The 144,179-nt window shown below is 44.5% G+C and overlaps 1 protein-coding gene across 1 annotated transcript; it reads left to right on the top strand.

Moving 5' to 3' along the window:
* Positions 1-58,504: 58,504 nt before the first annotated feature.
* Positions 58,505-122,210, top strand: LOC311237281 (myosin heavy chain, fast skeletal muscle-like; the record flags this gene model as incomplete). Its single annotated transcript, XM_084325085.1, has 39 exons — positions 58,505-58,711; positions 58,805-58,948; positions 59,045-59,201; positions 59,290-59,317; positions 59,390-59,504; positions 59,608-59,700; positions 59,788-59,851; positions 59,930-60,028; positions 60,146-60,249; positions 65,582-65,720; positions 68,087-68,205; positions 79,901-80,050; positions 80,161-80,331; positions 84,360-84,660; positions 84,881-84,951; positions 85,046-85,133; positions 104,790-104,907; positions 104,985-105,108; positions 112,382-112,518; positions 112,611-112,866; positions 112,965-113,207; positions 113,296-113,472; positions 113,553-113,698; positions 113,804-113,894; positions 114,053-114,442; positions 114,525-114,651; positions 114,744-114,862; positions 114,958-115,154; positions 115,245-115,428; positions 115,520-115,685; positions 117,003-117,127; positions 117,213-117,521; positions 118,024-118,227; positions 118,350-118,475; positions 118,612-118,782; positions 118,885-118,989; positions 119,167-119,262; positions 121,938-122,069; positions 122,190-122,210. 39 exons carry the CDS (start codon positions 58,505-58,507, stop codon positions 122,208-122,210), a joined length of 5,814 nt encoding a protein of 1,937 aa, XP_084181211.1.
* Positions 122,211-144,179: the final 21,969 nt, after the last annotated feature.

Raw genomic sequence — 144,179 nt, 5'->3', positions numbered from 1 at the left:
TGGGCGCCTTGGGGATTCAATGACAGGTCTAAATAGCCTGTTCATTGATGGGGGTGTGTCCCGACGCACGTATAGTGCTAGCTCGCTGTAAACAGGCGATTGACTGGCACGCCTTGGTTGCTTGTGGTTGAAACAGCGTTTTTATAAAGCAACTGAGATGGGGGTTTTTCCTCTTCCGACGACCACATCCCATGACCTGGGTGGGTTGTCGACGGATTCTCGTTCATGTCTGGGGGATGATGACGGGATGGATCTGAACATATGTAGTGGGGTCTCACGCCCTTGGGGTGGGCCACCAGGCGCGGTTCGTCCGAACGTCTGGGTGGCGCCTTCTTTTCATGTTAAGATCAACACGCATATCTGCCCTTCTCCTGGAGTAGGCATGTCGGCGTGGTTAGGGCACGGGACTTGTTCTGGTCACGCTGGTCCAGATCAGTTGAACCCGTTGTCCGCCGGGGATGCAGATCTGCTGTTCTGGTACCCTGAGGGACTTGGGCTTTTTTCAGGGGGAAAAATGCCAGGTCGGTCTGGGTGTCACAGGGTTAAGCGCTATGGAGACCCTGGTTGGGTATGTTTTTACTCAGCACTGTCGTCATGGCTTACAGCCATGCCATTCTGTACGCGCTCGATCTCGTCGGATCTCGGCCGCTACACAGGTTGGTCCTGGTTAGTACTTGGTTGGGAGACCGCCGGGGAATACCAGGTACGGTGTGCTTAGGGGCTGGTTCTCCATTATTTTTCGCTCCTCTCTCACGCATGGCGAAGAGGGGCCTGTGGGGGTGGTTTTTTGACCTCCTCTGGTGACCCTGTGCTTCCCGTACCGCCAGGCCCGGTCCGAAGTGATGTTTGCGACCCGTAGGCCTGGGTTAACCCTTTTTGGAAACTGAGACACTTGTACTGCGGTATAGCCGGTGTATACCCGCAGGTGTGTTTTGGAGTTTTTTCTTGAGGGGTTATAGGAACAACCACCGCATTGGGTAACACCGAGGTGGTTGATTCCCTGGTGTGTTGGAGCAGTGTCAACTCCCGGGTTCACCGTTTGAGGGTGCCCCTGCACGTTCATGACGTCTGCCAATCGTGTCAGCCTTCTCTGCCTCGACCCCTCTGGGTGGGGGTTGTTAAATGGAGGCTTGGTCATGCAACACCGCCAGCTTACGCTCCTTCCGCCGGGGCGGCTGTGTTCAGCTGTCCCCTCTGGCGCCTGTCTCGTCCGCAGTCTCCAGGCTAGGGTTAACAGCCTGTTGCCTGGTTTTTCCCCGGTGCGCTGCCTGCTTCCGTTGGTTAACCTTTTTTTTGTGTGCTTACGGCCATGCTGACTGCCTGTTCTGCAGGGTCAGTGTGCCAGGCGGTGTACTATTGGGGGGACGGGGCCCGCTCGGCTTACGGCCATACCGACCTGAATACGCCCGATCTCGTCCGATCTCGGAAGCTAAGCAGGTTCTGGCCTGGTTAGTACTTGGATGGGATTCCGCCTGGGAATACCAGGTGCAGTAACTGAGGGGCCTTTGTCCGAATACGCTGGCGATGTGGGGGGCGGGGCACTACGTGCCCACCTGGTGGGGTCTTGATGCTGGCATCATGGACTTCTCCGGGCCCCCATTCTAGGGAGTCCAGTCCTTTTGGTGGGTCTGGGTCTTCCTTCGTGCTCCGCTGCTACGGCCTTGCCACGGGGTTGGGTTTGCCCTTGACCCCGTGATTCTGGGGGCAGTAACGAGGTTGTTCCTCCGTTCGTTCCCGGGTGGCATGCGGGTTGTGCGTGTGTGTAGTCGTGGGGTCAAGCCACGGTCTGCTCACCCTGTGCGTTGAGTTGCTTGAGTGCCTCTTCGCACGGTCGGGTCCGTCGCCCTCCCGTGACGTCCCTAATAGGGGGGCTACCCGCCATTAGGGGGGGTCGGGGGGGCTCGGCCCTCCCTGTTCTGATGGTTGTGGGGGGGCTGTCAGCGGGGTGTATTTGTCAGCCAGTGGCTCCGCTTGGCCTCCCTTGTGCAGTGTGATGCCAAGCTAAGCCACTAACGATACAGAACGATAGGTTATGACTATAACCAAGTTCTGTTAGTTAGGGGCGATGCTTGGCATTAGACGGCCGCTGCAGCCCTTGTCCTCACCTTGTGGTGAAAGCTTGGGAAGGAGGAGAGCAGGTGACCACACACCTGCTTATGAAGGTAAGCTGATGAGGGGTGTGGTCAGACTAATACTGGTATTAGAGGTACATTTGTGGTTTATTCAGTACGCGTGCACGTACGCGAGATAGTGCAGTGTGATGCCAAGCATCGCCCCTAACTAACAGAACTTGGTTATAGTCATAACCTATCATTCATAGTCCATTACTGACTAATCAGTTAATTTCTACACACTGCAGTTTGTGCGCTATTACACGCTAAACATCGCCCATTTCCAAAATAATCCAGTCTTTTTCCATAGATCGCGAGATATGACACGTTATATGCAATAAGCCCAAATCATTCTTGTTGATCGCCTGAAACCCCAGATACTCCCAAATCAAAGGTATATATCATGTACATATATGCCTTCACAAAATCATCATGGGGGGGGGGGGGGGGGGCGTTTCAACTAGAAACTGCGATCGTGTTTGTCGAGCATGTTTTATGTCCGGTAAGACACTTACAAAAACATGTTTCAGGTTCGGTAAAATACACATCGAATATACCTTACCTCAGCCAGAAGGTATTCCAAAAAGAATAATTCCCAGTGATCGCATCGCCATCACGATTACCCGTGTATATGTCTATACTCGTGTATACGGGAAATAGGCTTCAGGCAAGAAAATCTCGAGGCGATCACTGTGTCGCTCTGTCTCCGAGGAGGAGGAGCCCTTGCAAAAAAAATTAAATAAAGAAAGGGTGTATCCACACCAAGCCATTCCAGTTAAAAAGGTAGGCGATACTGCCACCTGGTGAGATTTGATCATCATTGCAATTTCAACATAGGCAGATGAGCCAGGGAGACGTAGAGGGCTCCGGCTGACCGTATAGAACGGGGATCAAAGGAAAATATCTGTATTGGGAAATATTAAAGGACTAAACAATGAGCCGTTTACAAATCAGTCATTATTAATAATAATAGGAAAGTTTATTTCACCGTGGCCACAATGAAAGGACAGTTTACAGTCAGAGACAACATGTTAACACAGTAGCGTCTGGCCATAAACTGACCCAGAGTGCTGTTCACACGTATGTTAAATACACAGTTGTCAGACGTAACATAATATCAGATATGATGATGAAAATGGCGCAGTTAGGAGAATCAACCTTGGCTAGGCGGTGCCATTGTTGATGTTCCCAACCGGAATGTTAAACAATCTTGCTAGGCTGGGGAGAAGATTTAAAGAGACAGTAGTGTCTGCCATATCTGAGCACATTTTATAGCTGGTCAAAGTGTACCAGTCAAGCTGTCTAATGACATGATAATATATTCCATGACAATCCCCCCTCTAATAATTAATTATCACTTCAAAATGAAAATAAAAAATATTATCATCCTTAAACTAAAAATAACACAAATTATAATAACTCAGCAAAAACTATTTTTATTATCTAAAAACAAAAGGTCCTCTGGATTGACCTGTGTCCCGTGCAGAAGAGAAGTTGCCATAACAGCCAACCATCCATTCGTGTCTCTTTGCAAATGTCCAGACGGTGGTCGAAGGACTCAAGAGTACAGTGTCCAGTCTCTGGTTTTGTCAAGGCCGGAGCAGCTGCACCATATTTCTCTAACCACCAAGCTGGAAAATAGAATCACAAAAAAAAGTATCTCACCAAAAAGAGCATTTCCCATACAAAGTTATTCAAAACAAACAATTCCCATAAAACTCTTTCAGTAGCGAAGAACAGATAACAGCAAGAAACAAATGACTGCTCCCCGCAAGGCTGCTATACCCCCACAGAACAGAGAGACCGCAAAACAAAACAAACTTGCAGACTCTTCACAAAGAATGAAATATAATCTCAGGGAGGTCACAAATAACTCAAGTCTTCCATTGTAATGTAAGCACATTCAAAAACATCTTCATTCTGAACCAAGTTCAGTACCTAATATTTCTGAGAGGAATACTGTAATATCTGTATGTGTGTGATTCAAAACTTGCCTAATCATCCTTCTGTTGTAGAATCCCGGAGCGGTCTCTCCTCCTCCCCCCTTCCGCAGTCCAAACACCCCCCTCTGCAGTCCATGGCTCTGATGCAAGGAGCGGATCCAGTGAACGGCTAAGACCTGCTGGCTTAGATCTTTGTCATCAGCTGATGCTCAAGGAGTCAGGTCGAAAGCCTGATGGAAACTGTCTCTTAGATCTCTATCTCTGGACCAATGATACTATCAGGCTGGGGTCAGCTGTCGGTTGATGTTCTTAGCGTCCCATCAGCTGGGTGTAAGCGTTCACCAGCCCTCTGCCTCTTAGTTCTGGAGCAGATTGGGACAGCTTACTTTCTCAGTAATCAGCTGTAGTCGGTTCCGCCACTCAGGTCCTCGGTTGTGCCCCTGATGGAACAGGCCTGCTGGAAACCGTCTCACAGATCTTTGTCCCCGGCTGATGGTCAAGGAGAACTGTCTCAGTGTCATAGCTGTAACTGCAGAGTAGAACCCTGGTTCAGTATAATAGCTGGGCCAGCACTTGTCAGTGGTCCTCTGCGCCCCATAGCTGTGTGTCCTCTTCTCGGGCAGAGATGGGGTACTTGGACCGGCACAGGAGACTAAAGAGAGACACGCCCACCGATAATTCACAAAAGAAAAAGAGAGAGAGAAAGAAATAAAAATAAAAAGCTGTCCGGTAACATTTTACACACTAAAATAGTAGAAAGGTGTCCACTCAGGCTTGAAGTTAGGACATTCTATATTATACCCTCAACTCAGCTCCAATGAGCAGGGCAGTTTCCTAAGTCATGACAACAAAAACAAATGTCCCTTAGAGACTCGTTGGCAAAAACCCTTATAGTACAGACAAACTATATATATATATATAATATTGAAGCCCACAAACCCCACCCCTCTCCTCCGGAATGCAGACTTGAACTCAACATTTTTATTATACTCGTGGTAGGCCCCCCGCACCCCTTCTATAAGGCACAAGGCTAATTCCCCCCTACACATCTGGGACGTACCAATATTGAGAAAACTATAGAAAAACCATAAAAACATTATCTTAATATACACAAAACTAATAACTGCACAAAATAAAAAGGGTAGAACAGTCAGTTTCCTCTAAATATTTTGTTTGTTATGAGAGTTGGTTGTTAGTTGTTCCAGACAAAACATGCTCTCTGTATGCCAGAGACTGTATGCAAGTAAGCTGGTTTATCACAAAATGGAGTAACGGATTATTACACTAGAAATGTAATGGTAGGCATGTCTAAGAACATATCTTCCCATATTATGTAATATAACTGTTTGATTATGACATATTCTCAGTGACTCGATGTGGGCTGACAGTGGGTAATTTACAAATTAACATCAGTTAACATCAAAACCCTAGAAGTCTGCCTGATCTGTCATCCTCCTTCTCTTCTTTTTTTCCCCCCTTCTTCCCTCAACCATGTTTTAAAAAATGTTGCTCGTTATCACATTTCTTTCATCCAAATCATACAGTGCAGTAACGTTGTTCTGAAATGTTGTTAAACAGTTCAAAAGCCGTCTCGACCTCTGTGTATGGTATCCCCAGTAAAAAAAAATAAAACATGACAGTCTTCCCTCCTGTTCTACCCCTCCAACCCAAAACAACTCCCGCAGGCCAAACCTACCCCTCTAGGTGCAGTTTCCCTTTCTCAGCGTACAGTTCTAGGCCTGGGTCCTACAGTTTTAAAACCTGAAAGTTCCTCTTGCTTGATACACACACAGTGCAATACCTGACAGTTTTGAACCTGTACTAAAACAATAGATTAGAGGACTCTTATTGGGGCCTCATGGACAAAGTTACATGTCTAAATCGTTATCACGGCATGATTTTATGGTCAATGTAATGTATTTAGCGTATGCTTGAAATAACATCTAATGCCTGAAGCTGCTCTCCATTGTCTCCATCTGACTGGAACAACCTTCCTCTTTCTTTCAGATCTGTTACCTCTATCAATTAACCTTGCAACCCTTTTTGTCCTTTACCACAAGACTTATCTTGATAGTAAATGACGTCTACTCGTTGAGTGCATTTAAAGAGTTTCATTGTCTCTTGCAAAGTGGAAAAAGCAAAGCAATACATAGACTCAGTGTTTAACTGTAACCTAAACAAAGGATAAGTGCTACAAAGTAAACCTGAAAAGTGACTAAAAATAACTGAAAACAAACAAACGCGCACGCCTGTGACAGACGTATAAGTAGGCTGTGCCTGAGATCATCTGATTGGCTAATGCCACCTGCCCAGTTAACTAGTCAATAATCTCCACAACACCCCCAAGACAACACAGCATCTAAAATCATTAGAAAGCTTGCTCAGCATTAAAGTACATGTGTGTATTGTATTGTGTACTTGTACTGTATGTAATGTTTTACGTTTGTGCATAGGACCCCCTCTAAAATGAGATGCTGCATCTCAAGGGGCTATCCTTTCAATAAATTCTGACCAAATCATAAGCATCTTTATCAAACCAAAACATCATTTTGAGGCCTCGTACAGCTCTGTCCTAAATCAACACCTCCCTGCCTTCCCAATCTATGCCACTAGATGGTAGTAGAGCCCTGGAATCACTATTCCCCTATGGGCAATGGACATTTCCCAGCACTACCCCACTTCCCCCCTAGATGGCGGCCAAACTCAGTCTAGAGTACTCTAGCTGACGTGTGACTCTGGTTCCTGTTCCTATCTCCTCGTGGCTCTGGGTGGCCATCTTGTCTGCTCAATTTTGTTGACATTTCCCCTCATTGACAGCATGATACCTTTCTTGGAAGAGCGTTGTTATGTCGAACATCCTCCCGCACTGCTCTCTGTGCCGGTTGCCTATCTTATCAACTTGTTGATGTTCTGGTTAGGAATGTAAACATTCTGCCCTGCTAACACGGTCTTCAAAACAAACACTATGCCTCTCTGCACTGTCGCCTATTTCCTCTGTGTCTCATCTCGCCATAGCAACGACAGGCCCCGCCCCTCTCCTGGTTGTCATGTGCTGCTGCCATGACAACAGCTTTAACCTTTACACACATTTCTCTCATTGGCAAATTACCTGTCTATCACTCTTTTAATAATGACCAAAAGGGCTGTGATTATAGTCTGATCACTCAGAAGCAAGCAAATTTCCCTATAGTTACTTTCCCACAGGGTTTTTGCTAATCGTGTCCATGTCTGTATCACGACTAATGCTGGCCCTAATTGAAGTTATTTTGTTATTGACCCTGAGCTTGGTTTTCCTCCATTTCGTCCAGCAACTCTACAGCTCCTCTTTGTCTGACCAACACTGCTATCGTTTTTACCCATGGGGAGCTTTTGTCACTTGACCTCCCCCCCCCCCCACCTTTATTGTCTCTGTTAAGATTAGGTTAACATTGAAGAATACACAGTGATCCTCAGATATAGGTAATTCGATTACTGATACTTTATCAATTAAGTCTAGGATGTCACCATGTTGGTATGATTAATCTTTCACATCTCTAAGGATACCAACTGAGATTAGCTTCTGAGAACCAGGGGTGTAATTGTACTTCGTTACCACACTTAAGTACTGTTTTGGGGGATTTGTACTTTACTTGAGTATTGTTAGGTTTATACTTTGTACTTGTACTCCATAAAAGGTCATACTTTTTACTCCTTACATTTAACATGCAGACCTACAAAGTACAAAGTATAAATCTCACAGGTCCAACCATTTCCATTAGTATATTTTAATTGTTTATCTGGCTGAACTAACATTAACGTTATTAATCCTGTGACCGCAGGTAAACAGCCAATCAAATCGCCATCAATGGAAAATGAACCCCCCCCATACCCATACTGATTGGTCCTTGTGCAACACTAGAAAGTGGGGATCTTTGATTAAACACCTGCTATCAGAAGAATGGACAGTCAGATCCTCATTATGCTGTGGTTAATATTGTGATATTATTCAGGGTATTCCAGTATTCTGCCTTTAATATTGTGATGTTACTCAGCCCTGCCCAAACACCAGCTGATGACTTCACTAATCGGCTCAACCCTTCAACTAACACACCTGGTGCAATGTATAGCCAAAAAGAACCCCTGGCCCATGATGGAATGAGTTTGAGACCCCTGGTCTATCCCTTTAGTTTTCCCTTCTGTCTAGATATTAGAGGGTGCATTACTAATATTTTGAGTACTTGCTGATACAGAGTGTCACTATGAGTTTGAGACCCCTGGTCTATCCCTTTAAAAAACAATGTACTTTTACTTTTCAGTACTTAAGTACATTTAAAAGTAAGACTTTTGACTTTTACTCACAAGCGTGTTTTTAGCCAGCTACCTTGCACCCACTTATACAGCTGCATACAACTGTATAATAGCATGCACAATAACAACATCCATCCACACCCATCTGTACACACCCGCACATAATTCTCCCTTACACATCTGTAGATACTATATCTATATTTGTACATATCCTTTACCTACTGTTACAAAGGATCAGATTAAACCGAATATATATATTTATTGATTGATATATATTGCATAGTATTTGTATATCGTTTGATATCCCTTGTATATTCCTTGTACATATACACGGAATATCCCTTTAGCCTAGTACAGACCATAATATTTCATTCTCCTATTGGACAGCGGTCCACAGGCGCCAGGGCCATGCCTCCAGAGTCAGGTTCAAGGCCACCGTCAAGACATGTCTGTACATGCCCGGCCTTGCCCAGGGATACGAGACAGAAATGAGGTTGGCACTAGATTGTTCGCCGTGCATATAAATATGGCGCAGGTGAATACAGAAGTAGAGTTACCCAATAAGTTGAAGCCTCACCCACGATACTCCGTGCTGTGAAGTATGGCCTGTTTGGCCCCAAATAGAGCATTGAGACCGCGTGCGAATTAATAACTGAATTGTCAGAGTTTGGCGCTATACCGTCGAGTGCGACATATTTCTATTAAGTCAGTAATAGTCTATTTGTGTATAGTGTATCGTGCGGCTAAAGTTCTACAGTGACCAGCATCACCAACGCTTCCTCGTATCAGCTAGAGTGCTTATCCAGGCTGGGCTGCTTTCATGGCGCTTTCACCCGAGGAGACCTAGACGAGAACCGTGTGGACATGTACACTGGAATAATCTACCCGACGACTACATAGCCCTTTGCGGCTGGATTATATTTGTTTTGGTCCTGTGATTTATGGAGCGGAGAATCGCCGACGCCTACACGTGTGGGATTTACCCTGTGAGGAGCCACGTCGAGTCTGCGCCTCAGAGAGCCTGAGGCCGGCTAGCTTTCTTCACTGTGGAGCTACAGTCTACGGAGAACAGCTGTATTCGTCTGTGGATCAAGAGACTATTGCACCGTCTCCTGTACTTGGAGTCTCCTTAGTCATCGTTGACCAGACTCTCTACTACCGACAGATCCTCTACCCCTGCTGGCTTACAACCGGGGGGACCCTTCCAGTATCTCCCGCTATATATTACTAGTGTACCATAGATATAATTCCCTAAGATTCAGGTTGTATAATTACCTCCTGCGTAACCAGAGAATGGACATTCATTATTGATTTGCCTACGCACATTCCTTTGCCTTATAAGCGCATCCAAAGTAAAATAGAGAAGTATATTATGTACCTTTTGCTGCAATAAATACTTAATTACCACTTTGTGTGGAACCGATTCATTGTGGGAAGTGTTCATCATATTTATATATCATGTACTGTATGGCCAGTAATTAAAGTACATAAAGCGGTAGTGGTTTAATGATACCATACTTATCAATACAGTCAGGGAATTGTACCCCTCAGTTACAATTGGTCCTTCGAGCCGGAGGGTAACTAGTGTAATATTAATATAGTGGTATTAATATTGACATGGCCTATGATGAACACTCCACAAAACGGTTCTCCTAAAGTAGATCGCCTGCAGCGTAGACGGCAGACACCTCAGTACTTAGAGGATTACGTTGCCAATATACTACCTAGCTTTCTACAGACGGTAAACGCGGAAAAAGTAGATAGTAAAATTATGTCCGACCCTATCGACCAGGCTACCCCGCCAATAGAGGCCCTAGTGGGTTCTAACGTAACTGACCAAGCTCACGGTAGGGACCAGGAGGGACCCGACATGACTTTACCCCCCGCCAAGACCGAAGAAGTAGTCCCCGGAGAGCTCCAGGATAAAGACAGCTCTCCAGGGATGGAACTCTACCCGCTACAAGAAGAGGAGAGCACCCCGGAGATGGATCTCCAGGACTCGCCACAGGAGAACAGATCTCCAACGAGTACTGCCAGGAGCGGATCACCTCAACCAGCGTCTTCCCCCAGCGAGGCGGACAAGATGCTGGCACAGGCATTCCTCGCCAGCCTAGCAGCCTCAACAAAGCGCGATCGACTCCAAGCACAGACGCTTAGTGAGCGCGAACATTCTTCCATGGAAAGAGAACGCCTTCAGGCGCAGCAACGGAGCGACGAAGATCGTATACGTCTAGAGATTAGACGCCTTCAGACGGAAGAGAATATGGTAAGGGACCGGGCCGAAGCCCAGCGCGCCGCCGCCGAAGCCCAGCGCGCCGCTGCCGGTGCCCAAAGAGAAGCAGAGCGCGACCTCGCTCTCACCAAGCGCGAAGCCGAGCGCGACCGATTACAAGCGCAGATAATGGAGCAGCTGATCACCAGGGTAACACCCCCTCCCTCCGCACGGGGTTCCAGGGCCTCGTCAAGACAAGGGTCAAGGGCACCCTCCCCTACCCGATCAAGCGACCCTGAGCCCGACCACCAGAGAGAGCCTATACCCCCCTCCGAACCCCTTCCCCGACCGGTCCAAGTGAGACCCAGCTACAAGGAAGAAACAGTCTACACCGCGGAGAGGCTAAATAGACGACTACAGGATCTAGAGGACCTGCCAGAGGAAGAAGAAGAGGGAGAGGAGGAGAGTCAAGCCCGACAGCAGCACAGTACTCCACAGGACCAGGAGGTCCAGTACAGCCCAGGCTCTACCCCCGCGGCTCTGCGCTACAGACCCCCGACTCAATTCACGGGTGAGCTTGACGCACGACCAGCCCCAGGGGACCAGCACCTGGATGCGGGCCATGGTACCCAGCAGGTACCAGCCCACCAAGAGGCGTAAGAGGAGACTCGCCTAGGAGGCCTCTCTTCCAACGCTCACCGATGTGCCAGCCATCCATGGCATCATACATTGGCACACCGACGTTTCCGGACTTCACCCACGAGAACAGAGCACAGTACACGGAGCTACGAATGTGCTTAGAGACAATGATGTCCGATGTAGCTGATGAACCGTACAAGTATGCTATCCTACTGAAGCACCTCAAGGTGCCCCGAGCGCACAATATAGCGCTGGCCTATGCCACCTCTACTACCCCATACACAGCGGCTCTAGCAGCACTCGACCAAAGATATGGACGCATATGGGACTACGTAATACAAGAGATAAGGCATATTGACCGCCTACCCCAGCCACAGACAATCGCTCACTAGATGACCTGTCTATCAAGGTACAATCCCTGGTAGGGATGCTGGGGGCGCAAAGAGAAAAGGGTATGCACGAACTGTACGCAAACTCTAATGTCGAGAGGATTTTAGAGAAGCTTCCGCCCGCCCGACAAGAGCGCTTCAGGCGGCAAAGAGACCACCGTGATCCTAACGGTCCCGAGCCATCCCTCCTAGACCTAGCCGACTTCCTGGCGAGAGAAGTCAACAGCCTACGGTTGGATACGTTCATGCGGAGCACCCCAAGCTCCAGAGAGGGACCTAGGAGAGCAAACGATGGCCGAAGATTGGAGACCGTCATGCACCAATCAGAATCAGTACCGAGCAGCAAGAACCACAGTACCCCCTCGATGAAAGAGAAGTGGAAGTTGGTGTGCCCGTACTGCGAAAAGGAACACTGGTTGTCACAATGTGACACATTCAAGAAGATGACCGCCGACGAGGTGAGTCAATGGATAAAGTCCAACCGACGCTGTTACCGATGTGCGCGCAGTCACATGGCAGCCGATTGCCGATTAAAGAAGAGGTGTAATCGGTGTGACGGAGCCCACCTAGATGTCCTACACGACAGTAACAGAAGAAAGCCTGCACCCTCAAGCAGCACAAAGGCAAGTGTTATGTACATTGACCTTGCCAGCAGCGGGGGCGCCCGGGTGCTCTTAAAGGTGGTCCGCGTAACACTGAGTTACCAAGATAAGGTCATGGACACTTACGCCGTCCTTGACGACGGGTCAGAGAAGACCCTTCTCCTCGCGTCCGCTGCGGCCCAGCTGGGGCTGCGGGGGAGCGAAAACCAGATGACGATTCGGACAATAAGAAGAGATCTAAAAACGATAAAGGGCGAGAATGTCTCCTTCACTATCGCAGCAAGCGGGCAGCCAGAGAGACGGTATAGGATTACTAATGCTTTCACCAGCCAAGAAATAGGCCTGTCGCAGTACACCTACCCCATCGCCAAGCTGATGGATAAATATGTGCACCTGCGTCAACTACCTATACCGCTCATAGACGGTGCCACCCCGACCCTGCTGATAGGCTCCGACCATGCAGACCTCATCGTCCCGATAGACCGGGTCCACACAGGGCCCAGAGGCTGTCCTGCAGCAGTCGAGACACGCCTAGGATGGACATTACAAGGCCCCCTCGCTAAGTCTCTTAACCGAACAGCAGCCACTAACTGCCTCCACTCCAGAGTGACAGAAGAAGACACCACCCTCCTACAGCATGTCGAGAGGCTATGGACACTAGAGACAATGCCCTTTAAGAACGAAAAGAAAGACATTCGTTCCAAGGAAGACATTTACGCTATAGCCCTCCTCGAGCAGGGGACAAAGAGAGTCAAAGTCAACGGAGTGATGAGATACGCAACTCCATTCCTGAGGCGAGAGGGTATGCCTACCTTCCACGCCCCAAAAGAAGCGACGGAGCGGTATCTATTGAACACAGAGCGGCGCCTAGCCAGAGACCCCGCTCAAGAGACGGTGTACCGCGCTGAGATTAACAAGCTAATCACAGCGGGACACATAAAGAAAATTGACATTAAAGAGGCCGATCAGACGACCGAATCATGGTACGTGCCGCACCACAAAGTCCACCACAACGGCAAGGATCGTATTGTGTTCAACTGCAGCTACCAGATCGGATCACAAAATCTGAATAAAGAGCTCTTGCCCGGCCCAACACTCGGCCCCTCTCTACTAGGCGTGTTACTACGTTTCCGCCAAGACAAGGTGGCCATCAGCGGCGACATCAAAGGGATGTTCCTGCAGGGGAGACTAGTGGAGGAGGACAAGCCCCTGCTGCGGTTCCTATGGAGAGAGAGGATCGGGGATGAGCAACCAGCCATCTATCAATGGGAAGTCCTCCCTTTCGGAACCACATGCAGCCCATGCTGTGCTACGTTTGCACTGCAAAAGCACGTCGCAGAGGACCCAGCAGCTGATGAAGAGGTCCGACAAAGTGTAGGAAATAGTTTCTACGTGGACAACTGTCTGCAAAGCGTCTCGACGCCAGAAGAAGCCGAGGCCCTTCTACTCAAGCTCCGCGCCTCCCTGATCAAAGGCGGCTTTGATCTCAGGCAGTGGGCCAGCAGCGACCCGCAAGTATTGCGCAGCCTCTCCCCCGAGGACAAGGCAGCAAGCAGCGAGACCTGGATGGCGACCATCCCAGGAGAAGCCCAAGAAATGACATTAGGACTAGTCTGGCGCTTCAAAACAGACTCGCTCCATTATAAACACACACCCCTGACCAAGGAGCAGGGAAGGTCGACTGCACTACCGACCACCAGACGGAGTGTATACAGAACACTCGCCAGACAATATGACCCGTTGGGATGTATTCTACCTTACACCACCAGGGCAAAGATGATTGTAAGAGCGTTATGGGACAAGGACCAGGGCTGGGACGACCCCATACCCGAACACCTTGCATCCACATGGAGAGAGTGGGAGACGGAACTCAGCTCACTCCCAGGTGTCAACATACGCCGCAGCTACTTCCCACCCACAGTGAGGCCGGAGACGTGCCAGATGGACCTGCACGTCTTCAGCGACGCCTCCGAAGTAGCCTACGGTTCGGTGGCCTACTTGCGTGCCCGAGAGGAGGGAGGAGAAATACATACTGCTTTCATCCTGGCTCGCTCAAGAATAGCCCCACGAAAGCAACAATCTATCCCGCGTCTAGAGCTCTGCGCAGCCCTAGCAGGAGCGCAACTCGCCACGTTAATCCAACGTGAACTCACCATTCCGGTGCAAAGAACAATCTTGTGGTCAGACTCCACGACAGTACTCACATGGATCCGGTCTGATTCGTGCAGATACAAGGTCTTCGTGGGAGTCAGAGTCACAGAGATTCAAGATTTAACAGAAGTAGCAAGCTGGAGGTATGTGGACACAAAACACAACCCAGCTGACGTCATCACCCGGGGAATGTCCCTGGATGACCTCACCCGTCACAACCTATACAGTGACGGGCCAGAGTTCCTCAAGCTCCCGGAAAAAGAGTGGCCTACACCCACCCCACGGGAAGCGAGTAAAGAGGAGGCCGAAAACAAGAAATCTATGTTCTGTGGATTGAACACACTCGTCTCCACAGACCCCGACATAGACGATTGCCTCACCCTAGAGAGTGCGCAGCTAAAGACATTCCTGTGGCACCACCCAGAGGTTCAGCTCACTACTGACATTACAGCAGCTGACTACGAAGAAGCAGAACTTCTTCTACTACAACGAGCCCAGAGAGACTCGTTCCCCGATGAGCTAGACTGTCTACAGGGAGCAAAGCCCGTCCCATCAGACAGCAGACTGCTCCACCTAGCCCCCGAGAGCGACGCCCATGGTCTCATCAGAGTGGGTGGTCGTCTGCGGAGAGCTCCAGACTTACCGGATGACGTCAAGTACCCGATAGTCTTAAACAGCCGACACAAGGTCACAGAGCTGATCATAAAGAAATACGACGAGGATGTGCATCACGCCGGGGCAGAGAGAGTCTTCGCGGAGATCAGACGTCGTTATTGGATACTGCAAGGGAGAGAAGCAGTGCGGCGCTTCCAGCGAATCTGTCTAGACTGTCGTAAGTGGCGAGCGCAGCCCAGTATACCCCGGATGGCTGACCTACCTCCCTGTCGCCTCCGACTCGGCGACAAGCCTTTTCACTCCACCGGTATGGACTGTTTCGGCCCGCTGTATATAAAGAAAGGAAGAGGAACCGAGAAGCGGTGGGGTATTGTATTCAAATGCATGACCACCCGAGCGATGCATATAGAACTCCTTCCAACCATGAGCACAGACTCATTCCTTATGGCCTTCCGAAGATTCACATCGCGGAAAGGCAAACCGTCTATATTATTGTCTGATCACGGGACAAACTTCAAAGGCGGAGAAAGAGAGCTGAGAGAGAGCTTCCAAGCTATGGGCCCAGAACTTAAGACCCACCTCGCTCCATCCCAGATTGACTTCCAGTTTAATCCCCCGAACGCACCTCACTTCGGTGGAACTTGGGAACGAGAAGTACGTTCAATAAAGACAGCCCTGTACGCCGTGCTTGGGGCCCAGACCGTGGCGGAAGAAGTCCTAATGACAGTCCTCACGGAGATCGAGGGAGTATTGAACTCAAAGCCCCTCGGTTACGTCTCAAGTGATGTAGCAGATGTCGACCCAGTCACCCCCAACACACTCTTGATGGTGCGGCTGGACCCCGCGCTACCACAGACAATGTACAGGCCTGAAGAAGCGAACGGCCGAAGAATGTGGAGGTACAGTCAAGTATTGGCTGACAAGTTTTGGAACAGCTTCCTACTCCACTATCTACCGTCTCTACAGACCCGCCAGAAATGGGTGAAAGAGAGAGACAATTTGACAGAAGGAACAGTCGTCATGATTATCGACCAGTCACTACCCCGAGCTATGTGGCCGGCTGGCCGCGTAAGCAAAGTGATCACCGGTGCCGACGGAAAGGTCCGAGCAGCCGAAGTGCTCGTCCAAGGACGGATCTACACCCGACCCGTGGCGAGGCTAATAGAACTGCCAAGGCTCCCCGATACTATCGATGACGACCATGACCCATGACTTTGTGAACTGCCCGACCCCTCACAACAGACATTGAGTAGTGGACAGTGCGGTTAATCTGTCTCTGCTTAGCTAATTAGGTGGGATTAATTAGGAGGCGGCTGTTACAAAGGATCAGATTAAACCGAATATATATATTTATTGATTGATATATATTGCATAGTATTTGTATATCGTTTGATATCCCTTGTATATTCCTTGTACATATACACGGAATATCCCTTTAGCCTAGTACAGACCATAATATTTCATTCTCCTATTGGACAGCGGTCCACAGGCGCCAGGGCCATGCCTCCAGAGTCAGGTTCAAGGCCACCGTCAAGACATGTCTGTACATGCCCGGCCTTGCCCAGGGATACGAGACAGAAATGAGGTTGGCACTAGATTGTTCGCCGTGCATATAAATATGGCGCAGGTGAATACAGAAGTAGAGTTACCCAATAAGTTGAAGCCTCACCCACGATACTCCGTGCGGTGAAGTATGGCCTGTTTGGCCCCAAATAGAGCATTGAGACCGCGTGCGAATTAATAACTGAATTGTCAGAGTTTGGCGCTATACCGTCGAGTGCGACATATTTCTATTAAGTCAGTAATAGTCTATTTGTGTATAGTGTATCGTGCGGCTAAAGTTCTACAGTGACCAGCATCACCAACGCTTCCTCGTATCAGCTAGAGTGCTTATCCAGGCTGGGCTGCTTTCATGGCGCTTTCACCCGAGGAGACCTAGACGAGAACCGTGTGGACATGTACACTGGATTAATCTACCCGACGACTACATAGCCCTTTGCGGCTGGATTATATTTGTTTTGGTCCTGTGATTTATGGAGCGGAGAATCGCCGACGCCTACACGTGTGGGATTTACCCTGTGAGGAGCCACGTCGAGTCTGCGCCTCAGAGAGCCTGAGGCCGGCTAGCTTTCTTCACTGTGGAGCTACAGTCTACGGAGAACAGCTGTATTCGTCTGTGGATCAAGAGACTATTGCACCGTCTCCTGTACTTGGAGTCTCCTTAGTCATCGTTGACCAGACTCTCTACTACCGACAGATCCTCTACCCCTGCTGGCTTACAACCGGGGGGACCCTTCCAGTATCTCCCGCTATATATTACTAGTGTATCATAGATATAATTCCCTAAGATTCAGGTTGTATAATTACCTCCTGCGTAACCAGAGAATGGACATTCATTATTGATTTGCCTACGCACATTCCTTTGCCTTATAAGCGCATCCAAAGTAAAATAGAGAAGTATATTATGTACCTTTTGCTGCAATAAATACTTAATTACCACTTTGTGTGGAACCGATTCATTGTGGGAAGTGTTCATCATATTTATATATCATGTACTGTATGGCCAGTAATTAAATTACATAAAGCGGTAGTGGTTTAATGATACCATACTTATCAATACAGTCAGGGAATTGTACCCCTCAGTTACACCTACTCTTACTAGTTATGCTATACTGGCCAGTATGACTTACTGCCATAGTGTCTTTATACCTGTAACACTGTACATATTAATACTACAACTCTGTACATACACCTGACCAGCACCATTACTCAGTAGTACTAATGACCATTGGCTTACCCCAGGTAAGATAGTTCTATGAATTGATCACAGACATGTAGGATAGTTCTATTGATCACAGACATGTAGGATAGTTCTATGTATTGATCACAGACATGTAGGATAGTTCTATTGATGACAGACATGTAGGATAGTTCTATGTATTTATCACAGACATGTAGGATAGTTCTATGTATTGATCACAGACATGTAGGATAGTTCTATGTATTGATCACAGACATGTAGGATAATTCTATAATTTATGTATCATGAAATGTCCATCGTCATAATTTCTGAGTACTCTTACACCCCTACTGTCAAGTCAAGTCAAGTCAAGTCAAGAGTTTTATTTGTCACGGCATACAAGTATACAATGAAATGCGGGTGGTCTTGCCCGCGACGATGTGCAATACAGTGGTACAACATATAATAGAATCCAATAAAAAAACAACATTATGCAATAAACAGGTAACAGGTAACATGGTGTGACATCTCGGTATCTGTACATAGTTATTTACAGAGCATATAGGACATGCTAGGTAGCTTTAGTAGTGCAATACACTGTTCCTGTTGTTATACTAATTTAAAGTGGCCTTTCCTCTTGGCCATAAGTGTGCGTGTGTGCGGCATGAGTGTGTGCCCGCTCTTGTTAAAGTGTTAAAGTGGCTGCTAGTGTGTGAGCGTGCACAGCGTGCGTGTCGTGTGTGTGCTCATGTGTGCTTGTGTGTGGATAGTTCAGTGTTCTGTGGCACTCAATGTTCATTGTTCAAGGCTCTGATGGCCTGGGGGAAGAAGCTGAGCCTAAGCCTCTCCGTCCTAGTATCTGGGGTTCGCAGGCGTCTGCCTGACCTCAGCAGCTGGAACAGGCTGTTATTGGGGTGGTGGGGGTCTTTCATTATCCTGCAGGCTCTGGATTTGCACCTCTTGTTGTATAGAGTCTGCAGGGGAGGTAGCGCAATACCCGTGGTACGCTCGGCTGAGCGCACCACTCTCTGTAGGGCCTTCTTGTCCTGTGCCGTGCTGTTTCCATACCAGGCAGTGATGTTTCCGGTCAAGATGCTCTCTACAGCTCCTGAGTAGAAGGACTGGAGTATCTTCCCCGATACTCTGAACTTCCTTAACTGTCTCAGGTGGTAGAGGCGCTGCTTCGCTTTCTTTACTACTGTGTCTATGTGTGTTGACCATGTCAGATCCTCTGAGATGTGGACCCCCAGGTACTTAAGGCGAGACACTGCAGGTGAATAGTCAAATATACTTTTTTTGTTGATTTTGAGATTTTGTTATATTTTGCTTCCTAAACATGTCTTCTATGAAACTAGTGACAATAAAACGTCAATAACACACATTTAGTCGTTTATTTTACATCATTTTGCCTTATTGCATCCATAAATGTGCACATATTTAATGGAGAAGTGCCTCATTTGCATATATAAACATACATTTAAGAAAACTTGCAATATATTTTTTCTTAGTTTATATGTACATAACAAATTGGGAAAGTTTCATATTGATATCTATTCAAATATTTTTTGCCTATTAGGGGGTACTACACTGTACTACACTGTTTGTAGCCTGTGTGTAGTTCTGTTCAGTTCAATAACATAATTATTATTATTATTATTATTCAGTTATCAGGCATGTGTTTAGGTTGTCTATTACTAATGGTTTGATTAGGTATTGTGTTTGTAAATATCTGTTTAAAAAAAAAAGTATGGCATTTTACAATACAGAACTTTGAAGGCGTTTTCCCAAAAATGAGTTTTAAGAGTTTTTCCTCATACTCTGAGCCAGAAATCTCCACTTCAGTAGCACTCACATACACCAAACCTTCCAGTTCTATTCATATCTATGTTCTGAAGGTATTTACAGAAGGGTTTGTTGATATCGCATTCATACCCTGATTTATATCACATTTTATTCCTAAAAACATGGCGAAATATGGAATTTTACCATAAAAATGGACTGAATGGAGTATTTTCTGATTTATGGAGTGATAAAAAGAGATATCCAAAATCCCCTCTGTAATAACCTTTGGCTCTAATATGTCAACAAAATGAAACTATAATTTTGAAAATGGCTTTATCCAATGTTCAGATTTCTGTCCTGGAATTATATGCAAATTAGTGCATATTTAAGTAGATCATGCCTCATTTGCATATTTAAACATACAATTTCAGAAAACGTGTAATACAAAAAAGCCTTGTCTTAATATAAGTAATCAACTGGGGAAGTTTCATTGTGATATCTATTAGTTAATTTTTTTACCCTATTCACCTGCAGTGTCTCCCCTTAAAACTGCTCACCCTGTCCACGGTAGCCCCGTTAATCATCAGTGGTGTGTGTGTCTCCTGCTGTCCTCTCCTATAATCCACGATCAGCTCCTTGGTTTTACCAATGTTCAGGAGCAGGCTGTTGTCCTGGCACCAGCGTTCCAGTACCTCAACCTCCTCCCGGTAGGCCTTCTCGTCGTTGTCCGAGATCAGCCCCACCACCACGTGTCGTCTGCGAACTTCACTATGGAGTTGGAGCTGAACTTGGCCACACAATCGTGTGTGTAGAGTGAGTACAGCAGGGGGCTTAGAACACAGCCCTGGGGGGACCCGATGCTCAGGGTGATGGTGTTGGAGGTCTGACCCCCCACCCTGACCGCCTGGGGTCTTTCACTCAGAAAGTCCAGTACCCAGGCGCTCAGGGCGGAGCTCAGACCCAGCTCGATCAGCTTGTCCACCAGTCTGTTGGGGACTATGGTGTTGAACGCTGAGCTGTAGTCAATGAACAACAGTCTCACATAGCCCCCCTTCTGACGGTCAAGGTGGGAGAGAGTGCTGTGCAGTACCTGGGAGACCGCGTCGTCAGTGGACCTGTTTGTCCTGTATGCAAATTGCATAGGGTCCATATCACTGGGGAGGGAGGCACAAAGGTGGTCCTTGACCAGCCTCTCGAAACATTTCATGACCACAGAGGTGAGTGCCACCGGTCTGTAGTCATTTGGACATGTTGGGGAGGGTTTCTTCGGTACAGGGATGATGGTAGACATCTTGAAACAGGCAGGGACCACTGACTCCGCCAGGGATTGATTCAATATGGCGGTGAACACCGGGGCAAGCTGGTTGGCACAGGACTTAAGTATGCGTCCTGTTATACCATCTGGGCCAGCAGCCTTCCTGGTGTTCACCTGCATAAACATTCTTCTCACACTGTGTTCCGACAACGAGAGAGTGTCCCCGCCCCCCCGCAGTTGCCCCCCCCCCCCCCCCCTCCACAACAGCCGGTGCGCCAGTGACGTCACTAGCCGGCGAGCCAGCAGCGCCACTGTCTACACCAAACCGAGCGTAGAAGGAGTTGAGTTTGTCCGCGAGAGAGGCGTCGTCGCTCCCCATTGAGGGGGCGCTGACTTTGTAGTCAGTTATTGTCTTCAGTCCTCGCCACAAGCCTCTTGTGTCGTTTTGTGCCATTTGTGTCTCCAGTTTATCAGCATATGTCCTCTTAGCAAGTTTAACAGCCTTGCACAGAGTGTAGACTGAAGCCTTGTACTCTTCCATGTTTCCTGACTCTCTGCCCCGGTTATAAGCCGTGGTGCGAGAGTTCAGGGCTGCTCTAATAGTGCTGTCCACCCACGGTTTCTGGTTTGGGAAAACCTGCACCATTTTTGTGGGCACAATACTATCAGCGAGTGTTAATATGTAGCTCACAACGGTATCAGCGTACTCGCTGACGTCACTGGCGCTGCCTTGAAACATATCCCAGTCCGTGTCTGCGAGCGCATCCTGGAGCGTGGCCTCTGATTCGTCAGACCACTTTTTTGTCTCACGTGACATGACGGCGTCACGTGATCTTTGTTTGTATGCAGGGAATAATAAAATGGAGTCGTGATCGCTCGCGCTTGCAGCACCCATCAATGGCGGAGCCGCTACAGCTTTGTAGCCGGCTCTGAACGGGGTGTAACAATGGTCGAGTGTGTTCCTCCCCCTCGTGGAGCAGGCGATGTGCTGAAAAAAGCACGGCATCACTTTCTTCAGATTCGCCTGGTTGAAATCACCAGCCACTATCATCGCCACATACGGATGCTTGATCTGTTGTCTGTTGAGGTGATCGTGTAATTCCACCAGCGCTTTGCCAGTATTTGCCTGTGTGGGGATATATACGACGGACATGATGACCGCGGTAAACTCACGGGCGAGGTGGAACGGATGGCACAGGATTGAGAGATGTTCCATATCTGGGGAGCATGAACTTGAGAGGACATGTACTTCCTTGGGATTAACCCAGAGATTGTTCGTGAGGATGCAGACCCCACCTCCGATGCTCTTCCCAGAGGCTGCCGTGCGGTCTGCTCTCAGGACGGTGAAGTTGTCCGATGGAGAGACGCTGTTGTCCGGAGTCGCTGGCTTGAGCCATGTCTCCGTGAAACACATGATGTTAACGTCTCTCATCCCCCGTTGGAATCGGACCCTCGCTCTCAAGTCATCCATCCTTCCCTCCAACGAATGTGCATTCGCCAGAAAGATGGATGGAATTGCTGGACGGTAAGCAGATCTTTTTAATCTAAGCCTGATACCTCCTTGTCTTCCTCTATGCCTCTTCCTGCCGTTTCCTTTGTTGCCGTTCTCCCGCTTGATTTCTGTTAGCCATTCTGGGCATAAAGTGTCTCCAAACTCCTCTTTTAGTCCAGAGTTTAGGTCCATAAGTGTCTGGCGGTCGTATGACGTACCCGCCAGTGATGTTTTAATAAAAAAAGTAGAAAAAACAAACATAATAGCTACTGAGAACTCCTACAGAAATATTGATGAGTATTTTGGTGGCTGGTACAATGTGATGATTGAGCAAAGACAGTCCAGCTTTTTAGTTCAATAACAAGATACTAAAATGATGTAAATTCACCCATGCCAATGTCAACACATACAAACGATGCAGATAAAATAGCGGCAACCCTCCCCCTCTTCTGTATTGGGGAGAGGGTGATAGCAAAACCTGCACTATAAAAACAATGCCACTTAGCCGGTCTCGACTAGGAACATGCATGGATCAAGCCTGTTCTAAATAAACTTGATAGGGTTTTTCAGTGGAACTATCTAATGAAAAATTGCATGTGTGTGTCATATACTCTGCCTGCTATTGATCATGTCGATGCCTCCCCGCAGTGCCGTCCAGTCAATGCGCTGGCTGATGGCTCCGTCCCGCCTTGCAACTCTGCCCTCCATTGCGCCTTTTTCCGCTCAAAATTCTCTTTATAGGCACAGTCCTTATACCAGTGACCGTTCTGGCCGCATACAAAACAAGCACCAGCAGGTTTGCGCTGAGTCTTTCTCTTTCGTGTCGGGATGCTCTGCCCAACTGAGTCGTCCTTTGCACAGTCCTTATACCAGTGACCGTTCTGGCCGCATCCAAAACAAGCACCAGCAGGTTTGCGCTGAGTCTTCCTCTTTCGTCTTGGGATGCTCTGCTGTGAGGAAGTCCTCACCAGGGCTAACTGTGCTTGTCCCACCATCTTTATCCGCGACAATTGTGACCGCTCCATCTGTTGAGCATGCAGACTCAGCTCCCCTAATTGCCTGGCCATTTCATCTGCTGCTATTGATCCAGCCCGTGCATGGACGTTGAAACAGGCCAGACCGTTGCGGATGGTGGTGGTGGTGGTATACGAGGCCAATCTCCTCGCTTCGGAGTTGGTGGTCGTCTGCGAGGCAGTTGACATGGCGGGAGGGCCGTGACACACATGGGAAAGCATCAAGGCCAGAGTCCACTGCAAGCCCCGAACACACCGCTGTGGGGAAAGAGAAAGAGAACAAAGTGTCAGGTTTTTCCCTCACTCCCCTCTTCTCCCCAGTCCTCAGACAGGCCGCTCCCTGCCCCATTTTTTAACACGCTTCTTTTTCCTTAACAGACAAAAACAAAACAAAACAAAATAAAATATAATACGCGGCAAACAAAAATAGTTTCCTCTAAACACTTGAGAAAAAAAGCTCTATAGCAGCGTATAATGCCCTTATCCTAGTTCCATTCAGAAACGACTGCAGTCTGACCAGATAAGGTGTTTAGAAACTAAATCACACAAGAAAAACAACTCTCTTCTCTATGGTATTTCTCACGCACGGTCAACATCCTGCCTCTTTGTGAAAAAAAATTAATAAGAAAGATCAGTGCATTTAAAGATATTAACCCCTAGCCCACGCTTTTATTTCGGGACTGACCTAAGTAATTTAAAACTTCCCACGCACGGTCCCCTAATTCCCGCCTCCTCATGAGAAAATAAAAATAAACACAGATCAGTGCTAAAAAGATATAAAACCCCAGCCCTCACCTTAATTCCGGGACTGTTGTATGACTTAAGTAATTTCTAACATACTCATATTACACTTTGCACACGCCTACTTCGGATACAAATGTAATTCTCGCCTAATATTGGAACCTACCTTTAAATCCTAAGTGTTCAGAGGAAAAACGAGAGGGTAACACACACAAAAAAAACAATACCATGTTTTAGTGTTAGTCCCCATCTGGACCCAGAAACTCAACAACTCTAACAATACTATGTTCTACTGTTAGAAACCATCTGGACCCAGAAACTCAACAACTCTCCGCCCAAATCAAACTCCTGCACGCATCCACATGGGAAAATCTGCCAGAGCTGACAAGACAGTCTGTAGACAGGCATCCTCTCTCTCCTGTACTTTTCACGGAGGATTGAGGCGAGGGAAAATAGTACTCCCCCGGATTGCTCGCCGACAATGCACCACTCTGTGTCATCCGCTGTCTGGTCAATCTAGACACCCTAATCTAATTGTAACATAACTACTTATAGATTAAAAAAAAAACGCTTTAAACAGAATGTCAACAGCTCACCGAATGTTCCCCACGCGTTCCCAAGGTTCAAGCTGGAGGTGACAGCCAAACGGACGGCGCAGACGGTCCTCTCCCCCCCCCCAGTACGCGGAGGAGGTCGAGACAGGGCAGCGCTTCCCTGGAATCCCAAGATTCACCCTGTCTGCAGAGTCTGTCCCTCGACACCCATCGGTTTAAAATATAATAAAACTAGTTTAAAAAATATCCCATAAACATCACTCGTCGCCATCTGTAATGGGAAATATTAAAGGACTAAACGATGAGCCGTTTACAAATCATTCTGAGTCATTATTAATAATAATAGGAACGTTTATTTCACTGTGGCCACAATGAAAGGACAGTTTACAGTCAGAGGTAACATGTTAACACAGTAGCGTCTGGCCATAAACTGACCCAGAGCGCTGTTCACACGTATGTTAAATACACAGTTGTCAGACGTAACATAATATCAGATATGATGATGAAAATGGCCCAGTTAGGAGAATCAACCTTGGCTAGGCGGTGCCATTGTTGATGTTACCAAACGGAATGTTAAACAATCTTGCTAGGCTGGGGAGAAGATTTAAAGAGACAGTAGTGTCTGCCATATCTGAGCACATTATATAGCTGGTCAAAGTGTACCAGTCAAGCTGTCTAATGACATGATAATATATTCCACGACAGATCAAAGGATCAAAACCTGAGTATACTCGGGTTTTGGCGCTCATCGGTTGGCGAGATAACCCGACTATACTTGGGTATGGCGCCCAATGAATTAACCTGTTAAGCCCGGCACCCTATTTTCTGAAAATCCGCCTAAAATACATACCTAAGTAAATGGAATATTGCTCCACTTCGTGGAGCAGGTCCATTTGCATGTTTTTGGTATCTAGGGACATCTATGGACCTCAGTGAATGTATTTGCAGTGTCAGAAATATTGTGTCTATTACTAGGCTTGCTTAAATTGTGATGAAACAAAGGAGAATATGAATTATGATTTTTCTTTGCATCTTTGACACTGAATAACACCATGATAAAAATAAAGGGAAGATGATTAAACAGAAGGTTTTGTACATACAGTACTGAATTATCCCATCCGGACCAATGCAATTTGAAATATTATACAATATAGAATAGCAGGCTTATAAATGACCTTATTATAGCCAATTCACACATTTATGGATTGTGCCAAATCTTATCTTTCAAATGCCCGAGTTCAATTTGGATTTACAGTAGTATCACCAGGCGTGCATAAGAACTAGGGATGTCCGATATTATTGGCCTACCGATATTATCGGTCGATATTGGCAGTAAATTTTTTTTTTTACATTTCTATAACCTTTATTTACCCAGGCAAGCAAGTAAGAACAAATTCAGATTTTATTTATTGTCAACAGTATGCATAATGTTGTGTTAATTCCACAACAAGTGATATGTAATGTTAATTACCTGAAATTATTCAGTTTTTGGGGGGGAAACCCTGCATATATTGGTATCGGTTGATATGGGTATCGAAAATTAAGAGTTGGACAATATCGGTATATCGGTATCGGTAAAAAAGCCAATATCGAGCATCCCTAATAAGAACAGATAATGAAATCTACTGTATGTACAGTAGGTTTATTATTCTGGTCAGAGTGCCATTTTAAAACTAATTTCTAATCTGATTGTTGCTACATGCTAAAAGTAGGGGAGACAAACTAACTGCGCTCCAATATATGCCAATAACGTTAAGTTGTGTGGTTTATCCCGAGTAATAAGAGATAAAGCATTTGACACAATTGTTTGTTTGTTTATTTACACATATAAAAACAGTTACATATAATACAATATAGTCCACAAGGGATGTGTAGGAGAATTGCCTAAAAACCCTCAAGGGGCTTGCATGTGGCATTCACCAGGAAGCAAAATACATTATATCAAGATAAATATAAAATAAAATCCCCCCCCCCCCCTGAACAAACAAACACACACAACACGTCGAATAGACGTTTATGCGCCTCGCTCTCCTGAACACGGCGTGACCCATAACTAATCGATCAGAACTAAATCGGCAGAGAAAAAGCCCATTTTAAAGCACCTATTCCGCATGGACATGCGCAGAGTGCCCATGGAGTCTGGACGACGCAAGATGACACTCGAATGAATGTGGACTGTTCCATCAGAGGGGGGAGCTTCGATGGTCATGTAAGTGGCTACAGACCGCTGCACTTAAATATAAACATTAGTCTACCTGTAGACTCAATGAGGTAATTGTAGATGTCGCCATAAGACGCGTCTGGCCATTTAGTGCAGGGCTGTACGTTAACTTTTTTTGCAAATAGCACTGGTGCTACAGAGGTTGATAGTTTTGTAGCACAGGCCAAAATCTTGTAGCACAAGTATAAAACGTGTTATATTTCTAACAGTCACAAATGTGCCTATTGTATTTGTGTTATTTAGTTGCAGTGCCATGTTTGGCTGTCATTTAGTATATCGCCATGTGTTATTATTACTATGATACTCTCATATGCTATTTTCAATTAATATCATAAACAACATAAGGAATATTAGCATAATTTTGAGTGGACTGAAGGAATGAGTCAGCGTTAATAGTTTTAAATGCAAATAATTTATTGAAACATAGAAGTGGGGTCGGTTGGGACACACACACACACAATGGGGGACCCTGATGTAAACAAGACAAACGTCTTTCTCTGGTCTGCATCCCCTTAACAATTGTGTGTATTGAGCCGTACTGTATTGTACCCATTCTGCAATCTGTTAAATAAAGTTTTCATTCATTCACACACAGTTTCAACTCACCACCCCTGCATCATATTGTAGTCTAGTCTGTCTTCAAACTTCCACTCCTCTCAAAACTTGTTTATTTGAATATCAACATTATCTGTCCATCCTCAGTTTACTATAATATACTCCTGTCCTGAGTCCTGACTAGTGACTTCATCGTCTTTCCAAACGCACGCACGCACACACACAGGGAAGGGGAGAGAGTGCCCCCCCATTTCCCTTTCCCCAGTCCACACTGTCTGCTGGCTCTGCCTCTGATCAGGATTAGCTTGTTAGCTTGCTAACGTTGTAGTGATTGTAATGGTACATAAACGTAAATTTTGGGCGATGTGCGCATAAAGGAATGGCGACGGTGCAAAGCATGTAGATGCATTTGACCCGTTGCGAGAAAAAAAAAACACCACAGACTTATTTCGGGACGTGTAGGCGCACTGCTGTGTTAACGCTGCGCACCAACCGACCAACGCGCTGCTCTGCTTGCAGAAGCGCGGATATGACTCGTCGAGTTGTCACAATTTTTTTTCAAAATAAGAGTATCATATGCACCTGAACGTTGCTAGCTTTCGGAGCCTAGCTGGAGCTGCGCGTGGGCAGAAATGAGACCCGCTACAGGATTTTCAAAATAAGAGTATCTATATGAACCGAATCCCTATCGCACCAGTGCTATTGAAGTAAATCCATCCATCGCACAGACCGCTGTTGCTGTAGCACGTGCGATATATATGTCGCACTGTACACCCCTGATTTAGTGGGATCATTTCTTCATTATCCTGTTCGGCTGAAAGGACATTGGCCACCGAAGCTCCCCCCTCTGATAGAACAGTCCACATTCATTCGAGCGTCATCTCGCGTCGTCCAGACTCCATGGGAATAGGTGCTTTAAAATGGGCTTTTTCTCTGCCGATTTAGTTCTGATCGATTAGTTATGGGTCACGCCGTGTTCAGGAGAGCGAGGCGCATAAACGTCTATTCGATCATGTCTCTAGCATCCCCACAGCCGTATCGGCAACCACTTCCATCACGGCTCTCGTCCACATCCATTCATTTGACCCCCCCGCAATCTCCTCCCTGATTTCAATGTAACGCGGAAGTGTAGTGGTCTATTGGCAGTTTGGGGGGGGATCAGCCTTCCCACTGGAGAAGCCCCCCCCCCCCCCCCCCCCCCCCAGAAACGGAGATACCCCCCAAAGGAGATTGTCCAACATTTTGAATTCTTGTCCTTCATATTTGTCCATGTGCACATTTAAAGCAACTGCTATTCTAACATAACTCAGAAGAAAATAATATAAAAGAAGACTAAAGACAATTGGTACTTCCCAGGTAATTCTTTTGAACCCTGTTTAACCCCCGTTGGCGGGTTGGAGGGGTAAGGCTCTCCTGGAGAGGGCTCCTCCTATAATGACATAGATATCCCCAATGGGGATTCTCCAATGTCCCTATTATTGTCCAACATTTAATTTGAATTTTTATCTTCCATGTTAGTACATTTCCAGAGCTCCCGGTCCGGTCTCCGAATGTGATTCCCCATGTTCCCTGTCATCTTATTTGTGTGTCATGTGTGCTAGTGTCTACAGTTTAGTCTAGTACGTGTTATTTGTATTATATGTCCCGAATCAAGTCCCAACCTCCCCAACTAATGCGTTTACCTTGTCTGTATACCCAGTGGTCTGTGTGTTATCTGCAGTGTGTCTCGAACCATAAGCTCCATTCACTATCAAATAATATGCTTAGTTGTGCGTCATGTGTGTTAGTGTCTACAGTTTAGTCTAGTACGTGTTATTTGTATTATATGTCCCAAATCAAGTTCCAATTTTCCCATCTAATGTGTTTACCCTGTCTGTATTCCCAGTGGTCTGTGTGTTGTCTGCAGTGTGTCTCGAATCATAACCTCCATTCACTATCACATTATATGCATATGTGGTATTGAATCTTGGTCGGTGTGTATGACCTCAGTGCTCGAGTCCTGCTTGGTGTGTGAAACCTCATTATTCAAGTTCTGGCTGGTCCGGTTGATCTCGGTGCTCGGATCTCGGTTGGTGTATGTGGCCTCCGTGTTTGCATCTTGGCCGGCCCGGGCGACCTCCGCGCCTGCATCTCGTGTGCGGATGGTACGGCCGACCTCGGTGCCCGAGTCCTGGTTGGTCCGGTTGTATCCAGCGTCTCCCCGTCCCTCCCCTAGGGGCCGTCCGTTTCACCTCTCCCGAACCAGCTTGTATCACTTGCTGCATCATATTCATCGTGTTAACTTCCATGTTACCTTGCAGCTCCTTCTCCAGCCAGGCCTTTGTGCGGTCCAACACCACGTTAGCTTGTATCCCTTGCTGTGTCGTATTCATCGTGTTAACTACCATGTTAGCTTGCAGCTCCTTCTCCAGCCAGGCATCGCTGCGGTCCAACGACACGTTAGGTTGTATCCCTTGCTGCGTCGTATTCACCGTGTTAACTTCCATGTTAGCTTGCAGCTCCTTCTCCAGTCAGGCCTCGCTGCGGTCCAACGCCACATTAGCTTGTATCACTTCCTGCATCATATTCATTGTGTTAACTTTCATGTTAGCTTGCAGCTCCTTCTCCAGCCAGGCCTTGCTGCGGTCCAACGCCACGTTAGCTTGTATCCCTTGCTGCGTCGTATTCACTGTGTTAACTTCCATGTTAGCTTGCAGCTGCTTCTCCAGCCAGGCCTCGCTGCGGTCCAACGCCACGTTAGCTTGTATCCGTTGCTGCATCGTATTCACTGTGTTAACTTCCATGTTAGCTTGCTGCTCCTTCTCCAGTCAGGCCTCGCTGCGGTCCAACGCCACATTAGCTTGTATCACTTCCTGCATCATATTCATCGTGTTAAATTTCATGTTAGCTTTCAGCTCCTTCTCCAGCCAGGCCTTGCTGCGGTCCAACGCCACGTTAGCGTGTATCCCTTGCTGCGTCGTATTCACTGTGTTAACTTCCATGTTAGCTTGCAGCTCCTTCTCCAGCCAGGCCTTGCTGCGGTCAACGCCACATTAGCTTGTATCCCTTGCTGCGTCATATTCATCGTGTTAACTTCCATGTTAGCTGTAAAAGAATGTGAATCACTACCCACTTTCAAAAACACTCTCAAAGAACACCTTTTTTTTGTATTTTATTTTTTTATTATTTTTTAAACACACATATAAACAAACATGACAACACACGATAAGATACACAAGCATTAATACACAGTGTATATCCAACGAAATTACCATTTATACCAATGTCTTATACAGGATATATCCCTAATACCTGTTATCTAAAAACCTACACACATATGCTCCAGCTCGAACCCCCCCCCCCCCCCCTCCCGGACCCCTCTTTGGATAGTACCTCCATTATCCCTCGCTCCTAACCAGACACTACCATTATAAGCTAGCTTTTATTCTCTCCACCACTTCTAACCACATTGTCATTTTGGATTCATTGAGACCCAGAATTCTTGCTGTAGATATTTCTTGATAAATCACATCGAGATATGTAAGAAACCAAACTTTCCGGCAATTTTTTTCCGGTTGAAACCAGCGTGATGCGATCAGCTTTTTAGCTACTGTGATACCCGATAAAACCAATCTCTTTAGCTGTGGATGTACTGCAAACTCAAAAACATCATTCAATAGTAAAACAGAGGGGTGTACAGGTATATTCCAAGATAAGAGTTTTGATAATTGTTGGGTCACATCTTTCCAGAATATCTTAACTGGTGGGCAGTCCCAGTACATGTGCATAAATGTCCCTTCATCCCCATTTGTACATTGGGAGCATTTGGAGTCTTGTTTAAGACCCATTCTGATCAGTCTTATAGGAGTCAAGTATGTCCTGTGAATATAGTTAAGATTGATTTGTTGATGGTCCGGGTTCCTTGATGTAAGTCGGACATTTGCCCAGGCTTCTTGCCAATCTCAAAGAACACCTACGGGAGACTGCAATTCAAAACTGGCCCCTGCAAATGTCCTAACCCAACCCCCTCCAATGTATAGCAAATTACCAAGTATGGCTTTGTCAATATTCCAATGTGCAGTGTACTTTATTATTTTCCATCTTCATAAAAATATAATAATAATTTAATAAGGTCAAAAGGGGTCGGTACCGACCCTGTCGAGTGGAACAGATAAAGTTTTCAATCAATGAATCAATCAGCTTGCAGCTCCTTCTCCAGCCAGGCCTGCGTGCTAGCTTGGATAGCCTGTGTGTTAGCTTGGATAGCTTGGTTAGCTAACTCGATAGCCCGAGTGCTAGCCCGCATGTCCTGGACGGTCTGCATTTTAACTTGGATGTCCTTAGTTTTAGTCTTAGTCATGTGTCAAATGCTACTTTTTCGTTTTCATCATATTTGTGACATGATCTCACAGAATCAGTCAGAAGTCGCAATGGCAAATCGACATGCCTTTTTATCTCAAATGACGGATTTGTGTCAGTTCGGGGCTTTTAACAGATTCTAATAAAACAACACCTTGGCTTTCATAATAATTATTTTTTTTATCAAATTTTTGTATTATTACTTAACATGAAAACAAGACAACACAATACAATAACCATAATAACAATACACAGAACTTCACAGGGAGATAACAGAACAATAATAATAAAAGAAATAACAATTTATAAAAACAGAGTACAACATTTTAATTTTAAAGGGGTACTATCTTACAATTGGCCTTTCCCAGTATTCAGTACCGTTTCCCGGCCGTGTGGCTCTATATCAATAATACTTGTGTCTCTAATTCTCATATTGGCGCACTCTTCCAATTTCCCTCACATCCCTCACCCTCACCAACTGAGTCATCTCAAAACGTGCATATCAGTGATGTCAGAGATTTCCAGCTGCATGACAATGCGGCAATTGTCACCAGGCCACACAGTGGTTGGAGCCCAGCCTCAAAACGGTTTAAGATCCTGAGGTAGAAAAACGCTGCCCCTGAGTACCCGACCAGAAATACAAAACAATGAACCTTTTCGAAAAACAAAAAACCTACAGAGTGTTCCATAGACTCACAGGAACCGTGCAAAAGTGCCCAAACAGTGAAGAAATAGCAAAATAGCAAAATAGCTCCCCCCCAATAAAATCCCCCAGTTAAAGTTAAGAAGGACAAGACAAAAGACAAGACAGACAAGACATTTCCTCCTCCCCCTCCCACGAGACCGCCGGACTCCCCCGAACAAGCACCTCAACCCCGCTCAGCCACACACGGCGGTCCTGACCTTCTCAGCTGTTGCAAACCACAGGTCAATACCAGCCTGCCCCACCCCAATCACCCGCGCCGTGGATATCTCAAGATAAATCACATCCAACAGTGTTAGGGACCAGTTAATCACTGTGAGCTTCTCAGGCTCCTTCCATCTCAATGCTATTAGCTTCTTTGCTGCTGTGACGCCCGCTAGGACAACCCTTTTTAGTTGTACGGACGCGGGTAGTGTCGTTATATCGTTCAGGAGTAGCGTAACAGCTGTGAATGGGATAGTTAAGCCACACAAATCTGAAAGTTTGTCCGTTATTGACCTCCAGAAGCGGGCCACTGGTGGGCAATCCCAATACATATGCATATGCCTTTGAGAGCACAAAGTGCACCGAGAGTCGGTTACCAGTCCCATAGCAAATAGCTTCCTAGGTGTAAGATAGGTCCTATGAATATAATTAAAATTAATTTGCTGGTGATTGGGGTTGCAGGAAGACAATGCCACATTTGCCCAAACATCATCCCAGTCAAACTCGGGGTCCAACTCCGGGATATCCACACGCCAGATTGTATCCAATGACAATTTTTTATACATGGATTGAATTAAGAGCGTATAAAAGTCTGAGACAAACCCTCTGGAGGTCGTCCTGTCCACTATGAGCCTGAGGAAGGGGTGTGGTTGCAAAGCTTGAGCCCACGGCACGCCATGCGCCCTCAGCGCTGACCTTAGTTGCAGGTAAAGAAAGAAGGACTCGCCGGGAAGATCATAAAATTATCTTAAGTCCTGAAACGCCCGAAGGCCGTTCTTATCATAAATATCCTCCAGAGTATGAACTCCCCTCCTTTGCCATTGAGGAATACTAACCGGCTTGTGCCCAACAAGTAGTTAGGCTTTCATAATATGTATAAATGATCTCTCATTTAGACTGAGCAATGTCCATAATTAACTTTTTTATTTACAGATTTCATTCACGGTTCTTGTGATACTAAATCCAGATTGAACTCTACCATTGGAAAGAGTAGATTTGGCCCGATCCATAGATATGCGCATAGATAACGTCAGAAGGATACGCCCATTCCTGACAAAAGAAGCCACCCAACTCCTCGTCCAATCAACAGTCATCTCCCGCCTCGACTACTGCAACGCACTGCTAGCTGGCCTCCCGGCCACTGCCACCAAGCCTCTTCAACTCATTCAAAACGCAGCGGCCCGCCTGATCTCAAACCTACCGAAGTCGGCCCATGTCACCCCACTTCTTAGGGACCTGCACTGGCTCCCCATTGCTGCACGTATCCGCTTCAAGGCCCTCGACCTAGCATACCGTGCGGCAAAGGGAACCGCTCCCGCCTACCTCCGGTCAATGGTCTCTAACTACACACCCTCTAGACCCCTACGCTCTGCATCTTCTGGCCGCCTCAGATCTACTCCTATCCAAGCTCCCGGAGGGTCATCAAAGAGAAGCCGCCTATTCTCAGTCCTTGCCCCACAATGGTGGAATGAACTACCCATCCCAGTTAGGACAGCCGAATCCCGTCCAATCTTTCGCCGTCGACTAAAGACTCACTTCTTCAACCATTATCTGAAATGATAAAAAAAAAAAATCTAACCCCGACTAACCTTACTGTCATGCACTTGTCCTAATAAACTAACCTACACTGTAACACGCAACACTTTGATGAACATTGTTACTCAGCTGATAGAGTTATACCCTTCTTGCTGTCTTGTCGCACAGAACTTGTAAGTCGCTTTGGATAAAAGCGTCAGCTAAATGACTAAATGTAAATGTAAATGTAAATATGCAACATGGCTTTAATAAGGTCATTTATACGCCTGATATTCTATATTCTATAATATAGTGTGTCCGTATGGCAGAATTCAGTACTTTATCTACAAAACCTTCTGTTTAATCATCTTCCCTTTATTCATTTGCTTAGAATTTTTGTACAAGGGATCTCACGAAGATGCTGAACGAGCTCAGTGGCAGTTTTTCATGTCTGGTCATTTTTAGCATGGTGTTATTGTGAAAAATCATAATTTATATTATCCTTTGTTTCATCACAATTTACTCAAGCCTAGTAACAGACACAATATTTCTGACACTGGGAATACATTCCCTGAGATCCATAGATGTCCCTAGATACCAATAACATGCAAATGGTTCCTCAAAACCTACTCTAGCGAGGCCAACCCTCTGGGGTCGGACCTCCTGTTTGCTCCCGCATGCGGTAGAACAAAGGTGTGAAAATCGCAGATAGTTGGGGGCCTTAGGGATATTTTCATGCAAATTTGTGCAAAAGCACCAAATTTGGCCCAGATGTATCCCAGAGTATGCTCAATTGATTCAGCCAGGGCGCCCGAGCCGGCGACCCCCGGGGCCACCCTGGTGGCCAAATCAATATGGCCGCTGTCCGAAAAAGGTCTTGGCTATAACTTTTGAACCAAATTAACTAGAAATACAAACTTGGTGTCTATTTTATGTCTTTTGACTATTAGAAACACATTGGAATGCTTATCTTTACAATTGGGTGTGTCTGGACCCCTAATTTGCATATTTCCAAGATGGCGACTACCCGAAAGTGAGTTTTACCAGAACTTTTGTTTTTTTCTGTCTATAAAAGTGAAATTCTATATAACATATAATTATATCAGAATCAGAATCAGACACGTTGATTGCCAGGCAATATTTATAATGTCAAATAAACCTAAACAACAATTGGTTGTCAGGCGTAACAACAACAACAAAGGTGAAAACATGACAGAACAACAATAAATACTGCACAATACACAAACAATACAGAATCATACCCTACATTAGCCCAAAATGACAATCCACATACCTCATCAAGGCAGTGGCGGCTCGCCACTAGGGGCGCTCGGGCGCCGCCCCCCCTCAGGCCCCTGGTTATATGAGAGAAGAACAAGAAAATAATTTTTTTGTTTTTTGTTTTATAGCCCTATAAATAATATAAACATGTTTAAAATGAATAATATTTACTCTTTTTAAGTATGTTTGTGTTTCCAATGCACAATATAACGTTAATATATAAAAAAAAAAATACTCGTTTTCCTGAACAGGAAGTGACTCACTTTTCTTTATTTATTTTTTTTTTCTCGGCCCGGGCTAGACGCAATAGCGCTCTGAGTGCGCGTCACTGTTTGATCGCTGTATCCGTCGCAGCCAATCAGTGCGTAACGCGTTGTGCGTTGAAATATGACAATTATGTTGGAATCCGGGCGCGATTTGAAGCGGTCTAGGCAGCAGCGTCAATAATTTCTGTAGCCGCATTTCGCGGAGACGCTCTCTGATTGGCCGACGTCAGTTTTTTTTTTTTCGTAGCAGCATTTCGCGGAGACAATCTCTGATTGGCCGAATCCAATTTCTATGTTCCAATTCTAGCTTGGTGGTAAAGATAGTTGTGTTCTTGTGACTGAGATGCGAGCTATTTGTCTTAGAGCGTGACTGCAAGTTCTTTCGACGGTTAAGCTTAGGCACTCTTTCAAAGTTGGTTAAGGTTAGAGTTTGTCTTAGAGCATGGCGATAGAACGCCAGGTAGTTTGCAGTCTGTTCGACGCGGAAATGGACAAAGAAATCAAGTACTGTCTTGTTGGTGGTGCTAACAGCTAACAAGCTATATGGCGGATCGGATGCAGTCTGGACAGTGGACAGTGGTCTGGAACTCTGGATATACATCATCAACAGCGGATTATACACTTTATCAAGCCCACCACGTTTCAATTAAACAAAGTGAGTTTATGCTGTTGTGAGATGCAGCTATTTGTTGTTATCTCACACAGTACTTGTTGGCTATAAGCTATATATGGATGCAGTGTGGAGGGACATGCACAATGGACAATGCCATGGAGTGGATATATACTTTATCAAGCCCTGCTGCCTGCTCTGCTGTCAATTTAACAACAACAACAAGGTAGATTTGCAATACTCTGTCTTAGCTGGTGAGTCGCGATCTTTTTCTCTCTCTCTCTCTCTCTCTCTCGCTCTCTCTCTCTCTCTCTCTCTCTCTCTCTCTCTCTCTCTCTCTCGCTCTCTCTCGCTCTCTCTCTCTCGCTCTCTCTCTCGCTCTCTCTCGCTCTCTCTCTCTCTCTCTCTCTCCTCTCTCTCTCTCTCTCTCTCTCTCTCTCTCTCTCTCTCTCTCTCTCTCTCTCTCTGCGTGTGTTTGGAGACGGAGCGAGTTTTGTTTCTAACTTTTCTATTTATATATTGTGTTTCAAGTTTTGAATTAGACTGTACTTTATTTGACTGGTTGTTGTGTGTTGTTGTAGTAACAGCTGAGCGACTCGTTCATAAGAGCCGATTCATTGCCGTGAGCGTGAGTCGAATCGCTCACGTCTTGCCATGAGTCGGTTGCGTGGTACATGTTTGCAAAATGTTTTGGTATAGCGCCCCTAGTGGAGAAAAAATCCAGCAGCCGCCACTGCATCAAGGTGCTCAGTCTATAGATATAAGTTTATGGGGATGGATGTGCTCAGTCCTTTTTATTTACCAGGGTGAGTGATTGTGGATAGAAGCTGTAGGTGACTATTTTTATATCATAATCACACAACCAGATTACTTATTGTTGTCTCATTGTCGTCTCGACCCTCATTGTTGGTACAGGCACAGTCACATATTGAGGTGCAATGGACTCCAGCTTTCCAGCGCCCCCTACATGACTTTTTGCAGCCACAGTGGAGGAGAATGGTGCAGGCTTTACTGGCATCTGCAAGATGAGTCCAGTAAGGTTCCCAAGTCTTGGTCGTGGAGTGCCAGTACCAGCTCTGTACCACCATGTACTGAACTCTGGGATATTTTGCTGAACAGAGGTCGCCTGGTTACAGTAAAAGGGCTATGCCAACTTTGTGAACCCTTGCAAGTGATTCAGTCACTGCTGTTTCCATAATGTCTTGTGTGTCGAGTGCTACAAGGTCATTATTTGGTAGAAATGGATTTCTGTGGGTCTCCATAACCTCTGAAGGATTTGACATCTTTCCTGAACATGACCTGCAAGCTATTTGCCTCTTCATGATGAGATGTTGACGATAATGTGCTGCTGTTATACACAGCTTCAAACTCTTGCACCAACCTGGCACAGTCAGGCCCTGCCAGCATGAAGAGTGTGAGGGCTTCAGGGCTTTCATAGAGTCCAGCTGCTCCACCACAGGACTGCAGCATTTTGTTTGATTGCTCATGGGATTGATCTTTTGCAATCAAGCTGAACTTACATTCTGACCGCTGCACTATGAATTTCCCCTTCATGAACTCTTCATAAATGGCAGGATTTCTTTCAGGCAACACAAAAACAGGTCTCGAACACGGACGGGTAACCAGCAGCGTAGTTTGTGTGATCCATCATGTGAAACCAAGCACAGAGCTCATCACACACTTGAATGTACAGCTTGAAGTGTCCTTCTCGGAGTGACCGAACGAATCGACAGAACAGTAACTCTAGCTCCATGATGGTAGACCAGTACTTGAACTGTGGAGACTCCGCTTGAGATTGTTTGTCCCACATGTTGAATGTTTCAGATGGGCCCAGAACATCCACACAATAAGCAGAGTATGCCTTCTGCTTGAGAATATGAAGGGACATGAGAGTGACTTGATGGACATAACGTGTGTGTTTAATATGGTGTTCATTGAGGGCAGACTGAGCTCATCCTGTAGTCAAGACCTGTGCCTGGGTAAGGGCAGTGGTCCAACCTGAATCGCGGAGCAGCTTGCCCGCCATAAGGTGAGCTTTGTCTTCGATATGCAATGTTCCCATCATTACGACCAACTTATCTTCACCAAGTGTCGCAGGATATTGCCATTGGAGCTGCTTAGCTATAGCATACAATGGTTGATCAGCACCAAGGACAGCAATCTGGCCAGGATTCTGGAATGATGTGCCTTTCTGTGCTAGCTCCATTGCATGCTTCATCATGGATGCAGATGCTGCTTTATCTGGGAATAAGGGGTACACTCCTATCTCTGCACGAGGTTTCACTGTGTCATCATTCATAAGCTGCGAGTTATAACCTGACCATGTAATAACATCATCTTCACCTAGTGTCTCCTGATCGAGAACTATTTTCCCATGCATCAACCAACTCTCATCTTTCACTTTGGCTCCACGCACAAGATCATGCAATGGTTGCACAGGATCAGTGCCACTTCTGGGTGCCAATATATCTATATTATATTATATATATTCATTGAGTTCCGCTAGCTTAACAATTGTATATGAGTCTGGAAGTTTGGGTGTGGATGAATCTTCAATGTCAACTTTTATAGGAGGACGCTCAAGTCCTAGATGGTCATGAGAGATGATTTGTAGCACTCAGTGCAGTTCCATGGAACTCGTTCTGTGAGTAGTTCCCTTTGCTGTACCCATCTAGATTGTCAACATCATAGGTGAAGACATCCTGACGAAGATTAGTAGGAAGAACAATGCCTTGTACTTCTGACATTGGGTGATGAGACTTGCTATTTTTATTCTCGGTTTCAGGTTGGCATCCTCTGTATTAGCTGCACAGGGTTTGAGGAGTGCTGGACCCTGGAGGACGATATCATTGAACACTCGTAAGGGTTCGGCAACAGATGTTGTGAGACAGTTAATAATAATAATAATATCTTAAATGTATATAGCGCCTTTCAGGAGACCCAAGGCGCTTAACAGGAGGGGGAAGCTAAGGGAGGGAACAGGAAACAACGTAACAACAAAATAATAATCAAAGGGAAAGAAAGAAAGAAAATGGAAAAAAAGGGAATCAGTCATTTACAAATTTGGTGAAGAGGTGGGTTTTGAGTTGGGATTTGAAGGAGTGCAGGGATGTAGCATTACGGATGTTTGGAGGGAGTGAGTTCCAGAGGGTGGGTGCGGCCACAGAGAAGGCTCTAGGACCAACAGTCCGCATGTTGGTGGTGGGGATGGAGAGGTGACCGGAGTCAGAGGACCGCAGCCTCCGGGGCGGGATGGAGGAGGTCAGCTAGGTACCGGGGGGCAAGGGAGTGAAGGGCTTTGTAGGTGATGAGGAGGATCTTGAAATTGATGCAGGACTTGACTGGAAGCCAGTGGAGGTGGATGAGGGTGGGGGTGATGTGGTGCCAGGACTTGGTGTGGGTCAGAACCCTGGCAGCAGAATTGTGCACATATTGTAACCTGTTCAGGGCATTGCTGGGTAGTCCTATTAGGACAGAGTTAGCATAGTCAAGACAGGAGGTGACGAAAGTGTGAATGAGAGTCTCTGCTACGGAGTCGGGGAGAGATGGCCGGAGTCTGGAAATGTTCCTGAGATGAAAAAAAGCTGATTTAGTTATTGTTTTTATGTGCGAATGAAAGAAGAGGGTGGAGTCCAGTATGACGCCCAGGTTGCGAACTTCTGGGGAAGGGTGGATTAGGCAGCCATCCACTTCAAGGAGGAGATCTCCAACCTTCCAGAGCAGTGGCTGCTTGGCCACAACCATGAGCTCAGTCTTCTTGCTATTTAGCTTCAGGAAATTGGATGACATCCAGGCCTTGATGTCAAGGAGGCAGTTGACGAGGTGCTGTGGGGGAGAGGAGTGGAGGGTGAGGTGCTGATGTAGAGCTGAGTGTCATCACCGTAGGAGTGGAAATTGAGACCATGTTTCCGGATGATGTGACCAAGGGGGAGCATGTCGATTGTGAAGAGGAGTGGACCAAGAACGGAGCCCTGCGGCACACCTTGGTTGACTGGGGCAGGGGTGGAGGTGGAGTTGCAGATGGAGATTAACTGGTCAGTGAGGTAGGACTTGAACCAGGTGAGAGCAGTCCCAGTAACACCCAGGTGGTCAGAGAGGTGGTTAAGGAGAATGGAATGGGAGACCATGTCAAAGGACTCAGATAGATCCAGGAGGATGAGGAGGCTGATGTGACCGGAATCTGTGGCAATGAGAAGGTCGTTGGTGGCCTTGGTGAGGGCAGTCTCGGTGCTGTGGTGTTTCCTGAAGCCAGATTGAAAGGGTTCATAGAGCTCATGGTTGGACAGGTGTTGGTGCAGTTGGGCAGCCACTGCTCTTTCCAGGATCTTGCTCAGGAAAGGAAGGTTGGAGATCGGTCGGTAATTCACAAGGTCATCTGGGTCCAGACCAGGTTTCTTCAGGATGGGCGTGACTGATGCTGTCTTGAAGCTGGGGGGTACCCTGCCCGATTCCAGGGAGGAATTAATTATTCCCACGATGGTAGGGCACACGTCAGGTAGGCCAGCTTTGACCAGGACTGTGGGTAAGGGGTCAAGGGAGCAGGTGGACGCCTTAGCCTTGGTGACCAGCTTAGCCACCTGGAGAGCGTCGATGGGAAGGAGCCGTCAAATGTGTGGCCTGGTTGTAAGCAATATATATATTTTTTTTTATCCACTTTTTCTCCCATCCCAATTTCGTATCGTCCAATTCAACCCTCTACTGTCTCGAACATTGTTTCTTGCCTCCCACAAGCCGGCTGCAATGTGGACTAAGCCATACATAGCACGAGTCCCCTCCGATACTCGAGGTAGCAGCAGTCGCATCTTTTCACCTGCGCGGCTCGATCTTTCAGCGTCAGGGGTCTGTGCTTTGGAGGGGCACCGCCCCCATCGCTTCCTTCCCACCCCCTAATACTGCCAATGTGTATTAGTACGGACGACCAGCTAAACTGAAAGCAATGTGGAGAGCTGGGTTCGAACACGCGAACCCAGCGTCTCCAGCATTCGAGGTGAGCGCCTTGCCCACTGCACCACGTAGCCGCCCTATTGTAAGCAATACTTGTGTAAAACCAAGGCGGCCCTCATCAACATAATCACCTCATCCTGATCAATCTGGTTGGAATCATGACCTCTAGCTACTCTCTTAGCCACTTGTTCCTTGTTTGTGATGTATGTGTCCCTCCCTTTCTGGTGTTCACTCCATTCAGGCAGATATTTGAGAAGCTGTTGCTTGAATCTTGTTGTGTGGAGTTCATAATCAAGACAAAAATGCGAAATGGGTCAATATTAAAACAGAAACGTAAAAGTTAAGGTAAAACTCATTTCCGGGGTGAACCGCCATTTTGGAGATATGCAAATTAGGGGTCAAGACACACCCAATTATAAATATAAGCATTCCAATGTGTTTCTAATGGCCAAGAAACATAATATAGACACCAAGTTTTTATTTGAAGCTCATTTGGTTCAAAGGTTTTAGCCGAAACCTTTTTTGGAGGGCGGCCATATTGATTTGGTCAGCAGGCTGGTCGCTGGCTCGGGCGCCCTGGCTGAATCAGTAGAACATAGTCTGAGCTACATCTGGGCCAAATTTGGTGCTTTTGCACAAATTTGCACGAACTTAGCCTCATATAGCCCTAAGGCCCCCAACTAAGAGAGGATTCCTCAGAAATGCCTAAAGTGTTGCGCATTTCATAAATTGGTCAAAATAGAGAAATGTCATTTTTGAGTGCTTTGAACTGTTCTACATCTGTTTCCTTATTTGCAAAACTTAATACAACTTGTAAATAGGTTTAATTCTTGCTAGATTGTATGGCTGTACTTATCCCTGTTCTCCAGAGAACTACACTCACTGCAGCTACGTCAAATACACGCACATAGACGCACGTGCACACACACACTCAGAGACCGAGTGTGTGTGTGTGCTTTGAATAGGGTTTAGACCCCCGCAGAGACTTGTCAGACTGTCGCTACCCCATCCAGCTTGTAGCACTGGACAGATTCTAAACAACACATTGGCTTTCATAATATGTATGAATTATCTCTCGCAATAATATCCACGGGACTCGACTTTTTGCTGAGTCGTTGCGCGAGTTGGACATTTTATTTATTTGATCACTGTAGGCTCATGACAGCAACGTTAGTGACTTGGTTGAAACGTGATTCCGGACGGCATTCCGTTTCATTCAGAGAGAGGGAGAGTGTGTCTGCGTGTGTGTGCGAGCAGCTCATGTGAGCCACAGTGTTTCTCGCCTCTCCTTTGGAAACTAGCAATAACAACAATAACACTTCCGGTCGGGGGGTTTCAAAATAAAAGAGCAAAGTCTAAAACAGGAAGGGCGTTTATTTTGTACATTTGTGTTGTTCATGTAGAAAGTGAACTTTCCCAGCTATCAATCGTATTGGAGAATTCTGTGTTAACGGCAAAGCGGACAGATACACAGAACATATGTAACAAAGTATAGTGAAAAGATAAGAGGCTAAAAAGTGTCTAAGAATTAAGCAGGCTAACTGCATTCACAAAGAGACAAAATACAGTAGACAAAATATAGTAAAATGATGAGGGTTTAAAGAAGTGAGCAGGCTATGTGGGATGCAAAATAATTTTGCTTCCATAACATGTCTTCCTTCAGACTAGTGGAAAGGAAATATTTATTATTATGTGTGTGTGTGTGTGTGTGTGTGTGTGTGTGTGTGTGTGTGTGTGTGTGTGTGTGTGTGTGTGTGTGTGTGTGTGTGTGTGTGTGTGTGTGTGTGTGTGTGTGTGTGTGTGTGTGTGTGTGTGTGTGTGTGTGTGTGTGTGTGTGTGTGTGTGTGTGTGTGTGTGTCACACTAGCTTTATCAACAACTCTCTCTGAGCCTCTTTGGGTCACAAGACAGTCATTGGAATAACAAAGGCCTCACACTGGAAGAAGCTGGGCCTTTGTTACCAGGTGTGAATTGGTGTGGAGTGACATTGATTACATTGGCATTCTGGGAGTGTAGTCTTTCATCAAATGGCTGAATTGTATTTCATTATTTGAAAGCCCTGATCTAAGATTTGGTTAGAATGTTACCAGAATGTTTCATAGGACATTGATTGAAAAGTATCAGCTCGAATTTTACAATTGCTTATTTTGAAGGTATGAACCTGTAGTTTCATATTATGTAAAAAAAAAGCCTGGACTGGTCAGACGAGCTCAGTGGTACACTAGACTAGTTGATGAAACATGGCTCAGATTCAAAACTAAATTCACAACAATAGTTAACACATTGGACGCCAGACCCGAGATAAGTCGAGTTAACTCACCATCGCTTGAGCGCCAAACCCGATAAAAGTCGGGTTTTGGTCGTTATTTCTTTTATTCGCTATTTCCATTCATAATCCATGGAGGGAGCCTGATGTTATCATTGGGAATGGGTCTGAGATCGCAAACGTCCAATACCGCTGCCTAACGCCTTGCGGCTGGTATTGCACATCCTTGGAATCTGTCTGGCTCAGCCTGTACGTCTATCTAAAAAGTCCGGTCCGGGTTTTCCTAGTCGGGCAGTAGTAACGTTTATAACATGTGTAATGGGGAGAATCAAGCACCGCCGATTCATGTACTTTGGTGGATTATGTTGGCAACACGATCGACATCAATACTTGGAATGGCAATCAGATAATTGGAATATTCTTCTTGCAGTACATCCTAGTCAAGGTAAGTGCTATATGGTATCAATCTTGCGTTGATCCGAGCATGCCTTCGTTGTGATCCGAAAGTGTTATTGTAACATTACTCCACAACGTATATGCCGTTGGTGACAATCGAAGCATAGAAACCTCCCCCCCACCCTTTCAAGCATGCATGATGAAACATAATACCGATAATATAGCCTTGATTGATTGTTGATCCAGCCGAGGAATGCCAGGGTTTCTAGTGAACTGCACTAAACGTTGCTTAACAGCGTTTCCTGGGATTACACATAATTTGTTACACTCCCAGACCAGCTCAATTCTGGGAGAGCCAACACCACAGACAGGGAGTGGACAATGGTCTCATACCACCCTCTAGTGGTCACCCGCAGATGGTGCAGGCCGGCACAGTAACCATGTTGATTAATGTATTGAATATAATTAATAGTATGATTAATGATTAAACTTGTTGTGTGCCGTGTTGGTCAGGACTCCCTGGAAGAAGAGATTGTGTATCTCAATGGTACATTCCTGGATAAATAAACGATAATTAAAAAATTGGTGTCATGGTGTGTGCTGTTGTTAACTTTCCCTCCCCTTGTTTGATGTGGGTCCCCTGTCTGGTTGTGTTTTGGTTTATGCTCTTGTGTCCTTGTGGTTGATGTATTGTTTTAGACTGGCTTGCCAGCTGTGGTCAATTGGTAATTAGTCTTAAGTGTGGGTTGTCCTCACCTGGTTGTGGAGTCATTCCTCCGTTTAACCTGTTCCTGTGATGTCCTTGTCAAACGTCGTCCTTGCCCTGTAGTTGTGTTCTGTCTAAAGTAAGTGTATATTAGTGTTCTGTTTTATTGCTCTTTTATTTCGGTTGTTCAGTCCGTTTTCTGGTTAGGTTTTGTTTTGTATTTAGCGCCAGCGCGGCAGTGCCTTTTGTTTGTGCTTTAATGTACCTTTGTCACGTTGCTCAGTAAAGTTCTTTAAATCGTGACCGTCGTCTCCTGCCTCATATCTCTGCTCGCTCTCGTCCTCCTGCTTTGGGTTCTACCTCTACCCTCACCACCTTACCCCGTCGTAACAGAATGACTCCACCATTGCTGAACCCAGCGGACAAATTAAAGGGCACTATGAGTTTACTCCTTAAGTTGATGGAGGGCGATATGGGTAGCTACACCCCAGCTAAATGGGTATTTTTGTTTAAAACCATCCAGTCCATAGTGGACCAGAATCCGGATCAGGAGGCAGAGATGGGAGGGCTGGCCGACCAGGTCGCAATCCTCATGGAGAGGCATAATTGCCCCCCAGCCTCTGATCTGTTTCGTATTCGTGGTCCTGCAGCTAGCCAGGCATCCACAGCTAACCAAGCCCCTACGGTTAGCCTAGCTCCTGAAGCTAACCAGGCCTCAATAGCTAGCACAGCTAGCCTAGCCAGCGTAGCACTTGCGGCTAGCAAGTCACACAAGGCTAGCAAGTCTAAGAGGAGTGGCACAACACAGAGAGCTAGCGTAGGCCCTATTGCTAGTGTGGCTCCTGCTACTAGTGAAGCTTCGGTAGCTACTCCCATCATCAGCTTCAATTACATCACAGTGTTCATCAGGTATTTCAACAGGAGTTACTTGCTGTGTTACAGGTATGGGGGAATCATGTACACAAACATTGGCACTTGTACTGTATTTTTGTCTCCTGGTTTCAGAAAGCCACTGCCATACATCATCCATGAATCCCTTTTTGCATTTTAATATTGTTTCAAACCATTCGTTTTGTTTTTCCTGTTCCTCTTCAGAAATTAAAGAAATTACAGATTTGTGTAACAGAGTGGTATCTTCAACCATTTGATTCAAATGTTCCAATTCAGACTGCACTGGATTTGTACCTGAATTCACAACTCAAGCAGCAACTCCAGACAGAAGTGGAGGGTAGCGAAAACGTAAATCAACAGTCCCATTGCGACTTCTACTTGTTAACGGGCACGGAGAGGAAACATCCACCCTTCGGAGCCTCGGCGATCCACGCAGTACTTACTGCAAATCCGGAACGAAAGAAATTACCCCCGGCAGGCAAGTGTAATAAGAGATCAATGTTTTTATTATATCTGCTCATGTCGGGTGACATACATCAGAACCCTGGTCCCGTAATGACACGGAACCAGAGACTACAGCAAGAAGCGATGGAGGTTCCCATCGCGACCAACAGCATCAACAACGCAACCTGTGGCTACATCTACTGCGCGGACGGCAACGCTTCCCCAATGACGCCGCAGCAGACGAGCACACGTGAGGCAGTGACGAGAGGAGGTGAACCGAGGGTCGAAACCATGACGACCATCTCGACGCGGGATGTAAACATCTCGACGCCCGATAGCCGGCTAGCTAGCAGAGCTAACAACAAAAACAACCAGGAACGAGTCCTTTGTTGTCCCAGCACGGCGCGGGACCCGACACCCCCCTCCCCCCTTCTTTGTTGTTCCAACACGGCGCGGGACCCGACGCCCCCCCCCCCCCTTCCCACCCACAACAACACAGAGGAACAGATCACAAACGGACAATACTTCGAACCTGCCAACATAAATGAAATAACCAACGCCAATGGACTGAACATTTTTCACATTAACATTAACAGCTTAAAAAACAAATTGGATGAAATCAAGCAAATATTCATAAATGGTAAGGCAAACATACTGTGCTTCTCAGAAACTAAGCTCGACGATTCTGTAAAAGATCCAGAGATAGAGATTGAGAACTACTCAATAATCAGGAATGATAGGAACAAACATGGAGGTGGTGTCTGTATGTACATACACAAGGACACCAAATTCATCAACAGAAATGACCTGAATCATAAATCAATTGAAACTGTATGGGTGGAAATCCTATTCGAAAGGGCGAAATCCCTACTGGTTGGCACAGTCTACAGGCCGCCAGATCATAGTGGCTTTTATGATACAATGGATGGGTGTTTAGCTGGAGTTGAGGATGTAGACAAAATTCTTATTGGAGACTGGAACACGGATATGCAACGAAAAGATGCACCCGTCTTCAAGGCCTTCAGTAGGTTTTGTGATCTGCATGGCCTCAGCCAGCTAATCACCCAACCCACACGTGTATGTGAATCAACTCAGACTACCATTGACCTCATTCTGACCTCCGACAAGTCCAAGATCTCAAATAAAGGGGTTATAGCATGTGGGTTAAGTGATCATTATATGATATTCTGTACCCGAAAAAAACTAAAACAAAAGGCTGGCTGCCACAAAACAGTCACATCTAGAGACCTCAAAACCTACTCTAGCGAGGCCTTCAACCTTGAACTGGAGAGTCTGGACTGGTCAGATGAACTCAATGGTACACTGGTTGACGAAACATGGCTTGGTTTCAAAACCAAATTCTCAGCAATACTAAACGACATGGCCCCCCTAAGAACCACCAGGGTAAAAAATCGCGCTGAGCCGTGGATGCACTCCGAAATACTGGCCGCTATGAAAACCAGAGACAAAAAATGCTCTGAGTTTCGTAAAAGTCAGTCAAAGCTTACTAAAAGCACGAGCAGTGAACTCCAAGCCCACGTGACTGAACTCAAACTAGAAAGAAACAGACTAAGAAACGACGTAAACTCCATGATCAAAACTGCAAAAAAGAATTTCATCAATGACAAAACTGAGGAAAACAAAAACAAACCACGTGAACTTTGGAAATTACTCAATAATCAACTAGGATGCAGTAAAAAACTTAAAACCAGATTCTCAAACATAAACATAAAAACTGACAACACGCTCATCACAGACAAGCTGGATGTAGCCAATTACTTAAACATTTTCTTCACAAACATAGCCACAACACTGGTAAACAAACTACCCTCCCACTCAGGGCTTTATGGGGTAGAACACATAGTAGCTTACTACAAAAACCTAGGGGTCCGCAAGGACGACTTCAAGCTGGAAATGGTAACAACAGATGAGGTACTCAATAAACTGAGCGCCCTCCAACCTAACAAGGCCACTGGCCATGACAACATCCCCTCCAAATTCCTCAGAGACTCAGCAGCCGCCATCACACCAATCATCACACACATAATAAACCTCTCCATAAAACAGGGACACGTCCCCAAGGACTTCAAAATTGCGAGGGTGACCCCTCTGCACAAAAAGGGCAGCAAATTAGACCCAGGCAACTACCGCCCTGTTTCTATTCTCACCTCCATCTCGAAAGTCATGGAAAAAATAGTCTACGAACAGGTCGAAAAGTACCTAGCGGAAAAAAATCTAATCTACGAATTCCAATCTGGCTTCAGAACATCCCACTCCACTGACACATGCCTTCTCTATTTGAATGACCACATCAAACAAGAGGTGGACGCAGGCAAATACTGCGGCATGGTCATGCTGGACCTACAAAAGGCCTTTGACACGGTCAATCACTCCATTCTGATTGACAAGCTAAAAGCAATTGGTTTTGATAGTCTATCAGTGAGCTGGATGCAATCCTACCTTGAGGGGAGGGAACAGATGGTGGAGGTAAACGGTACCCTATCCCCCCCCCTCACAGTGAGCTGTGGTGTTCCACAAGGAAGCATACTAGGACCGCTACTGTTCCTAATTTATGCAAATGACATGTCGTCAGCTTGTGACTGCAACTTGTTCCTGTTTGCGGACGACTCAGCCCTGCTGGTCTCTGACAAGAACAAGTTACAGGTTGAAAAAACCCTCAGCTCGGAACTAGGCAGAATCTGCATATGGCTCGCTGATAACAAACTATCATTACACATGGGCAAAACAGAGTCCATTCTCTTCGGTTCAAATAACAAACTCAGCAAGACCGACGGCTTCTCAGTTACAGTGGGTGACAATATTGTCACAAGGAAAGATGAAATTACCTACCTGGGGTCCATCCTAGAGGCTAATCTCTCCTGTGACAAAATGGCATCCAATGTAATAAAAAAAGTCAACCAACGAACTCGATTCTTGTACCGGATCTCCTCTCTGGTAAACAAGAACACCCTGAAGACTCTGGCAGGAGCACTCATTCAGGGGTACTACGACTATGCTTGCACCTCATGGTACCAAAGCACCTCAAAGGCGCTAAAAACAAAATTACAAACATCTCAAAACAAACTGGTCAGACTACTGCTTGACCTTACTCCTAGAACCCACCTCACCCCTGCCCACTTCGACAACCTAGGATGGCTTAGAGTAGACGACAGAGTACAACAACTTGCAATGGGCCTGGTCTACAAGATACACTACACGACCAAGGTACCCATGTACATGTCAAAATACTTCCCAAAGGTCAGTGAATACCACGATCACAACACCAGAGGGAGCTCCACAAATCATGTCAAACCCAGATTCGGCTCAAATAAGGGACTAAACACGTTTCGCAATTATGCCACATCAATGTGGAACGCCCTACCCAAAGCTGTAAAGGAATGTGGATCACTACCCACTTTCAAAACCTCTCTCAAGGGACACCTACGGGAGACTGCAATTCAACACTGGCCCCTGTAAATATCCTAACCCAATCATTCCAACCCCCTCCAATGTACAGTCATTTACCTAGTATGGTTTTGTCAATAGTTCAATGTACAATTGTGTTTGTTTGTACAGTGTCTCCTCCCCCCCCCCCCTCAATGTACAGTGTTACTTGTTTATACAGTGTGCCCCCCCCCCCCCCCCCAACCACCTCCAATGTAAATTACCCAGTATGGTTGTCAATATCCCAATGTACCCAACCCCCCCCACCCAACCTCCAATGTACAGTTTCTACGTCAAATGTATATACTCCCTTTTCTTGACTCCTTCTGTATCACAAACAGTACTGTATTTGCAAATCTGGTATGTCATAAATGTATAGATGTAGCAGTACTGACTATCTGTATGTCATGTATGTCATATATGTCTATATGAATTGAAAATGGGGGACCCTGATGGAAACAAGACAAACGTCTTTCTCAGGTCTGCATCCCCTTAACAATTGTATGTATTGAGCCGTACTGTATTGTACCCATTCTGCAATCTGTTAAATAAAGTTTTCATTCATTCATTCACACACCTGTGAAGCATTGTCATTATCTTCCATAAGCTGCTTTAATACCTTCATAAGACCTTTCATTTTGCGAACATTTGCGTGACGTTCATTATGAAGTGTTTCCAATTTATATGACATGCCTTTGGCAGTGAGTTTAATTTCTCTTTTTTGCCCATCCATTTTTGAGCCATTAATATCAACACTTGATCCTCCTGATGCCATTTTTCAATAGCTCAAGTGCAATTATTCAATAATCCACAGTCCTCTTTAATGAACAATCAATCCATCAATCACTTAGCTGCCGCTTAGGCCGTGCAAAGTCCATAGGCTCAAAACGACGCAGCCAGTCAACAACAGGTCCCGAATGGACAAGCAGAGTAACGAATTCACACTGTGTTTTTTTTAACACGAAAGGCTTCACAGTTGAATAAAACAAGTTACTTAGCTTTCTATTGCTGGTTTGCGTGTCAGGCCTTCTGAAGTGATGTCGCGCTCCTCCAATGCAGCGATGATCCAAGCGTCCCAGTGATGCCCTCAAGATCAAGCCCCCCCGAAGCGACTCGAGGAATCCGTAATGTCAATATAGTTGATTTCCTTTTATCAACGCTTTTGTTTGCTTGCTTAGTTTCTTTTGACTATGTTGCGGCAGTAGACTGTCATAGACAGGTAGTGCCGAGGGGCTGAGTAGAGGAGTTCAAACAATTGACGCGCACCGTAAAATAACTCCGTTCCACGTCCACGAAATACTTTTGAGGCTTTTATTCTTTCGCTTCATGAGACAAACAAAATACCCTTATTTAACATACACTAATATACTGATACTGATGCATTCTTGCGTGCTTGTGTGCTTTCAATATTGCGTGTGGCACAACCGGTCCCCAATGGACAAACACGCTCACGTTCTTAGAACTATCTTGCATGTGGTTGCGTTCTTCAATATTGTGCTCTTGCATGCTTTCAATTTTGCGCTTTGCGGTCAAAAGAAAATATGCTCTCCTAACTCTCACCCCCTCTATCCGTGAACTGTCAACCTCCGTGAACTGTCAAAACAACGTGAAAAGGTGAATGAACATTCCATAAAAAAACTCCCATTAGCGCCACACCCCCGTAAGCACGCCCACCACCTAAAGTGACAGTACAACTAATAATACAACACAAATAGAATACTGAATGATAATAAAGAGACCTCCATTACGGCGCCTACATAAGGGTACTACCAAAACACCTCAAAGACCCTAAAAACAAGACTACAAACATCACAAAACAAACTGGTCAGACTACTACTTGACCTTACTCCTAAAACCCACCTCACCCCTGCCCATTTTGACAACCTAGGATGGCTTAGAGTAGATGACAGAATACAGCAACTTGCAATGGGCCTGGTCTACAAGATACACTACACCACTAAGGGTGCTTTCATACCAGAGCTGTTTGGTCCGGACTATCGGACCAGAGTTCGTTTTCTCGGATAGTCTGCTTTTTTTTGGGTGGTGTGAATGCTCAGTCGAACTCTGGTGCAGACCAAACATGAAATTTTTTGCTTCGAAAAGAGGGACATCCTCTCAATATGCGGGACAGTACAACCAAAAGCGGGACACCTGGTCACCCTACCACCGACTGAAAATTGTGATGCCTCCGCTGATCTGGAGTCAGACAGGGCTCGCAGTCACACACGCGCGCGCGCACACACGCTCGCAGTGACACACACACATTTCCACTCTATTGTGTCCAATAGACGAGTGCCCTTTTCGACCGTGTGACATTGTTCAGAAAGTTTGGTGCACCTGACAAATTGCAATGTGAATGCAGATGAACCAAATGAAGAATGCAACAATGTTGCAACTTCACCCCCTGAACCGCACCAAGTCCGCACCGAGTCCACCAAAACTATATGTGAAAGCGCCCTTAAGATACCCATGTACATGTCGAAATACTTCCCAACGGTCAGTGAATTCCACAACCACAACAGCAGAGGGAGTTCAACAAATCATGTTCAACCCAGATTCAGCTCAAACAAGGGACTAAACACGTTTTGCAATTATGCCACAACAATGTGGAACGCCCTACCCACAGACGTTAAAATAATGTGAATCCCTCCCTACCCTCCATCAAAATCGCTCTCAAAGAGCACCTACGGGAGGCTGCAATTTGAAACTGCGTTGGCATGTCGGTGGTAGAGATGAGTAGAACACAGAATGCAGACTTAACACGAGGAGAGGTAGTGGAGGATGAAATAGATGAAGCATGAGTCGTGGATGAAAGTAATAAGCACTTTACTTAACGTGGCAAACAATACAAAACTGACTCACTGGGAATACGGAGAAACATAAGGTTGACAGCACACAGGACGAGGGTAACATGAACAATGCTCCAGCCCAGGAAGGCAGGGCAGACAACACTAATATACACAGACTAATGAGGGTGATTGGGAACAAGACACAGCTGCGTGGAAAAGACAGAACAACCTGGGGTAAAATACTGAAACATGACGACACTAAATAACACATAGATACAGACACAGGGGAGACATCACTAGACTAGATAATGGGGCACAACACAGACAGCAGATACACAGACAACAGATTAGTGAGTATGACAGAGTCCAAATTAATAAACATAGACAGGCACAAATGCAATAGGGTATTGTTCATGAGTGGTGTTGAAAGTCCGATGGCCGGTCCAATAGGACCGGGGGGGATGACACGGATGAATTTAATCGACGCACAGCCCCCATATCCTGTTTGCTAGTGTAACTCGCCCGACCATCCACCAGGCGGCGGTATTGAGCCGTCGTTGCCTTCACCTTTAGGGTCCAGCTGGAGCGTTGCGGGTGTATATATGAATTATGAATGCCATGGTGAAAAAATGAAATATTGATCTCAATACCGCTGTATAGCGAGGTCTGGCGGTCAAAGCATGGCGGGCAATAACGCTTTAAAGCGTTTCCGGCGGTGGATGTGTTAAAGACCAAATACTGTAGTATCCTGAATAATATGACATTATTAAAAACTGAATGGTGTATCCTGAATAATATCACAATATTAACCACAGCATACTGGATTATCCTGTATAATATCACAATATTAAAGGCAGAATACTGGAGTACCCTGAATAATATTACAATATTAAAGACAGAATACTGGAGTACCCTGAATAATATCACAATATTAAAGACAGAATACTGGAGTACCCTGAATAATATCACAATATTAAAAGCAGAATACTGGAGTACCCTGAATAATATCACAATATTAACCAGAGCTACTGGATTATCCTGAATAATATCACAATATTAAAGACAGAATACTGGAGTACCCTGAATAATATCACAATATTAACCACAGAATACTGGAGTATACCCTGAATAATATCACAATATTAAAGACAGAATACTGGAGTATAACCTGAATAATATCACAATATTAACCACAGCATAATGCAGATTTTGTACTCCAAGTGAATGTTGTTTAAGGCACTGGCCAAAACATTGAAAGTATGGGAGCCCTTCAGTCTTCTGCAGCAGAACGCCTTTCAAAGCTTTCAGTGTCGATCCAGTGAGCGGTTACCCCAATGAAACTTCTTCGTCGGGCTGTCCAGCAATCTGTTGTTGTCACGATCCATTCAACTTCACTCATAGCAGCAGTGACTTTCTCTTTCATGGTTTGAGCAGCTTTGCTGATCTTCGAGCGGACAGTGGGCCTCGTAATGACATTAGTGCTTGGTCGCAAACCATTTATCAGGTTTTTTAATGATGGCAACTCAACAACACTATAAGGTTGGAGTCCTTGAACTATGTATTTTTTATGTAGATAGGGCCATGGATGCTCGTCTTGTCCATCCACGCCGTCGCCGACTGTTTCGTCCTCTTCATCACTCACTGTGGCCATCTTCTATGGCTTGTCACTCTGACTCTATTCTTCTGATAGCAGGTGTTTAATCAAAGATCCCGCTTTCTAGTCTTGCACAAGGACCAATCAGCATGGGTATGGGCGGGTTCATTTTCCATTGATGGGGATTTGATAGGCTGTTTACCTGCAGTCGCAGGATTAATAACGTTAACGTTAGTTTAGCCAGATAAACAATTCAAAAATACTAATTAAAATGGTTGGACCTGCAAGATTTGTACTTTGTACTTTGTAGGTCTGCATTTTAAATGTAAGGAGTAAAAAGTATGTTTTTTTTCTCTGAAATGTAATGGAGTAAAAGTACAAAGTATACAAACCTAATAATACTCGAGTAAAGTACAAATCCCCCAAAACAGTACTTATAACGAAGTACAATTACTCAAGTACTTTACACCCTCAAATGTATATATTTTCTTTTATGATCTCTGTCTCTTAAACAGTACTGTATAATATTTGTATGTCGTGTATGTCATAAATGTCATGATGAATTGAACATGGGGGACCTTGATGTAAACAAGACGAAAGTCTTTCTCTGATCTGCATCCCCAATTGTGTGTATTGAGCCGTACTGTATTGTACCCATTCTGCAATCTGTTAATAACATGTTCAATCAATCAATCAATCAATGTTGTCTGAAAGATAATGAATAAAAAGTTATCAATATGGGAGTAAGGACGGTGTCCATGTGAAAAAGAAAAGTCTTTCACACAATGGTTATGAAATCTCCATGGGTCAGCAGAGCTGTTTTCAAGTCCAAAATGAGGTAGTCTTAGGGTTAGAACAGTCTAATAATGGGTCTATTACACAATTAAGTTTGCCACCAAAAGTCAGAAGATGGGTATTCAAATTGGGAAGACTACTCAATAATCTGTTGCTAAATCCTGGACAATATTGCGGTTTGAATAAGCAAACCTGTGACAATCAAATATCTCCCATTAGGGTCAGAAACAGTATTCATAGTAACATTTAATTTTCTTATGAATCTGTCTGCCAGGGTCTGCCCATACGACTGGGGTCTGCCAATACGACTGGGGTCTGCCCATAAGACTGGGGCCTGCCCAGTGCCCATAAGGCCGGGCCTGCCCATAATCTGCTCTACCATCCTGCATTCTATCACCACCTCACATCATAACAGAGCCTGATGAAGAGCTTAGCTTGACTGAGGAAAGCAACAGTTGTGATTGGAAGGTCAATAAAAGATGGCAGAGCTTGGGGTCGGTCAATTCTGTCTATTCTATACACGTTCTACTGTACTGGTTCAAAGCATACATGCAACATTATACCCACTGTCAGGCAGCTAGACACCCTCTGTATCATCTGCTGGCATGAAGTAATACAAAATGGGCAGCACTATGCTTGCCAAGAAAGGACTCCTATTTATGGTGGCAATGTTACATGCACCCATGGCTGGGTTTATTAATAGATTTCACTTGTGTATTCCACTTACAGGTAAACTGATACATGTACTGTAGCATTGTGTAAGAATAGACCAGTTGCTCTGAAGATCTGTTCGATTTTTTTGTCTTCCATATTAGATGAAGCAGTGCTATGTTGCTACTGTATGTGCAATAACGGTTGCTATGTTGATATATGAGAAATAGATCAACACAATTGTTAAAGTGGTTAACCACCAACTAGATAAACATTTTGTGCAAGGCCTTATTTTATTTAGTTTTCTGATGTATTTTTTTGTATTGTATGCTCAACATCATGCAGCCCCCCCCCCCCCCCCCCTCCCCCCCGCATTTTAAATAGTTTTGACTTGACTTGAAGTGAATAATTCACCCATGGTGAAAAACTCACCTATAGTACCAGTTTGACTCATGAACAGAGGAAGATGTGATGATTGTTAGTTCTGACAAAAACTAGTAGGTCAAAATGGTTGAACTAAAATAGATGTTTTTGTTTACTCCATTTAACTCATAAGCTATGAGGCTTGAGTTTGAATGTTCTTTATATACCAACCTCATGAATGAATATGTGAGGTAGTTATATATTTAGAAAATACAATTAGATGATTAAGGCAAAGCATGTTCAAATGGAATGGCTTAAAATACATCATGCACATTATACCCAATACATATTTGTTTATTCCATTTAAGTCACCATAACACAACAGGCTTGAGTTTTACTATTTTGACACACTAATCTCATTAATAAATTAATGATGAATGATGGGATGAGAGAAAGCATGTTCAAATGGAAAACTAACCAAACAGATTATAAATACATGCAACATTACACCCACTGTGAGACAGCTAGACACCATCTGAATTATTTTCTGGCATGAAGTAATACAAAATAATTAGCACAATGCTTTCCAAAAAAAGGACTCCCAGTTATGGTGGCAATGTTACAAGCAATCGTGGCTGTTTATAAATAGATTAAAATAATATTAATATTTGAACTCACTGTGTTATACAATTCATTATGCAATTGTTATTTAGAAAACATACTTGAAATATAGTCTATCTGATCAATAATAAAATGTTGTAGTTTTTATGTACAAGTGATGAAAAAAACAATACACGTAGCATTGTGTGAATTGAGAAAATGCTCTCAAGCTCTGTTAGATTAAATACTATAAGGAAATGTTGGGTATGATCTAGAATGGCAAAAATAGGTGCTCTTGCAAAATACAAATACAAATCAAAATGCATTTGATCCTTCTGAGGAGATGCCCATATTTAGTTTTTGCTTGGCTTGCAGAATGAGCACAATATAAGAGGCTGAGAGGGAGATGAAGACAGCGGAGTGGAGAGTGGACTATTCCAGCTGGTGGTAAGTGACACTGATGCTTCAGCTGCCATTCACAGTGAGGGACTTGCACGAGAGATGCTATACATGTTAACTGATGAATACATTTATTTAATTCAAATAATGTGACTTTGGTGGAAATGTGCATATTCTGATCAAATAATTCAGAATGTATGAGTCAAATATGGTTGTGTTTATAATTCAGTGTGATCAAACATAAGTAAAGACAAATATTCTGTAAAACTCAAGTAATATATTGCAATAACATCTATAACTGATTCGTCTCTCATACAGGGTTCTAGATTGTGAAAAGTTATTCTGTGATCGGGTAGCAACAAGGTGAGAACTATACAATATTTCAGCAGTGGTGGTTGAAGGTGAATTTAGATTTGTTTCCACATCCATCCCTAATTTGGTCCTATTGCAGGCTGTAGAACTTTGTTTTTCAATAATGTATGACAATAGACAACAAGATACTTGTAACTATTTGTATTGCTGGGGATTTTGCTGATTTACCAATACACTGTTTATGACATAGTAATTATCTCTTGTGACATAAACTAGGGCTCATTACATCACATCCAATCTATTGTGAAACTGCATTTTAAAAGACAGTGCTTGGTTCAAACTAAAACTCACAGGGACAAAAAGTGTCAAAGATGTGAAGAATGTATCATGCCATTAAAATACATCATTTAATATCTTCATGATTGCTTAAGCTACACAGTTCTATTTTTAAATGGAGTGATGTTTGTAGCCTAAACATTAAGTGTCATATTGTACACAGGTAAGGCACAATTTGCACTGAAAGCCAACTGCATGACAGCAGTTGGAGCAACAGGACCCAGGGATTGGGCAAATTTCAATGTAATTGCTATGAATACAGAACTTTATGAATACTACATCTAATACAGCATCTGAAACTAAGATATTTGCTGAAATAAATATATTGTAGTAATGCATAGATTTATCCACAACAGTAACAACTTAATTTGGTATTTTCCTAGTTGTAAACTATAAGACATATCCAGCACAGAAATGGTGGACATTCATGAGGTTATTGTGAGCTGGGTGTTCTGTAAGTGACTTAGTGACCACAGAAGAATTCTGCTCGATATGTTGCATTGTGGGGCAGATTAAGAGGACTCAATTATCCTAAGTTACAATTTTTTTTGTATCAATTTTTTCTCCTCTTTTTTTAAATGTTTCTCCCATCCCAATTTAGCCGTGCCAATTCTCCCCTCCCCTGTCTTGAAAGTTTCTCGCATATACCCCCCACTGGTCGGTTGTAGGGAGGATAGAAGCCTTGCATCACATGTCCCCTCCGATACATGTGGAGGCAGCCTGTCACATCTTTTCACCTGCCAGCGCGGACTCTCATTTGGCGAGGTGTAACGTGTGGGAGGCTCATACTACCCCCGCTATTTTCCTGTCTCTGCTGTGCAGGCGTCCCCATACCGACCTGTAAGAGTCGCTGTCCACAACGTCCAGATTACCACCTGTTGACTTCCACCCGCTAACTCTGCTAATTGAGTTAGTATGACGGCCGGCCCAAGCCGGAGGCAAAAGCAGACAGCCGGAGTCGAACCCGGTGTCTCTTGCGTTGGTGACGCTGCGCCACCCAGCCGCCTCTGAGTTACACTTTTTATGAATGTCCACCATTGCTCACATGGATTGAACTGGTCTTACATAAGGTGACCTGCCAGGGGAGCACCACTAGGGGCAGATTGGTTAACAGTGAGTGAGTGAGTGAGTGAGTGAGTGAGTGAGTGAGTGAGTGAGTGAGTGAGTGAGTGAGTGAGTGAGTGAGTGAGTGAGTGAGTGAGTGAGTGAGTGAGTGAGTGAGTGAGTGAGTGAGTGAGTGAGTGAGTGAGTGAGTGAGTGAGTGAAATCCTGGGTCTATGAGGTGCTTTGCATCCACATAAGATAAGAGAGAAAATTGTTGTATTTTGTCTGTAAACAGGAAGAAGCTACTGTACCATGAGTACGGACGCAGAAATGGCCGTTTATGGCAAGGCAGCCATATACCTCCGTAAGCCAGAGAAGGAGAGGGTTGAGGCTCAGACCTCACCCTTTGATGCCAAGTCTGCTGCTTATGTGGTTGATGTTAAGGAGCTGTACCTCAAATGTACCATCCTGAAGAAAGACGGTGCCAAAGTCACTGTCAAAGTGCATGACACTCAGGAGGTAAAGTAGGCTGAAGTGTTTCATACAGAATTCAAAGCAATACAACTTGCAGATGAGTCAGATATAAACTGAAATTGTGTTTCTGTATTTCAGGAGAAAACCGTTAAGGAGGACGATGTTACCCCTATGAACCCTCCCAAGTATGACAAAATTGAGGACATGGCCATGATGACCCATCTCAATGAAGCCTCTGTGTTGTATAACCTCAAAGAGCGTTATGCCGCATGGATGATCTATGTAAGATATTCTTAAATATGAGTAAAAGGTGCAATATTAAATAATTACCCTTATATAGCCTACTGTCAATTTTCCTGAATCTCTATTCCCCTGCAGACCTACTCTGGGCTGTTCTGTGCCACTGTGAACCCCTACAAGTGGCTCCCAGTGTATGACCAGGAGGTCATAAATGCCTACAGAGGCAAGAAGCGTATGGAGGCCCCACCCCATATCTTTTCTGTCTCTGACAACGCCTTTCAGAACATGCTTACTGGTATGTCCTGGTCATGAAAATCCTATATGAATTATTATTTTTGGTTTGGTTAAACAGATAAGAAACATCTTTGCTTTACCTTTCACAGATAGGGAGAACCAGTCTGTTCTGATCACGTAAGTTTCTCATCTCATCTGAAAAATATCAATATAGTCAAAATAATTGAGTGAGTTTCTCTCTATACACAGTGGAGAATCTGGTGCTGGAAAGACTGTGAACACCAAGCGTGTCATCCAGTACTTTGCAACAATCGCAGTGGGTGGTATAGATAAGAAAAAGGCAGCAGAATCTGGAAGGATGCAGGTAAATTACTGAAAGAATATTCTGGAAATATAAACCACAGAAAATTTAACAAAGAGTGGAAAATGTACTGATATTATCGTTAAATGTGAAAATTTAATTATAGGGCTCACTGGAGGATCAGATCATTGCAGCCAATCCCTTGCTTGAGAGTTATGGTAATGCAAAGACCGTGAGGAATGACAACTCCTCTCGCTTTGTAAGTTGAATATTCTATTTTCTATCAAATATCACTTGGGCATTACTTGGTTACACAATAATAATACTGTTGTGGTCTTCTGAAAAGGGTAAATTCATCAGAATACACTTCCTCCCAACTGCCAAACTGTCCAGTGCTGATATAGAAACATGTAAGTATAACATTCACATACAAAATTAATCAAGTGACATTATTAGTAGGCTATATTAATTATGACCAAACCTCATAGATCTGCTGGAGAAGTCCAGAGTGACCTTCCAGCTTCCAGATGAGAGAGGCTACCACATCTTCTACCAGATGATGACCAACCACAAGCCTGAGCTGATTGGTAAGATGAATAACTGATAACTGATAACCAATTTTAATTGTCAGCAACAATTATACATAATCATTGGATGGAAGCAAATCCAGTCTAACTTATTGATTCGATGTGTTTCTACACCAGAAATGACGCTCATCACCAGCAACCCCTATGACTTCCCCATGTGCAGTCAGGGTCAGATCACTGTGGCCAGCATTGATGACAAAGCGGAGTTGGATGCCACTGATGTGAGTAATCTACCTTATTCTATATTCTATATGTTGTTCACAATATAATATATATTTTTTAGTTGCATCTACAGTCTCTCAAAGATCGTAAATTATATAAATCTAACATAGAATGATAGAAATAGATTTACAAAATAATAATAATAATAATAATAATAATAATAATAATAATAATAATAATAATAATAATAATAATAATAATAATAATAATAATAATAATAATAATAATAATAATAATAATAATAATAATAATAATAATAATAATAATAATAATAATAATAATAATAATAATAATAATAATAATAATAATAATAATAATAATAATAATAATAATAATAATAATAATAATATTATAATAATAATAATAATAATAATAATAATAATAATAATAATAATAATAATAATAATAATAATAATAATAATAATAATAATAATAATAATAATAATAAAAAAATATATATATATAAATATATAGTAACCTAGTTGGCCTGATGAGAGCACCAGATTCAGAAGGCCACAATTTCCACATCACTGACAATAACTGTTGATATCCAGCTTGTTCTACAAATCGCTGCTGTCGGGACAAAACCTCATAACTCCATTTTTTTTATATTTTTTTTTATATGAATCAACTCTGTAGATCATCCTCCATATGTGTGTGTGGGTTTTACAAAGTTTAAACAATGGGAAAGCATTAAACCGATCATCTGTCTAAACCTCCTAACTCTATTCACCCTCAAATCTGTGTTCGTTTTTCTCATCTGCTGAAAAGTTGGGTTTTTGGAGTTATGAGGTTTTGTCCCGACAGCAGCGAAATGCACGTTTGTCCCCCTAGTCAACCACATTGGATTACGATATTCATGATTACTGGTATTATTATAATTGTCTTGTTGTTCAACTGGAGTAAGATATATAGAGTATTTTCCACTCTAATACAAAAAACAACAAATGAAAATTAGAAAGTAGCATGCCTGTACAATCACTGGTCAAATTGTCAAGGATATAGAAAAGGGTGGACACAAGGAACCTCAAAATCCTCCACCCCCTCAACCACATCCTACTCTCAGTGAAACCAACATGGTCTCATCAGAAAACATAAATAAAGTACTAATCAACCACAGGAAAAAAGGTACATAATGGATGTTATATTATAGCCATAAGTAATATATATTCGGCAAAAGTCCAAAACAAACAAGCATGATCTGGAGTCAAATGAACAATGATTGTGGTTGCAGGCAAATGCACTCATCACTAGACTATGACACTCACCCACCATGGTACAAACACAGCAATACTATGATGTTGATTTGTTTTAACGTTTAACAGTTATCATTAAGAGTAAGTTAGGGTTATGGTTAAGGTTAGGGTTAGTTTAAACTTTAAGGTAACAGTGTGGTTAAGGTTAGGTTTTGGGCGAGGCTATCAGAAAAGTGTGTCTCGGTAGTCTTGAGGTAAGGGCTCTTGCCTCCAATACAAGTGTCCCCAGTAGGGGAACAGAAATGTTTTCTGAAAACGTTAAAAGAAAAAAGAAATAAAGGAATTGACATGTAAAAACGTATTTGTAAATACGTCAATATATTACTTATTTGTAATACGTACACAATGTACATTTTTGTAAATACGTCAATATATTAGGGGAGAACGGGGGACGTTGTCACACGGGTAGGTTGTCACATTCATTATATTTCACCACCAGAGGATCCTGTCTCCCATACTTTGGTATTTAAATGTCCAGAATTGTTCACCTACATTGTCATATTTGGAGTGAAACAGCTGAATTTGAGGTGAGAGGACTTTTTGTGTTTTCCATGTCCATTTGTAAATATTCCGCTCCTCAGTATTTTTCTTCTATGCTTTTACACAATTGGTTTATAATGAAACAATTATTACCCTTAAAAAGTGTGAAGGGATAGATAATAGTTTAGATTGTTGTTAGCTAGCTAACTAGTTGTTAGATGGCTGTTAGCCTTGATGCTATCAAGACATTCCAGTTGGGGTTGGTCGTCACATTTTATTTGGGGTTGGTTGTCACATGTTGTGTAGGCTATTATTGTTAGGCCGATTTATTGTGTTCTTATTTTGTTATATAGGATGGCTTAAAGATGTGTTTCCTGTTTATGTTCATGTTAAGATGCATTAAGTTATGTATTTGTCAACTTGTCAATGCAATTAAACTTTCAAATTTAGTTCTGCCTTCTTGTCTTCTTTTTAAGATTTTCCCATTAAAACACATGGTGACAACCAACCCCATAGTGTGCGACAACCATCCCCATGATGGGGTTGGTTGTCACAATGTGTCAGAGTGTCTTTGATAGGTGATTAACTCTTTGTTACAATATGTTGGAAAATGAGAGGGATACACATTTCAAGCCAACATCTTAAGCTTCAATTTAATGATGGGTTACTTTAATGATATGAATGACTATTGAAAGATGTTTTGATTATGAGCAATTCACACTAGAGTAAAAAGTGTGACAACTATCCCCGTTCTCCCCTACTTATGGCTATAATATAACGTACAATATGTACCATTTTCCTAAGGTCGATAAGTACTTTATTTACATATTTTAAGAGAAATCAGGCTGGTGAAACTGACAGTGCCAGGCTGTTTACATTTAGTCCTTTAGCTGACGCTTTTGTTACAAAGTGTCTTACAATTGTGTAATAACAATAAATCAAATCAAATCAAATCAAATTTATTTCAATATCAATAAGTGGTATTGTGCGTCTAACAGTACAAAATGCAAGTGCTTCACTTGGAGTGCATGGCAAGCATGGACAATAAGAACATTTAAGACACATGTTTTTCCCCCTTCACCTTTACATGATGACATAGATTGAGTAAGTGGATGTTTAGTCTGCCGAGTGAGATTGAGCGTGTTTCAGCTGCCCTGACTGTAGTGGGACCACCACGGAGCCAGGACAGAGAATAGCCTGCTTAATTCTACAGCCTCAAAGGACCATACAAGTTTAAAATACCTCTCATGGGTGATTTCTGGCCGCTCCCATCTCTCGAAGATCTCCTGCAGCTATAGAAAAGTAATTGGACTATTAAAAGATCACTCCTAGCTTCATCTGTGTTCATGCAGATGTTCCTCTGAACAAGGCCTTCACATTTCTTTTCTGTCTTTGATAAGGCAGGGGATTTCTTTTTTGGAAACTGCAGTTAAAATCGCTAACCAAAAATAGCTTAGCATTGCTGATCAGGTCATCCAACGTCACGTGCCAGTGTATTCTCGGCAATATCTGGTAATTTAGTGCCAGCAATTAAAACAAATGGAATGTTAACAAAACAGAAAATCTTCCCCCATTAACCCCACATGCAGCATCAAGGACAACATTACTGGCAAGAGGGAAAGGAAAACACTGAACTTGAAAGACAGGGAACATCTCTGGTAAGGATAATGGCCCTAACCTTAACCTACCCTAATCAGCCGGTCAGAAATGTGTGACAGGAAGTGTTTTTAGGAGGTTTTTGAGGTGGGAAGTGCTTGAGGTTTCCTCAGAGGAAATTATTGAGTAAGTATTTCTGAAAATATGTTCTAGCATCACCAAAAAAGGGAACACAAATGCCAAAAACCGACATTGCCTAGCACAATTGAGTAAATGAAAATATCCATGTATGCAAAAGCATTTTAAAATGAATTTGATTAATTAGTTGATTTTACAAAACAGGGGAAGTTCTCTATATGCCTCTAGGCTTCTAAGAGCCTCTTAACGGGTGGGGTACCGTGCACGGGCCAACATGCCCATGCGCGGAACACACGAAAATCACGGCACTTTATGAGCCTCTAGCGGCTCGGGGCGGCATTTTCCGCTTAAATTACTGTTAAAAAGATATATTTGTTGCCGTTCTAACGCCACCTCACTCTACCAAATCTGTGCCTCGGTTCTTGAGTTACATGACGATATGTCTGGATAGCGTCTTTTTACATGCCACGCGTTAGAAGACCACCCCAGACTCCAGACGCTCCAGAACTGCCAATCATCCGCTGATGGCAAAAACGATTGGTCAGCATTGTAGCCAATGAGTCAACCTTTCCAACGATACCCCATGTGGGGTGGTGCAAATACAGGAAGTAGGTGATTTTCTTTTATTGTCATCCATTTTTTATTTTGATGTTGGCATACATACCATCAGTCACCTCTCCTTTCATCTTCTTCACATACACATACACATCAAATACAATAATAATACCCTTTTCACATTATACACCAACAAGTAGGTGAAAGTTGACAAAAACGAGAAGGAATCACACTTCAGAATGAATGGCCGTGGATGAGGAAATGGATTTTGGAGAGCTTTTTTTTTGTCGCACAGTTTACCCGAACCCCTCTCAAAGACCCATTTCTGAATATTTATAAAGTTTTGACCTGTACTAAATAAGACATCACGCTATGGATCTGCATTGTTTTCCAGCTTATACCTATTTCTTTTTATATAATCTTTTTTATATTGCAACCACTACAGAAAAATGTGAGTACACAAGTTCAAGTTCAACTCAAGTTCAGATGTCTGTTACTCTATTTCATTAGCACTAAAAGCGATTTTCCTTTTTTGCATTAGTAACTTCAGTTGTTCAATGTTATCTTTCAAAAGAGACCAGGCTCATGCATGTGCTATGAGTATAAAGTATAAAGCTAAGCTTTGCAAAATAATAATGCAGTCCTCAAGTTCAAGTAAAAAAAAAAGCCACTTTTCTGGGTGCCTGTTAAGAACTTCTGCTACACAATATGGTTATTATGTATTATTTGTTTTCTTCTTTTGTTTAACTCGTTATGTGTTAATAAATAAAATACAAAAAAAATAAAAATACAAAATGTGGTTAAGTGAATTCCATGACATTTGGTGCATATGCTACAAGAACAGGAATTAGTTAAAAGTAAACATTTATAATAATGATAATAATTATTTAAAAAAATGTAAAGAAGTGTGACAGGTTCACATGGGCATTGCCCATCACACAATGGTTTGTACCATAAAGTGTGTTTCCTCTCAAACTTGACCTACGAGTTACAACCATTAACAAAAATGGTAATACATCGATGGATGCAAATACTGTGTTTTTAACTGTTACAGTGTTACCCCATAGAGATTATGTCACTGGGAAACTCATTATAATAATAATAATACATACAAAATATATATTTGGTACATTCCCATAAAGGTATTTATACATTTTGTGTATGTGCTTGAAGTTATTATTATGATTATATTTAAATTCAAATATATTTTTATAATACAGTTTCAAGTTCAAGTTTCAAGTTTCTTTATTAGTTGTCATACAGAAATACACAATACTTTTGTATGAAATGCTTCTTTCTTCTACAGGATGCTATTGACATTCTGGGCTTCACTGGTGAAGAGAAGAATTATATCTGGAAGCTGACTGGTGCTGTGCTTCACCATGGGAACATGAAGTTCAAGCAGAAGCAGCGTGAGGAGCAGGCTGAGCCTGATGGCAATGAGGGTGAGTATTAACCCCTTAAGCCTGGAGCCCTATTTTCTGAAAATCCGCCTAAAATACATACCTAAGTAAATGGCATATTGCTACACTTCTACAAGGTCCATTTGCATGTTCTTGGTATATAGGGACATCTATAGACCTCAGTGAATGTATTCCCAGTGTCATAAATATTGTGTCTATTATTGCTTAAATTGTGATGAAACAAAGGAGAATATGAATTATGATTTTTCTTTGCATATTTGACAGTGAATAACACCATGCTAACAATTACCACCAGACATGAAAAACTGCCACTGATCTCGTTCAGTACCTTCTTGAGATCACGTGTACAAAGAATCTAAGGAAATGAATAAAGGGAAGATGATTAAACAGAATGTTTTGTAGATACAGTACTGAATTCTCGCATCCGGACCAATGCAATTTATAGAATATAGAATAGCAGGCTTATAAATTACCTTATTATAGCCAATTCGCACATTTATGGATTGTGCCAAATCTTATATTTCAAATGCCCGAGTTCAATTTGGATTTAGTATCACCAGGCGTGCATAAGAACAGATAATGAAATCTACTGTATGTACAGTAGCTTTGTTATTTTTGCAAGGGTGCCACCATTTTGAAACTAATTTCAAATTTAATAGTTGCTACATGCTAAAAATAGGGAAGAGAAACTAACTGCGCTTCAATATATGCCAATAACGTTACGTTTTGTGGTTTATTATCCAAAGTAATAAGAGATATTAAAAAAATTCATACAGAACTAATTTGCTTGAAACCCCATAGAGGCCTTTGGGATGTGTCGTTCGGAAAGATTCCAACGCTAATCGAAAGCTCTCTGTGTCCTCTTAAAAAAAAACTACAATTCCCGACGTTAAATCTTTCCAAAATGGTCGACTTTCGTGAACTAAACAACAGCCAAACAAAAGCCTAAATCTATCTAATAACACTTTAACCTATTGGTAAACAAACGTATTGATGATAAATTATACATTATAACTGCTGTTGTGACATGGTTATGATGTTTATACTTGAATACGTTTGAAAAATAAAATTATACTTTTGTCAAACAGTCTGGAGAGATTGATTTATGACGTGATGTCATTTTGGGACCGGTCTTTTACCAACGGAGTTGCAGTTCCGCGTTCGGGTTCCGCAATCTGATTGGCCACTGATGTTTCTCTCTGCGCCAATCGCGTTACGCCTATTTCTGCCTCTAACAGCCTGCTAGCTAGCTAACGCCTAGTTCTATCACTGGTTAAGCTTGGCGACTCTTTCGAAGTTGGTTAAGGTTAGAGTTTGGAATCAGGGCTGGTGGTCTATCGCCCTGCTCTAAGACAAACTCTAACCTTAACCAACTTCGAAAGAGTCGCCAAGCTTAACCAGTGATAGAACTAGGCTTCACGCGATTGGCGCTGAGAGAAACGCCAGTGGCCAATCAGATCGTGGAAAACTGCAACTCCGTTGGTAAAAGACTACATGCGACCGGTACCGGTCTCGTCGGGCTTAAGAGGTTAAAAGATAGGTTCACTATTTTTCAAACCAGCCCTTATGTTGTTTCCCATCATTAATCATCATGCATGACAAAATCTCACTGATAGATTTAGTGTTGAGAAACATACCCCTCCACTGCAGCTTCTCTGTGGACTTAATTCAGTCTCAGTCCAATTATGCTTTAGTTTTATAGTTTAGAGACCTTCAAAAAGCATGATAAATCTACTTTTTGAAAACAGTATGTTTATCTGAAACATTGGTCACAAACCATGCTTTCTATCAGGTTGTATTGACTTAATATTGCAAATCTGTTCTCTTAGCTACATCTGCACCACAAGCAGGAAGTTGTGCTCCTACTTTTTCTCCGCCAAAAAGTTCAATCAAAGAGACTCTGGGAGGAAAGAGTTACAAACTGGGAATACATTCAAAAGACAAGATTCAAAATCACACTATTTGTTTGTCCTTGTCATCTTTGCTATATGCTGAACCTTATGACATTATGCTGTCTCTTTGCTATACTAGTATAACTCTATAGCATTATGCTGTCTCTTTGCTATGCTAGAATCACCTCAACTGTTAAGTAGGAAACAAAAGCTGCTTTTGAGTAATGTATGGTCAAAATATATACATGCTGGGGTGCCAGGGTGGCGCATCACGTAACGCACTTCAGTGCAACACGGCCGTCCCGGGTCCGACTCCCGGACCTGGCGACATTTGCCGAATGTCTCCTCCCCATATCTTCTCCCATCCTTCCTCTCTGTCTATCCAATAAAGCAATACAAAATGACAAAAAAATAATATATATATATACATGCTACTATGCTATTTTATACATTGCCTATATCTATCTAAATGTGTTTTAAATATACACTTTTCAGAGGCTGACAAAATATCATACCTGCTGGGCTTGAACTCTGCTGACATGCTGAAGGCCTTGTGCTACCCCAGAGTGAAGGTTGGAAACGAGTATGTCACCAAGGGACAGACTGTGCCTCAGGTGAGCAAGACACATTACATCCTTCTCTAATCCTTCTTCCATGTATTTCACACACAGGTCACAGTGAATATATTGCTTTACATTTTCCTGTATACAATATTAATATAATTTCCAAAGTAATATTTTGGAGGCAGCATTGGAGTGCTCTCTAGGCTATACTCACATTTCTCAAGACAACAATAACCATGGAGTATTGCTGTATTCCTAAATGTAAAGATTCCTTAGGGAAATATATACAGTGGCATACAATCTTTGAATCTTTGAGAGAGAAAGGTACATCAACTGAACAGATTTGTTAATCAGTAAAACATTTAAATGAAAAAGTGTTAAAATAATAGCTCTACATTCCTTCTCATTCTCACTATATCCCATCAGGAGAGAGAACTGAAAAATTGTCTGACAAAAAATAAGAAACAAAGCAAATATGAACTTGCAACAAGTAAAATAATCTGCCAGTGCAGTAAGCTAATTTAGTTGTGCAAGATTTCTTAAAATGTGAAAGATATATAGGGTTATCATACTATGGAAGCAAATGAGTGCCAGAAGTATTTGAATTTAATCAGACAATAAATAAAACAATTCGAATGCATAATAAAATTCAATTCGACGCCAAAAAAAAAATTGGATGCATAATTGCGTTGTATATAGTTGAGCTTAGTTGAGCTTATAGGACTAGATATTACAATCCCTTAGATAATCAACACTTTTTTGAATGGGGTAGTGGTAAAAGCTTCACTGGGGTCTTCAGGTGGGCACCCTCCTTCATTGGTGTTTCGTTGACAGGCCCACGACACCTCCGAAGGGCTCAACGGCAACACCTGGCGTCCCAGGTGTGCCCCCCTCTGCTTTTACCCCTCGATGGTCATTTTGCAGCCCAATTGGGGTCCTTTCTCTTAATCCATAGCCATCTGCTGCTTCGTTCGGCAGCCTCTGACAGTGTTTTGACAGCTTGTCGGAATGCCTGTCCTCGCACTCCCATCCCCTTAAGAAGCTTGGCTGTGGACATGGCAACAAATCCTCTAGAACCAACCTCCACCGGAAGCACCTGGGCACGCCAGCCGCGTTGTTCTGCCTCGGCTGCTATGTCGGAGTACTTCAGTCGTTTACGTTCATATGCTTCACCAACTGCAGCCTCCCATGGTACAGTTAGTTCCACAATGAATACAGACTTCTGGGAGGTTGACCACAAGACCAGGTCCGGCCTGAGGTTAGTTGTAATTATCTCAGGCGGAAAGATTAGTTTCTGGTCCAAGTCAACCTGCATTCTCCAATCCCGGGCAGTGTCCAGGAGGGTTGCCTCCACTCTTGCAGATGGCTTTGCTGGGAGCTGTCCTGCTCTTACAAAATAAGTGGTGTTTGAGTGTCTAGGCATTGGGGGAGGGAGGGCATTGTTGGTAGTTCTCCTTCCTTCCAGGGTGATTGCCAGTTGTCTTAGGACCTGGTTGTGTCGCCAGGTGTAGCGCCCTTGGGACAAACTGGTTTTGCAGCCGGTGAGGATGTGCCTCAGTGTTGCGGGGGTTTGGCAAAGCACACAAGAAGGATCTTCTCCAAACCACTGGTTAAGGTTCTTGGGCGTGGGGAGAACATCATAGGTGGCTCTGATGATGAAGCTGATTTGGCTTCCTTCCATCTCCCAAAGATCCTTCCATGTGAGCTTACGATGCTCCAGGTTTTCCCAGCTAGTCCATTGGCCCTGTTTGGACTGTGAGACTGCCTTTGCGCATCTGTCTGCCTCCTCTTGTTGCCGAACCTGAGCCACCACCAGCTTTCTCCTCTGGGTTGATGTTGCCTTGTGCCATGTGGGTCGACTTGTCCCAAGTCCAAACCCACCTCTTCCATGCTGCACCTGTCCTACAATGTCTCCATGCCTGAGAGCAGATTTTGCTTGCTGTACGGCCTCAGATGGGATCCATTTCCTCCCAGTTGCCATAATAAAATTCAATTCGACGTCAAAAAAAAAATTCAATGCATAATTGCGGTGTATATGATTCGATGTCAAAAATTCGATGCATAATTGCGGTGTATGGAATTCGATGTAAAAAACCAACATCCGGGTATCCAGCTGCAGAACCACATAACCACCACAGCAGCAGCAGGCTGAGGCTCCTCGCTTCCATTGGCTGATTTGGGTCACGTGATTTGGGTCACGTGACCGTCCCACCCAATGGCTGAATTGGAGTATTGCACTGCGGGCATTGGCCGATGCACTGCGGGATTGATTGATTGATTGAAAACTTTATTAACAGATTGCAGAATGGGTACACGTGACCGCCAGATGCCCTGATTGATTGATTGAAAACTTTATTAACAGATTGTAGAATGGGTACAGTGACCGATTGATTGATTGATTGATTGATTGATTGATTGATTGATTGATTGATTGAAAACTTTATTAACAGATTGCAGAATGGGTACAGTGACGTCACAGGCCCGGATTGATTGATTGATTGATTGATTGATTGATTGATTGATTGAAAACTTTATTAACAGATTGCAGAATGGGTACAGTGACGTCACAGGCCCGGATTGATTGATTGATTGATTGAAAACTTTATTAACAGATTGCAGAATGGGTATAGAGGTGTGATAGGTGTGAGAGGTGTGAGAGGTGTGATAGGTGTGAGAGGTGTGAGAGGTGTGATAGGTGTGATAGGTGTGAGAGGTGTGATAGGCGGGATATGTGGGATCGGTGTGATAGGTGTGATAGGTGTGAGAGGTGTGAGAGGTGTGATAGGTGTGATAGGTATCTCTCTTGATTGGATGAAGTGGGATCGGATGGGATACCAAACATTTATTTTGTGTTTACTGCAGAGTAGAGTGACTGGGAGACACATGTTACTGACCAAACACTCTGTCTATGTTATTGATGGCTGTCAGAATGTAGAGTTATTTAAAGGGGAGATGTTGCATAGTGATATAAACATAGTCATAGCATCAAATTAGTATTTAGATAAACCACAGAAAAAAAATCACGTTATAAAAATAAGCCGTTTCTAAGAAAAAAACGATTTGTTATGTCCATTTATGTAGCTTTTATCAACATGTGCGCCGCCATTTTGTTCACACTAAATGCTGATGTCACGGAGATGGTTTTGCCCACAGCCTCCCACGTACCTAGCTACTACTACTACTACTATACTACTACTACTACTACTACTACTACTACTACTACTACTACTACTACTACTACTACTACCAGGGCCGCCTGGGAGAAATGCGAGGCCCTGTGCGATATTTTACCCCCCAAAGGTAAAAAAAAATAAAAATAAAAAAAATATATAATTTTTTTATTTTTTTCATACAGTCAACATATTCTTAAATAATAGCGCTGCCAGAGGCTGGGCATGATACAGTCAACATATAGCAAGAGAGAGAGCGAGAGAGAGCTCCCGTTCTACAGTCAATATACAGTGTACAGAGAGAGAGAGAGAGAGAGAGAGAGAGAGAGAGAGAGAGAGAGAGAGAGAGAGAGAGAGAGAGAGAGAGAGAGAGAAAGAGAGAGAGAGAGAGAGAGACACACATTTGAAAGAAATTGAAATGCTATTTGGCCCTAAACAGAGAATACCTGAGCACTGTGACTGAAGATCCTTGACTAGGTACAGACTCAGCGAGCACAGCCTAGCCATCGAGAAAGGCAGCCATAGGCAGACTGTGTGTGTTAGAAAGAGAGAGAGAGAGCATGTGTGTTTGTCGTGTGTGTGTGTGTGTTAGAGAGAGAGCATGTATGAGAGAGATAAGCAAAGATGAGCCCCTAAAAGGATATTCAACTTTTAATGGAAGAACAAAACAGAAGGAAAAGATAACTTCACAAAGGCAACATGAATATACATAGATCCAAAAGGACAAAGATCAACACTTAAATCCAAAGAGAAGAGGGTCTATACCAGAGAAAACAGCTAAACAGCATTCAGCTAAATAGGCTAGCCAGGTACTGACACCAGGCCACACACAGCTTTGGCCAACGGCCCAATGCTACCCAAGCTACACAAACGACCAAGACAATTCACACACAGCACATGTCGTATCTCCAAATGTTGTGAAGTAACATATGTTTTGCCTGGAAAAAAACATCGTTATTAACAAAACATTTGGGAGGGGAAGGAAGGAAGAGTGGGGTAATGTCATGACATCTTACCTGCACGAGGAACGCAGGGCGAAAGGCCGCAACACAGGTCTCCACGTTGACGAAAGGCCTCTCGCTGGCGGCACAAAAAGAAGCTATGGCCGGAGCCTTGTCATGGTGCAGGCCCGACTACATCTTCTGTCAAAGATGATGTCGTAGTCAGAGTGCCAGAACCCCCTGCTATTCTCACGGCTAATGTCAATGGTCGTAGCACAAGCTAACAGCTAACTCTAGGCTAACTGATAGCATCAAACTAACGTTCCCAGCCGAGTGCAGCCGGCAGCTAACGTCGTAGCTAAACAGCTAACTGGCTAACAGTTAGCTCAACCCGGCTATCGCTAACCATTAGCTAACGCAGAAGCAAGCTATGCGGCTACCACTGAAAAACTGTACAACATGAGAAAAGCAATACAGGTGCTGACACCAGGCCACACACCGTTAGCTACTAGTACTACAACAGCTAGTCGGCCAGTTTGGCTCCAGAGAGAGAGAGAGAGAGATATCCACGGCGGGAATAGAACAGAGTGCATTAAAAACTCACCAAACGTCCAAGAGGATGGAGACAACCGCATGGAGTTGACGAAGTTCATCTGCCGAACGACCATCCTCTTCATCTTGGCATAACAATGCTGCACGCGCTGTCTCTAGGTTAGCTAACGCTAGTTAGCCTTTAGCTAAGCTAGCTACTAGCCGACATCATCATGGCTATATCCCGACTGAACCACACTTAATATTATAACGTAGCTAAAGCTAACTAGCTGTCCCTGTCTTTAGCCGGGATGGCTAGCCTGACTGAACTGTCTAACATGCAACAACTTTCATCTTCAGTCCATCTGCCGAACGATGTCCTCTTCATCTTGGCTGGCATAACCTAGGCTCCAATGCTGCATGCGCGAAATAGTCAGACGCTAGTGATGGGTCGGTCATGAGCGACTCGTTCATAAGAGCCGATTCATTGCCGTGAGCGTGAGTCGAATCGCTCACGTCTGGCAATGAGTCGGTTCACGCCCCCCCCCCCGGCAGGCACACAGACACACACAATGAACTCAACAGACGCTACCTTACCTGGCTGTAACCCCTCCCCTCATTGAAACCAATTCTGCTGCCTGCAGAGCCTCAGAGCCAGGAACGTGTCTAATGTGAAATATATAAGCATATAAGCAAAACTAGTTTTTAGGTCTGTGATGAAAAAGGGCCTCGCGGGAAGGGGGGCCTCGCAAATAAAAAAAAAAAAAAGTAAAAAAAAAAAAAAAAAAAAAAAAAAAAATTAAAAAAATAATAAATAAATAATATTTTATTTTTATTTTTTTTATTTTTTTTTGTGCGAGGCCCCCCTTCCCGCGAGGCCCTGTGCGACCGCACTGCTCGCACACCCCCTGAGGCGGCCCTGACTACTACTACTACTACTACTACTACTACTACTACTACTACTACTACTACTACTACTACTACTACTACTACTACTACTACTACTAATACTACTACTACTACTACTACTACTACTACTACTACTACTACTACTACTACTACTACTACTACTACTACTACTACTACTACTACCTGCAGCATGCTGTAGCAATATTATTAGGCTCCTCAAATATCGTTATTCATAAAAAAACATTTATGTAATATTTTACAGCATTGAGCAACCCCAACAGGGGGATGCTGCATATGTATGCTCTGTCATCTTTGAGATGGCGAGACCCAGTGATGCGGGAAGGGGGGGTGCTGTGGGGGCTGCAGCACCCCCACCTGGCAGGCAGTTGTAACTGCAAGGTTGTTTTGGCTTTTATTCCATTGTAATATCCTACTCAATGTCACCGGCACTGCAGATTTACCCTATTACCAGCCAGATCCTCATAGGGGCGCTGTCTCGATAATGCAGTGTTCCGTGTTATACAGACCGGTGTTTTAGGCATATAAACAAAGTAATTTAGAAGCTGTACCGGGCGTTTGTAGATTTTTACCAACCCACTTGCCAAGACGAAACGTCGCATTTTGCTGCATTAAGGTAAGACAATGGTTAATCTATTATTGGATGCCTTCATTTGAACACTTAATTTGCACTATATATTAAAAGAGTGGGTCTCGCCTCGCATAGCCTAGTAGTGGGTGACGTGTGTATATTGACAAAAAAGGAAGAAAATTGCTCGCTGCGCGGTCATTGCCTCCCCTTCAGCGCACCCACCGCCTATGACTCCGCACCCCCAACTCTGACTGACTTCCCGCGGCCCTGGCGAGACCTGCAGTTGGCACCTGAGATGGCGAGACCTGCAGTTGGCACTGTGTGAGGCCAACATTTGAGCAAATTAACAATACTGCATGTTCTGAAGGTCCAGATTAATAATTAGAATTAGTTCAACAGAAAGGTATAGATTAATCACCTAAAGTCTGATGGTTGCTATATGAGTTCAGCCTCTACCGAACTCAGTCTAAAGGTCTATTCTGTCTCTGTTATCCTCTGCCCGTCGCCGTCGGCAGATCGATGCAGGAGTATGGTATTCCTCCTCTCCCTTGGCAACACCACAACACTGTTTCCAACTAATAACGGCACTAACGTTACCACCACAGCGCTGTAGCAAAACACCTCTCGCTCCTCACTTTTATTCTCCAAATAACGGTTATCTTTTTCTCCGTTCAATATGTGTTGAGTGGCTCGGCTGTATACAAAACTAACGGTATAACTTTGTCTCCGTTGTAAGCAGCGGCGATACAAGGAGCATATACGGGCGAACAATAAAACAATAAAACACTATCAGGTCAACAGTAAATATATATATCTTACAAATAAAACAATATATATATATATATATATATATATATATATATTATAGAAAATAATAAACGTGGACTTTAGGTGATAGCCCAATCCATACCCCTCCATTGAACCAACCCCAACCATTAATCTGGACCTCCAGAACACTGCAGAATAATAATACGTGTGTGCCAAAACCATTCATTGTGTTTGATGTAAGCAAACTGATGCCAGACTCAGCATTCATGCGTTCGGCTGAATATCAAGATGAAGTGCAGCCTACATGGTGAACTCAACTCGTTATTATTGGCGCAAAAAAAGTCAGAGGAAACAATGTGGCCACTAATTCAAACCACATTAGAGGGCACATGTGCGTATAACGGTGGTAGTCAGAAGGCTAAGGTGATCACATGAAAAGTAATGGATTCATAGGGCTCGACGACCGCGTTACACTCTCCCAGGTTGCACATATTTTTCAGACATTGCCCTGTACCCGAGCTCTACCAGGCAGTGTATTCGCACATTGATAGCCTTCTGAAAGAAGTCGTTTCTTCAATTAGCTTTACCAGTGATATTTGTAGCTCTGATGTCAGCCCCATGTCAATGCTGAGTTTGACAGCTCAGTGGATTGACGCAGATTTACAACTCCGTAAAGTGTTCCTGCATTCCCAAGAGTTCTCCGGCTCCCATACTGCTGCAGGCTGTAGCGCTGGCAACAGCATTCAAGAATATGTTCCAGACGTGGCATATTCCGAAAGAAAATATTCATGTCATAATCCGAGATAATGCCCGAAACGTGGTCAAATGCATGAAAGACGCAGGATTACAAAGTTTGGGATGTATGGCCTACACACTTCAGCTGGCTGTCCAGTGTCCACGATCAGGCACGTGCACACATAGACATGAAGGGGTGCCCGGGCACCTGCCTTTTTAATTTTTCATTAGAAAGTGCCCTTTTTATGCCCCCCTTTTTTATTTAATTTTTTTACTGTTGCACATATATATAGACTGCCCTGCCCTTCCAAATGAAAGATGTCACGATAGAATCTAAATATTAGGTAAAGAAAGAGAGAGAAATGCCACCCCTCTCTTGGAAGGACCTATTATTTACGCATTGCACGTGGGTGGGTGATGATGAGATGACGTAAACTGCGCGCTGACAGCCGGGCCAGCAGTGCACTGAACACGAAATTGATATCCAGCTGTTGAGCTCATACTCGAGTCGAGACCTCTTTTTACAGAACTATTTCAACTAAAACAAAGCAAGAGTACACTTCATCATCAGGTAAGATATTTGCCCAACAAAATAAAATGTCGGGTTGGAAGTGGCAACACTGCACTTCCCCATACTACATTTCTTATTATTCATACCGCGGTGGCATTGCATTTTATCTCTTTACTTTATGCTTTATCACATTCTCATCTCACCACCTCACTTGCAAGATGCGCGGCTCTCGTGAAACACGTCGCCGGATCACGTAGCATACTCTCTCTCTCTCTCTCTCTCTCTCTCTCTCTCTCTCTCTCTCTCTCTCTCTCTCTCTCTCTCTCTCTCTCTCTCTCTCTCTCTCTCTCTCTCTCTCTCTCTCTCTCTCTCTCTCTCTCTCTCTCTCTCTCTCGCAGGCAGGCTACATAGTGTTATTAAAGGGACATTATGTAGTTTTGGTGACATCTAGTGGTGAGACTGAATGTACCATAGACTCGTATTAACCCCAAAAATTACATTTCATACTTTTTGCCCTTTTCTCCTTTTTGGGCACCTGCCTTTATAAAGTCCTGTGCACGTCCACGATGGAGTACTGTCACAGCGCAGCATAAAAGACATCGCACATTTACGCACTGTTTAGCCTATATTTTACGCGCTGTGTTTAGCCTATTAAATAGGCAAATCGTTTTTTCCGCTTGTTATTAGTTTTAACTTCTTTAATTCACACCTCCCCAGTTTGCAACAACGCAACAGCCAATGTTCCGAGACATATTTATATATTTGTATAATTGTTAGGCTATTTGAATCCACCATTTATGGCTGGTGTATTCAAATAGCCTAACAAATCAAATGTAATATGTCTCGGAACATTGGCCCGCAGATGCACCACTGCAAACCAAAGAAATGTGAACTCAAGAAGCCAAAACGAAGTTTAGCCTGTTTTAGAAGGCTATAGCCAAAGTTGCCTTTTACCACCGCATAGCCTATATTTTACGCAGTGTTTAGCCTATTAAATAGGTGAATTGTTTTTTTCAGCCTGTTATTCAGCCTGTTAATACATGTGTCGTTAATTCAGTATTTAACTTCTTGAATTCATATTTATTTAGGCTATGCTAATTAAAAACACAAATGTTATGGACATCTAATTTAATTATCTGCTTATTTATTAATGCTTCAATTCATTCAGAAACGTTGCAGCAAACAATCCATATGTGCATTTGTTTACATAATGATAACGTACATAAATAACATAATATTATTGAGGGAGGAGAGAAACGCTGAGGGCATGCTGAATGTGATTTGACCAAAGCACAGTATACTAGTGATGTTAAGATTCACCGATTTGCATCGGTGCACCGGCATAAACTTTCGCGATGCGAGTGCACCGGTGTAATAAGTGCGCATCGGCTAGAATTCAGGTTGAACTCGCTATGCATCTGTTGTTAGTGTCTTTGCATCGGTCAAAACCGATTAATTCATATAATTTCCTCTCATCCACTTCTGTCAGCAGTGCACAGCACACAGCAGAGACTATCTTTGCTTCGCTACTACAGAAGGCGAGAGCCGCGTCACAGTTATCAACAAACAGAGAAGTCGAGGAGGAGGAGACATGAATTGAAGTGACCAACTGGCTAACGCTAGTAGCCACTGGCTAGCTCAGCTAACGCTAAACTACAGTAGCTATCTAACTAACGTGACTCTGCAACACCAGTTCCATTAGTGAGGAAATGGCTTTAGTAAGCTCGAAAATTTCAAGCATCAGAACTCTCAAATGCGCTCTCTCTCTCTCTCTCTCTCTCTCTCTCTCTCTCTCTCTCTCTCTCTCTCTCTCTCTCTCTCTCTCTCTCTCTCTCTCTCTCTCTCTCTCTCTCTCTCTCTCTCTTGCTACGTTCAATGATTTAAAGTGGCCAAACGTTACAATATAAATAGTTTTAAATACTAACTGGATAGTTGATGATAAACATTTAATTTCATTATCTGAAATATTATAAAATCATTAAGTCTGCTATAAGCCATTATCCCTTTGTGTGTGATTATTATTGTCTCACAGTAGTGTGTATATAAGTATACACACACAGACAGTGGAGCTGTTTGCAGATAGCGGAGCATTTTGACTTGTTGCATGGTGGTGATGTCTCGCAGATAATAGTATAATTATATAATATATTTCTTTTCTGTAGGTAACGTTACATTTGGTTGACAATTTACTGACTGACTTTCACGACACTCCATATTTACGTAGCTATCTAACCAGCACTGTAAACCGGGACCCAGCCCAAACCATCACCGTGACGTCACCATCCAGCTAAATCTAAAATGGCGGCGCCCATGGCAAAAACGGGGAAATTACATTTGAGTTTTCAGACAAATAAGCAGGATTTCACATTTGATTATAGGACCATGTCTTACCCAAGGTACACAACAAACAAACTAGGCTCATATTGTTCAATGCTTCATCTCCCCTTTAACAATACTTTTTACTTACAGCATCTTTAACCTCTAGCCCATATTTATATATATTTAAATTTGCCTAAAAGTACATACCCAAGTAAATGGAAGATTGCTCCACTTCTACAAGGTTAATTAGCATGCTATTGGTATCTAGTATAGGGACATGGACCTCAGGGAATGTATTCCCAGTGTCCAACTTTTACTGAATAACACCATGCTAACATTGACCAAAAGTAAATAATTCTGAGCCACTGAGCTCATTCAGCACCTTCTTGAGATCAAGTGTACAAAAAAAGAACCACACGAATAAAGGTCAGATGATTTACAGGGGTTTTTGTAGATACAGTACTGAATTTTGCCATCCAGACAAAGTTTTTTCCCCCCTGACGTTCACAGAAAGGTAAAGAACCAATATACTTTTTCTAGTGAGACCTGGTCAAGAAGGCAGCATACAGAACATTTTCACATTATAGAACAACATTAAAGCAAACACAAATAAAAACTCAATAGTGAGATCACACCAAAATGTGACAATATTACAAACGTGCACTCCATATCAAGAAGGTGTCCATTTCTTCTTTAAAATGATTAATTCCAATGAGGGACTCTAGCTTCAAATCAGAAGGCCAAAAGAGATGCCATAAAACATAAGTGTACATCCCTCCATTCATTGGAGGAACTATTTATGACCCACTATAGAATGCCATGGACATATACAGTATGCTCCAATGAGCACCCATTCTAGTTTATACTGTTACACTGGAGGCTCAAACCGATAGAAGCCTTGCACTAAATGTTTGTGTAGTTCTCTGGTCTTCTAGTATGGTATCCTGCAACCATTGGTAACCACTTTCAAAAGAAAATGCACAATTACTGTGCAGTGGTAGAGTAAGTAAAACACTGGAAAAGCATGATGTTACTGTTCTACTGTGACTTGTTTACAACATCCAGTAATACGACCAACTGTTTTTGTTGATATATTTCTCATATAGCAACCATTGATTTGCACATTGGAACACAGGTTGCTGCTGTATGCTACTTTAGCCATAAACTGAAGAAAGATAACTACACAAACATTCTGAGCAAGGTCTATAGTTGTTAAACGGACAATGTGCAATATTATCTCATTTTAATTAAATCAATTCACTACTTTTTTCAGGTTCATAACTCTGTGAGTGCCCTGGCCAAGTCCATCTATGAGAGGATGTTCTTGTGGATGGTCATCCGAATCAACCAGATGCTGGACACCAAGAACCCAAGACAGTTCTACATTGGTGTGCTGGATATTGCTGGTTTTGAGATATTTGATGTAAGTATGGAATTATAGCAATATACTGTATGGACTGCCTAATTTCATGGAAAGACATGTCCTCAAGTAATGTAGGAGATTAGGCTAATATATTTTCCCCCCACTGACAGTACAACAGCATGGAGCAGCTTTGCATCAACTTCACCAATGAGAAACTGCAACAGTTCTTCAACCACCACATGTTTGTTCTGGAGCAAGAGGAGTACAAGAAGGAGGGTATTATCTGGGAGTTCATTGACTTCGGCATGGACTTGGCTGCCTGCATTGAGCTCATTGAGAAGGTACATCATAACGTTGTGACTTATTAAAATACTCCCTAGTATGTGTCTCAGCGAGAGAAAGGCCTGTCGTAGGTGGAGGTCCTGGACCTATCCTTGGCTACTCTGTGTGTTGTGAGTTGAGACCTCTGTCTCAGGATGCAGGATGCGTGTGGGAATAAACGGCGGACAACTTCTTAGTAGTGCATCAATGCCAGGAGTTTTAATGGTTTTTCTCCCGGAAAGATCACACAATTCTATATTTTATTGTATTGCTTTTTATTTATTGCTATAACTTATGGGCTGAGGACACCCCTCATGCATATTTCCATACCTGTTGTCGATCCCATGTCCCCGTGGCTCAGGATCTCGCTGTAGTTGCCACTCCCTTGGTCCCCCCAGCTCATGTCCAGTCTCTGTTCCAGCCATAAGGCCAGGGTTGCTTTGCTCTGACCGCTGTAACAATGCAGCCCTTCTCTGTCTCTTTCTTACTTTGTTGTTACCTGAAGTGGTTAATCCAGTCTGGACCAGTCCAGTTGACCCTTGTTCGACGGACACCCGTTGGACTGAAACAGTTATTCCCGCATGCCCCTCCTCGTTGACCCCCTGTGTAGGAGTCAAAGTAGTCACTTCAATTCTCTCCACCGTGCTTGTCCCACGATGGGAGTCTGCCATGTCCAAATCTATCAGGTTAACCTCACTAGGCAACACTGTCTGAGGAGTGTTTGCAGAGGTCACTGGCTTTCCCTCACCTTTGGCCCTGTATTGGTCCCTCGCCCATGGTGGCTTCTTTTTCTGTTTCGGCTCTACTTGTGTAAATAAGTATATCAAAGTCTGTCTGCCCTCTTTTTTCCCAACATTCTGTTTAATTTTACACTTCTCTACAAGTCTCTGTAATGGCCTGAACAATTTTGGCCATTTCTTCTTCTCCCCCACTGTTTTATTACCCGTTATTGAAATGGACAGATTGTCAATGGGGCTTATTATTGTTGACCTGTCTAAGTCTCCAGTCGCCTCTAACAAGGTCTTAACAAGGTTGACCTGCTCTTCAGTTGACATTCCCACCACCTCAGTCATACTTGTAATATTACCGTTGGTAATATTCTGGTTGGTATTGGAGCCGTCAGAATTCCCCTCTCCTCACCAAGCATCTGTCAAGACAAAATAAAAAATACATCCACTTAATGTCAGTGTCACTTCCCACTTTATTCCATTCTAGTGTCTTACTTTCTCAGAATATTGGGCTTTTTACTCTAATAAAAACTACAAAGAGATTTGTAATCTATTTGAACATAGCAAAAGGCCTTACTGTAGCTTCGTTTTTCTCCGTTGTCTTTCCAGTTGGAAACTCTGGATTTCCAATCACTCTGTCGTGGCCTCTCGCATAAATCTCAGAGGTATACAAAATATTGCATTAATCTATCCGCCCGCTCCGGTATCGCTTTTGGTCCTTCTTAAAGACAATCATCACAGTTAGTGTCATAGAGGCCTATCATTTCTAACATTCTCCTCTCATCTGTTTATTGACCATGTCCTACTATGGGGAAAATACAATTAATTTACTCCTACTCCTTAATATCACAATTAAAATTTACATTTAATATTTCATTTTCTGCTTCACATAACATCTTATTACAATTACTTATAATTATTCCAACGACCCCTCCTGGACACCAGCGTAGCCTGGTGACCCACAACTCCTCACACTATCCAACGAGGAGAAAAATAAATCTTTAGAGGCATTATTACCCCTAAATTCCCGTCCCCTATGCAGCGTCCAGCTGTCCATGTCATAATCCACGGAACCCGAACACCACACCCTCTTGAACTCCCACAGCCCTTTGACACACAATCAAAGGTCCGTCACCCCCAGCCTAAAGCACATCCCTCTCACATCTGCACAGAATATGAAATAAACCACCTCGGCTCTACTCCGTAAGGAATTACAAGATGCACACAAACTCCCAACCCCATCAGACACCAAACAGGTCAGCCCATCCAAAATGGTACCCAGACTACTCTAAACACACACAGATATACATTAACATCAACACAATAACCCCAGTGAGACAACAGCCCCACCAAACAAACATTAACATAAACAAAAACCAACATCAATACTCCACACGTTCAACCCTGTTGAACAACACCAGCGCGTTCACCTACCAACCAGAAGCCGCCTTGTAACCGCCCTCTAGTTGAGAACCCACCGAGGCCGTTCAACTTAAACACTCTGCAGTCCAAAAGCCGCACTCACACAACCTCACAAAATAGAATCCAAAGCGGCACCATTTGTCGTCTCTCAGCGAGAGAAAGGCCTGTCGTAGGTGGAGGTCCTGGACCTGTCCTTGGCTACTCTGCGTGTTGTGAGTTGAGACCTCTGTCTCAGGATGCAGGTGTAGGCGTGCGGGAATAAACAGCGGACAACTGCTTAGTAGTGCATCAATGCCAGGAGTTTTAATGGTTTTTCTCCCGGAAAGCTCACACTATTCTACAGACACAAAACCGAGCCACTATAACAAGGTCTCTGTTTGAGTCGTCTAATAAGCAATAGTAACTGGTGTTTTCACAAGTTGTTGAATTAACACTAAGTAAGATGTCTAAAATCAATCAAAATAAGCTCGAACGGAATAGGAAATCTTCATCTTGATGGCGAGTATGGGTCATCTCTCTGGTCCGTCCGTGTGTCTGCTTCCCTGTGTCTCTGTGTTGTTTCCTTTAAGTTCTAGACCACACCCCCGAGCTCTTTGTCTTATGACGCTGAACTGGGAGGTGTCAGCCTCTGAAAGCCAGTTATGGTCTGGCTGAGGTCAGAGAATCCTGCCCCCTTTTTGTTCGTTAAGAGAATTAACGTTATACAATTTAGCCTATTGGATTCACTATCTTTACATTTAAAATTAGCAAATCTACCCATATTATTCCAACAAAAACACAGGGATACCTTTCTTGGCTGAAACAGTGTTATAAATCATCTTACAGACAGTAACATCGCTTTATTTCAAAGCCTTCCCGTAGTACCTTGCCTGAAATATAAGATGTTGAATTTGACTAAAGGAATATTTCAGGAGTAATTATCACCAATTACTGGTTTATCAAAACATGTACTTTAAGAAAGAGATTAAGTGATGTGGCCAAGGTGTGCAATCTATCACGGATTGTGAATGCACTAACCAGAGTTAACCTCAGGTGAACAGAAAGATCCTCAACTTGCATTTATCACATTTTCACAAACTCTGTGGGGATGTTTTTCAAAAATAGTATCTGTGCCAGTTGGCTTTATACAAGAGCATGTACCATAATTTCAATGAAACTGTGTTTGTTGCAGACTTGAACGAGATACAATGGGATTATGTGACTGAACTAACGAGTATAGAGAATGCCTTACAATTATCTATGAAAACAGGCTTAAGTTAAACATCTCCACTTTTAATCAAAATGCTCTTCTCTGTGTCATGTTCTATAGGTCCCTGGGCTAATTTTAGGAGTCAGGTCTTCACTGTCCCCCTTTTGGCCACAGCTGCTTTGAGATAACATGCAATTTAGCATTCCTTTGTCTCAGTTCCCTAGCGGTGGGCTATTTGTGGTCAGGTAACCAGGGTAACACTGTCGTGTTACAACGTGTTTCTGTTGACCCAAGGCCTTTTTCCCAGGGCAGAGAACAATGATTTTCGCAGGTGCCCTGAAGCAATGAATGCAAGATTTAGACCCCTATTGTCTCCAGTTGGTTGCTATCTTGATACAGGGTACACTGTAGTTGTTTACAACGTCCCTTACAATGGGGTTTTATATTACCCTTAATCAGAGGCTGGGTGGTTCCTGCTTTTCCCAGGCTGGCTGCTGGCCCTGTATTTACATAGCTGGGTTAGAGCGACAAGCGTCTCTCCCCCCTACTTCCAGCTGTTCACCTTTCGGCTGCTTCTGACCTCCTGTGGGGCCAGAAACCATTTTTAACCAACTCATAACCTTCTGTGAGATAAATTTAGTATGATTTACGACATATGCCACAAGGTGTGTCTAAATGATCTGTATATCTCTTTTCCACTTTTATAAAGCCCATGGGCATCTTCTCCATCCTTGAAGAGGAGTGCATGTTCCCCAAGGCTTCTGACACTACCTTTAAGAACAAGCTGTATGACCAGCATCTTGGCAAGACAAAAGCATTTGAGAAACCAAAACCTGCCAAGGGCAAGGCTGAGGCCCACTTCTCTCTGATCCACTATGCTGGAACTGTGGATTACAACATCTCTGGATGGCTGGACAAGAACAAGGATCCACTAAATGATTCTGTGATTCAGCTTTACCAGAAATCTTCAGTTAAACTGCTGCCTGTACTGTATCCTCCTGTAGTTGAAGGTACAACACAATTATGCATAATTAACCTTTCAGTATGATTCTTTTGTAAAGTGTCATTTTTGCATTGCTTACGGTTATTTCAACGTTTAAGTATCCTCTTGTCATACAAATTGTATTCTCAATACTGTCAATTAAATTACATTACAAAAATATCCAGCATAATCAGATTTAGATAATAATGTTGAATCTATAAACTGATGATGTATTATGAAATAAATAGAGACTGGCGGCGCAAAGAAGGGAGGCAAGAAGAAGGGTGGCTCCATGCAGACTGTGTCCTCCCAGTTCAGGGTAAGATGTAACAACAACACTGTGTGACTTTTTAAAATGAAATACAAATAATTGCTTTTCATGAATAATATTTGGTTTTGATATGTATCTACAGGAGAACTTGGGCAAGCTGATGACCAACCTGAGGAGCACCCATCCTCACTTTGTGCGTTGCCTGATTCCCAATGAGTCAAAGACTCCAGGTAGACTGACAGTAATGTGACTAGGCATGGACTTCAGGGTCATGTTGAGGGATCTTCAAATTTTTTCAAAATAAGCCATCACTTGAACATTTTGGTGGGATACTTTTCAAGCTACTTCCTATGAATCATGGTGATATCACAAAACGTATTCAGAGATAAAGGGCCTTCAACAGAGAAGAAGGATATTCATTTACAGTGTAGAACAACTACAACACTACCCATAATTCATTGTAATCCATGGCCCCCCTCTCTCTAGGGCAGCATTTCCCAAATTTAGGGTCGCGACCCAAAATGGGTCACGGACCAGTTTTTATTGGGTCGCCAATTGGCAGAGTAAAATGCATAACACAGGGCTCGAAATCCCTCCTCCCCCCTCCTCCTCCCCCCTCCTCCTCCCCCCTCCCTGAACGTCCCTTTTCTGTACATTCGCTAGTTTGTACACTCGTGCCTTGTGAGTTGTCAGTGACCATTCTAACCAATCAAACGTGAGCTTGATGGCTTGTTTACCGACGTCACATCCGCTATCTTTCTGTCCCGACATTAGCTGCTATAATGATTAGTTAACGTTAGCTTAGTAACGTTAAATGGTTACAAATATGTGTAACTATGGAAGGAGTAAGCCAACCGCTAAAAATAAAACCCACTGCGGGACCACAGAATAAAATAAAGTTTCGGGAGGAGTGGTAGTTTGGAGATAGCGGTGTTTCAAGAGACTGGCTACAGTAACAGTACAGGGCCCTGTTTCTTGTACCTGGATAACTGAGTTAGCCGGATAACTTTAACTGGATAACTGAGTTAGCCGGACTTTCCGGTTCCCTGTACGTATGACAACAGATCCAAAAGTTTGAGCCTGGTCGAAAGCAGAGTTTAAGTTCAAGTTAGCTTGAACCATCGCCACGCCCCCGCAAAGAAGTGACAGCCCGTTTCCTAAAACTATTCCCACAGTCTACGATCTGCATTATACCATTCTGAATTACGTTTTTGTGCTCCATTCTTCCAGAGGGGGCTTTTGAAATGTAAAATAGACCCAAAATGCTGATACTAAATTCACTTTGTCCTAAATAATGCACGTTATATATACCGTGGCGACGGTGGCGCTCGCTCGTGCGATGTACACATTATGTGGTTATTTTAATTGTAACTGGGATTAAGATGTCTGATGAGATGCGCTGTTTGACGGATTTGAGAAATTGAATGAGCCGTTGACGTCACATTAATGAATGAGGATAAAGAGATAAACTTCATTCAAAACAAAGGATATTCTAAACACGGGTCTCTCGTTCATTAATGTATAAACAATGAATTTATCCCATCTGGCACAGTGGTGCAGCGGTAGTGCTCAAGCCTGCCAACCCAGTGACCGGGGTTCAAGACCCGGTGTTTCTAGTATGATTTTTTTGAATATAATATTAATGATTATACGCCAAAGTAGCCTGGTTTTAAGTTAAAATATTATAAATCTACATGCATTGAGGATGTCATTCTTTATATAGCTCTCAACGTGCACCAAATTGAATTATTCCTATATTGCAAAAAGAAGGAGACGACTAGGGTCTCGAACCCCGGTCGTCTGTGTGAAAGTCAAAAGAACAACCCGTTAGACCACATTGGAGATAAGTTAAAGATTGACTATACATCAATCAATGGGTAAGAGAGCCGTATCGTAATTCTGTATAACAGTTAACTAATTATTTTCGCTAGCAAGATCTCATTTGATTATTCAAGCCAGCAGGCAAGTTTAAAGAAATATAATCTGATTGATTGAGGTAATGAGGGACTTAAAATTAGCCTATAGATAACGCATTTAACTTGTCGGCGAGGCGATTGAGCCGTATTGCAATCTGTCAATAAAGTCTTAAATCAATTAATCAATCAATGCCGTTAGAGAATCAGGATCTCTGCCATCGATACGTGCTGGCTTTTCACCTAAAGCGGCCGCGCGCATTTAGCCTGAGTCGCAAGTCTGGCTTGAGTTAACGAGACTGAATCCACCTTCGTGGAACAGGAAAATCCCGGCTTCAAACATCGGGTTAACTGAAGCTGGATAATGACATCTTGATCGACTTAGTTGAACCACGTACAAGAAACAGGGCCCAGTAGTGATGCTGGGCTGTTATGAGTTGTTCCGTGTGCCGCAAGTATGTCGAAAAGAAAAACAGAAACAAAACGTTTGCATTTGACTAAGAGGTTGGCATCTGTAGTAAATCAATGAAACTGGAATCCATTTGTGACCATGAACAGAGCCATTGTCAGTCACACTGGCTGCATGTCTGTGTCCCGGATTCAATTGGTGCCTCTCTCAAGTACTTTCTAACAACCTGCCCACTGTACCAAGATATCAGATACATATACTTCCCATGAATTGCAAACACCCAAAGAGAGTTTGAAAACATGACAAATAACGGAAAACTCCCATACCTACTGGGTGGAGTACAGCAATGTGCAACTGTACAGAAAAAGGACATCCAATGGAATACAACCACCACAAAGGCTGTCAATCATGCAACTATTCCTGCACTACCTGTACTGTACTGATCTCTGTACATATACCTGACAAACAAGCACATACCTTTAAATACACTTTAAAGACTGCTGCTGTTATATTAAGTTATCTGAACAATTCTATGATATGTGAATACATTTTTGGATTGCTCATCTCCAGCAGGTAGAGTTATCCTGCTTGGCTAGGAAAGCTGTAGATGTGTTGATTCAGTTTGGCACCACATACTGTGAGGATTGGCCCATTCCCCGCCACACGCTTCTTCAAGGTACTGTGATGATTGGTCCATTCCCCGCCACACGCTTCAGGAGCGATTACCAATTTCCATCTCGCACCTGTTGTAGTTTGTAATTAGCGCTCCAGAGGCTTCATATACTCGTCTACTTCTTCTCCAGGACGTCTTTGGAAGTCGCCGCTGGTGTATATATTGATCATCCGTTGGAGCTGTGCCTCGTTGCCCGCTTTACGCGTTTGCGCTTTGTTGAGTTTTTGGAAACAAACCTTTTGGATTATCTGTTTTTTGTGTGTTGGATAACACTGAAGAAATACCGTTTTTGTTTTGTACTGGACTCAGCTAATTTGTGTGTTAGGATAACACTGAAGAAATACCGTTTTTGTTTTGTAGTGGACTCAGCTAATTTGTGTGTTAGGATAACACTGAAGAAATATCGTTTTTGTTTTGTACTGGACTCTCCTAACTTGTGTGTTGGTACACCGAAGATCAAGTCACTTGTGATTTATACTGGACTCAGCTAAGGAGAACTGAACTGCACTGCCTCTTTGTACAGTTGGATTGATTATTGACCACTCTCTCTCTCTCCGTTTCCTCCCCGAGTTGGATCCGGGAGTATCTGCAGAGCCGCAGAGGTAGTGGCGCCTACGCCTATTCTCCACCTCTAAACCGGGAGGATCTGCAGAGCCGCAGACAACTCTGCCGAAAGCATTCTCCTTTTTGTTAATTCTGATTTGTTATTTGGCTCATTTTTGATTCTGTAATAAATACGCCCTAGTGTTTGGCTAACTCTGAACTACCTGTCTGTGCCGTGCTGTTGGGGTCGGTTTCAAACCATAACATTACGACCCGACCATGACGACCTCAGCCGACACAGACAGAGTCAGGACAGCGTTGGCGGTCCAGATCGAATTGACCAACGACCACAGCCTACAGTTAGGTGCGGCTGCGGCTGCTGTACAGGAGTTCCGAGCCCAGGTCCTGCCTATTCAGGAGTCCCTTGGCTCTCTGGCTACCCTGCAGACAGCCCAGGGTAATCAGCAGGCTGATATTCTTCACCAATTACAGATGTTGAGTGAAGCATTTAACGCCATGCTTGTAACCCCACCTACTTCAGGAGTCTCGGCCAGAGCACCACCCGCAGCCGTGGCTGACCCCGCGTCTCCCGATCCCGCACCTCGGGAGCCCCGTCTCTCCGAACCACGGTTGTTCAATGGTAACTTCGAGGATTGTGCCACATTCATCATGCAATGTGAGTTGGTTTTTCTTCATCAACCCAGCCGATTTACTTCAGAGGGAGCCCGAGTGGCTTACATGACTAACCTGCTCTCAGGCCGGGCAGCACAGTGGGTTACTGCCTCCTGGTCGATGAGGGCAGATTTTTGTTTTTCCTACCCAGACTTCGTGGCAGAGCTCCGCAGGGTTTTCCACCACCCAGCTCGTGGCCAGGACCCAGGAGCTCGGTTGGGCACCTTCCGGCAGGGCAGTGGCGGGGTCACCGACTACGTGCTGGAGTTCAGACTGGCCGCAACGGAGAGCGGTTGGAACGATCAATCGCTTCGTCTCACCTTCATGCAGGGTCTCAGCGACGCTGTAAGGGACCAGCTCGCGACCAGCTCGGAGCCTGATTCCCTCGAGGACCTATTCAACCTCGCCATTCGCATCGACGGACGCCTCCGGGAGAGAAGGCGTGAGAGAGCCCGACTGGGACCCCCAGACGTCCCCCAGACTCCCCGCACTCGTGACGGTACTGTGGTCCATCCTGCTCCCTCCACAACTGGTGGTTCCTTCCCCTCCCGTTCGGTGCCCGAGGAGGAACCCATGCAGCTGGGATGCTCACACCTTAGCCAGGCTGAACGGGAGGCCAGGTTCAGGTCCGGCCTTTGCCTCTACTGCTGCCGGGATGGGTACCGTATCTCCAACTGCCCCACCCGGCCAAAAGACCAGGCTCGCCGGGACCCCGGGAGATCCTGGTGAGCCGTTTTTCTCGTTCCCACACCCGTGCACCACCTAGCCGTCTGATGAGCGTCACCCTGGCCTGGGCGGACCAACAGGCGACGGTGGAGGCACTCATTGACTCGGGTGCTGACGAGTTTCCTGGATTTCGAGTTTGCTACCCAGGCCAACATTCCACTAGAGGACCTCGTGAGACCCTTGGAGGTGTTCGCGTTGGACCAGCACCGCCTGGCTGACATCACTCAACGCACCTGTCCAGTCCTTCTCACCATTGCTGGTAACCACGTTGAGAGACTCCAGTTTTTTATCACCAGATCCCCTCTTGTCCCAGTAGTCCTGGGTCGGCCCTGGCTCGCGCTGCATGAGCCCCACAACGCCTGGTCCTCCGGTACCATCAGGGGGTGGAGCTCCTCCTGTCATGCCCAGTGTCTTCAGGCGGCGTCCTGTCCCTCACCCCGGAGATCCCTTTGTGAGCCGCCCCCGGACCTCTCGACTATACCCCCCGAATACCACGACCTCGAGGAGGTTTTCAGTAAGTCCCGGGCTCAGGCCCTTCCGCCTCACCGGCCTTACGACTGTGCCATCGACCTCCGCTCTGGGGCTCCCCTTCCCGGCAGCCGCCTCTACAGTCTGACCGTCCCTGAGAAGGCAGCGATGGAGAGGTACATCTCTGAGTCCTTGGAAGCAGGCCTCATTCGGCCTTCCTCCTCCCCGGTGGCGGCCGTTTTTTTTTTTGTTGGGAAGAAGGATGGAGACCTTCGACCCTGCATCGACTATCGCCAACTCAACGAGATCACCATCAAGAACAAGTATCCTCTTCCTGTCATGAACTCCACCTTCGAGCCTCTCACCCAGGCTACCGTCTTTACCAAGCTGGACCTCCGGAGTGCCTACCATCTGGTCCGTATCGGAGAGGGCGATGAATGGAAGTCCGCCTTCAAGACTCCCAGGGGTCACTACGAGTACCTGGTAATGCCGTTCGTCGTCACCAACGCTCCGGCGGTATTCCAGGCGCTCATGAACGACGTCCTCCGTGACATGCTGGAGGAGTTTGTGGTGGTATACCTGGACGACATCCTCATTTTCTCCAAGACCCTCGAGGAACACATCAAGCATGTCCGCCGTGTGCTGGAGCGCCTCCTCCACAATCGGCTCTTCGTCAAGGCAGAGAAGTGCCGATTTCACTCCGACTCCGTCGATTACCTGGGCTTCATCGTGGAGAGCGGCTTGACCCGAGCTGACCCTCGCAAGATCCGGGCCGTGGAGGCGTGGCCGGAACCCACCTCTCGGAAGGAGCTACAGAGCTTCCTCGGGTTCGCAAACTTCTACCGTAGATACATCCGGAACTACAGCCAGGTGGCGGAACCACTTACCAGGCTAACCTCTCCCGCCCTGCCGTTCGACTGGTCCGCAGCGGCTTGTGCTTCGTTCCGTTCCCTCAAGAAGAGGTTCACCACTGCCCCGGTCTTGCTCCACCCAGACCCCAAGAGACAGTTCATTGTAGAGGTGGACGCCTCGGATACTGGACTAGGGGCTATCTTGTCTCAGCGGTCGGCAACGGACCAGAAGGTACATCCGTGCGCCTTCTACTCACATCATTTCCTCCCTGCCGAGAGGAACTATGACATCGGCAATCGGGAGCTGCTGGCGGTTGTGGCTGCCTTGGAGGATTGGCGTCATTGGCTAGAGGGGGCCGAGGAACCATTCACCATTTGGACGGACCACAAGAACTTGACGTACATCCGGGCTTCCAAGCGCCTCAATGGCCGGCAGGCAAGATGGGCCAGCTTCCTCAGTCGGTTCGACTTCTCGCTGACCTTTCGCCCTGGTTCCCGCAACACGAAGGCCGACTCCCTGTCCCGGTTACACTCCAAGGGGGCTCCAACCACTGAGGATCCGACTCCCATCCTCCCAGAGGCCAGGGTGGTGGGAGTGGTCACCTTGGGCAACGAGGGGGTGGTAAGACGTGCCCTACGCTTCCATCCCGCTCCCGGCAATGTACCTGTTCGTCGCCTCTTCGTCCCCGACTCAGTCCGGTCCCGGGTCCTCCAGTGGGGCCATACCAGCCGGTTCGCCTGCCACACGGGCGTTCATCGCACGTTCTCCTTCCTGGCTCGTCGATTCTGGTGGCCCACCATGAGGAACGACGTCAAGGAGTTCGTTCTGGCCTGCGCAGTCTGCCCCCGCAGCAAGGCCTCCCACCAGGCACCCTCCGGGCTATTGCAGCCGCTTCCCATTCCGAGCTGCCCTTGGTCCCATGTGGCCTTGGACTTCGTCACGGGTCTTCCTTCGTCCCAGGGGAACACGTGCCTACTGACCATGGTGGATCGGTTCAGCAAGGGGGTTCAACTCGTGGCCCTTCCCAAGCTTCCCTCGGCTGCCGAGGCAGCGGACCTCCTGACACGCCACGTGTTCCGCCTCCATGGGTTTCTCCAGGACGTCGTCTCGGACCGGGGGCCCCAGTTCACTTCCCAGGTATGGCGGGCTTTTTGCAAGGGATTGGGGGCAACGGTCAGTCTTTCCTCTGGTTATCATCCCCAGACTAACGGACAAACGGAGAGGATGAACCAGAGCGTGGAGTCTGCTCTTCGTTGTGTGGCTGCCGAGAAACCCGCTTCTTGGAGCCGGTTCCTCCCCTGGGTCGAGTACGCCATCAACTCCCTGGTCAGTTCCGCCACCAGCCTCTCACCTTTTGAGGTATCCCTGGGCTACCAACCCCCTCTTTTCCCTGCACAGGAGTCGGAGGTGGCAGTTCCCTCCGTTCAGGACCATCTCGACCGGTGCCGACAGGTCTGGGAGATCACCAGTACTGCACTGCTCCGGTCATCGGAGCACGCCAGTCGTGGAGCTGACCGGCGCCGGATCCCTGCGCTGACGTACCAGCCTGGGCAGAGGGTGTGGCTGTCCGCAAGGGACCTTCCGCTTCGATCCTCGGCCAAGAAGCTTAACCCCCGGTTCGTCGGTCCTTTTGAGGTTCTGAAGGTGCTCAGTCCCGCGGCGGTGAGTCTTAAGCTTCCTGCGTCCATGCGCATTCACCCCGTTTTCCATGTGTCCCAGGTTAAGCCTGTCTCTCTCAGTCCCCTGATGCCCCCTGCTCCGGATCCTCCTCCTCCCGAGATGGTGGACGGACACCCCCAGTGGCAGGTCTGTCAGCTGATGGACGTCTGACGGCGGGGTCGGGGGTTCCAGTACCTGGTGGACTGGGAGGGATACGGCCCGGAGGAATGGAGCTGGGTCTCCCGCCAGCTCATCATGGACCCCGACCTGATCACCGACTTCCATCGTTCCCATCCGGACAAGCCGGGTCGGGCTGGTCGCCGGGTGGCTCCCATGGAGGGGGGGGGTAATGTGAGGATTGGCCCATTCCCCGCCACACGCTTCTTCAAGGTACTGTGATGATTGGTCCATTCCCCGCCACACGCTTCAGGAGCGATTACCAATTTCCATCTCGCACCTGTTGTAGTTTGTAATTATCGCTCCAGAGGCTTCATATACTCGGGCCTTCTATCAATCGTTGTCGGGTCGTTTTGGATTACTACTGCTATTGCCTGTTCCCCCCCGTTGTTGTGCCTCGTCGACTTATTCTCCAGGACGTCTTTGGAAGTCGCCGCTGGTGTATATCTCGATCATCCGTTGGAGCTGTGCCTCGTTGCCCGCTTTACGCGTTTGCACTTTGGTGAGTTTTTGGAAACAAACCTTTTGGATTATCTGTTTTTTGTGTGTTGGATAACACTGAAGAAATACAATTTTTTTTTGGACTGGACTCAGCTAATTTGTGTGTTAGGATAACACTGAAGAAATACCGTTTTTGTTTTGTACTGGACTCAGCTCATTTGTGTGTTAGGATAACACTGAAGAAATACCGTTTTTGTTTTGTACTGGACTCTGCTAACTTGTGTGTTGGTACACCGAAGATCAAGTCACTTGTGATTTATACTGGACTCAGCTAAGGAGGACTGAACTGCACTGCCTCTTTGTACAGTTGGATTGATTATTGACCACTCTCTCTCTCTCTCCGTTTCCTCCCCGAGTTGGATCCGGGAGTATCTGCAGAGCCGCAGAGGTAGTGGCGCCTACGCCGATTCCCCACCTCTAAACCGGGAGGATCTGCAGAGCCGCAGACAACTCTGCCGAAAGCATTCTCCTTTTTGTTAATTCTGATTTGTTATTTGGCTCATTTTTGATTCTGTAATAAATACGCCCTAGTGTTTGGCTAACTCTGAACTACCTATCTGTGCCGTGCTGTTGGGGTCGATTTCAAACTATAACACATACTTATGTGAATCTGGGTTTTCTACTCGAGCATACCTGAAAAACAAATACAGAAACAGACTAAATGCTCAGCATGACCTCAGAATAGCACTTTCAAAAACCAAGCCCAGAATAGATCTGCTGGTTGAAAACTTCAACCAGCCACATACCTCTCATTAGATTTAATTGTGCCATAGATGAAATAGTATACCCGTTCTAGCATGTCAGTCGAATTTTTTAATAATTCAGTAAAAATGTATCAGAATGTTGCTTAATGTTGGGGTTTAAGGTTGAGGGACAGAGGGAGGAGGTAAGAAATGGAGAGTTGAAAAAGGGGTGATGAATAGAAAGGAGAGTAGAACATGTTTGTTAATTTAAAAGTGTTACAAAATTGTATGTACATATTTTATGAGGTGGTGAGAAACTTAACATTACACTCAGCAAATTAGATTATTGCTGTGATGTACTTTTATAATGAAATAAATACATTTCATATACATTTTAAATGCATGGTTTGTTGTGTTCTTTATCAGTAGTTTATAAATGTTTGTTATGGCAATTCATAATAATAATAATAATTCATTTAATTTATATAGCGCTTCTCAATGACCCGAAGACGCTGACAGTAGTCGGGAGCAAAGTAAAAACAAAGAAACAAAAACAAAGAAACAAAAACAAAGAAACAACAAAGAAACAAAAACAAAAGGAACATGAGACCATGGGGGGAACAGGGAAGACAGCATGAGATAGCACAAAAAGACAGAGCGGCAGGAGAAAGACATCAATCAGGTTGGAGGGGGGAGGGGTTATGGGTGGGGGGGTTGAAGGCAAGGGAGAACAGGTGGGTTTTGAGGCAAGCTTTGAAGGTGGAGAGTGTAGGGGAGTCTCTGATGGACTGAGGGAGGGAGTTCCAGAGTCGGGGTGCAGTGCGAGAGAAGGCCCGATCACCAAAGTTTTTGAGTTTGGATGTCGGGACAGTGAGGGAGGCAGTGGAGGAGGACCGGAGGGAACAGGTGGGGCGGTAGGGAAGAAGGAGATCAGTCAGGTAAGGGGGGGCCAGGCTGTGGAGGGCTTTGAAGGTGAGGAGTAGTGTTTTAAAGTTTATGCAGTGTTTGATCGGGAGCCAGTGGAGAGAGTGGAGGACAGGAGTGATGTGTTGACGGGACCGGGTGTTAGTGAGGAGGCGGGCAGCTGAGTTTTGGACCATTTGCAGTTTATGGAGGGAGCGGGAGGTGATGCCAGTGAGGAGGGAGTTGCAATAGTCCAGGTGGGAGGAGATGAAGGCGTGTATGAGGGATTCAGCAGCGGGGGGGGAGAGGCAGTGACGGATTTTAGCAATGTTGCGGAGGTGAAAGTATGATATTTTTACAATGGAGCGGACGTGGGGGTCAAATGAGAGGGTGGGGTCGAGGAGGACACCAAGGTTTCGGACTAGGGGGGAGGGGGTGATGGTGGAGTCATTGATGGTAAGTGTGATGGGTCCGGATCTGGTGAGGGTGGTTTTGGTGCCAATAATGAAAAGTTCCGTCTTGTCACTGTTCAATTTGAGAAAGTTGTGAGTCATCCAGGTTTGGAGTTCGGTAATGCAGGATTCGATGTGATGTATTTTTGTCACGGGGAAACACCAAATTTCTCTTTTGGGTCTCGAGCTGAAAAAGTTTGGAAACCCCTGCTCTAGGGCAATTAACACCTGGCAGCTTTCCAGTCTGAGGCCCTTTGTCTTGTGAACCTGCAAACTAACACAACACTCAGGCCATGGTTACACTGCTGAATACAGCAACGTTTTTGTTGCTGAATTATTAAGTTTGCTGTCCAAGTTAAAAAGAAACGCAGTTTTGGCAGGATAACGCGTTGACCTACTGGCAACGCTGAAATTCTGTTTCCGTTTTGGATACCTGCCAAAACTCGCAGACAATGGTGCCATGTAATCTGCACAAGCCGGATACGGAGCCGATGTTGCTCAACGCCCATGCACAGTAGAGACCCGCACGGTTATTTCCAGTGTTTACAGCAGAGCTGCAGCTACCATGTGTTGTCAAGTTATTGTTATAAGGAGCCCAGTCCAAGCTACAACAGTCTGCATTCCCTTAACAATTGTTTGTATTGAGCCGTATTGTATTGTACCCATTCTGCAATCTTTTAAATAAAGTTTACATCCATTCATTCTGATAGCATTAACGTTACCAAGCTGCTAGCCACAATGCTATACTGTTATACTGGCGAAATTCCAATCACGTTAGCACGTAAGCTAACAAACTTCGCTGCTAGCCACAATGCTATACTGTTATACTGGCGTATTCCAATCACGTTAGCACGTAAGCTAACAAAATCAGAGAATAAACTCCGCTCTTGGTGGTCAATTGTGTTGATGTTAGTTTTGTTTCATCAACAAATGAGGCAGAACACACAGTGAATGTATCCGTTTTGTTTATTGCACTTTTATTGCACTTTCTTTGCTGAAAAATAAATGCTACGTTGGCTAAATAGATCACGTGAGGCATTTGAAGATGGTAGATTGTTGATTTTTTTGCAGGAAGTGTATTGGCACATTCAACTTTTCTGATTGGCCTTCATGTTTGAACTACATCGCCACCTACTGCTTTGGCATTGTACTACATGTATATACATCACTGTGCTCAGGAGGCAAAAACAATGTCTAATTTGCCTGCCATTACGTTGCGTTCTGAAAAGCGAAACTGACCCTGAAAACTAAACAAAAAAGGCCCTGTGTGTAACCACAGCCTCAGAGGATAAAGGAAAAGTCATGATAGTTTATTTAAAAATGTGTGTGGTAGTGAAAGGTTAACGTAAGGTTATGTATATAACCAAGTTCTATAATTCATAGAACTTGGTTATATACATAACCTTACGTTCTATTTCATTATGGCTCCGCTCAGCATCAGTTGCATAACAGGAGCTGAGCGGGAGCCAAAGCTCGACAAATGTACTCCGCTGAGGCCCCCCACAACCATCAGACCGGGGAGGACCGAGCCCCCCGACCCTCTCTAATGGAGGATACCCTCCCTATTGGAGGCTTATGGGAGGGAGACGGATCCGACCGTGCAAAGAGGAACTCAAGCAACTCAACGCACAGGGTGAGCAGACCGTGGCTTGACCCCACGACTACGCACACGCACAACCCGCATGCCACCAGGGAACGAACGGAAGGAACAACCCTCGTTACTGCCCCCAAAATCACGGGGTCAAGAGCAAACCCAACCCTGTGGCAAGGCTGTAGCAGCGGAGCGCAAAGGAAGACCCAGACCCACTGAAGGGACTGGATCCCCTGGAAAAAGGGGGCCCAGAGCGGTCAATGACGCCAGGCATCAAGACCCCACCAGGCGGTCACTTAGTGACACCGCCCCCCACATCGCCAGCGTATTCGGATAGGGCCCCTCCAAGAGCGGGCCCTTTCCCCCCAATAGTACACCGCCTGGCACACTGACCCTGCAGAACAGGCAGTCAGCATGGCCGTAAGCACTCAAAAAAGTCCAACCAACGGAAGCAGGCAGCGCACCGGGGAAACCAGGCAGCAGGCTGTAACCTGAGCCTGGAGCACTGCGGACGAGACAGGCGCCAAAGGAGTCAACTGAAAACAGCCCCCCCCGGCGGAAGGGGCGTATGCTGGCGTTGTTGAGCACCATGACAAAGCCTCCATTAAAAAAAACCCGCCCAGAGGGGTCGAGGCAGAGAAGGTTGACACGATTGGCAGACGTCATGAACGTGCAGGGGCACACTCAACCGGGTAACCCGGGAGTTGACTCTGCTCCAACACACCAGGGAATCAACCACCCTCTCGGTACACAGACGGTGGTTGTTCCTATAACCCCTCAAGAAAAAACTCCAAAACACACCTGCGGGTATACACTGGCTATACCGCAGTACAGAAAGGGTTATTCCAGGCCTACGGATCGACGAAACATTACTTCGGACCGGGCCCGGTGGCTCGGGAAGCACAGGGTTACCAGAGGAGGTCCAAAGACCACCCCAACAGCCCCCTCTTCGCCACACATGAGAGAGGAGCGAAAAGAATGGAGAACCAGCCCTAAGCTAACGCACTTGGTATTCCCAGGCGGTCTCCCAACCAAGTACTAACCAGGACCGAACCTGCTTAGCTTCAGAGATCGGACGAGATCGGGCATGTACAGGTTGGTATGGCCGTAAGCCATTACGATAGTGCAGAGTACAACATGTACCCAACAAAGGGTCTCCATAACGCCTAACCCTGTGACACCCGGGCCGACCCGGCATTTTTCCCCCCGAAAAAAGCACAAGTCCCTCAGGGTACCAGAACAGCAGATCTGCATCCCCGGTGGACAACGGGTTAACTGACCTGGACCAGCGCGACCAGAACCAGTCCCGTGCCCTAACCACGCCGACATGCCCACTCCAGAAGAGGGGGTAGGTATGCGTGTCGATCTAAAACATGAAAAGAGGGCGCCACCCAGATGGTCCCATTTGTACCGCGCTCAGTGGCCCACCCCAAGGGCGTGAGACCCCTCTACCTATCTTCTGATCTATTCCGTTAACATCCCCCAGATATGAACGAGAATTCATCGAGACAACCTAGTAAACTGGCGCTCGGAAGAGACAAAACTCCATCCCAGTTGCCCTATAAAAACGCTGTTTTAATAACGAGCAACCAAGGCGCACTTAACAGAAACACCCCGAGCCAGCACTATGTACGCATCGAGACCCAAACACATCATTGGATAGTCTAGCAAGACACCAGACATTGTCCCTCCATGTCGCCTGGGAGAACGACACGGAGCCGTCGTGCTTCATGTTCCTTCCTCTTTTTATTTAAAAAAGAAAGAAACACAGACTGACATGAATCCCACGTGACGCAGCTGAGGGTAATTTTTTTTTTACATTTTTACATCCTGCCATGTTCGCCACAGGGAGGAGACGGAAATCCCCAGAGAGACTTCCCACGTGAGCTGTATAGATTGAAAAGAATATATTGCAACATTGAGCTATGTAACACTTGGGTTAGGGCTCTCCGAGGAGGAGGCACTGAACCACTACACACTCCATAATCGAATTGAATCGAATACACACACAATAGAGCAGAACTCCTTTTTTGAAGTTCTACTCACCTTGACAATCTGAGGAGGAGGCTCTGAACTCTGAGGAGGCTCCCTCACTGGGAAGGAAAGTCCGAACTCACAGAAGGCACTTCTCTCTGAGGAGGAGCTTCGTGAGGAGGAGCTCTGACAACTCCCTGAAACAGATCCATAACATGGACCCGAACAACCCACGGAAGTCTTACCACTAGAGACGCGCTCAGTGACGTACTCTATGGCGGGGGAATTTCCGCAGTGCACACGCCCAATCTTCCAGGGCGTGGGACCAGGAAACTACCCCCCCCCCCTCTTACCCTGTAACGTGCCGAACAGCAACGTGACAGGAACCTTGAAGGACAGGAGGTTTTAACCCCGGACCAATCAGAAAAGGGGAGGAAAGGAATACCAGTTCACCCCTTTACGTCCCCTCACCCATGATACGATGTAATGACAAGTAGAGCATGACACAGTCATAGCCTGCTACATGAAGCATCAAACAGCCTCACATAGCTCATGTGATAACCTGCTACCTGAGTTTTACTAAGGAAAAACACAGAACAGAGAGGGCCCCTTTAAGAGCCCCGGTCCAGACTTACACATGTGCTTCTGTGGGCCAAACCTAACCCAGTTGTAGATCACAAAGACACACACAACCCTTCATCACAACAAAAAATGGCACAGTACACTCCTACTTCAGAGGAACGCCGTTTTTCATAACGAGAGAAGACAGAAGTCCTCGATTATGTATTGGCCACATGCCTTGCTAAGCACACATGATAAGTGACCAAACAACGTTTTCTTTAGGAAAAAATAGTTTCTCAAGCGGAAAGCACAACCCCAGCAATTAAGCTGAGGGTTACATCGTATCCCCACAAACACAGTGACACAATATATTGTAACCAAACATGTCTGAGAGGAGGGGGGGAAGCCCCAGGGAACCGGGGGGTCACCCCTCCTGTCTTACCCTTGATACGACCAAGGCGAACAGGCACCTCTGTTAATGTGTGAACATACTGTTCATTGTCATCACAGGCTGAGAAAAAGATTCATTCCTCAATCACATGTCACTAAACATAGCTTTACAGGTTTAATTAACCCTCTTAGTTGTGAGTTCACCCACGGTACAAGTACAATGTTACATGAACACACATGTTCTCATCACAACCAAACCAGTTCATTTTTACACAAGTAAAAAACAACGCCGATTTACTATGGAGAGAGAAGCTATACCAGTGACAAGACAATTCACACACAGCACACATCGTATCCTCAATGTATTGCAGCAACACATGTTTTGGAAACACCGTTATTACAAAACATTTAGAAGGGAAGAAAAGAAGAAGTGTTTAAAGTCCGGAGGACTCCTACCTTCACCCTGAACGCAGGCCGAAAGAACAGCAACACTGGTTAACGGGACACCGAGTTGAACCCAGCATCTCCTGCGCCGGTGACGAGGGTATGTCCGCAACGCCACCCAGCCGCCGTTCTCCATGTTGACGAAAACCTCGCTGGCACTGGCACTCGGGTGTATGGTCGACTAACATCCTCTGTCAAAGATGACGTCGTAGTCAGAGTGTTTATGGCATGTTAAAGTCACAGTAACGTTTCAACAGTGTAGTATTAAGCTAACAGCCGTCCGACTGATGGCAACAAGCTAACGTTCACTAGCCTGGTGAACACAACAAGCTAGTGCCGCAGCTAACAGCTGACTGGCTAACACAGAAGGCCACAACTAGCACGCCAGCTAAGCAGCTATCACCTGAACTGTACACAACGACATAACAAGCCACACTTCAGACAGGCCGCTGTCCAAGTCCCTCCCCATCCTAAGAGGGAAGAAAAAAAGAAATGTCAAACACAGTTTTCAACGGTGATTTACCAGACATACAGCGGAGCCAGCACAATTCCCATCCGAGCTGCAGCCGACTTTGAGCATGGAACTCCCGATAAAGAAGATCCTATGCCCACATTTCCTCGTTAGGGTGTACTTCCAAATTTATGTGAAAGATGGGGCCTGCACGGGACAGAGAAGCATCCGCTTATCCAGAGAATCCTGGGTTCACCAGGTCCCGGTCGCGGCCCACTAGGTTGACCGTCATGGGCGTCAGACCAAGATCCTCCGTCCGCCGCTTAAGAAGCTGAGCAGAGGACCCTAGTCTGGAGTCGGCGTTCGTAAAATTGTCAGCTTACCCCCATAGCATAAACAGACAACCAGTGCTCGCAAGCAAAACAGTACTTACCCCACCCTGGAAACAACCGCTTTCTCACAACAGCCGTTGCTTCCCACAGTCCAGCTGTATGGCCGGAGGGCCAAACCCATCCAGCCGCAGCAAGGAGGACTGCAGTTGGGGAGCATGTCAGCGGCGCGAGCCCCTAATACGGAAAAGCCGGTGGAGGACAGAATGATAAACATCTTCCAGACACTCCAGTGACGAAGACAATATCGCAGTATTTTCTCAAAAATAGTGAGAGAGAAAATAAAGATATAATGTCAACGTATCTCCTTGTTCTTCTGTTTTCCTTTCTCCAGCTAATACTTTCTTCCTCGCCAAGTGATTGGTATACAGGCACTATAATGTGGATGAAATTTGAGAAGGAGATGAGTGTGTGGCCCCACCCCTGCTTATGTAGGCAGCAGATGGGGGTGTGGTCAGACGGATGTTGGTATGTAAAGGTACATTTTGAAATTTATTCAGTGTATATCCACTGAAGCGAGATATATGCATTATGATGCTGAGCGGAAGCTAGCATGAAACAGAACCTTCTGTAGTGTGGTAGTGAACGGTTAACCTTCTGTAGTGTGGTAGTGAAAGGGTTAACCTGCTGTGTTGTGGTAGTGAAAGGTTAACCTTCTGTAGTGTGGGAGTGAAAGGGTAACCTTCTGTAGTGTGGTAGTGAAAGGTAAAGGAACACTTTATACTTTTACTCCACTACATTTCAAAGGAAATCCTTTTACTCCACTACATTTATCTAAACACATCATTTACTATAGTTACTTTGGAGAGAAAGATTTAGCATAGAAAACATTGCAAAATGTTTGAAGCCTGACAACTTTAAGAGGACGTAATCAGAGCAGCATAACTGGACCACATACCACTTTAACATAACCTTTAATCAGAGCAGCATAACTGGACCACATACCACTTTAACATAACCCCCCCCCCCTTTCCTCACTAATGAAACTGTGCCGCAGAGTCACGTTAGAACGTTAGCTTAGCGGCCGTTGCTGACTGGCCTCCTTAGCTAAATTGAAATGCCAAAACTATTTATGGCAAGGTCCGTGAGCAAGTGGAGAAAAACTCAGTAAATGAAACACTATGCAACGACCACTGCAAACGGCGAGTGAATCATCAAGTAACGTTAACGTCATTGCTACTGCTGTGACTAGCTGCTCTATAGTCTACCGGTCACAAGGTATCGTCAAAATCCATATCCAGCTACCAGGTTGCTGTCAGTGAAAACAGTAGTCAACTGTAGTTGATTAAATTACTTTATTATGACATTAGGTAGCATTAAACCCAATCTAACAGAATTTGTTCGCTCATAAAATGTGTGACATTTTAAATGCGATTTATAATAGATTGTTGTGTGTCTGGGACAGAAACGGCCGACTTGCGCGTAAATAATATATTATAGCTATATAGCTGATGATGTCACACCATGATTGTCAACACACAGTTGGAAACGAGAGCAACCCTATGGATAAGGCGATATAAAGAAACGAATAGCCAAATAAATGTGAAGCTATCAATATACCCCCCCCCCTTTCCTCACAAATGGAACTGTGCCACAGAGTCACGTTTAATGTCTGGGACAGAACGGCCGACTCGCGTAAAATATATAGACCTATATTGAGAGGCCGCGGAACACAAGTTAAGGGGGTCATCCCTATGTTCCCCGGGTTCTATGTTCCCCGGGTTCTATGTTCCCCGCTTTTTTTATTTTTATTTTTTGAAAAAGGGTTCTATGTTCCCCCATCCGCAAAAGGGTTCTATGTTCCCCGGGTCCTATGTTCCCCCTATGTTTCCCATGTTCCCCGGTAGCCGCAAAAGGGTTCTATGTTCCCAGGGTCCTATGCTTCCCCGGTAGCGATAAAGGCTCGCCCCAGGCTTGCCACAGCAGTGGATTTCAAAGATAATTGCCACTTTTATAGATAATTCATTTGTATCGCAATGGAGTCACGGATCTAGTCGGGCCACGTAGCATTATGTCGAGAAAAATCAAAAACATTAAACAAGTGTAAAATAAAGAATTTTAGCAGCGCCACCCACCCACCTGAATTGCCAATGGCTGAAATGGAGTATTGCACTGTGCGGGATTGATTGATTGATTGATTGATTGAAAACTTTATTAACAGAATGCAGAATGGGTACAGTACAGTACAGCTCAATACACACAATTGTTAAGGGGGTGCAGACCAGAGAAAGACATTCGTCTTGTTTACATCAGGGTCCCCCATTTTCAATTCATCATGACATTTATGACATACTCAATGCAGTACTGTTACATTTGTGACATACAGTAAATATATACAAGGGGGAGGGAACTGTACATTTATGATGAATTGAAAATGGGGGACCCTGATGTTAACAAGATGGAAGTCTTTCTCAATACAATTGTATATATTGAGCTGTACTGTACTGTACCCATTCTTCAATCTGTTAATAAAGTCAATCAATCAATCAATCAATCAATCAATCAATCAATCAATCAATCAATCAATCAATCAATCAATCAATCAATCAATCCCCCACAGTGCAATACTCCAATTCAGCCATTGGCAATTCAGCCATTGGGGTGGGTGGTGCTGCTGAGCGGGCCTGTGACGGCCTGACAGCGTGGGGACTGAGAGTGCTGGGCTGATGTTCTGCAGATGGATGCTTCTCACACAGACCGCAAATAAGAACTAACGCTTATAAAACGATTTAATAGGCTAAACGTTGTTTTAAATTCTTTATTTTACACTTGTTTATTGTATTTGATTTTTCTCGACATAATGCTACGTGGCCCGACTAGATCCGTGACTCTGTTGCAATACAAATGAATTATCCTTAAAAGTTACTATCTTTGAAATCCACTGCTGTGGCGAGCCTGGGGCGAGCCTTTATCGCTACCGGGGAAACATAGGGGGAACATAGGACCCGGGGAACATAGAACCCCTTTGCGGCTACCGGGGCACATAGGACCCGGGGAACATAGGACCCGGGGAACATAGAACCCTTTAGCGGAAGGGGGAACATAGAACCCTTTTTCGAAAAGAAAAAAAACAAAGCGGGGAACATAGAACCCGGGGAACATAGGACCCGGGGAACATAGACATGTTCCCAAGTTAAGTTGCTATAACTTTAAGAAGTGTTTTTTGGGAATGCATTTTTTTTGTTCTCTCTGCAATGATGAAAGCAGAGCAGTGTGTGTGTTTCAACACCTCTGAAGTACCTGTAATGAATGAATGCCAAGCCATTCACGCTAGACCACACCCCCCGTTTTTTTGGCGAGCATTGGGACACATACTATCGGACAATGTCGAGTCACAGTTAACATAATGTTCTTTAAGTGTTTTTTATGATGTGATTTAGTGATTTAGTGTAGCGTAGTGGTAATAAGTCATTACATGATTGTCATAATAATCATGAAACAAATCTTCTCTGTAGGTGTGATGCAGAACTTCCTGGTTATCCACCAGCTGAGGTGTAATGGTGTACTGGAGGGTATCAGAATCTGCAGAAAGGGATTCCCCAGCAGAATCCTCTATGCTGACTTCAAGCAGAGGTATCCATTAACTCTCAACAAACTTTGAAACGTACAACTACAAGTGCTGAACATGACTATGAACTCTTTCACAAAAGGTACAAAGTACTGAATGCCAGTGTCATCCCCGAGGGTCAGTTCATTGACAACAAGAAGGCCTCTGAAAAGCTGCTTGGTTCAATTGATGTGGAACACGAAGATTACAAGTTTGGGCACACCAAGGTAAAGAAAATACAAAATGTTGATTGACTTCCTTTGATATCATGATCTGGGAGAAAACTCAATACTGACTGCCCTTTTAAATTGTTGCACTGGCAATATATCGAAGGTTATCCTATAACCCTAGTTATATAGCGAGCGCTCTGCTCTATTGGAACTGTCCCTTTAATCATATGCTATCATGAAAACTTTCAACCACATGCACGCTCCACACCTGCCTGGCCATGCCCACATCCGCTCACACATAAGCGGGCCATGGCCATACTACCAGCTCCTTCCCCAGTCTTTCACCGCCGAAATGGAAGACACATGGGGTCCTCAGTGAGTCAGAGCAGAGCGCTCATATAACTAGGGTTATAGGATAACCTTTGTTATATTTCGTTATAGCTTTGCGCTCTGCTCTATTGGAACACATAAGTGGAGCAGAGCGGAAAGCCCGACAGATGTACCTGCTGAGGTCCCCTACAACCATCAGAATACCGGGAGGATCCGGGCCCCCCCTAGTGAGGGACGGGAGGGAGATCGGACCCGACTGTGCGAAGAGGGTTCAGTACCTCAACGCACATGGCGAGCAGACCGCGGGACTCACCTTTGTTTAGAAGGGCCCGCGACTACTCAGACGCGCATCCCGCACGCCACCAGGGAACGGACGTGAAGCAAAAAACCCACATCACAGCCCCCAATATCGCGGGGTCGGGGTAAAAAAAAAACAACCCTGTGGCAAGGCCGTAGCAGCAAGGCGCGGGGGAGGCCCCAGCCCCAGGCCACATCCTGGGGGCCAGGACCCCCTGGAAAAGGTGCCTGGCGAGGTCAACGAGGCAGCGGCATCGAGACCCCACCAGACGGTCACTGGTGACACCACCCCCCACATTGCCAGCGTATCGGACAGGGCCTAAAATAGGTGAAGGCCCTTCTCCCCCTGGCACGCCGCTCTGAAGCGATCCAAGGAGGCTTCCCCCCCACAATGTTGTGGGGCCAGCTGGCGCACGGGGGAGACAACCCTCCAAGGAGGTTGATCCCTCAATCCAGGTCGACAGGTCTTAAGAGCAGAACTCGACCTGCGCCCGGAGCACTGCGGACTAGACAGGCGCCTAAGGGGCTAACTGTAAGGACAGTATCCCGGCGGAAAGGGTGTTTGGTATGCCATGCACAATGTCACAATCTCATGGGGTCACGAACCTCGCGGAGTCGGAGTTAGCCAACTCCGCCAGCGAACAGATTCCACCACGAACCCTGACCCCGCCAATTTATTAATCCCGCAGGGTCGAGGTTCAGAGAAAGAGTTTGAGACAATTGGCAGACGTCATGAAACATGCGGGGGCATACTCTCGGGCAGCCGGGATCAGACCCGGGCTCAACCGGAGAGTCAACTCTGCTACCAACACACTGGGGAGACACCCACCCCCCTATGTTTATTAACTGAAAATGGTTGCTCCCTTAAACCCATTAAGAAACCCCGGAAACATAACTGCGCATATACACAGGCTATACAATGCAGTTCAAGGCATTTCAGGTTTAAAAAGGGTTAACCCAGGCCAACAGGTCAACGAGGGCAAGGCCCTACCTGGGTCTGGAGGACCGGGACCTATACAGGGATGCAAGAGGAGTTGACAGAAGCAGCCTCCCCGACAGCCCCCTCCCATCCCCGGTTTAGCAGGGAGGGAGGGGTGAAGTGAATGGAGAAGGACCAACCCACCTAACATTGTGCAAAAAGGTACAACATAGTATGGACCAATGCACACCACTGTTAACACTTTAACTGCCACACACGAGATATCTCTGGTTTATTTTTATGTGGTTGAAAGCCACTCACGAGCTTTCTCGGATTTTTTTTTTTTTTTTTTTTTAGCGATCTGAAATCATATTGCATCACGCGAGCCTACCCGCTCCGCCGGAGATCGTATGTGGAAAAAAGCACCCCCTATCGTCTTTCAGATGACATAAGGGATTTTGGAATGGACTCAATGAAAATGGATGGGGAAAAAAATCCGGTACTCCACATTTTCCAGTCCACTGATCCAGCCGGGGTTACCACAGTTCATTCTGGAGACTCTGAGCCCCGCTGATCATGGAGTGTATCGCGTTGGATCTATACACTTATCGATTTTTTCAAATGGTGATCAGGAATTGGAATATACCAGTTGGATACCATCTGATGTCAGGTAAGGACTCTATGTTATCAGTGTTAGGATAATCAGACTAATTTTGATGAAGTTATAAGCTGTTTTGTGAAATGGGCTCTTTCGGTTTCACTGTAAAAGTCAGAGAGGAAATCAACGCGGCGATTATCCGTGCGCGGCCCGAATGTGCTTGCGTGCACGTATAATATTGATCATCTAGCGTTTATTTGAAAACTATTCATAAAAAGGCAGACGAATATCAACGTTGAGGAATATTCCAGTAAAAGACGATTTTCATAGAATGGTCCAGAATGGGCTGTTTTTTATCTCAAAACGGGTGCTCTTCTAAATGCTCTGAAACGGAAATGACGCGATAAAAAAACAATCTGCCTTGACAGCACTGACTGGAAAATAGTCTTTGATAATGCGATGGGCAGATTAGACACATAGCCATAATTTAAAACATAGATTAGGCGATATTAACGTTAACATTGGCGCAGATGGTGGCATTCAGGGGGTAAAAAGGAAAACCCGGCGTGGCACTCAAAGTGTTAAGGGCAACTTGTAGTTGCATCTATATGACACACACATTCATGACATCAACCCCTGTGACGTCCGGACCGCCCAGGCATTTTCCCCCCGGAAAAGCTCAGGGTCCTTCGGGGTACCAGAACTTGTCTGCGCCCCGGCGGACAACGGGTTAAACTGATCCGGTCCGGCGCGACCAAGACAAGTCCTGTGCCCTTCACGACGCCGCCCCCAGTCCTAAGAGGGGAGTAGGTACGTGTGTCGATCCAACACATCACAGGGGGCACCACCAAGACGGTCAGTACGCAAACGCACCACTCCCGGTGGCCCCCCTAACGGGCGTGAAACCCCCCTGCCAATGTTTGATCTACTCCGTCATCTACCCCCGGAGATGTACGTGAGTCCTCGACTCTAACCTAGTGCACTGGCGCTCGGTAGAGACAAAAATCTCCTTCCCATCCGACCGCATAAAAAAACGCAGTTTTTATGATGTCGGGCAACCAAGGCGCGCCGGTCCCAAAAAGCGGATTCAATCATTGAAAAACACCCTGGGCCAGCGTTGATCGGTCTTGTAAGACCAAACGCTGATTTATGAAACAGCGTGTATGCTCGTAAAGAACCCGAGAACAGTGATGGCGAATTTCTAACAAGAAAGTGCCCCACAATGTTTCCCCTCGCTGTCTGGGACGAGCAGCAGGAAGCCGGTACTAGAGACTATACGACGAGCCTGGGAATAAAAACCGCGTCAATTCTGCTCTTTATGTAAGAGGGGAAGACAGCGGTTTTCCTAGAGAGACCTCAACGTGAGTGAAACAATTGAAAAAGGTTCATGTAACAATTGGACTAAGTAGACAAAACGGCCCAATATACACTACTGGCAGGGAGCAGAGCCGAAGAACCAATAGTCTCGACTGCATTGCATCACCTATCCTTTACAATGACAGCGGTCTGCAACACAGGCCCTGTAACTCACGGACATGTCTCTTGGCCAATAAGAAAACGTGCCTGTGACGTCTTCAAATGGCCGGGGAAATCCTGTGTCCCACCTACCCTAATTTGGTGTGGGAGACAAGGAAATCCCTCCCCCCCCCTGTGACAAGAGAGAGAACACCCTTGTCAGGGAGACTGATAGGTAGAGAAGCACAACCTCTCGGCCAATCAGTTTCATAAAGGATATAACTATATCCGGGGGGAGGTTTATTTGTCCACCCCCTCAACCGCCTCACCCCTGATACGACGCCATAGAAAAGCAGAGCCGTGACACCAGTTGCATAGCACGCTAAATGAAAGCACATACTCACCTGTAGAGTAATAGCTTTACATCATGCACGCCAACCTCAACCGATAACCTCGTTTGTGTAAAAAACTGGTTTTATCTACGGCTCTGGCTCATGTGCGAAAAACTTGCCACCCGCTATTTAATTTTTTTATCTTTACCCTTAAGCAAAGAAAATATAACAGACTGAAGAGAGGGACTCAAAAAATCCTTGGTTCACATGCTACATATGTACAACTCTGTAAGCTAACAATAGCACACCAGTTGCGGACTAAAATGCTACGTTTTAACCTAAAAACTTATTTACATGAAACACACACAACCCTCATCATACAATGAAGCCGTCAAGTTCACTTTTACCACGTAAGAAAGAACACTGGCTTAGGTAGAGAGAAAGGACATAAGCCCTTGGCTAAGTGCTAGAACACAGGCCTTGCAAGTTATACACAACAGCAACCAAGCATATTTCAGATAAATCTGCACAAACTCCCAAGCAAGAAGGCAACCCCAGCATTTGTAGCTGTTGGTTTATATAGCACACGTCGTATCCCCCAAAATACAGTGAAGCAAACATGCGTTTTGTTAAACAAAAACATTCCCCCCTAGGGGGGTCGGGCATAAGTGGTAACGTGTCCTACCTGACCCCCGGGCGCAGGACGGTTGGCCGCAACAATGGTGGTCCACCTCGTTGACGAGGCCTCTTGCTGGCGGGGCCAGTAGTGGCGACGGCTGGAGTCCTGCTCCGGCGTTTCGCCCACATCCTGCGGCTGGCCGTGGTGTAGGCTGACGACATCCTCTGCCAGAGATGACGCAGAATCAGAGTGTCCAGGGCCCGCTACCTCCCCACGGCTATCGCTAACGGTTAGCAACAAGCTAATGGCTAACTCCAGTAACTGCTCAGCGACGTGCACTCCCCTCTGGGCGCCGCTGAGGCTCACCTGCCTGCCACAAACGTTGAGCAGGAAAGCCCCACTACGCCCGAGAAAGCCAGAGGAAGCCCGAATGTGAAGTCAGAATAATCCTCTAGACTCTCCGGTGGTGACGACATTATCCTTTCTTTCTCCCGTAAATTAGTGAGAGAGGGAAAAACAAAAGACAATGCCAACACAGCTCCTATAATTAAACAAACTACGTTAAGCACTGGACTTGAAGAGGTACTATACACGGACTTCACGGTGGTGAAATTAGGGAAGGAGCTGGTAGTATGGCCATGGCCCCGCTTATGTGTGAGCGGATGTGGTCGTGGCCAGGCAGGTGTGGAGCGTGCATGTGGTTGAACGTTTTCATGATAGCATATGATTAAAGGGACAGTTCCAATAGAGCAGAGCGCAAGGCTATAACGAAATATAACTAGTAGGAGAGAAACAGTTCATAAGCAGAAACAGAACACAACCGGGATGAAACAGTTCATATTAAATCTCTGAACCGTGCAGCCCATCCCCCGCGGTTCGGGTGCTGAAAAATTGTGTAGAGTGCTTTCATTTGTAGAACTGGAAAAACTATCTTGCAGAGGTAACATTCAATGGCATACAACCAGTGATGCCAGTAACGTGTTACTAAGTAACGCGTTATTGTAATCTGATTACTTTTCCCCGAAAATAGTAATCTAACGCGTTAATCTTTAAAAGCCAGTAATCTGATTGCAGTTACTTGTCCAAGTGGCTGTGCTCTTACTATTTCGTTACTATCTCATCATAAATTCATAATGCAGGCGGAATGCAGTATTTTATTTCGTTTTCGACAGTCAAAAATACATTTTGAGCTGTTTTTCTTATTTGGGAGTGACATCGTGTGGCAGTGAAAGGGTTAAATACACAATATGTCCCGCGGCGTGACTGGACCCTCTGTCTGTGAGTGACTCTGCTTTGGTCCAATCACATTCCCCATCCACAGTCTGCGAATCAGAGGCAGAGTAGGGCGGGTCTTCACAGCACGTCATGTGACATATGCGCCAATCGTGTGACAGCAGGGCTCCGTCGTTACAGCCTTGTCTGCAGCACAGAGAATTCCACCCCAAAACGCTCGTCTAAACGTAGCCTCAGTCACTACTTCACGTTTGTGTCAGCTAAGCCGGGTGAAAAAAACATTCATATGCGGAGGAAACAAAATACTGTCTACCGCTAAAAACAGCACATCCAATTGCATTGAAAGCATCTGGAATCACAACACTAGCCGACGCTTCGACTAGGTACAGGAGGACTCGGAGGCCAGCCAAACAGCAAAAGAGAGAGATTGTTTCTTTCCCTTTTGATTAATGTATATTTGATGGTGGCAGAGCAAAAGCTCTTATTTGCCAGATTTACAGTTAATTTACATGTTAAAGAGAGACTGATTGTATGTTTATAGAGAGACATTTATAAAAACAATTTAATAGTTACAGTTGATATAATTGAATAGTTCAGCCTGCATTTGTTAGATGTGATACACTGGTTTTGTAAAACCACTGGCTGGCTGCTCTAATGCTGTGAGCATCATAGACTGTTGCTTTACCATACTTGATGGTACAGAAGCTGAAGCACTAGTTTAACAATTTACGTTATGTGCAGAGAAAAAACAATTTATGCACTTTCAATAATGCGTTTAAAAAAAAACTGTTGGGGGAACGACGACGACTTCGTAACCTAGTTACTTTCAAAGTAACTAAGTTACTCTGATAATCAAGTAATCAGTAAAGTAACTTGGATTACTTTTTAAAGGAGTAATCAGTAATCAGTAATCAGATTACTTTTACAAGTAATCTGTGGCATCACTGCATACAACACAGAAAACAATACTAGTTCAGTTAATGTTAGAAATTCATTGATCTCATATAAATCCAAAACCCACTTGAACCTTTACGTTTGCTCAGGCAATGTGATGCAGATGTCAGTTTTTGTGGGAAATTGCAAGTACTCCTAAGTGGAAAAGACAAGCTACATTAGATTGTAATATTATTTTGATATTTCTCCTCACAGAAAAGCCTTGCTAATACTGAAAGTAATTGTGTAGTAATACAATGTTAATACGCACAGCAAGTAATAATATAAGGTAATCACACTACATTTTATTGAGAGTAGCAGGTAATATGTAGTAAAGTATCTCAACTCAGCTAAGGGTTGTCCTATTTGTTGGAGATGAAAGTAACTTAAGAATGTCCGAACAGACACAAAATGTTAATAACCATGTTTCACATACTGTATGAGTCAGATATTTTGGTGTCTCCAGAGAAACAGAGCTATTGCTAACAAAGCACTTTGATGGTTTGTCTGGTATTATCTTGTTCAATAAAAACAAGAAACACCAGTAATTTGAGATCATGGCTAAATGTTATTTGATTATAGGCCTAATGGAACATTTCTTGTCTCATATGCAGGTGTTCTTCAAAGCTGGTCTGCTTGGTGTCCTTGAGGAGATGAGAGATGATAAGTTGGCTTCTTTGGTCAGAATGACTCAGTCTCTTTGCCGTGGTTACCTCATGAGGAAGGAGTTTGTGAAGATGATGGAGAGAAGGCATGTTGAAAATACCCACATTCTAAATACAAATTTATGTGGAGAAAAATGCTATAATAATTGAGTATGTAACAGTAACTCTTTCTTCACAGGGAAGCTATTTTCTCTATCCAATACAACATCCGCTCATTCATGAATGTCAAACACTGGCCATGGATGAAGGTTTACTACAAGATCAAGCCTCTTCTGAAGACTGCTGAGACTGAGAAGGAGCTGGCTAATATGAAGGAGAACTATGAGAAGATGAAGACAGACCTGGCCACTACTCTGGCTAAGAAGAAGGAGTTGGAGGTGAAAATGGTGTCTCTTCTCCAAGAGAAGAATGATCTGTCACTGCTAGCGGCATCTGTAAGTAGACTTCAAATGTCTAGAAAGTGTTGATATCTCTCTCTTCTCTCAAATTTGGCATCTATAAATAATATATTATCATTATTATTTTGACTTAGGAAACAGAGAATCTGTCAGATGCTGAGGAGAGATGTGAGGGACTTATCAAGAGTAAGATCCAGCTTGAGGCCAAACTCAAAGAGACAACTGAGAGACTGGAAGATGAGGAGGAAATTAATGGTGAGCTGACTGCCAAGAAGAGGAAACTGGAGGATGAATGCTCTGAGCTCAAGAAGGACATTGATGACCTGGAGCTCACCTTGGCCAAAGTGGAGAAGGAGAAACATGCCACTGAGAACAAGGTTCATAAGTATTCACTCTGGCTAACTTATCAAACAATAACAGGATGATCATTAATTTATGATAACATGATTTGTTTTCCTTATTCAGGTGAAGAACCTGACTGAGGAGATGGTCGCTCAGGATGAGAGCGTTGGTAAGCTGACAAAGGAGAAGAAAGCCCTCCAAGAGGCACATCAGCAGACTCTTGATGACCTGCAGGCAGAGGAAGACAAAGTCAACACTCTGACCAAGGCCAAGACCAAGCTTGAGCAGCAAGTGGATGATGTGAGTTTTAATAGTAATCTGATCCACAAACAAATGTCTATTATTGAGCTTAATGTTGACAAACATGTATAACTGTACAGCTCGAGGGTTCTCTGGAGCAAGAGAAGAAGCTCCGCATGGACCTTGAGAGAGCCAAGAGGAAGATTGAAGGTGACCTGAAACTGGCTCAGGAATCAATCATGGATCTGGAGAATGACAAGCAGCAGTCTGAGGAGAAGATCAAAAAGTAATATTATTTTTGCATTTTATTTGTGCACGGCAGAATGCATCATCTGTCTAAATACATCGTCACTCTGAGACATTACAATACTATTTATCCTGATTATTACAGGAAGGACTTTGAAACCTCCCAGCTGCTAAGCAAGATTGAGGATGAGCAGTCCATGGGTGCTCAACTTCAGAAGAAGTTAAAGGAGCTGCAGGTGAGACCAATAGACAAATCTGTTCAATTGTATAACTTTTTATGAAAATGTCCAAATAAATGTTCCAATCTTAAGTTTCTTATAACATGTACTGGTAAGTGGAATAATGTGTCATTAAGACTAAGAATATTTAAAAACATTTCTATGTATTTCTGTAGGCCCGCATTGAAGAGCTGGAGGAGGAAATTGAGGCTGAGCGTGCTGCTCGTGCCAAGGTTGAGAAGCAGAGAGCTGACCTCTCCAGGGAACTGGAGGAGATCAGTGAGAGGCTTGAGGAGGCTGGTGGAGCCACTGCTTCTCAGATTGAGATGAACAAGAAGCGTGAGGCTGAGTTCCAAAAGCTGCGTCGTGACCTTGAGGAGTCCACCCTGCAGCATGAAGCCACCGCTGCTGCTCTCCGCAAGAAGCAGGCTGACAGTGTTGCAGAGCTGGGAGAGCAGATCGACAACCTCCACCGTGTCAAGCAGAAGCTGGAGAAGGAGAAGAGTGAATACAAGATGGAGATTGATGACCTCTCTAGCAACATGGAAGGTGTTGCTAAGGCCAAGGTATATTACTTTACACAGTACATGTACATTCATGTGTAGAACGCATGTCTGACGACTCAACCGAATCAATGTCAATTAATAGGGAAATCTTGAGAAGATGAGCCGCACCCTTGAGGACCAACTTAGTGAACTGAAGGCCAAAAGCGACGAGAATGTGCGCCATATAAATGATATCAGCGGTCAAAGAGCAAGACTCCTGACTGAGAATGGTAAGTTTTCCATAAAAAGGAAATGCAGTTTTGTGTTAATAATTTTTTTCTTTACTCTAACCTATCTAAAACAAATTACATTTAAAAACCAGGTGAGTTTTGTCGTCAGCTTGAGGAGAAAGAAGCCCTTGTCTCCCAGCTGACCAGAGGCAAGCAGGCCTTCACTCAGCAGATTGATGAGCTGAAGAGGCAGGTTGAGGAGGAGGTTAAGGTGAGGAGAATCTTCTTAAAAAGGTATGACAGATCTTTTTCTTTGAATTATTATTATCTCTAATTAAATTATACTTATTTCAATAACCTTTTTAGGCTAAGAATGCCCTTGCCCATGGTGTTCAATCAGCCCGCCATGACTGTGACCTTCTGAGGGAGCAGTTTGAGGAGGAGCAGGAGGCCAAGGCTGAGCTGCAGCGTGGAATGTCCAAGGCCAACAGTGAGGTAGCCCAGTGGAGGGCCAAGTATGAAACTGATGCTATCCAGCGCACAGAGGAGCTAGAGGAGGCAAAGTAAGTCAATATTGTTATTTTCTTCTGCCCATATCAACAAACAGTTAATTATATTATATTACATTGTTACATGTAACAACTGTTCACCAGGAAAAAGCTGGCCCAGCGCCTTCAGGAGGCTGAGGAGCAGATTGAGGCTGTGAACTCCAAGTGTGCCTCTCTGGAGAAGACCAAACAGAGACTCCAGGGTGAGGTGGAGGACCTCATGATTGATGTGGAGAGGGCCAATGGTCTGGCTGCCAACCTTGACAAGAAGCAGAGGAACTTTGACAAGGTACATTGATATTCATGACTATAACTAAGGACATGTATTGATCATTTTAGCCTCCAAATACTAGGTTACATTTCTTTCAATTACTTTGCAGGTCCTGGCAGAGTGGAAGCAGAAGTTTGAGGAGGGCCAGGCAGAGCTGGAGGGAGCTCAGAAAGAGGCTCGTTCTCTCAGCACTGAGGTATTCAAGATTAAGAACTCCTATGAGGAGGCTCTGGATCAGCTGGAGACCCTGAAACGCGAGAACAAGAACCTGCAGCGTGAGTCCATTAACAAAAATAACTGTTACTTAATTCTGTGATAGATTTAGATTAACACATTGAGTGCCAGCCATGTGGAGCGCTAAAAGGCTCCGTATGCCAGCGTCCACTTCTATGTGTCTAATCTGGTCGTTGCTTATCAATGACTTGTTTGCAGTCAACATTGTCGAAACGGATTGTTTTTTAATCGGTTAATTTCCGTTTTATACCATTTTGAAAAATGCTTGTTTTTTTAAGTTTCAGGTAAAATATAAATATTCTGTGATAATCGCCCTTTACCGGGAACCTCCGGATTGCCAGACAACTGCTCTACCTCGGTCTGGAGGGGGTCTGAGGTGGAGCAGTCGTCTGGCAATCCGGAGGTTCCCGGTCTGATTCCCGCTCCTCCCGGGCAGTGTGTCGATGTGTCCTTGATCAAGACACTTAACCCCTAATTGCTCCCGATGAGCAGGTTGGCACCTTGCATGGTTGCCTCCGCCGTCAGTGTGTGAATGTGTGAGTAAATGGGTAAAATGTGAGGAACAAATTGTAAAGCGCTTTGGATAAAAGCGCTATATAAAAAAGCAGCCATTTACCATTTACCATTTACTGGAATATTCTGGAATACACAAAACACTTTGTAATTTTTCTGCTTATTTATGAATCGTTTTCAAATAAACACTAGATTATCGATAGTATATGTGTACTTATGCATGCTATAGAAGCGAGCTGAAATATCTCTCGTTTCCTGATCAGCACACACACACACGCACACACACACACATAGGGCACACGTTGATATCTCTGTGAAAAAAGTTCTGATTATCCTAAAACTGGTAAAATAGATTCCTTACCTCAGATCAGATGTTCTCCAAAAAGATTATTTCAATTCCTTATCGCCATTCCAAATATCGATTGTGTTTATTGATCCAATGCTCGGTACTGGAAATATGTATTCCACGCTGCTTTGGCGCTCGGCAATGAATCCGATCCTCTCGGGTGACTTGTCTGAGAAGTAAAATGAGGAAGTTTGATTTTTTTCCCCGCCATGTGTTTCATTCAATCCATTACAAAGGGGTGCAGTACAACAGGGAGAGATGATAGGGGGCGGTATTTTCCCAATGGAGCTCAGAGAGAGTTTGCAGCACTAACGTGAGACTAGATTGATGAAATATGAATTCAAATCGCTAATAAAAAAAAGCACGTTTTATTGTCGCTGGCACTCAATGGTCGGCATGAACTAACGATAAATCTCATCGCTGGCACTCAAAGTGTTAATACACAAGTTATGAAAGCTGCAATGTAGTATTTCCCATCCCTGTTTTGTGGTATCTACAGAGGAGATCTCAGACCTGACTGAACAGATTGGCGAGACTGGAAAGAGCATCCATGAGCTGGAGAAGGCCAAGAAGACAGTGGAAACTGAGAAATCAGAGATCCAGACAGCCCTTGAGGAAGCTGAGGTAAAATATATCCTGAATTTACGTACTGTATATCCACTATTACATTCAAAAGTCAACCAGGGGTATATTTTGGATGTATTTATAGGGAACTCTGGAACATGAAGAGTCCAAGATTCTGCGTGTCCAGCTGGAGCTCAACCAGATTAAGGGTGAGGTTGACAGGAAACTGGCAGAGAAGGATGAGGAGATGGAGCAGATCAAGAGGAATAGCCAGAGGGTGATTGAGTCCATGCAGGGCACTCTGGACTCTGAGGTCAGGAGCAGGAATGATGCCATGAGAATCAAGAAGAAGATGGAGGGAGACCTGAATGAGATGGAGATTCAACTGAGTCATGCCAACCGCCAGGCTGCTGAGGCCCAGAAGTCACTGAGGAATGTTCAGGGACAGCTCAAGGTACTGCATGAGAAACCTTTGTATTTAATGCCAACTATGTTGTCACAGTATAATCTTTTATAGGCTAATTAATCAGCAACCTAAAATAGAAAAAGTGTATATGTATGCTATACCTTTCAATGTTGTTTACAGTTATGACTGTATTCGTGTTGATGTCCCCCAATTGCATGAGATACTCTAAATGAAGTGCTGAAGTCTGAAGCTGAAATACATTACATTATTGTCTTAGGGTATGCCTACAAATACAGTGGTTATCCTCACTAAGGGCATGATGCTAACATATTTAGTGTTATGGACTTTCCCATTCATTCCCATTCCCCCAACTACTTCACCCCTCATGTAAATGTAGCCACATTCAGGTTTTTTTGTGATAATTTTCATGTCATGTCGGCATCCCCTTAACAATTGTTTGTATTGAGCTGTACTGTATTGTACCCATTCTGCAATCTGTTAATAAAGTTTTCAATCAATCAATCATTCAGTCACCATCTTTTAACATCAGGATGCCCAACTGCACCTTGATGATGCTCTCAGAGCACAGGAAGACCTGAAGGAGCAGGCTGCCATGGTTGACCGTAGAAATGGACTCATGGTGGCTGAGATCGAGGAGCTGAGAGCTGGTCTGGAGCAGACAGAAAGAGGCCGCAAAGTGGCTGAGCAGGAACTGGTGGACACCAGTGAACGTGTTGGACTGCTGCACTCTCAGGTAAACAAACACAACTATATGATCACTAGTTCATGTTGTTTGTTCATGTGTTTTTTTGGGTGTTAGATATATTTTTCATCATTGAAACTCTTATCTGTATACTGTATATGTTTTTATTTTAGAACACCAGCCTTCTGAATGCCAAGAAGAAGCTTGAGTCTGACCTGGTCCAAGTCCAGGGTGAAGTGGATGACAGTGTTCAGGAAGCCAGGAATGCAGAGGAGAAGGCCAAGAAGGCCATCACTGATGTGGGTTTACATTAGCTTGTTTCTTCATGGCCAAGAAGGCCATCACTGATGATTCGGTTTCTTCATTTAATTTCAGTCAACAATGTAACATTTTCTCATGCCAATCCTAGTGAAATCAAATATATTTCTCGTCTAGGCTGCCATGATGGCTGAGGAGCTGAAGAAGGAGCAGGACACCAGCTCTCACCTGGAGAGGATGAAGAAGAACCTGGAGGTCACAGTCAAGGACCTGCAGCACCGCCTGGATGAGGCTGAGAATCTGGCCATGAAGGGGGGCAAGAAGCAGCTCCAGAAACTGGAATCCAGGGTAAGATAAAATTAAATATATATAAAATAGATATTTTTGAACTGATGTAGGACAATCTCACGAGAGAAAAGTGGATTATTAATATTGGATTCAATTCTGAAGGTGCATGAGCTGGAAGGAGAGGTTGAGGCTGAGCAGAGACGTGGAGTAGATGCTGTTAAAGGTGTCCGCAAATACGAGAGGAGAGTGAAGGAACTCACCTACCAGGTATGTCATGTTCACATTCATGACAAGTTGGTCATCATTAGTGTTTCTTTTGACTGAAGGAGAATAATGTACATATGACATGTTTACATTCATGGCAAGTTCATGACAAGTTGGTCATCAGCATTGCTACCTTATTTTGCTGATTCATTCAAATTCATATGTCCATACTTCCATTAGACTGAGGAGGACAAGAAGAATGTTGCCAGGCTGCAGGATCTGGTCGACAAGCTGCAGCTCAAGGTTAAGACCTACAAGAGGACGGCTGAGGAAGCGGTACGTTGTTTTAAGTCAAAATGCTCTACTTGTCTTTCTTTCTGCTTTCATTCTATAAGCATAATAAAGAAGCATGTGCTTCAGCCAGGGCTAGACTGCGACCAAAACTCGGCCGTGGCATTTTTGGCCCAGACCGGCCCACCATAATCGGTCGGACACCACCAGCCAGTACACCATCCTTGCGGCTCCTTAAATATGCGTACCTACTGTACTATTCCCCCAAACCACTACAAAGCTGGGTAGTAAGTGCCATGGACAAGTGTACCAGTGCAAGTGGACCAGTGTACTCACTCACTCTTGGCTGAATCTTGTTTTGGGTGGTGATGTAAAAACATCTGCATTATAGCAGGCTCAGGCTGGGCAAAGTAGTCTATAGCCTGTTCATCCCTGTCTCTCTCCTCCACAACCTGGCTTGACTAGACATAAGGAGAGAGAGATTATTACAATTAACTGGTACATTCAGGTCCAGAATTGTTGGAATTCCCTGACAAAGATGTGCAAAAAGCTGTACAATTTAAACAATACCATACTGGTAATGAGCAAATAGTTGTTTATTCAATGAATGCATGGAGCTGTTCCATCTTATTTCATTTGATACTAACTACTCAGTTCATACAGATTTCAAATATTCAAATATTGTAACGATTGGGGTGCTAATGAAGGTGAGAACACAGTTTGCAGACAAGGGAGAAGGAACGGAGGCAGAGACGAGGAGCGATGCTTGAAGAAGGGGTGTTTACTAATGATCCAATATACAATACAAATAAAAGACACTACTACTAACAAAACAACGAAGGAAAACAAGAAAACGACAGGAGTATACAGGAAAGGACTCACTAGACATCAACGGGGAAGGCAGGCACGACACGGGGACAACGCGGGGTACTGGAGGAATTACACCACAAGGAAATGAGGACAAACAGACACCTAAATACCAACACTAATTAACAATGATCAACACCTTGGCCAAAACACAGAATCATAAACACAACCTAGACACAAAAGCAAAGACACCATAAACACAACTAGACACAAAGGCAATGACACACAACAACCCAACAGGGGGGTGACATCAAACACAGACAGGGATGGCCCAGGATAACAGAGTATTAGAAATCCAATCAATAATGTGCAACCAACATAAAATGGCAGATCGCACCATCAGGCATAGGTCACCAGAGGGAGGTAGGGAGCCAATGTCAGGAGGAGAGCACTGTCCAATGTTATTCTCATGCCCGGTCCAGCCAGGACCGGGCCTTGGAACGTAACAAATATCAATGATGAATATTGCATAAGGTTTACACAGTTAATAGATCACCTTCTTGTTTTATATTCATGTTCAGAGAGGAGTAATAGTTAGATCTTTGTATGTGATTTATATGGCAATTAAATCAATGGTGTGCTTGTTTGTTTGGGGAGTTTGACAGTTAATGTGCCTACCATGTGAAGGCGCATGATCAATGGACAGCAAAAAAACTATTTGTGTAGGTGGAGACTAGAGCTACCACATATAGTAATAAGTTATAAGAGTAAGTAATCCATACCATATATATCCTAATAGTTACCTTATTACCATACTTGGCTGAAAATAAACTTTGCTGCCTGTTGTGAATGTGTTTTTCCCAGTAGACTAATACATAAATAGGCATACATTTTTGCAGTTGAGTAGGCTATATGTGCTGTGTTTTTATGTCTTCCATCGAGGACCAGCTTGGAAATAAGTGTTTTAATGAATGCTTTTAGGTGATATCATCAGGAATACAAATTGGTCAAGATAATTTGTTTTTTTTAAAACTTAATTTTTTAGCGTTTATCGCTTTTCTGGTCAAGCATGACCGACAGAAACAGGTTGAAATGGGATGTAGAGCAGGGGAAGACATTCTGAGAAATGACGGCGGGTCCGGGAATCGAACTCGTGTCCCCCAGATCCGTGACGAGCACGGTTTTCCCCGACGCAGAAATAGCGCCGAGATATGCGGTGAGCTACGGGAGCTCCCCTATAGATAATTTGTTTTTATGATGTGTTTTTAATGTCCAAATACAAATCTAATCAAATAAAAAAAGCAGTTTTTGCAGTTGAGCTACAGGTGTATATTATACAGCCTTTTCGTGCATCTTTATCAAGGGAACCCTTATCATAATGATTTTTTAAATAATATTATGATGATACGATATGGACCTAGTAGTTGGGTCATCTGTGGCACTTCGTTTCTCAATGGATTTGTCATCTAGGAGGGTTAATAAACAAATTTAGCTGGGGTGTATTTTAAAAAAAAGGCGGGGGAAATTTGTGAGACCCTTATGTAAACAAGACGAAAGTCTTTCTCTGGTCTGCATCCCCTTAACAATTGTGTGTATTGAGCCGTACTGTATTGTACCCATTCTGCAATCTGTTAATACAACTTTCATTCAATCAATCAATCTGCACGGTGATTGATTGAATGAAAATTTTATTAACAGATTGCAGAATGGGTACAATACAGTACGGCTCAATACACACAATTGTTAAGCGGATGCAGACCAGAGAAAGACTTTCGTCTTGTTTACATCAGGGTCCCCCATTTTCAATTCATAATGAATTGTAAGTAAGGGTGCAACTTGCTCCGTGCAATCCATTCTTTGTGGATCTAGGCATTAGTATTCCTTAATAATACTGATCTATGAAACTTCCACAGGAGGAGCAGGCCAATGGTCACCTGTCCAAGTGCAGGAAGGTTCAGCATGAGCTGGAGGAGGCTGAGGAGCGTGCTGACATTGCTGAGTCCCAGGTCAACAAGCTGAGAGCTAAGACCCGTGATGCTGGCAAGGTGAATGTGAATATGTTATCTGTGAACAACATACATACATTCATACAGTGAATTTTAAGTGTGATAAGAATCACAACTTTCCATAGGATACAGTCTAAATGTGTTCTTTATCGTTTACAGGGAAAAGATGCTGCTGAATAATCCTGCTAATCCCGAACATTGAAAACATGTTATATACTATACAGTAATGACAACATTGTCTACTGTATTCCAATAAATGCTGCTTTAAAATGGTTTTGTTTATCATTTGTTTCATTATTTACCATGTCTAACTAAAAGCGTTTTATATGATCTGGTCTATCAACGCTTCCCAGTTAGCGAAATGTATTTGCTATTCTAGAGAAGTATTCTCTGTATTCTCATTCTAGATCGACAGTCACCAATAGTGAGCATACAACTCAGGTCCTTGCCCACTGACAGTTGAGCATTGACCTCTAAAGAGTATGTTAAGGCGAGACACCCCAGGTGAATAGGCAAATATACTTTTTTTTGTTGATTTTGAGATTTTGTTATATTTTGCTTCCTAAACATGTCTTCTATAAAACTAGTGACAATAAAACGTCAATAACACACATTTAGTTGTTTATTTTACTTCATTTTGCCTTATTGCATCCATAAATGTGCACATATTTCAAGTTTCAAGTTTCTTTAATAGTTGTCATACAGAAGTACAGAATACTTTCATACAAAATGCTTCTTACTGTTACGCTCCAGAGACTGTGCTAGACAAGATAGTATCAAATAACATAGTATAGCATGTAATTTAGAAGAAGAAAATGAGGTCACAGTGTTCGGTATAGACATATGTACAATGTTCTGAGTTACCATATAATATACAATACTATGCAGTGTACTAATGTACAGTACTATATAGTGCAAAGCAGAATGGGGAAGTGCCTCATTTGCATATATAAACATACAATTCAGAAAACTTGCAATATATTTTTTCTTAGTTTATATGTACATAACAAACTGGGAAAGTTTCATAGTGATATCTATTAAAATATGTTTAGCCTATTAGGGGGTACTACACTGTACTACACTGTTTGTAGCCTGTGTGTAGTTCTGTTCAGTTCAATAACATCATTATTATTATTATTATTATTATTATTATTATTATTATTATTATTATTATTATTATTATTATTATTATTATTATTATTATTATTATTATTATTATTATTATTATTATTATTATTATTATTATTCAGTTATCAGGCATGTGTTTAGGTTGTCAATTACTAATGGTTTTGTGTTTGTAAATAGCTGTTTCAAAAAAGATTATGGCATTTTACAATACCAAACTTTGAAGGCGTTTTCCTCATACTCTGAGCCAGAAATCTCCACTTCAGTAGCACTCACATACACCAAACCTTCCAGTTATATTCATATCTATGTTCTGAAGGTATTTACAGAAGGGTTTGTTGATATCGCATTCATACCCTGATTTATATCACATTTTATTCCTAAAAAACATGGCAAAATATGGAATTTTACCATACAAATGGACTGAATGGAGTATTTTCTGATTTATGGAGTGATACAAAGAGATATCCAAAATCCCCTCTGTAATAACCTTTGGCTCTAATATGTCAACAAAATGAAACTATAATTTAGAAAATGGCTTCATCCAATGTTCAGATTTCTGTCCTGGAATTATATGCAAATTAGTGCATATTTAAGTAGATACTGCCTCATTTGCATATTTAAACATACAATTTCAGAAAACTTGTAATACAAAAAAGTATTGTCTTAATATAAGTAATCAACTGGGGAAGTTTCATTGTGATATCTATTAGTAATTATTTTTACCCTAGTCACCTCTAGTGTCTCGCCTTAAAGTGGTATGTGGTCCAGTTATGCTGGCTGTGATTGCATCCTCTTGAAGTTGGCAGGCTTCAAATTTGAAAGTACATGTTGTGTTCTTTAATATCTGATAATCTTCAATAATGAAAGGTAGAGTTAGTCTTTCAGAGTTTTATTCAAAAGTGAATAAGTAAAGTACAAACAGGACAAAATAATAATACATTGCAACGGGCAGAATCGACTGTAATGTGGAAACGCCAGAGACATTCTGCCCACAACAGAGAGTAACAAGAGCTTTTATATTGTCACAGAGGAGCGTGCCGACATTGCTCATTGGTGGTTTCTTTTTTCGTTAAATTTTTTTTACACATATGTTTATTGTTTTCTTTTTTTTTATATACACAACAAGACATTGACAGGGAGACAAACCGGTATACATAAGACAAGAAAATGGCTCAATACAGCTGTATAAGTTATGTAATAATAAATATATAGTAGGAGTTACCTTTAAGGGGTCAACTCCCATCCAGGGACAGCATTGGGTAGAAAAGATATGACAAAAAGACAGACAGGCATACAAACAACAAGAACACGGCTCAGATACAGCTTTACAAGTTATATAATAAATATATAGCAATAGTGATATTTAAGGAGTCGACTCCCGGCCAATGATAGCAACAATTGGACTAAACTAGACTGTGTCTGTGTTTTATGTGTGTGCGTGTATGTTTTACGTGTGTGTGTTTAACCTCTTAAGCCTGGAGCCCTATTTTCTGAAAATCCGCCTAAAATACATACCTACAGTAAGTAAATGGATTATTGCTCCACTTCTACCAGGTCCATTTGCATGTTCTTGGTCTCTAGGGACATCTATGGACCTCAGTGAATGTATTCCAAGTGTCAGAAATATTGTGTCTATTACTAGGCTTGCTTAAATCGTGATGAAACAAAGGAGAATATGAATTCAGATTTTTCTTTGCATCTTTGACAGTGAATAACACCATGTTTTTATTTTATTTTATTTTCATACATAAAAGAGAACATAACAGTACAAAGTTAAATAATACAAATAAAATAAATGTGGCTTAGGCACTAGCAACCATGTTTGTGTATCCTTGAGGTGGCTCTTGAGGATTCGGATCCCTGCCAGTGTTAGGACAGATGTACTAAAATAGACTAAGTGTGCGACGTGTGTGTGTATGTGTACTATATGTGTGTTTTACCTATGTGCTTGTGCGTACCCTATGTGTGCATTTTATGTGTGTGTGTTTAGTAAGTCTTGTGCATTTTATGTGTGCATGCTTCATGTGTGTGAGTGCATATGTGTTCTGTGTGTGTGTACGTGCGTGTGTTGTGTGTGTGTGTATGTGGGCATGAACACGTTTTGATGGGTTTTTAGTTCATTGATCTAGTAAAATTTGATGTAAAATGTCTGATATCTTATATCTGTGCTTGTGCAGGCTGTAGGCTGCACCCTGCTCTCTGTCTGTGTCTCCCTCCCTGCATGTGGCGTGACCTGCCGACCTCGTGGCTGTCTCCTTCCACACACACCCATTAACACACACAGGGCTCCCTGTACATCCTGATCACGCGCCTCACGCACACTCCTCTTCTGACACGCACACACACACACACTCACGTACACACGCGCACACATCTCCCCCACCCAGCTGTCATGGCCGTGATTTGTGGAGGTGTTGTTCGAGAATAGGGGTCTTCTACATCTGGAACCCATTAGCCCCCCCTTCTGAAACAAGCACACACACCGACTAGCACACACACACACCACACACACACACATACTACACACACAGATACATATACACACACACCCCTCCCCTCCTCCTCTGTATAAATGACATGTAGTGTGATGTACTTTCTCTTCTGATGCTGGTGCAAGGAGCTGAGCCCGTGCGGGCTGCAGGAGAGTCCTCTTCTCTGTGTGACAAACAAATAAAAGCTCCGTTTGAAATACTCTGTGTTCCGCAAATCTTTGGTCGACGGGTCCACAACCATATCAATTCAAGGACTCACGAGGGACAGGTTATCCTTTTCAGTTTGCACTTTTACAATTGTCATGATACCCCCAACAATGATACCAGCTTTAACAAAACAACACAAGGCAGCATTGGTCCACAAGGAGGCTATGGGTAATGGGGAAACCCACCAAGTACAGTGGCAGACAGTGCAGGCCCGATATGAGACAGATATGGGTCTCATATTTCATAGAAGGTGTCCAGTTTAGAGTGCAGCATGCATGTGATGTATTCACAGGGAATGCATTCCATTATAATATTGTGCAATGACCTCTTTGATGGGACCTCATCCTTGATCCAGAACAACAGAATGTTCTTCCTACCAGCAAATGTCAACAAATTGAACAGTCTCCTATGTTTGAAATTGGCAATATGAATATCTGGGAGGCCTAGTAAGAGGCAGAGGGGATCCAGTTCGATGGGGGTCTGGAATATATCAGATAGTTCCTCTACGATGTCGAACCAATAGCTCTGGAGCTTTACACAGGACCAAAAGCAGTGGACGTGGTTTCTAATCTCTATCTTGCATTTAAAGCAGAGTGGGGATGCATTGGGATCCATTTGACTCTCATGGGCAGCGGTAATATGAATGCGGTGTAAGATTCTAACTTGGATAGACTTGGTGCGGTTGCAAACAGAGATTTATTTTGCGTAGGTCCATGCATCCTGCCAGTCCTCGTGCGTGATCTCTATGTCCAAGTCTTTTTCCCACGACTGTTTAGTGACAAGGGAAGATAAAGATGAATTAAGGTATAGCGTTGGTAGCGGTATATGCCCCAAATTGTACGAAGCTAACTTCTACGCTACACTTACCGGAACAATGTTAAACCTTCCTGAATACTCATTTATAATTGGCGCGGATTTTAATGCCATTGTGAGGATTGGTTCTTTCCCCACCACAGGCTTCTTAAAGTACTGTGATGATTGGTCCGTTCCCGGCCACACGCTCCGTTCCTTTAAGGTACTTTGTTGAGTAATTGCATTCCCCGCCACGCTCCGTTCCTTTAAGGTTCTGTGAGGATTCTGTGATGATTGGTCCGTGGCCGAACGCACACTTCTAAGTCAAGTATCAATTACCATCACGCACCTGATGTGTGTTCTAATCAGCGCCCCAGAGGGCTTTATATACTCTGTTCCCCCTAATATCGATGTTGGATCGTTTTGAATATTCCCTGCATCTGCCTTTCTTTCCCGTTCGCTGTCTGTTGCTCTCCAGGACTCTCGTGAAGTATCCCTTGGAGAACCTGATTCCCCGTACGAAGCTACGCCTCGTTTATCTGCCCGCTTTACGCGTTGCGCTTTGGTGAGTTTTTCAAACAGTCTTTTTGGATCACCAGTTTTTTGTGTGTTTGTGAAACACCGAAGAGATCCCGTTTTTGTTATACTGTTCTCACCTATTTTTTGTTGTTGGATTTACTCTTTGGATTACCGTATTGTTTTTTCTCTGGACTCTGCTAACTGTGTGTATCACACCGAAGATCAAGTCACTTGGATATTAATTTGGATCAGTCACCTCTCTGTTATCTGTTGTGCGCTGAGCTAACTGGGATTCTCTCTCTCCCTCCGTGTTCCATCTGGAGTGTATGCTGGGGGGATCTGCAGAGCGGCTCAGACGTCACAAGCAAATTCCTCACCAACACCGTCTGGGAGAATCTGCAGAGCCGCAAGACATTCTTTACATGCCAGATTCCCCATTTGTTCTGTTTTCCACCTAATTCAATCTTGTGACTCTGAGAATAAACACGCCCTTGTTTTTGGCTAACTCTGAAAACAACTCTCTCTGTGCCATTGCGTTTGGGGTCGGTTACAAACCATAACAGCCATTTGGGATCCTGGGATGGATAAATCTTATCCCACCTTTTCCAACGACCAGAAAAATTCATCTAATGCGTTAAAGGATTGGTCTAAGAATACAGGTGTAAATGATCTATGGCGATCACTCAACCCTACGACCCGAAAGTACTCTTGTCGATTTGCAAGACATAACACACTTTCCAGAATAGATTATGTTTTTGCATCCCCAAGACTATTTGATAACTATGACATGGAAATGGTACCCAATGCACATCAGATCACTGTTATTTACTCCTAAAAGGATCATTTGGTATACTGTCATCCCGAGCCCCAAGATGGCGATTTAACTCGATATTGCTGAAAAACAAGGAATTCATTACACAACTCAAAGAAGCTCTTTCTGCATTCCTACTAGAGAATGCGAAATCGGTACAGGACCCCAGAATATTATGGATGTCGGTAAAGGGTTTGATCAAGGATTTTACCGGGTACTTTTCCTCAAAAATACGCAAGAATCATTGTTCAAAACTGGCAGAGCTGGAAACGCTTTACTCTACGTTATTTTCCTCTTTACAATACAACTACTCGGCTCGATTGGAAACTCAAATTAATGTGTTAAAAAAGAGATTAATGCCATTTATAAACAACAATCTGAAGTTCAAATATGTAGCACAAGACAACAGCATTACTTTCATGGTTCTAAACCAAGTCACCTACTAGCTATGCAGTTAAGAGCCAACGCAAAATGTGCAGATATAACTACCATTAAGGCACAGCAAGGACTTGTTACAGACCTTAAAAAAATCAACGAGACATTCAAAGAGTTCTACTCCAACTTGTATAAATCAGAAACGGCCTTCGATCAAAACAAAATGGACACATATCTTAATCAAATTAACCTTCCTAAACTATCAGAGGATGACGCTAAACAGTTAGAAACACCCATCAAGTTTCAAGTTCAAGTTTCTTTAATAGTTGTCATACAGAAGTACAGAATACTTTTATACAAAATGCTTCTTACTGTTACGCTCCAGAGACTGTGCAAGACAAGATAAGATAAGTATGAAATAAAATAACATATTATAGTATGTAAATTAGAAGTAAAAAAAAAATGAGGTAAAACAAATTAGGTCACAGTGTTCAGTATAGACATATGTACAATGTTCGATGCAGAATAGACGTAACTGAGTTACCATATTATATACAATACACAATACTATGCAGTGTACTAATATACAATACTATATAGTGCAAGGCAGAAATGGGATGAGGTGCAATTTAGGTACAATTTACAGTAGGTGTACGAGTTGTAGTGCAAATCCTTTATCAATAAATATAAAGTGTGTTTGTGTGATCTAAAGTGTGGAGAGTGGGTGCTGCAGTGTGTTGTTTGTTTAAGTGAGTGTGTGCGTGTGGGTGTGTGTGCTGTGTGCATTTGATGGTTGTTGCATATTGTTTATTGTTCGTTTAGCAGCCTGATGGCCTGGGGATAGAAGCTTCTTCTGAGTCTTTCTGTGCTCGCCTTAAGACTCCGGTATCGCTTGCCTGACCGCAGCAGTTCAAAGAGGCAGTTGTTCGGGTGGCTCGAGTCCTTAATAATTCTCTTAGCCTTCCCCCTGCACCGCTTGTTGTAAATGTTCTGGAGGGTGGGAAGCCCCCCTCCAATTGTGCGTTCGGCTGAACGTGTCACTCTTTGTAGTCTGCTACGGTCTTGTGCAGTGCTATTCCCAAACCAGGAGGTGATGTTGCCAGTCAGGATGCTCTCTATTGTACATGAGTAGAAGTTCCTAAGGATCTTCTGACTGACTTGGAACTTCCTTAGGCGCCTGAGGAAGTAGAGGCGTTGTCGTGCCTTCTTCACAACACTGTCAATGTGTGTGGTCCATGTCAAGTCCTCGGATATGTGGGCTCCGAGGTACTTGAAACTGTTCACTCTCTCAACCGGTGCCCCGTCGATGCTGATGGGGCTGTAGTCCTTGACCCCCGACCTCCTGAAGTCCACAATCATCTCTTTTGTTTTGCTGACGTTCAGGGAGAGGCAGTTCTCCTGACACCACTGTGACAGATTTTCTACCTCTTCCAGGTAGGCCCTCTCGTCGTTGGCAGAGATCAGGCCCACCACTACTGTGTCATCAGCAAATTTGATGATTGTGTTGTTGTTCCGCTGTGCCACGCAGTCATGTGTGTACAGGGAGTAGAGGAGGGGGCTCAGAACACAGCCCTGGGAGGCCCCTATGTTGAGCGTGATGGATGAGGAGGTGCAGTTGCCTGCTCTTACCACCTGGGGTCTGCCCGTCAGGAAGTCCAAGACCCACTGGCAGAGGTCATAGTTCAAGCCCAGGTCCCTGAGCTTGGCTATGAGTTTGGAGGGGACTATGGTATTGAATGCTGAGCTGTAGTCGATGACAGCATTCTCACTTAGTTCCCCTGCCTCTTGTCCAGGTGTGATGCTGCTGTGTGCAGCACATGGGCTATGGCGTCCTCCGTGGACCTGTTGGGGCGATATGCAAATTGCAGGGGGTCCAGGTTGATGGGGAGGGAGGAACAGATGTAGCCCTTCACTAGCTTCTCAAAGCACTTCATGGCTATGGAGGTGAGGGCTACAGGGCGGTAGTCGTTGTTTCCTATGGTTCACACAGAGTAGCTTGCTGCCTTGTCATAGCGCAATTAGGCTGCCGTGTCAGGAGAGGGCGCTGTGCAAAAGTTTGTCTGACATTTTAGCGGCCTAGCAGGTCAACAGCAGATGATGACGCCTCTGGCCGCATACGCGACCATTTGCCATGTGTGTGGCTAGCAGAGGTAACTACTGGGAGGAGATAGGAGGGATAATAAATGAAATAGTAGGATAAGAAATACCCCAGACAGGTCAAGTACTATACCTAGGGAACTTAACAAAGAAAGAAATTCAGGGAGAAGCCAAATATCTGATGAAGATACTATTAGTAGCAGCCAAGAAAGCTTTGACTAAATTGTGGTACAGGGTAGAAGCACAGACGATAGAACAATGGATAGAGATAATAACGGGGATACAGGAAATGGAGAGAATCACACATATGCTGAGACTACAAGAGGAGAAATTTGAGTCAAAATGGGAAAAGTGGGAGGAATATAGGAAGACAAGAAACGACATCACAGAAGAATGAAAAGGAAACAAGAAAAGAAATTGAAATGTAAATAAACAATGTAAAAACAATTTTTGTCAATCTTTTATTTTTTGATATTATGTCTTTATAATTTCGTATGTTGAAATTTACTGTTTATGTTGTTTATCAAAAAACTGCAAATAAAAATGTAAAGGGGACATGCATTGCTATTCCTAGCACTATTTGGGCAACTTTACACAATTCCTGTGAGTCTATGGAACACCTCTGTAAGGTTTTATTAAAAAAGATTCATTGTTTTATATTTCTAATCAAGTACTCAAAAGCCTAATTTCCCAGCATCTGGATTTCAGGCTGTGTTGGCCTGGCTCTGCCCATAAGCACTTTGAGTGACAGTCATCCACACAGTCTGCGACTGGCAGACAGAGAGAGATAGAGAGAGACTGAGGCACGGAGCACTGTGTAAACAAGCGCTGCGTCCGTGCCTGTGTAAACAAACGCTGCGTCCGTGTCTGTGTAAACAAACGTTGCGTCCGTGCCTGTGTAAACAAACGCTGCTCTCTCTATCTCTCTCTCCCTCGCAGAGTGCAGTCGAGGTGTCGGGTTACACTATCTGCCTCGCTGTTTGAGGAAGTGAAGATTTCCACTCGCTCTGCTATCGCTGTGTGGGCTGCCTAGGTTGTGGGCGGGCATTGGCTCCAACCACAGAGCCAATCGGATCACTATCCGCTCCATCCTCGCCTCGTTACGTCACGATGCGAGTCAAATCAGAATGACCTAATTAACTGGAGCAGGAAATGGTCGGACATGAATGAGAGCAATCCGCCAATATGGTATTTAGAGACACAGACACATTGATACTAACTACTATTACTATAATACAATGCTAGACACTGAAAAAAGCCATTTATAATGCATGTCACCTTTAAGTAAAAAAATATATATATATATATATATATATATATATATATATATATATATATATATATATATATATATATATATATATATATATACAAAAAAAGAATACCCTGAAGACTCTAGCAGGAGCACTCATTCAAGGGAACTACCATGGTACCAAAGCACCTCAAAGGCACTAAAAACAAGATTACAAACATCACAAAACAAACTGGTCAGACTAGTGCTTGACCTTACTCCTAAAACACACCTCACCCCAGCCCATTTTGACAACCTATAGGATGGCTTAGAGTAGACGACAGAGTACAGCAACTTGCAATTGGCCTGGTCTACAAGATACGCTACACCACTAAGGTACCCATGTACATGTCGAGGTACTTCCCAAAGGTCAGTGAATACCACAACCACAACACCAGAGGGAGTTCCACAAATCATGTTCAACCCAGATTCGGCTCAAACAATGGACTAAACACGTTTCGCAATTATGCCCTACCCACAGCCGTAAAAAAAATTCCCTACTCACCTTCAAAACCGCTCTCAAAGAGCACCTACGGGAGGCTGATATTCTAAACTGGCCCCTGTAAACATCCAACCCCCCCCCCCCCCCACCACAACCCCCTCCAATGTACAGTTTCTTCCCCCTCAAATGTATATGGGGCATTCTACCGAATTAGTTCAAAGTGCAGTCCCACAACAAGAAAAACTATTTAACAAAACAATTAAGTATTCAGACATAGATATTTACTAAGAATATGTTATGATCTATTTAAACCCAAGGCATTACATTATATTGTGATGAGCTAAATACATACAATATCATCATTTATAGGGTACTTTCTATTGGGAAGTAGCTGTCCCAAACCCTGACATCTAAATTTCAATGTATGTAAATAACACTTTACAATTTTTTTTAGATTTAGTTCAATGGTGTAATTTCAAAGATCTTCATGATTAAGTTTAAACAGAAGTTGAACGATTTAGATTTATTGTAAGTTTAATTTTTTTTATTAAAAAACTATACTCAAAAAACCTTGTCCCTAGCACTACCGAAACACAGGAGTTTTAGTCCATTGGCTGAGCCTGGTGTTTAGCCACACCCCTGCTTTTTTGACCAGGCATTGACACTGCCTCCCTGTCCCTCATGGCTGCATGGTAAGTAGTTAAATCCCATCATTTTGAAATAAATGTGTTCCAAAGTCAGAAGATCAGTGTGTAACTTTAAGAATGGAACACATATTCTCTTCAATAAGGTAAACTTTTGGGGGTTTTATGCTAAATATTATGTTTTATGTATTATGCAGTCACAACATTAGGTTATGACTATAACCAAGTTCTGTTAACACTAGTGAACGCTCAGCGTCTCATGCATATATCTCGCTTCAGCATATATACACTGAATAAATTTCAAAATGTACCTTTAAATGCCAGCATTCATCTGGCCACACCCCCATCCGCTTACCTATATAAGCAGGGGTGGTGCCACACACTCATCTCCTTCCCAACAAATTTCACCACAATGAAAAATCAAGGGCCGCAGCGGCGTCTAGACGCTGAGCGTTCACTAGTGTTAACAGAACTTGGTTATAGTCATAACCTAACGTTCTGTATCACACTAGCTCACGCTCAGCGTCTCATGCATAATAGGAGCTGAGCGGGAGCTAGAAGCTCGACAAATGTACCCTGCTGAGGCCCACCCACAACCATCAGATCAGGGAGGACCGAGCCCCCCGACCCCCCCTAATGGAGGGCCCCCCCCCTATTGGGGGCTTCACGGGAGGGCGACGGACCCGACCGTGCGAAGAGGCACTCAAGCAACTCAACGCACAGGGTGAGCAGACCGTGGCTTGACCCCACGACTACACACACGCACAACCCCGCATGCCACCCGGGAACGAACGGAGGGAACAACCTCGTTACTGCCCCCAGAATCATGGGATCAAGGGCAAACCCAACCCCGTGGCAAGGCCGTAGCAGCGGAGCGCGAAGGAAGACCCAGACCCACCAAAGGGACTGGACCCCCTGGAACGGAGGCCCGGAGAAGTCCATGATGCCAGCATCAAGACCCCACCAGGTGGGCACTTAGTGACCCCGCCCCCCACATCGCCAGCGTATTCGGACAGAGGCCCCTCAGCCGAGCGGGCCATGTCCCCCCAATAGTACACCGCCTGGCACACTGACCCTGCAGAACAGGCAGTCAGCATGGCCGTAAGCACACAAATAAGGTTAACCAACGGAAGCAGGCAGCGCACCGGGGAAAAACCAGGCAACAGGCTGTTAACCCTAGCCTGGAGACTGCGGACGAGACAGGCGCCAGAGGGGACAGCTGAACACAGCCGCCCCAGCGGAAGGGGCGGAAGCAGGCGGTGTTGCATGACCATGCCTCCATTTAAAAAAAACCCACCCAGAGGGGTTGAGGCAGAGAAGGCTGACACGATTGGCAGACGTCATGAACGTGCAGGGGCACCCTCAACCGGTGAACCCGGGAGTTGACACTGCTCCAACACACCAGGGAATCAACCACCTTGGTGTTACCCAATGCGGTGGTTGTTCCTATAACCCCTCAAGAAAAAACTCCAAAATACACCGGCTATACAAGTGTTTCAGTTTTTCAAAAAAGGGTTAACCCAGGCCTACGGGTCGACAAAACATTACTTCGGACCAGGCCCGGCGATACGGGAAGCACAGGGTCACCAGAGGAGGTCAAAGACCACCCCAACAGGCCCCTCTTCGCCATGCGTGAGAGAGGAGCGAAAAATTATGGAGAACCAGCCCCAAGCACACCGTACTTGGTATTCCCAGGCGGTCTCCCAACCAAGAACTAACCAGGACCAACCTGTGTAGCGGCCGATATCTGACGAGATCGAGCGTGTACAGGTTGGCATGGCCGTAAGCCATTACGACAGTGCTGAGTAAAAAACGTACCCAACCAGGGTCTCCATAGTGCTTAACCCTGTGACACCCGGACCAACCTGGCATTTTTCCCCCTGAAAAAAGCCCAAGTCCCTCAGGGTACCAGAACAGCAGATCTGCATCCCCGGCGGACAACGGGTTCAACTGATCCGGACCAGCGTGACCAGAACCAGTCCCGTGCCCTAACCACGCCGACATGCCTACTCCAGGAGAAAGGGCAGATATGCGTCTTGATCTTAAACATGAAAAGAAGGCGCCACCCAGACGTTCGGGCGAACCGCGCCCGGTGGCCCACCCCCAGGGCGTGAGACCCCTCTACATATGTTCAGATCCATTCCGTCATCATCCCCCAGACATGAACGAGAATCCGTCGATAACAAAAACCAGGTCGTTGGATTTGGTCGTCGGAAGAGGAAAAACCTCCATCCCAGTTGCTTTATAAAAACGCTGTTTTAACCTCAAGCAACCAAGGCGTGCCAGTCAGTCGCCTGTTTACAGAACACCCCGAGCTAGCACTATACGTGCGTCGGGACACACCCACATCAATGAACAGGCTATTTAGACCTGTCATTGAATCCCCAAGGCGCCATGGGGAACGACAATAGGGGTGTGACACTTCCTAACTCCAACTCTTTTTAGTAGAAAAGAAGGAAGCACCAACAGTATGTATCCCAGTCTACACAGCCGGGGGTAAAAAAAATTCACATTTTTACATCCCACCACCCTCCCATAGGAAGGAGACGGGAATCCCCAGAGAGACTTCCCACGCGAGCTGTACAGATTGAAAAGAATATATTGCACCTTGAGCCATGTAAAAAATTGGATTTAGGGCTCTCCAGGGAGGAGGCACTGAACCCATACACACTCAATAATCGAATACATACACAATAGAGTAGGACTCCTTCTATAGGGTCCACTCACCTTGACAATCTGAGGAGGAGGCTCTGTAATCTGAAGGAGGCTCCCTCACATGGAAGGAGGAGTCCCAACTCACAGAAGGCCTGAATAGGAGCTTGGTGAGGAGCAGCCCTGACCATCCCCCGAAACAGATCCATCACATGGACCTGAACAGCACACGGAAGTCCTACCAACAGAGACGCGCACGGTGACGTACTCTATGGCGGGGGAATTTCTGCGGTTTACCCCTGACCAACAGAAAAAAAGGGAAGGAAAGGTTACCAGTTCACCCCTTTACGACCCCACACCCATGATACGATGTAATGACAAAAAGAGAATATGTCATAGTCAGCTCTATGAAGCGTCTGACAGCTTCACACAGCGCATGAGCTAACCTGCTATCTGATTTTTACTAAGGAAAAAAACACAGAATAGAGAGGGCTCTTCAAGAGCGCCGGTACCAAAACTTACACATGTGCTTCTGTGGCCAGTCCAACCCAGTTGTAGGTCACATGACACACACAACCCATCATCACCTACAAAAAATGGCAAAAACACTCTACAGAGGAACGCTGTTTTTCATAATGAGAGAATACATAATTCTCGATTAGTATCGGCCACAGGCCTTGCTAAGCACACACGAAAGCGACCAAACAATCTTTTCTTTTAGGAAAATAAAGTTTCTCCAGCAGTATTAGCACAACCTCAGCAATCAAGCTAAGGGTTACATCGCATCCCTACCACACAGAGACACAATGTAGTGCAACAACATGTCTGATAGGAGGATGAAGAAGTCCCCAGGGAACCGGCGGGAAACACAATCCTCCTACTTTACCCTTAATACGGCCAGTTAAAACAGGAAAACCTGTTAATATGTGAACACACTGTTCATTGTCATTACAGGCTGAGAAAAGAACATTCTTTACTCATTTGTCACTAAGCATAGCTTTATAGGTTAGTTAACCCCCTTAGTTGTGAGTACACAGTACATATAAACACACATGATGTTTCTCAACACAACAAACCAGATCATTTTCACATCTGAAACAATAACCCGATTTGCACGGAGAAGCTAAATACCTAGTGACAAGACAATTCACACACAACTCGCGTCGTATCCTAAATGTAGTGCAGTAACACTCGTTTTGGAAAACATCGTTATTTACAAAACATTTAGAAGGGAAAGCCAGAAGAAGTGTACAAGGTCTGGTCAGACCTGGCCTACCCGGAGCGTAGATCAACAAAGTGCAGTCTCAAGACACCGTAGAAAACACAGCCGTCCTGTGTTGTTCGATCTGGGCAGCGTCGCCGCTCCAACCCGTCGCTACGGTCCCCTTTGTTGACGCAGGCTTTGCCGTCCTGGCCCAGGGCAGGTTCGACGAACATCCTCTGTCAAAGATGACGTCGTAGTCAAGAGTGTTTAAAACATGTTATAATCAAAGCACGTTCAACAGAGTAGCATTAAGCTAACGGCCGCTCCAACCGTCGGTCGCTACTGCCCCTGCCCGCGAGACGCCGAGCGAACGGCGCACGCGACCAGAGGGGAGCTCGCGGCGGTGCGCGAGGAGCCGGAACCACCCCGCGCTGGGCCTTGGCCGATAGCAGCAAGCTAACGTTTCCTAGTGATCACAGCAGGCAAGCGCCGCAGCTAACAGCTGACTGGCTAACAGTAGGCCCAACCTAGGTAGGCCACGCAGTGATCACAGCAGGCTAACGCCGCAGCTAACAGCTGACTGGCTAACCGTAAGCTAAGCAGCTATCACCTGAACTTGTACACAATGATATAACACTCACCCAGACAGGCCGCCGTTCTGAAACCCTCCTCACGTTTTAAGAGAAAAGAGAAACAAGATGTTAACACAGTTTTACAACGGTGATTTTACCAACACCTGACGGAGCCAGCACAATACCCAACTGGCCTGTGTAGCTGACTTTGAACACAGATCTTCCGCTAAAGAACATCTATGCCCATATCTCCTCGTGAGGGAATACTCTCATTTGGCTATGAAAGATGGGGCCTTAACACGGTGACAGAGAGATATCCACTCGTCCAGAAAACACAGGGATCACCAGTGTTAATGGTCGTGGCCCACTAGTCAAACTATAATGGGCTTCAGATCAAGGTCTTCCGCTGCTGCCCAAGAGGCTGAACCAAAAGACCTTAAACTGGGGCCGGTGTTCGTAAACATTGTCAGTTAGCCCCCATAGCACTAACAGACAAGTGGAGCCGCAAGCAAACAGTACTCACCCAACCTGAAACCCACCGCTTCTCACAACAGCGGCGCGTCCTACAGTTCAGCTGTGTCCTGAAAGGTTTCACCCCAACTAACACAGCAAGGAACTGCAGTTGAGAGGCATGCAGCGGCGTGCTCCCAATACGAAAACCGGTGGAGGATTTTAGAATGATCATCATCTTCCAGACACTCCAGTACGAAGACAATATCGCCGTATTTTCTCGAAAATAGTGAGAGAGAAAATAAAGATATGATGTCAACGTATCTCCTTGTTCTTCCTTTCCCTGTAAACATTGCTTTTCCAGCCAATATTTTTCTCCACGTCAAGTGGGCATATAGCAACACGTTGCTTGTGATGAAATTTGAGAAGGAGATGAGTGTGTGGCACCACCCCTGCTTATATAGGTAAGCGGATGGGGGTGTGGCCAGATGAATGCTGGCATTTAAAGGTACATTTTGAAATGTATTCAGTGTATATATGCTGAAGCGAGATATATGCATGAGACGCTGAGCGTGAGCTAGTGTGATACAGAACCGAAACACTGGGTCTTTTGTAAAACAAATGTAAGTATATTGAGTTATAAACTAAAATGTTATGATACTGATTGGTTAAATGTACATTCAATTTCATCAATCATTAACTCTGAAATCAATATGATGAGTGTTTTTACAGAGAAAGATTGCTTTTAGATTTTGATTAATTGTATCAATTGAACTTTGAAATGTTGGTAAAAATAAAAATTGTATTGATTTAATTGTTAAAAAAATAAATACTCTTTAGAGAATGGAAGGAAACACAATCTTACAAATCTTACATGAACTTTTTTATTAGAGTGTATTACTATGTTTCCGTAGTGAACATTTTTGGGAGAGGAAAAACATTCCAAAAGATTCTGAAAATACAATATAAAAATGTACGGTACGCTCACTAGATATATGTACTTTAGATATGGTACAATATATATTCTGACAAAGTTTTGGTAATAAAACATAAAACATTTCAAAATATTTCCAACTTGACTTTCAACCAATTTGGTAGAATGGCCCATAGGCCTATACTCTCTTTTAGAAACTCTGTCTCTTAAACAGTACTGTATATTTGTATATGTTGTATGTCATAAATGTCTGGATGTAACAGTACTGTTTATCTGTATGTTGTGTATGTCATAAATGTTACGATTAATTGAAAATGGGGGACCCTGATGTAAACAAGACGTAAGTCTTTCTCTGGTCTGCATCCCCTTAACAATTGTGTATATTGAGCCGTACTGTATTGTACCCATTCTGCAATCTGTTAATAAAGTTTTCAATCAATCAATCAATCAATCAATCAATCAATCAATCAATCAATCAATCAATCAATCAATCAATCAATCAATCAATCAATCAATCAATCAATCAATCAATCAATCAATCAAACCCTGGGTCATGCCAGCCCTGCAAACCCACAGGATACTACCTCCAGGTCTTCTGGGGTCTTTGGGAGGTGTCACTCTGTGGACGATGCAGTGGACAGTGGAACAAGGCATACCGAAGACTTTTGAAACCACATTGTATGATGCCCCACTTGCCAACCAAAAGAAGAACACCAGGATCTCTATGATGGCACCTCATCCATACTGTACCTCCGTTCCTCAGCTGAATCTGGCTGTGTGTCCTCCTGGTTGAAATACTTGTCCAGCACAGGGACAGTCACATTCACCCTGCAGTACAGGGGTCTGGGCTGATTTAGGGAAAGGAGAAGAAAAACTCATAAATAAACAATAGCTGGATATTAAATGTAGAGGTTAGATAGATGGGGCTTACATTTATGTATCTATCTTTCTATTCAACCCAACTTAGCTGATTAATGACAAGATCATTTCATATACAAGTAGGGTTAAGTTATTAAAAAAAATCTATTTTATATTGTCAAAGTTAAATGACATGACCCATATAAACCACATTAACTGGCTGTTGTTAAGTACTTCAAAATCAAACATTGAAAGGATACGAAATGGACACAGTCCGAGTTCCACAAATGCTATTTTTACTCTTTAATCATCTCAACGTTAGCAAATAAAACATTTGGCATATTCATATTTATAGTTTGTCAAATCAAATTACCCTTACAAAACATGCTGGCATAAATGTCGCAGGTGTGTATTGTTTCTTTTGTTGCTGATGTTTTTAATCGAAGACCACAGGGAGGAGTTTGCTATTGTAGCACAAGAGGAGCACTTGTTCAAAATGTTCATCTGTTAAGCGGTTCTTCTAAGTGGTAAAGATTGGCGTTTCCAGGTCCAAAACTGAAGAAACCCTCTTCTGAAAGTGTAGAATCCATGCTGCTGTTGTTGTTGTACACAGAATCATCATCTGGATCCAGGCAGGATGCCTCTAACACCAAGATTGCACGCATTTCCTTTCTTTCAGCTTCTTCCAATCATCACAAAAGGAACTGTGGGATAGTTGCTGTTTCTATTTCTACATCTCGACTTGACAAACAGTGTGCAAAGTGTAAAACAGCAAAGTGTGTGTCTATTACTGCCAGGATGGTGCCAATGACATACAGTAGGAGAAAAAGCATGTTGCAGCTCTCTTCTCACATAGCTTCTCATTTAGAGTAATTAGTGTGGAGATGAGCATTCCAAAGAAGCATTTATTTTTTCCTTGCAGAAGGTCAAGAGCGATGGCGAGTGGCATCAAGACCTCAGCATGTTCTTTCAAGAAGGGAAAGCATCTTGGCAATCTCCAGGCAATCACAAACTTCCCGCACTTAACTTTTAAAAACTATTTTTTTTAGTTACAGTGACACATGAGACATTACATTTAGTCATTTAGCGTATGCTTTCATCCAAAGCAACTTACAAATTGTGAACAACAATTCAACAGGAGGGGTACACCTCTGGCACCTAAAGGTATAAGGGGTAGGCCTATTGTTCATCAAATAGTGTTGAGCTTGAGTGTTACACTCTGAGTGCATAGTGGTATAGACATATGCACATGATATGTAGTAGTACAAGGATATAAAGTTTCAAGTTTCAAGTTTCAAGTTTCTTTAATAGTTGTCATACAGAAGTACAGAATACTTTTGTACAAAATGCTTCTTACTGTTGCGCTCCAGAGACTGTGCATGACAAGATAAGTATGAAATAAAAACATAGTAAAAATTAGAAGTAAAAAAAGAGGTCACAGTGTTCAGTTTAGACATATGTACAATGTTCGTAGACGTAGTTACCATACAATATACAATACTGTGCAGTGTACTAATATACAATACTATATAGTGCAAGGCATAAATGGACGAGGTGCAGTTTAGGTACAATTCACAGTAGGTGTACGAGTTGTAGTGCAAATCCTTTATCAATAAATATAAAGTGTAAGTGTGTTTGTGTGATCTAAAGTGTGGAGAGTGGGTGCTGCAGTGTGTTGTTTGTTTGAGTGAGTGTGTGCGTGTGGGTGTGTGTGCTGTGTGCATTTGATGGTTGTTGCATAGTGATTATTGTTCGTTTAGCGATTATTGTTCGTTTAGCAGCCTGATGGCCTGGGGATAGAAGCTCCTTCTGAGTCTTTCTGTGCTCGCCATAAGACTCCGGTATCGCTTGCCTGACGGCAGCAGTTCAAAGAGGCAGTTGTTCGGGTGGCTCGAGTCCTTAATAATTCTCTTAGCCTTCCCCTTGCACCGCTTGTTGTAAATGTTCTGGAGGGTGGGAAGCCCCCCTCTAATTGTGCGTTCGGCTGAACGTGTCACTCTTTGTAGTCTGCTACGGTCTTGTGCAGTGCTATTCCCAAACCAGGAGGTGATGTTGCCGGTCAGGATGCTCTCTATTGTACATGAGTAGAAGTTCCTAAGGATCTTCTGACTGACTTGGAACTTCCTTAGGCGCCTGAGGAAGTAGAGGCGTTGTCGTGCCTTCTTCACAACACTGTCAATGTGTGTGGTCCATGTCAAGTCCTCGGATATGTGGGCTCCGAGGTACTTGAAACTGTTCACTCTCTCAACTGGTGCCCCGTCGATGCTGAGGGGGCTGTAGTCCTTGACCCCGACCTCCTGAAGTCCACAATCATCTCTTTTGTTTTGCTGACGTTCAGGGAGAGGCAGTTCTCCTGACACCACTGTGACAGGTTCTCTACCTCTTCCAGGTAGGCCCTTTCGTCGTTGGCAGAGATCAGGCCCACCACTACTGTGTCATCAGCAAATTTGATGATGGTGTTGTTGTTCCGCTGTGCTACGCAGTCATGTGTGTACAGGGAGTAGAGGAGGGGGCTCAGAACACAGCGCTGGGGGGCCCCTATGTTGAGCGTGATGGATGAGGAGGTGCAGTTGCCGGCTCTTACCACCTGGGGTCTGCCCGTCAGGAAGTCCAGGACCCACTGGCACAGGTCATAGTTCAAGCCCAGGTCCCTGAGCTTGGCTATGAGTTTGGAGGGGACTATGGTATTGAATGCTGAGCTGTAGTCGATGAACAGCATTCTCACATAGTTCCCCTGCCTCTTGTCCAGATGTGATGCTGCTGTGTGCAGCACATGGGCTATGGCGTCCTCCGTGGACCTGTTGGGGCGATATGCAAATTGCAGAGGGTCCAGGTTGATGGGGAGGGAGGAACAGATGTAGCCCTTCACTAGCTTCTCAAAGCACTTCATGGCTATGGAGGTGAGGGCTACAGGGCGGTAGTCGTTGAGGCAAGCGGGCATAGATTTTTTGGGTACAGGGATGATGGTGGACTTCTTCAGACAGGTGGGGATGACGGCCTGTTCCAAGGACAGGTTGAAGATGTCAGTGAATACCGGGGCCAGTTGGTCGGCACAGACTTTTAGGACGCGGCCGGGGATGCCGTCCGGTCCTGCTGCCTTCCTGATATCCACTTTTTTAAAGATCCGTCTCACCTCATGCTCTGTTACCCTGAACACTGAGTCTCCATCAGCAGACCCCCCCCCCCCCATTGCCGTGGTTTGTAGGCTGGTGTTGTTATTCACAGCCTCAAACCTCGCATAGAAGGAGTTGAGATCATTTGCTAAGGAGATGTCACTGTTCAGTTTGAGGGGGGTTCCTTTGTAGTCTGTCATTGTTCTGAGGCCCTGCCACATGCCTCTAGAGTCAGCCTGTTCAAACTGAAGTTCAACTTTATCCCTGTAACGCCGTTTTGCCTCTATTACTGCTCTCCTGACGTTGTATCTTGCCATCTTGTGTTCTTCCATGTTGCCTGTCACCAGCCCGGTGTTGTATGCTGATGTGCGCACTTTCAGAGCCTCACGGACGGATTTGTCTACCCAGGGCTTTTGATTTGGGTAGATATTAATTTTGGTGGAGGGGATTATTACTTCTACCTGAGTACAGACATAGTCAATCACCGTTTCGGTGTATTCGTTAATATTGGCTGTGTTATCACGGAATACACTCCATTCTGTGCTTCCCAGCACTGCTTGGAGTGACTCCACTGACGTCACGGCCCAACGCTTAACCTCTCGCGAGACCACCGGCGTTCGCTTGAGACTCTGTTTGTACTTTGGCAAAAGGAATATGGCGGCGTGATCGCTTTTACCGAATGGACTAAGAGCCTGTGACTTGTACCCATTCTTAAATTGCGAGTATACATGGTCTAATATGTTCTCGCCTCTGGTGGGACAGGTCACATGCTGATAGAAATTCGGCAGCACCTTTTTAAGACGCGCGCTGTTGAAATCCCCCAAGACCAAAATGGCAGCGTCAACATTAGCTGCCTGGAGTTTGTTTACCTCGTCGTGAAGTTTTGAAAGTGCGACCCCAGTGTTCGCGTGTGGTGGAATGTACACTCCGATGAGGATGATGGACGTTAACTCTCTTGGGAGGAAGAAGGGTCGACATTTTATCGTGATAAACTCCAGGTCTGGGGAGCAGTGGTTAGACAGTTCCTTTGTGTTGCCTAAATCGCACCACTCCTTGTTTATCATGAAGGCAATGCCGCCTCCTCTCGTCTTTAGTGACTCTTCTGCCGTCCGGTCTTTGCGGAGAACGAAGAAGTGGTCTGCCGGTTCTATTGCGTGATTCGGGACATCTGGACTCAGCCAAGTTTCTGTGAAACAGAGGACGTTACAATCCCGAATGTCCCTCTGGAATTGGATCCTTGCTCTGATGTCGTCCAATAATATGCTGGGCAATGTGGTTCTGTGTCGTTTGGACCTCAGTCTGTTCCGGACCCCGGCTCTCTTTCCTCGTCTTCGCGGCTTGGCTTGGTCTTGGCCATGGCCGGCATAACAAAGGATCTCGGCGGGCCATTTCTGCTGTTCAGCGATCCGATCCAGAGAGCAATCCAAACGGTAAGTTTTTCTTAATCCAATGTCAATGATTGACTGACGGTCATACACATATAATGCACCAACAGTTGGTGCAAATAAAACTCCTAATACTATAAAAATTAACAAAATAAAGCACAGTCTCGTCGGAGCGATCAGAAA

This window comes from Notolepis coatsorum (genome assembly GCF_963971535.1).
Source record: "Notolepis coatsorum genome assembly, chromosome: 11".
In the NCBI taxonomy this organism is placed as follows: Eukaryota; Metazoa; Chordata; class Actinopteri; order Aulopiformes; family Paralepididae; genus Notolepis; species Notolepis coatsorum.
Note: the sequence above shows the minus strand (reverse complement) of the source record. Positions and strands in the feature narration are given on the sequence as shown.